A 144,179-nucleotide genomic window follows, 5' to 3' on the forward strand; every position below is an offset into this window, starting at 1 on the left:
GTCTGTGTGTTCCATTCTATGCATCCGAAGAAGTGAGCTGCAGCTCACGAAAGCTCATGCTAAAATAAATTTGTTAGTCTCTAAGGTGCCACAAGTACTCCTGTTCTTTTTCCAGAAACAATCAGTTGTAAATGGCCTTAGTTACTTGAAAGCCTTCCTGTGTACGTGTGGGCCAGCCCATGGGGTCTTACAGTGACATGTGACCATGTCACCGGATAATTAAATCCAGCTTAAAGCTGATACTTTTCCATTTAGAAGGAGGGGTGGAGACACAGAGAGACAAAAGATTCCCACCCTGTGCCAAAGCTATAAAAGGGGGTGGAGCAAGACAAAGGGGAAGAAGTCATGAGAAAATCCCTGCTTACCACCAGAGATGTCTGCTGGATCTGACAAAGACTGTACCAGGGAAAGGATTGGGCCCTGACTAGAAAGGAGTCTAGTCTGTGAAAGGAGCTTATTGGAATGTCTTTGAGTGTCAGTTATTACTTGTAATCAGTTTCTTAATGTATTAGGCTTAGACTTGCGTGTTTTGTTTTATTTTGCTTTGAGACTTACTTTGTCCTGGCTGTTATTACTTGAAACCACGTAAATCCTACTTTTTATTCTTAATAAAATCACTTTTGTTTATTAATAAACCCAGAGTAAGCTTTATACAGAGTAAAACTGATTTATTTGGGGGTTGGATCCCATTGGGAGCTGGGTGTTTGGGTGCTGGAGAAGGTAACCTGCTGAGCTGTTTTTAGTTACCGTCTGCAGCTTTGGAGGCATGGCCCAGATCCTGGGTCTCTGTTGCAGCAGGCTAGTGTGTCTGGCTCAACAAGGCAGGGTTCTGGAGTCTCAAGCTGGCAGGGAAAACAGGCTCAAAGGATGAGGGGGGAGGCATAGCTCAGTGGTTTGAGCATTGACCTCCTAAACCCAGGGTTGCGAGTTCAATCCTTGAGGAGGCCACTTAGGGATCTGGGGCAAAAATTGGTCCTGCTAGTGAAGCCAGGGGGCTGGACTCAATGACCTTTCAAGGTCCCTTCCAGTTCTAGGAGATTGGCATATCTCCAATTATTACCTTTACCTTTAAATTTCAGCACATCAGGTGACAGTCCCAAGGGGATCTCTGTGACCAAACCTGTCACACTGCTGCTCTCTCCTCCACCTCCCATCTGGAAACTTTAACGGCTCCCATGTAAGCATTTATATGTCAAAACTGGGGTAGCTGAGTGAGAAGCCTCATTGAAGCCTGTAGTTACACCAGTGTCAAGGACCAAGAAAGGCAGCCAGGATGCCTGGTGAATGCTGTTAAATTCAAGGGGCAAAAAAAATGAGACAACCTCCCAGCAGAGAGAAACTCCAACTGGTTGCACATTACAAAACATTTTATTTGGTAGACATTATCCTGGTGCTTAGTGGAATAGTTTGTTAAAGGCAATAGACAGAGCCAGAACAAAACCATTGACTGATTGTGTGCCTCTGAAATGACTGTGAGGTTGAATATACAGTAGAGCCGCATACAGGCAGCATTTATTCCTGTGCATTTCTTAGCTCTACTGTAGCCTGCAGGTAAACAAAGATTGATAAAGTGTGACAAACAGAAATGTTCAAGAAATTAATAGGACTTGTTCTCCTTGAGAGAACCTTTCAGCCATAACTCAATGGTGTTCTTTTGAGCCCACAGTGCAATAAATATTATACATCAGTAAGGATTTTTCTTCTCTTTACTTTGCATGTAAGTGGATCAATTTAGGGGCCACATCCTCAGCCAAAGTCAATTAAAGTAGAGCCACAGGCACAACAGCCAGCTGCGGGTTTGGACCTAGGTGTTGATATCCAGATGCACGTACAATACTCAGCATTCCTCACCCATAGACCTCAAAGCATTTCACAAAGGTTGGTAAATATCATTATCCCTAGTTTATCTTTGGCGCAGGGAGGGGGAGAAACAGAGGTGAAATTATAGTAACACAGTGAGGCATCAGCAGAGCTGATGGAACTGTGGGACCTTGACCACCAGGCCAGCATCCTGACCACGCCACCTAGCTTCCTGCCCACCTACAAGGAATCAATGAAATGACTGTGCTGAGGCAGATGAACTGGCCTAGAAGCATTTTCCCACAGTTTTTTCCCCCTTTTTTTTTTTTTTTTTACAAAACCGATTTTTCTGTATCCATAGGGAATCAGCGGTGGGTAATATATTTTGTGGGATGCAGGTGTCCTGTGTTTCTGTGAAGGTGCCTCAGGGCAGAAATTATGACTTCCCTCAGTCAAGCACCTAGTAAAATGGGGCCTGCTTCTGATTGCAGCCTATAGCTACTGTCATAATCTTCATTTGGGCTGCTGAAACTAAAATCTCTACCTCCTCTTGCACAGGTAGAACTGGGGGGAGAGGAGGGCTGCTGGAGGAATTTATTTCAGAAGTGGATAGAAAGCGGCCTAAAGGGTTAATCTCAATGCAGAGTGGTACGGATATGCATGAAGGCACAGAAGCCTATTCTATTATTTGCATCACAGTAGCGCCCAGAGGCCCTGATGAGGGCTCCATTGTGGCCCTGGACCAACACAAATGTTACAGCAAGAGGGACTAAAAGGGATTCCAACCAAACTGCATTGAGTTATGAAAACAAAACATATGGAGAAAGTGAAAATGATGCCGGGGATAAAAAACCCAGGGCCAGATTTTCAAATGTCATTTATTTACGTTACAGTCCAGCACAGTGCTTAAGTATAACTCAAAGTTCAGCACGTTGACTTCAGTGAGACTGTTCACTTGCTTAAAACTAAGCACGTGCTTTGCTGAATTGGGGCCTGAGTTACTGCAGGATCAGGGGAAGCACTTTTGAACTGAGAGCAAGTAGGGGACTGTCTTGCTAGAGAGCTATTACTGAGAAGGCTACTGCTCCAGTAATTCCAGAGAAGTCTATATAGGCTGTCCCCTTGCTATGCACTGTAGTAGGAAGAGAGCCTGAAACATAAGGCCTTGTATCAGAGGCCTGGTCTGAGGCCTGAACTAAAGTAATGGTCAAAACTTTGCTGCCATAAAGCAAAGTTAAGTTGTGAGCAAGTGGCAGGCACTGTTCATAGAATTTGGCAAGAACACATATTCTGATATTGTGGAAACACATCTTTATAAGTAGTGCCAGGTACAAAAATATACACACAAACACATTCCAGAAGGGTGGTACCAGAGCACCTCGATACCAACACATTCCCTAAGATAACAGGAACGAGCTGACCCATCCTAAAGATAAGGTCAGGATGACAGTGTGATGAAAAGAGATGTACAAGGTGATGGGTGGTAACCAGCTACGTCAGAGGGGCAGTACAGATTATGTTTGTATTAATGTATAAAATAGAGGATACGTCTAGACTACCCACCGTATCAGCGAGTAGCAATCGATTTCTTGGGGATCGAGATATCACGTCTCGTCTAGACGCGATATATCAATCCCCGAAAGCTCTCCTGTCGACTCCAGAACTCCACCAGCACGAACGGAGGTAGCGGAGTCGACAGGGGGAGCCGCGGACGTCGATCCCACGCCATGAGGATGAGAGGTAAATCGATCTAAGATCCTTCGACTTCAGCTACGCTATTCACGTAGCTGAAGTTGCGTATCTTAGATCAATCCTCCCCCCCCCGCCCCCAGTGTAGACCAGCCTAGAGTCTCAGAGGCAGTGTCTGTCTGGTCAAAGGAGGAACGGAAAGTCCTGCAGTTCACTGAGCTGCTCCATTGTCTCGGGCATACATTGTTAGTGTACCTGTAGCCATTGAGCTGGGCATTAGCACTATGACTCGTTGGCAATAAACCTGATCAAGTTCCTTCGCTACAAACCATGTCTGTGTATTTATTGGGCAGTTTGAGCAGAGCCTGCTGTATGGCCTATCTGGCCAGAGTCAGTATAGCAGGCAGAAAGAACACACGCAGGCAGCCAAACATCTGATGACAATAAACATCTGACCACATTGGTGACCCACAACTGCTGATCTGGTAACTCTGCTTCTAATCCTAACCACTAACCAATATTTAAAACAGGGACTTTCCTTATTACCACATAGCACAGTTTTAACATGAAGTTAATATAAAGTAATAAAAAAATACAACAAAGATGGCAAACAATATACATTTTTATCATTTTTAATAGATTTTTAAATAAAAAGGTGATAACTTGTATTATTTAAATGTTTAACCCTTTTGTTTATTTTTTATTTTTGTTTGCCTTAATTTTATTTATAACTATACAAAATATGTTGCCATTTGTTTTTAATTGTAAGTTCTTTATCATGTATGTTGTCCCATGTTGTATGTGCCACATACCTATTATATTTTTATTTTGTTGCAACAAAAGTCAATTTTAAACCTCTTTTTAAAAAAAAATATAAATGGTACCACATTATTTTAATACTATGGTTGGAGTATAACCATCAATATTAATACCATTTTTTCAAAGTTCAAGAATGTCTGTTATAAATATATGTACATATATTTCTGCCTCAACAAATAATGCAATTGCAAACAAAAATAATTCTCTTTTACTAATCAAAGTTTTATTTTGTTGGTTTTTAATTTTTTTAAATAAAGAATTAAAAAGAAAGGGGAAACATCAACATTAAGATAAAGGAAATATTAACAAAATGTCAGTTTCTTGTTTGGGTTTTTATAAACTTGTTTGCACTTTTAAATATAGTTATAAAAATGTCATAGCAAAAATGTTTTAAAAAATTACAATTTATGCATAAAGCTAATCAAACAATTTCAACAGGTTTCCATCTTTGTCTCCCAAACACAACCAAGTGTCAGAAAACTTTAATACCCTCAAAGTATTTGCATCAACTTGTATTTAAATTTTATTTTGGTTTAATTACCTGTATTTAAAATTTGTTTTGGTTTAATTTTTATTCTCTTTAAAGTTATGTTTAAAGAAACCAGTGGTTGCTAACGTTTATGCTTCTAAACAGTTAATAAAAGTAAAATTGGTATCACAAGCAAATTAACTTTAAAAAGCTTGGTACAAATTATTTTATTAACTCTTTTGCTAAAACTAAGTGCTCAGCAGGGAAAAGCAATATGTTTCATAAAAAATTTTAAGCATCTATTTTAGCAGTTAAGCATTACATTTAGTATAAAATTTTAGTAATGGCCCTCAAGTAAAAATAAATGTCTATACAAGAATTGCCAAAGTATAGCTTGTGTTATAAAACACTTGGTCCCAATTACATTGTAAACACACTAAATTAATCTGTGCTTTAAATTTGGGTTACTAAAACAAGAGAAATGTAAAAAACAAACAAACAACCCCTTTATTATGTTAACTAACTTAAGCTGTTTAAGGCTGCATCCTACAAACCAACACCAGAAAACATCACACCACAAAACCACCAAAAAATATCAGTAGACAATGTAGTGCCCATACCTCACAAGGAATATTTTGTACAAAGATTATCACAATGATGTGTAGGGTGCGAATGCAGAGGTGCTTTTGTTCACAGCTATAGCTTCTTCTGTAAACAGAGAAGCTACTGTTCTGTGGGATGTTTAATATCAGCTTTAAAAAAAAAACATGGTGGAAGTGAACTGAATGCTGAAATGTCCACTCTTGCCAAGACAAAGCTATTTTTTTTAAATAAACAACCTGCTTTTTCCAAGTGAAACTAAAATCAATGGGAGGTGCTGGACCTTTGAAATTCAGGCTACTTATTGATGGGGCTATATATGAAGTTGGGCTACTAACTTTCAGCCGTGGATTTAAAAAATAAATAAATCTTGGCCTTTATTCATACAATAATACTTCACCATTTATTCTGAGCTCTTTGCTGACAGGCTCTGCTCATTTACAAACCTGAATTAGTCAGGCTTCAATCCCCTCTGACATCCATTTTAAAGATGGGTGAAGTGAAGCACAGACATATTAAGTCATATGGGGAATAGTCATGAGTGAGTCTCTCCTGAGAGCAAGTCAGTGACAGGGTTGGGAACAAAACCCTGGGTTTCAAAACCTCCCAATGAAGCCAGTGGGAATTACTTTTATACTGTGGTGTGAACTCCGCCTCCACATCACCCTTTGCTCTAACCACTGAGCTACAGTATCTCTATACTACAGCCATGGCACTGCCATTCAAATCCCTGGGGATGGTCACATATTTTTAACATTGAAACACCCCAAATCAGTCATGGTCTTTGGAATATCTCCTGAGACTGGAGAAAATGCCAGTAAGAGGAGACATCCCACCCAGAAGGCTATAAAGGAACCTGAGATAGACAATAGGCTGGAGGTTGCCTTATCTCCTTTCTCTTGTTTTGCACTGAGAATGAACTGCGTTTCCTAGGATGGATGCTTCCTTCCATGACATTAAAGAATGTGGAGTGGAACAGTGTGTCCCTTCATAGCCTCTCTTCCCTAAGAAAACAAATGGCAGGTCTCTTCTGTGCAGTTTTTAATATGACTTTTCTCTGAGAGATTTATTGAAGCAGCTTTGCAAGAGATTTGTAGCAAGTAGTGTTCTACCTGTAGTCTTACATCCCCAATGCCACAGCCATAATTCTCCCAGAGTGAAATGATAGAAGATCACAATGGCTACTTATGTATTATGATGATACTGTCTTCACAGGAAAGATTGCACTTGGCTTTCAGCATCTCATTTGGAGGACAGGAAACTTTCCTGCCAAGCTGAAACAAACAATGCTGTCCTGGTCACGATTGTGAGATCAAGTGAAAGAAACTTAATCAGCAGTGACTAGCTCATTTTGAGGAGTGTTTTCTGAGGACTCAATTTCTCTGTGTGCGGAAAATGGAGACTTCCAGCGCTAGGCTGCAGGTTTGAATCTGGCTAAAGTTGATAATTTAAACATCTGACAGGTGTGAAAGGAACTGTTCATCTTAGGGCAGTTCATACACAGGAGTCCAGTGCTGGAGTGAAACCCATCAGCTTTTTAACAATGCAAAGCAACACTACACATAACCTCAATACAGGAAGGGAAGATCACCGAGCTTTGCTAAAACTGCAAGGGAGCAAGGGTGAGGAAGGCAGCGAAATGACAGTGTCACTCCATAAAACTGGAAATGGCCCAGGACATCCACCTACTCTTTTCAAAAGTTCTGTGGGGCCTTAATGATCACAAGTGTGTAGGACCTCAAGAGTACATCTGGCCCAAAAGAAGACACCTCCCCCAGCACGGGGCACCAAGGAATCGGTTCAGAAGGGATGAAGGAAGACTTCCTCCTACTGGTTGCTCGCACCACTTCTTGCAGTACCCTACATCTTCTTTGGAGGCTTCCAATCCAAGTGCTGAAATGGTCCCGCTTAATGTGAGGAGACACAGTGCCATCACAGCACTAGGGAGTGCAGCTGCAGGTTTAGTTCTGTGCCTTGGGCTCCCCAGAGTGGTCACTGGCTTGATAGTTCCCTCTGATGCCAGTCAGGCAGTGCAGAACAACTCTCAGCCCTAGTGCGAGGTCTTTGATCTCCTGACTAACCATGTGCAACATGTTTTGTCAGAGAGGAAAAGCTTGTGGGGCTGAAGTGTGAGGAGGGTTCCTTGTGAGAGGGAAACCAATATGAACCTGTGACATTGACATGAACTGGGACTGTATAGATCATTGTTGCAACCAAGGTCCTGTAGTGGCACCAAATCTTGTATAAAGGGGGTCAAATAAGGTGTCTAAGACAAGGTTATGGTTTGCTGGTTATGATTATTTTATCTGTATGCATGTATCATTTTGTATTTAAAGTTATAAGTATTGGCTCTATACCGTCTCTATTTCAAACTTGTGCTGTGCTTCTCGGTAACACCCCAGACAATTTGGCATCAGCACCGCCTAGCCATTAAGGACCATCAGCTATACAACTGACCCACTGAGAGAAGGCAAATACACCTTGTGACTCTGCAAGGCATGCAGGGACATGCCTATGGACAGAACTCTAAGATTTTTCTATGCCATGTGCTAGATAGCTTGTCTTTGGGACAAAGAAAGCAGAGACCACATTGCAAAAGACTATAAAAGGCTGCTGAAGCTCCTCTATCTTGCCTTCAATCCTGCTTCTTACTTCTGGAGGGACTTTGCTGCAAACTGAAGCTCAAAACAAAGGACTGAATGACCCGTCCCAGCTGGAGATATACTCCAGAGACTTGATTTGAACCTGCAGTTTATTCCATCACTGCTACAAGCCTGAACCAAGAACTTTGCCATTACTGTATGTAATTGATTCCATTTAACCAATTCTAGCTCTCATCTATATTTCTTCTTATGAATAAACCTTTAGATTCTAAAGGATTGGCAACAGTGTGGTTTGTAGGTAAAATCTAATTTGTATATTGACTTAGGTCTGGGGCTTGGCCCTTTGGGATTGAAAGAACCATTTTTCTTGTACTGGGCTATTAGTTCTCATAACCATTCATCCCCATAATGAGTGGCACTGGTGGTAATACTGGAAAACTGGAGTGTCTAAGGAAATTGCTTGTGTGACTTATTGTTAGCCAGTGGGGTAAAACCAAAGTCCTCTCTGACTGGCTGGTTTGGTTTGCCTTAATAATAAAGGAACTCCAGCTTTGGGCTGTGTATCTATTGGGTTCCGGGAAGTGGGTGGGCGGAAGCCTGCCCAATGCTAAAGGATCCCCCCCCTCCAGCCAAAAGGGGGGATCTACAGGACCTCAGAAACCCAACTGAGGTCAGGGGACAACTAATAAAACAGGGACAGGAGTGCGGTCAAAGGGTCTTTGGGCTGTGTATCTATTGGGTTTCCGGGAAACGGGGCGGGCGGAAGCCCGCCCAATGCTAAAGGATTTCCCCCCACCCCGAGCCTAAGAGGAGGTACCACAGGGCCTCAGAAACCCACTAAGTGCGGGGGACAACTAATAAAAGAACAGGGACAGGAGTGTGGTCAAAGGGTCTTTGGGCTGTGTATCTATTGGGTTATCCGGGAGAGGGGGTGGGCGGAAGCCCGCCCCATGCTAACGGATCCCCCCCCCCAGCCTAAGGGGAGGATCCACAGGGCCACGGAAACCCACTAAGTACGGGGGACAACTAATAAAAGAACAGGGACAGGAGTGTGGTCAAAGGGTCTTTGGGCTGTGTAGTAGGGTGGTTACCTACGCCTGCCTTTTCGGGTTTAAAACAGCCGAGGAGAGGGCTGTGGCTGCGGCTGCAGCAAGAAGGGGTTAAAAGCTGCAGCTCTAAAATTTGGGCTGATTGGAAAAGCAGTCGCGGCTGGGCCACACCCTAATCAGGCCACAGCTGGCCTGTATAAAAAGGCCAGGGAAGCCAAGAGCAAACAGTTTCCCTCTCTATAGAGGGAGAAGGGCCTGACTGCTTAGAAGCTAGAAACAAGGTACCTAGAGAGGAGCAGGGCAAGGCTGGGGAGCTCCTGCCTGGAAAGCCCCAGGCTGTGGCCTTGATAAAGGCCAGGAAATGTACTGGGGCTATACAGGGGTAGGCAAAGGTAGCAGGTCCAAACCCCTCTTTGCCAGGGATTAATGGCATATACACTGCAGTCTGCCCCAGGGAGCAGGGGCTAGATGGTGATTGGTAGTCACCATATTCTGAGGCAAAGTGGAGGTAGTGGATTGGGGGTTCCCCAGGGAGGGGAGACCCAGATTGCTGGGGGACTGCCAGGGGGCAGCACCCCAGTTAAAAGGGTACTGGGGCAGGGCCGCCCAGAGGATTCCGGGGGCCCCGGGTCTTCGGCGGCGGGGGGCCCTTCTGTTCCGGGACCCGCCGCCGAAGTGCCCCGAAGACCCGCGGCGGGGGCCCCCCCGCCGCCGAATTACCGCCGAAGCAGGACCCGCGGCCGAAATGCAGCCCGGTCTTCTGCGGTGATTCGGCGGCGGGGGGGCCCCCGCCGTGGGTCTTCGGGGCACTTCGGCGGCGGGTCCCGGAACGGAAGGGCCCCCCGCCGCCGAAGACCGGGCTGAACTTCGGCGGCGGGTCCCGCTCCGTCTTCGGTTGTAATTCGCCAGCCGGGGGTTCTTCCACCCTGGAGAGGAAGGACCCCCCCCCCGCCGGCGAAGACCGAGAGCGAAGAAGCTCCTGCGCCCGGCCCCGTAAGAGTTTTCCGGCCCCCCCGGAGCGAGTGAGGGACCCCGCTCCAGGGGCCCCGAAAAACTCTCGTGGGGGCCCCTGTGGGGCTCGGGGCCTGGGGCAAATTGCCCCTCTTGTCCCCCCCTCTGGGCGGCCCTGTACTGGGGTGTGGGAGGGACACAGGGGCTAAGAGGACAGGCAGATCACCGGCCTGCAGAGGGTGCTCCTGGCTGGAAAAGAGCTAATTCCCAAGGACAACCAGCAGGAGGCACCACAGGGGTGAGTCTGCATGTCTACAGGCTGTAACTGCCCTGCCCTGCTCTGAGCAACTTGTCCTGAACTGACTAGCCTGGCACCCTGGTTCAATTCCTTTCTCTACCACATCTTCTCATGTGATCTCAGGTCTGCCATTGAGTCTGTCTCCATTCCCCATAACAGCATTTCCCTACTTTATGGGGCTGTTGTGAGAATAAACTAGAGATTATGAGCTGCACAAATATTATGGCAATGGGAGCATTAAAAGTACCTTAGGTGGTGAATATGGCCTACATCTGATTTGCAGCATATTGACCTGACTCTCTTCTCTGGTACAAGTCTGACTTCATTGGAGTTATTCTGATTTGCCTTGATGGCCATGAACGGCGGATCAGACTCTGTTTCTTGAAAGTTCACATTATGGCATGCTGTAAGGAAGACACTTTAAAAACAAAAAGTAGATGAAAACCATCAAACAGCCTGTGACATTTATCCCACACCAGCCCTGAAGGTGGGCAGGGAAGAATCAATGAACCTCCACAGATGCACCTGATGGGAGGCTCAGGGCTTTATAAACACTAATTGCTGGTGAAGCCAAGCTGGGGAAGAAGTGGGGAAAGGATTATAAAGAGAGGATGTTTGTGCAGGAGGGTGTTATAGGGAGACAGAATCTGTCGTCACTCTCTGAGAGCAGAGGAAACAACCACCTCCACCATGTGACTAAGTCCTGAGATCCTAGCCTTGAAAAAGGGAGAACCCCCAAGGGTTCTGGAATAGAAAGCCTGAGAAGGCTAGGTAGGGAGAAGCCCAGGAAACAGTAGCATGGAGGGGGACTGTGTATACCTTGGCTGCTGGTTATAGGACTAGAATCATAGAATCTCAGGGTTGGAAGGGACCTCAGGAGGTCATCTAGTCCAACCCCCTGCTCAAAGCAGGACCAAACCCAACTAAATCATCCCAGCCAGGGCTTTGTCAAGCCTGACCTTAAAAACCTCTAAGGAAGGAGATCCCACTACCTCCCTAGGTAACCCATTCCAGTTCTTCACCACCCTACTAGTGAAAAAGTTTTTCCTAATGTCCAACCTAAACCTCCCCCTCTGCAACTTGAGACCATTACTCCTTGTTCTGTCATCTTCTACCACTGAGAACAGTCTAGATCCATCCTCTTTGGAACCCCCTTTCAGGTAGTTGAAAGCAGCTATCAAATCCCCCCTCATTCTTCTCTTCTGCAGACTAAACAATCCCAGTTCCTTCAGCCTCTCCTCATAAGTCATGTGCTCCAGCTCCCTAATCATTTTTGTTGCCCTCCGCTGGACTCCCTCCAATTTATCCACATCCTTCTTGTAGTGTGGGGCCCAAAACTGGACACAGTACTCCAAATGAGGCCTCACCAGTGCTGAGTAGAGGGGAATGATCACATCCCTCGATCTGCTGGAAATGCCCCTACTTATACAACCCAAAATGCCATTAGCCTTCTTGGCAACAAGGGCACACTGTTGACTCAGATTCAGCTTTTCGTCCACCGTAACCCCTAGGTCCTTTTCTGCAGAACTGCTGCCCAGCCATTCGGTCCCTAGTCTGTAACAGTGCATGGGATTCTTCCGTCCTAAGTGCAGGACTCTGCACTTGTCCTTGTTGAACCTCATCATATTTCTTTTGGCCCAATCCTTTAATTTGTCTAGGTCCCTCTGTATCCTATCCCTACCCTCCAGCGTATCAACCACTCCTCCCAGTTTAGTGTCATCTGCAAACTTGCTAAGGGTGCAATCCACACCATCCTCAAGATCGTTAATGAAGATATTGAATAAAACCGGCCCCAGCACCGACCCTTGGGGCACTCCACTTGATACCGGCTGCCAACTAGACATGGAACCATTGATCACTACCCGTTGAGCCCGACCATCTAGCCAGTTTTCTATCCACCTTACTGTCCATTCATCCAGCCCATACTTCTTTAACTTGCTGGCAAGAATACTGTGGGAGACTGTATCAAAAGCTTTGCTAAAGTCCAGAAATAGCACATCCACTGCTTTCCCCTCATCCACAGAGCCGGTTATCTCATCATAGAAGGCAATTAGGTTAGTCAGGCATGACTTGCCCATGGTGAATCTATGCTGACTGTTCCTGATCACTTTCCCCTCCTTTAAGTGGTTCAGGATTGATTCCTTGAGGACCTGTTCCATGATTTTTCCAGGGACTGAGGTGAGACTGACTGGCCTGTAGTTCCCTGGATCTTCCTTCTTCCCTTTTTTAAAGATGGGCACTACATTAGCTTTTTTCCAGTCGTCCGGGACCTCCCCCGATCGCCATGATTTTTCAAAGATAATGGCCAATGGCTCTGCAATCTCATCGGCCAACTCCTTTAGCACCCTCGGATGCAGCGCATCCGGCCCCAAGGACTTGTGCTCGTCCAGCTTTTCTAAATAGTCCCGAACTACTTCTTTCTCCACAGAGAGCTGGTCACCTCCTCCCCATACCGTGCTGCAGAGTGCAGCTGTCTGGGAGCTGACCTTGTCTGTGAAGACAGAGGCAAAAAAAGCATTGAGTACACTAGCTTTCTCCACATCCTCCGTCACTAGGTTCCCTCCCTCATTCAGCAAGGGGCCCACACTTTCCTTGACTTTCTTCCTGTTGCTAACATACCTAAAGAAACCCTTCTTGTTACTCCTAACATCTCCGGCTAGCTGCAACTCCAAGTGTGATTTGGCCTTCCTGATTTCACACCTGCATGCCTGAGCAATACTTTTATACTCCTCCCTGGTTATTTGTCCGACCTTCCACTTCTTGTAAGCTGTTTTTTTGTGTTTAAGACGAGCAAGGATTTCACTGTTAAGCCAAGCTGGTCGCCTGCCATATTTACTTTTCTTCCTACACATCGGGATGGTTTGTTCCTGCAACCTCAATAAGGATTCTTTAAATACAGCCAGCTTTCCTCGACTCCTTTCCACTAGGTTGGATCCCAGTGCAGAGGGAGGGTCTGGGTTCCCCTGTCAGCCACCAGGAAGTGGCACAGGACTGTTGGTGGTGCCACCCTGAGAGTTGGTCCAGTGAGACTTTGATACAACCGGAGGGGAGACTACATAGTGACCTAGCCAGAGACCTCATTGCAAATAGAGAACATTGTGAATTACAGCAAGAGAGACCACAGCAGTGGTGGAGTGGCCATCAACAGGGGGTGCTTTACAGGAAAAAAGTCTCTGTGCCATGCCTAGCCAGGAGGATGTGCTCTTGTGGTGGGTAAACCTGTTATATAGCCAAGACTTTCCAGAGTGGATTCCTAAAGTTAGACACATAGGGTGGGATTTTCAAAAGTGCTTAGCATTGGCCTAACTTTCAATGGGAGCAGAGTTAAGCCACTGCTGTGCTGTCTTGAAAACTCCATCTTTAATTCGATATTTTTGCACATAACTAAGGGGACTGATTTTTAAAAGGCACTGCTCTTATTGAGCTGAAATGGAACTTAAATATGGTGGTAGGTGCCTAACTCCTATAACTTGTGCTTTCTCAAATGCTTCCTTCTAATCTTCCTGTTTGCCCACTGTGCTTCCTGAAATGGAAACAAGTTACTTTTTTTTAAAAAGTGCACCTCTTTGTTTAGAGATCTGGAACTCAAAGGCATTTTGTAATTTAGGGCTTTCTCTCTGTGTTGCTGTCTCCCTTTCTCTGCACCATATGAAGCATCAATAAATTCTAAGCTGTCATTTTGAGACTAGAAATAAAATGGAAATATAGACAAAACCAATACTACTATGGCTGAGGGAAAAAGGGCTGGATTCTCTCATTCAGATTAAGACCCTGTAGCAGATCAAGCAAACTGCAGTCTGTAATGGCCATTCATCATTGGCAAGGGAGTTGGACCAGCTGCCTCTGCCTATTCCCAGGCTGCACCTCTGCAGCCCCAGTACCCCCTTAGGACTACCAAGGGCTCAGCCTAGGGAGCTGTCAGGCTGGAGCTGCTCCGCTCTGCTCCAGGTACCCTTGTGCTCCCAGGCAACTTGGTCCTTCTTACTAGAAAGAGACTGACTGCTTTCTGGCCCTGCAGGTCTTTTATAGGGCCCAGCCTGGCCCTGATTGGCTGCCTCTCAGCCTTCTCTTATTGGCTGTCATCCCCAGCCCTCTCCAAGGGCTGACTTTTAACCCTTTCAGAGACGGAGCAGGGTGACCTCCCTGCTACGGGCCCCTTTACACCAATATAGAAGGCTTAAATAAGGTGTATGTTTTTAACAGTGAGAGTAATTAACCATTGGAACAATTTACTAAGAGTTGTGATGGATTCTCCATCAATGACAATTTTCAAAATCAAGATTGGATGTTTTTGTAAAAAATTTGCTCTAGGAATTATTTTGGGGCAGTTCTATGGCCTGTGCTACATAGGAGGTCGGACCAAATGATGGTCCCTTCTGGGCTTGGGATCTATGAACTGCTTAGGAAGTTAGGAATTTTTCAGCTGATCAGTTTTCCCATCCCAAAATGCTGATTCATCAAAACAGAAACTTTTCATGGGGAGCATACCAGTTTTGACTAAACTTTTGGTGTGAAAAGTTTCTGTGGTCCAGGATATAGAATATGAGGGTTGGAGGAGACCATCTAGTCCAACCCCTGGCTCAAAGCAGGACCAATCCCTAAACAGATTTTTACCCCAGTTCCCTAAATGGTCACCTCAAGGATTGAACTCACAACCTTGGGTTTCATAGAATGTCAGGGTTGGAAGGGACCTCAGGAGCTCATCTAGTCCAACCCCCTGCTCAAAGCAGGACCAGTTCCCAACTAAATAATCCCAGCCAGGGCTTTGTCAAGCCTGACCTTAAAAACCTCTAAGGAAGGAGATTCCACCACCTCCCTAGGTAACCCATTCCAGTGCTTCACCACTCTCTGAGTGAAAAAGTTTTCCTAATATCCAACCTAAACCTCCCGCACTGCAACTTGAGACCATTACTCCTTGTTCTGTCATCAGGTACCACTGAGAACAGCCTAGATCCATCCTCTTTGGAACCACCTTTCAGGTAGTTGAAAGTTTAACAGGTAGTTTACAGGCCCATGCTCAAACCACTGAGTTATCCCTCCTCCTGCTGCCTAGAGAGACACCTGTGATAAAGCCCTGGCTGGGATGATTTAGTTGGTTGTTCCTGCTTTGAGCAGGGGGTTGAACTAGATGACCTCCTGAGGTCTCTTCCAACCCTAATCTTCTATGACACTGCACCCTGTATTCTTTATAGTTGTATGATTATGATATGACATAATTATGATGCATTTTGTACTAGATGTGTCATGTAAGATGTTATTGGAAAAGTTATAATTTGTGAATATGATTATCCTATTTGTATGCATGTATCCTTTTTGGAACTGCAGTTATGAATATTGACTATGTATCTGTATTTCTAATGTGGTTACACCTGGGTTACAAAATGCTTCCAATCTAGACAGCTGGTTTTGAAGGGCTATTCAAAGTAATGGGCCATTAGGGAAAATAATAGGCTTTAGAAGAAGTTTATCCCCCACCTGGCAAACCTTCCTGAGATCGCTCCAGACAGCCGATGAGTAATGGCTGCTATGACTCAGCAGGGCATACAAGGGCATGTGCCCAGACCATATGACACTGATCTCCATTTTGGGTACGTGTATTTTTCCACAAACTGGGCTGGGAACTGATTTTGGAACAAAGGGTTCCCGCCATAGGGTAAAGCTATATATCGCTCCTGAGGTCTCTTCCAACCCTAATATTCTATGATTCTAAGGTGGGGTGTGACATCATCTCAGGGCCTCACCCCCTAAACAAGGACACTCCTGGAAACAACTGAGGAATAAAGACTGAACTGGGAGAAGTGTTGGTCCCAGGCTAAAAGGATTTCTAGCCTGTGCATGGAAAGCTGGTGGACTGCTTGTATCATCAGCCAGGGTGAGAATTTGCTAATTCATATCCATTCTTTCTAGTATTTTGGGCTTAGATTGCAGTTTTATTTATTTACTAGGTAATCTGCTTTGATCTGTTTGCTTTCACTTATAATCACTTAAAATCTATCTTTTGTAGTTAATAAACTTGTTTTTTGCTTTATCTAAACCAGTGTGCCTTTAAGTGAAGTGTTCGGGGAAAATCTCAGCTTGGTTAACACAAGTTTGTTGCATATTCCTCTCCACATTGAGGGAGGGGCGAACTATTTATGAGCTTACATTGTATAGATGTGAAACAGGGACTTGAAGCTGGGTCTAGCAGTTAGGGCACTGATGCAGGTAGTGAGAAACCCAGCTTCAAGTCCCTGTTCCACTTCAGGAAGAGTAAAGACTTGAATCTGGATGTCCCATATTCCAAGTGACTGACTATTGACTACTCTGTAAGGTGTATGTAGTTTGGGGCTTTTTTATCTGTTGTGGTCTTCATTCAAAATTTCAAAAGTCTCATTTTCCTCCTGATGTGGAATAGGAAAATATTCACAGGATAGGAAAAAAACAGTTCCTGCCCAGGCCAACTGGCAGTTACATTTACACGCTACCTGCCAGTGGTGTCAAGGTGCCTGAATGTAAATGAGAATCAGGCCCAAAAGAGTTTGGTTACTAAGGCATAATTCAGCAATGCACTTAAGCACATAATTAAATTACAGCTTGTGCTTTGCTGTCTTATAGAATTTCCCACTTTCACTCCTCTCCTCCATTTTCTTCCAGCAATGCTAACTTGAATGATGTGTTTAAAAAAAAAAAAAAAAGGTAAACATGAAAAAGAACCTCTGGATTCTACTCCGCCTGCTTTTGCAGGACTGCCAAAAAATACTACCATCATTCTAAAGAAATCCAGGAACCTTTTTCTGCTGCTATTAGTGTGTATCTATCTAAAGGCTACTAATTTCCTAAGGATTGGGGCTCAGTAAGGGCATTACTCTGGTAATTATTTCTAAAGTTCATAGTTGTTCAAATATGATCTCTGCTTGTCACATACTTACAGTAAAACCCAACTGCTATGTTGCAGCCTATACAGTTTATGGGCTTCCTCACTCTCACCAGTGAAGTGCTAGGATTCCTTAATAATCTGCTGCATCAGTATGTTCTCTCCATCATTGCACAGTACTTTTTTGGTACATTAATCGTTGTCTAGACTGGTTTTCTAAGATTATTCCCAGGGCAAGGAACTGTCTAACTTTATATAATATACATTATCAAGTGGAGTGCACTTCTGCAACAAATAAGCATGTAGTGGGAAGAAGATGGCGGTCGTGTTTAATTCTTTGTATTATGGTAGCACCTGGATCAGGGCCCTGTTGTGAAAGGCACTATGCAAACACTGTGACAGTCTGTAATCTTCTGTTCACCCTTTTAACATGTCTCTGATAATTTTTGTACAAGGTATCATTGGTGTAGTTTGGGTGGCGCATAGGGGCATTACTGCCCAAACTGTAAGCCTTGGGCAGGTGTGGAATTTGCCTCCCCCACACGCATGGCCGTGGTGGCCTGACTGGAGCTGCCCCCCAAATACAGAAGTCAAACTATGCCTATGCAAAGTATGCCTTGTGAGGTATCATTTGAAAACTCATAATTTGCTGAACATTATTGTCCTGGTTAAATATGTGCGGCAACATTGTTTGTAAAGTTGTAAAAGTCTACTGTATAAGGCACGTTCCAAATCTGAGAAAACAGATGCAGATCAGTTCCCCAGAGACAAAAGCTAGCAAACACCTCAGCCAGGTGTCAACATAAATAAATAGATTATCACCCGGTTAAGTGGCCATTCTTTGGTAGAAAGAAGGTTGTGAGCAAGAAATTTACATATTGGCAAAGAAACCACCTGGGAGTTCTTGTTCCCCAGACTTCCTGTCTCCTTCAAAGGGAAAAGAACTATAAGAAATTAGAAGAGAAGCCCCCCCAAGCCCTACTCCCTTTCTCTCTGCTTACAGTATCAGTGGCACCTGAAGGAACACTGGACAGGAAGAGAGCTCCTGACTGAAGGAGTTCAGCCAATAAAGGTCATGGCGATAAAACCTTTGCTTTGAATTCATTGAGCTTGTTAAGTTCAGTGTTAGTTTGACTTTTATTTCTTTGTAACCAATTCTGACTTTTATGTCTCGTTACTTGTAATCACTTAAAATCTATCTTTCTGTAGTTAATAAACTTGTTTTATTGTTTATCTAAGCCTGTGCTTTTGAATTGAAGTGTTTTGGAACCTCCTTTTGAAATAACAGGGTTTGTGTACATTATTTTTTATTAATGAAATGATGGACTTTCTATGAGCTTGTATTGATTAGGAGGGTGCTGGGCAATACAAGATGCACATTTCTGGGGACAAATCTGGGACTGGGAGTTTGCTGGTGTCACTCTGAAATATAATTCAGGAGTGGCTGGTTAGATGCACTCATGATTCAGCTGGCAATGATTTTGCATGCTGGAGGCTAAGTGTGAACAGAGAAGGAGCAGTAGTTCTCACAGTGAAGCACTGTAAAAGACACTCCAGTTTGGAGAGTTGAGGGGGGACAGCTGCCTATCAGTCCAGATTGTACCCTGGGTATTGTCACAAACACACGGTAACTTCTCTGTAGGCAGGGACTTCCTCCTATGTGGGGTATGTCATTTGACATACAGAGAGTAGCCAGGACACAAATATTTGCTGCTAGTCATGTTTAATCCTAACTCCGCAGCATCCTGAATTCAATCCATGCAATAGGACTGTACTTGGTCAGACAGCACTACAGTGTCTCTGTATGTCTCTGATGTGGTGTATGATTAAGGGTCTGGAACTGCTTTGGTGTAATGGGGAGAGCTCCCCCACTAGTCCTGCAAGAGCTGAATTGGCCAGGTGGACCCAATCAGCTAATTAGGCTGCAAACAGGGGAGCTTTAGGCTGGAGGCAGCTAATTGGAGAGAGGCTCACTTGTGCAGGAACAGGCAGGGACTATAAAGCCAGGTAGCTGGGTAGTGATAGGGCTACTGGAAAAGGCTGCAGGCAGCCAGTAGCAATTCCCTGGGAAGAGGGAGGTGTGCTCGGGGGCAGCAGGAGATAGTCTACAGTTACTCCCTGGGAGAATGGTTCTTGGAGCTGGTACACCCGGAGAGAGTAGGGGAGCTAGAGTGGTAGAAAGCAGTCCAGGGAAGGAACAGTGAATGTGGAGAGAGGGAGCCCAGAACTGCTGAGCTGAGAGTCCCTGTCTAGAACCTGGAAAAGAGGGTGGGCCTGGCTTCCCCTACTAGCCCCCAAGGGCATGGCATAGAACTGAGGCAGTGAATGGGAAGGCTGCCTAGGACTGCTGCTGGACTGTACCCCAGAAGGGGGCTCTCTGAATGACCTAGTCAGAGGGCTAAGTCACAAAGGAGACACTAAGGGTCATAGAGCTGCAGACTAGAAGGAGAAACAGAGTAATGGCATGCAAACCTAGGAAGGGGATGTCTAACTCAGGTGCTGATCCCTAGAGCCACTAGCAGGAGGTGCTAACCAGTGGTGAGTGATGTGCCCCGTGACAAGAGGGTTTCAAAACACTGGGGCTTTTCAGCATGGAAAATAGATGACTAAGGAGGTTGGATATGATTAGAGGTCTATAAAATCATGACTGGTGTGGAGAAAGTAAATAAAGAAGTTTTATTTACCCCTTCATATAACAAAAGAACCAGGAGTCACCCAATGAAATTAATAGGCAGCAGGTTTAAAAAAAAAAAAAAAAGGAAGTACTTCTTCACACAATGCACAGACAACCTGTGGAACTCATTTGCCAGGGGATGTTGTGAAGACCAAAACTAGCTAACACAACTAATTGTGTTAAAAAAAGAACTAGATAAGTTCATGAAAGGTAGGTCCTTCCATGGCTATTAGCCCAGATGATCAAGGCTGCAACCCTATGCTCTGGGTTTTCCTAGCCTCTGATTTCCAGAAACTGGGTGCAAATGACAGGGGATGGATCACTCAATGATTGCCTGTTCTCTGAAGTACCTGGCATTAGCCACTGTCAGAAGACAGGACACCTGGTTAGATGGACCATTGGTCTGACCGAGTGTGGCTGTTCTTATGTTATCTGTATTAAAAACTGTGGTCAAATTACAAGCTATAATATTAACTCATAAGGGGTTTCCTTGTCATCCTTGAGGGAAGTATGCAATCTGAATCTTGTGCAGTGTCTACAAAGAGCCAACCTAGACCCAGGGGGTGGGTTGTGCCTCTCTGCCTTAGGGAGCAGCCTGCTTTGTCTCTTTCTGTTTTTGTTTCCTGGGTGTTAGGGTGCTGAATTATAAGAAATCTAGTGCTATCTTGCAACCTTCCATATATTTGTATAATATATATACATATATATATTTGTTTGTATTTGTATAAATATATTTATATTTTTATCTAACTTCTGTGTGCGTGCTGTGAAAATAACATCTCACTCTCTAAATAGGCAAGAGTCCTAGACACTGGGGAAAAAGAAAGTGGTGTTCCTGATTCATAGATGGGAGATTGACGTTGGGCAAGGCACTTATCCTCTTTTTGCCCCAGACAAGAATTGATTCTAGGTTTCTTGATACCTAACCCTATCCCTAAGCGTCAACCATGAACCCAGTGCAGTGTCAACCACAAAATTATTCTTCCTGCTAGAGGATTTCTCTAATAACTCAATTGTGAAAGTAACTGTGATAGTAAATTCATAATCATGGTTGATATAAATACTTTATTGATTATTCTCTCTCATTTCGTCAATGAGGATGTGTATATAAGTAGTGAAGAGACTTTTGTAAGCATCAGATAGAAAATAAGAACTTCTCCTTCTGAAGAGGAGACCTGGATAACTAGAGAGAAGTGATACCACTTACTATTAAACTAAGAACAGCTAAGATTTGTGACTCATGATTAAGGCTATGATTTAGTCACGGAGGTCATGGCAGTCATGGATTCTGTAACTTTTCTGGACCTCCGTGACTTCTTCAGCTTCAGCTGTCAGCCGCTGAAGCGATGGCTGGAGCCATGGCTGGGGCTGGAACTGAGGCTATGCTCCCCAATTAGCCCTGCGGCGGGGGCCACCACTGGGGCCATGCACCCTGGCCCCGCGGCTTGCTGCAGGAGCCACCGCTGGGGCTGTGCGCCTCTGCCCCTGGTGGGGACAGCAGCTGGGGCTGTGCACCTCTGCTGCAGCTTGTATGGGTATTTTTAATAAAAGTCACAGGCTCCATTAATTTTTGTTTGTTTGCCTGTGACCTGTCTGTGACTTTTATTAAAAATAACCATGACAAAATCTTAGCCTTACACATGATCCATTTTCCACGTGCCAAAATTTGTTCTGTTTAGGGTGGTTGTAAAATGTCTTGATCTAGTCATCTGGCCTCTCTTTTTGTCTCAAGTTACCCGCCTATAGAATGGTTTAACCCAAATGTCACTGTCGTGTTTTCTGACCAAGTACATTCCTATTGCATGGATTAGAACATAACATAAGAATGGCCATACTGGGTCAGACCAAAGGTCCATCCACCCTAGTATCCTGTCTACCAACAGTGGCCAATGCCAGGTACCCCAGAGGGAGTGAACCTAACAGGTAATAATCAAGTGATCTCTCTCCTGCCATCCATCTCCACCCTCTGACAAAGAGAGGCTAGGGACACCATTCCTTACCCATCCTGGCTAATAGCCATTAATGGACTTAACCTCCATGAATTTATCCAGTTCTCTTTTAAACCCTGTTATAGTCCTAACCTTCACAACCTCCTCAGGTAAGGAGTTCCACAAGTTGACTGTGCGCTGTGTGAAGAAAACTTCCTTTTATTTGTTTAATGGGCAGCAGGTTTAAATTTCATTTGGTGGACCCTAGTTCTTATATTATGATAACAAGTAAATAACTTTTCCTTATTCACTTTCTCCACATCACTCATGATTTTATAGACCTCTATCATATGCCCCCTTAGTCTCTTCTTTATTTTTTTTTATTGAATTCAAACCTCTGTGGAGTCAGCGTTAAACATGACTAGTAGCAAATGTTTGTGTTTTGGCTACTCTCACATTTACAATTGTCACTTTAAATGTATTGAACACATGTTAAAACACAACTAAAAGTCAAGAGTAGACCTAACCCTTCTGGGACAGCTGGTTTCTGCAGAGCACTCCCCTCCATGCAGAGAGGGGTTCTTGCCCTTGTGGTCTGACACAACAATGTCAGAGCCAGCTTGCCATGGAGCCACAAAGCTTCCTTCCTTTTTCTTTAGTTGTGTGGTATCTGCCGCTCATTCCAGGCCTCAAGAACAACTTGGTTCCACCAGCCTATGCGTGTGGACTGGACCTAAAGCAACCCACTGAGTTAACATAATTCTTGAACTGCATGGAACTGTCTATTGCAGGGTGTCACAGATCCAGCTGGGCACCCTCTCTTGGCAACTCACCAAACTGCTGTGAGGGGAGCCAGCTGCTGGATCCCATATGTGTTACACCTCCAGAGTCTGCACTGCAGCCCAGGCACTGTCCCTATCTTAGGGCGTCTGGCACCCTGTCCTGTGAGCAATGGGCAGCACGGTCACAGCTCTGTCTCTGGAACCAGTGCTGAGACCTTAGATTCTCTTCCTTGCTTAGCCTTCTGGTTTACCTCGTCAAGGGCTCCATGGTAGGAGCAATATAAAATGCGCAGACATTTTGCACAGGAGTTAACGCAAACTGCTCTTTCTTTACTAGCACAAGAAATACAGAGAGCTATACAAAAATAATAAACCCTACAGGCATTTCCCTGCCTCAGTTTCCTCACCACTTCAAAGCATACTTTGGCTGACAGAAGTCAGGGTCCTCTGAGGCCATCCAGGGTCCTTCCATTTCAGTGCATGCCTTGGGTTCTAAAACATGAAGCCTTCTCCCGCACCCTGTCTGCTCTGCCCTTCGCCGGCCCTCCCCTTCCCTTCTCCTGCTCAAACGTCCATGTGGCTCCCTGCACCTTCCCCCTGTGAGTCATTTTATAATCTTGCCTTGTCACTTCTGTCCCTTGGTCCTTCCTTGGGAATTTCCACTCTCTCCCTTACTTCCTCCTCTTGTCTGAAGGGAGAGAGGAATCTTCTTCCAGCTTCAGCAAACCTATTGGCCCAAGGAATTTCACTTTGATAGGCGGGTGTTGAGTTCTAATGATCCACCATTGTAGCTGGTGTGAAAGCTACATGGTCATTGGTGACAAACCTTTAATGAATATATGTAGACAGTGAGGCATTCGTGATACAGCAGTTTTTACAGCAACAGCTTCATAATATTTATCAGAATTTATAAGGCTTCCAAGATCTATGATTCTATGATCATTACACAGGGTTGCATGTAAACATAGGAATTGCCACACCCAGATTGTGGCAAGCTCCGTCAAGTGCTGGCCTCAGTTCCTGGCTCTTCATGGGTACTGCCAAAAAAACCCTCTCCCACTTCACCATAGACACCTCAGAACTGTTTTTTCAAAAGCTCCATAAATCTTCCTTGATGAGCAAGGACCCAAATGTTCATCCTCACCTCCATTTAGAGGTATTTGAAATGGCATTGGTACACCGGCACTTATGGCAGGTTGACCTCTTTTCTCCCACAATCCCATTAGGCTCCCAGAAGCCAGTGTTTCAGGGAGCTGTGCTGGATAAATATCTATCATACGGAGCAACTACAATAGTGTATGACAGTTGGTATGGACATGAGGCAAAACTGGATTCACCACATTGTGGGTACTTACTGTGAAAGATGTGACAAATACAAGTAAATGTTAAGACTATTGTGTAGTAGGAAGAGAGCCTGAGACACAAGCCCTTGTATTAATGGCCTTGTATGAGGCCGGACCTGCTTACAGAATCTGGCAAGAACAGGGCTAATATTGCAGAAATACATATTTTTAAGAAGTGCTAAGCACAGAGTACTTACTCAAACACATTCTGATATCAAGTGGTGCCAGAACATCCCAATCAGGGGTGGCTCCAGGCCCCAGCACGCCAAGCGCGTGGTTGGGGCGGCAAGCCGCTGGGGGTGCTCTGCTGGTCCCCGCAGGGCGGCAGGCAGGCTGCCTTCGGCGGCTTGCCTGTGGAGGGTCCACTGGTCCCACGGCTTCGGAGGACCTCACACAGGCATGCCTGCAGGAGGTCCGCTGAAGCCACAGGACCAGTGGACCCTCCGCAGGCAAGCCGCCAAAGGCAACCTGCCTGCTGTGCTTGGGGCGGCAAAATGCCTAGAGCCGCCCTGATCCCAATATCAAGGATGATACAAAAACATTTCCCAAGGATAACTGGAACATACTGATCCCTTTTAAAAGATAAGGTCAAGATGACATATGTAATAGCAATGTTTTGATTGAATCAATATGATGGGTGATAACTAGCCATGTCAGGGGGCCGTAACTATGTCAGAGGCAGTACGTAACTTGTTTGTATTAGGGTATAAAGAGGTATTTTAGAGGGAGTACCTGGCCTGGTGCCTTCGTACCTTAACGGATCTTGTGGTCATTGGGCAGCTCGCTCAAGGTCTGCTGTTCCAACTGTCGCACAGAGCTGGGGCAGCACACAGGGAGAACACACACATGCAGCTGAACATCTAACAACATATTGTATTTAATTTTATGAATGTTAATGAATGATTGTGGGCTAAGGATTGCATTCTACTCCAAGCGGGGAGGCAAGGGCTATCACAGCCCTTCAGGAACTTCAGGGCTTCAGGAACTGAAAACAGTGGAGGCTAATTACTGAAATCCTTGGGAGTGCAAACCACTCAAGAGAAGTATTTCCCCTGGTGTAGTTTGCATATAATTCAAGCCAGGTTTTCAAGAAATGCAGGAGACCAAGAACAAACATGAGGTAAAAAGAGCCAGCTTGATATGACAGAGGGGCCTTCTTTTTGATTTAACAAATGGACATGATGTTTTGCTTAAGGGAGGACCCTACCTTGGTGAAGGGTTGGAAAGACTGGAAACTATCAGGGTCCCCATAGCATGGATGGACAACTTCTGGTACATTTAGTGGGTGTTTAGACCATTGTATTGTTTTTTATATTTTTTTCTGGGTGCTTTTGTTCCTTAAATATATGTACCCTGCTTTGGAAGAGCTGTGCAGTCACTGGTAAACCACTGTCATTGTCCCTGGAGAAAGCGTTCAGCCCCTGTCATTTCACTCTAGTCAGATCTGCATGGGGTAATCACAGTGGGATGCAGCAGAGCTGTAACCTAAATCTCTGCTCAGAAAGGAAAGGGATGGCTAGAGGCCTGAGAGGGGATTCCTTGCAATGACTGTGGAGGGGGTCAAAGATGCAGTTATGCTGAAACATACATTGCTGCAATCCTACTGGCTCTGTTATGAGTGGCTCAGGTCCCTAGTGTAGACATAGCTTCTCTCAGAACCCACATGGCATGGATTCAGTTACTCTGGGAAAGGCCCCAGGGAAAGGGTGATAACTGAATTCTTCTTGCCCTGAATTAAAAACAAACAAACACCCCCCCTCCCCTAAAGTGAGATGCTATCCCTGGTCTACACAGCTTGTGGAAGTGGGAGTTTATTTGCCCAAATAAACTATGACAAGGGGGCCAGCAATATCCTCAGTGATGTTCTGGGTAGAAGAAAAGTATTTTCTCATCTGTGCCCCCATATCCTTGGACTTTCAGGTACATATATTAGGGGTGGGTGGTGGGGTTGTGTTGAAATTTAAAGGCTATAAACCCTTCCCCCTGCTGTTGTTCTTTAGTATATTCTACATACACAGATGCTTCATTCTGTCTCAATTACTTTCACTGATTGTGTTAGACAATTACTAGAAATCCATATTTTTCCCAGCATCCAGCTTAACTTTTGGTTTTAAATCCTTCATCTTATATTTTGCTGTCTGCTCTGACCTTGTCTCACTAGCAAATTGAGGCTGGTCTGTTCCCTAGCTAGCCTGAATTGGCACTGCAGCTCAAACAGTGCCCCTTGAGTAACTGTCATTAGAAGAGCCACTTCAGCACAGCCAGCAACTGCAGATTGCACCAGCTGCAGAGACTATGTAGCACTAGGAGGATAGAGTCACAGTTGGTGGTACATTCATTTAGGTCTCATTGACTATAAGAGGCTCAGTGCAGCTACAGGGATCTCTTCATGTGGATGAACCTGCAGGAGCCAGGGTATGCATGCATGCATGCACATATGTATATAGTTTTCAAAACACCCATACAATGTAGTTTTGTTCCAGTGTAGGGTGTGGTTTAGAGTAGATGCCTTTAGTAGGTGGTCTGAGGAAAATCTCCCCAGGAGAACCTTATGGGAAAACTAACACCCCCTCCCCCCGAAATCAGCATCACACAGACAGGAGCTGTATTAAAATGTGACTGGATATTCTCCTTGTTATCTCAGTTACAGACGAGAGACTAGATTGGAATAATGGGATCAGGAGGACACATATAATGAGGCTTGGCAGAACTTGATTTTTTACTTGTTCGTGTAATTTTGAAGGATGATGTTTGTTTTAAGCACTTTTTTTTATCTGTATATAAATTTTCACAGTTGCAGGAAATTATGGGCTGGATGGATCAGACAAGGGAAGGTCAGGATAATTATTTAATGAAGTAGATGCTGTGATTCAAAAAGATAAAGCTTTATAACAGTTACAACACAAATTGTCAACATCACGTCAAAATATACAAAGTATGGTTCTTTTTTCTTTCATTGCTTACCTGTAAACTTTGATTATTGATGGAATTATTTTTTTCATCAGTTTGTGCCTGTAGAGTGATGGTGATAAAAATCTAATCCTTCCAACCCTAAACATATTTACCGTAGTACGTTTCCTCAAAAAATACACTATGGACCTGCAGTTTGTGAGAGGATGTGCACTTGAGCTGAAGTGAATAGGATCCAGGGATGCCCAAGCACCTTTGGCGATCAGGCCCTGTATATCTTCTTCACAATGCGGCTTTGGCAACTCTTGCATCTTTATAAAAACTTTTGGATGGCTGATTTTCCCTGGGTCTCCCCTATACTGAAGTCAAGTGATCTGCCCAAGAATCTCAGCTTTCATTTAAGAACGAAAGTTTCTAGTCCACGTCTTGTGGGAAAGCGAGACAATATGAAGCAAGTGCACCCCGGAGCTTGAGTTGCCAGGAGGTAATTTGTTAATAACATTCATTATTGCAGACGCTGGGGTGCGGGGGGAGTCCCGTAGACACCCACGCGAGGCACAGACTGGAGAGACAGACAGACAGACAGAGGCAGGACGGGGCAGACACAGACGCGTCGCAGAGACAGAACCAGCCACGCGCGCAGCTGCCCCAGGGAAGGACACGGCCACCTGACCGGGGGGGGGCGGGGGGGAGCAGGAGCAGAGCCCCGCCTCGGGCCGGAAGTGGGCCGAGCCCTTTCTGTGGCGGACAGCGGCGCATACGCTCTATCTCCCTCACGCAGGACGGAAACGGCCGCGGTGCCCCACCAATTCGTGCCCGGGCGGGCGCGCTGAGCCGGCACTCGGCGCCCGCCACACTTCGCGGTCTCGGCGCGGCCGGCGGGTTGGCGAGCGGAGCAGGCCCCGCCCCTTGGTACTGAGCTGCCGCCGCGTCGCGCCGCCGCCGCCGCCGCCGGGGGAGGATGAGGAGCGCGGGGCGGCGCTGCCCAGGGACTCGAGCCGCAGCCGAGCTCCAGTGACCGACCGACCCGCTGCCCTGGGGCCGGTGATCGCGGCGGTTGGATGCCCGGTGCCTAGCGGGGATCCCCGGCCCGGCTCCCCCGGGACAGAGACCCGCGCCCGCCATGGGATGCTGCAGCTCGGCCGCACACGTGAGCGGGACCCGCCCCCCCGTACCGTGCCCCCTCCCCCCCACTGCGCCCCCGTACCGTGCCCCCTCCCCCCCACTGCGCCCCCGCACCGTGCCCCCTCCCCCCCACTGCGCCCCCGTACCGTGCCCCCTCCCCCCCACTGCGCCCCCGCACCGTGCCCCCTCCCCCCCACAGCGCCCCCGTACCGTGCCCCCTCCCCCCCCCTGCGCCCCCGCGGGGACCGGCCCCCCCGTACCGTGCCCCCTCCCCCCACTGCGCCCCCGTACCGTGCCCCCTCCCCCCCACTGCGCCCCCGTACCGTGCCCCCTCCCCCCCACTGCGCCCCCGCACCGTGCCCCCGCCCCCCCACTGCGCCCCCGTACCGTGCCCCCTCCCCCCCACTGCGCCCCCGCGGGGACCTGCCCCCCCGTACCGTGCCCCCTCCCCCCCGCCACTGCCCCCCCGCGGGGACCTGCCCCCCCGTACCGTGCCCCCTCCCCCCCACGTGCCCCCCGCGGGGACCGGCCCCCCCGTACCGTGCCCCCTCCCCCCCACTGCGCCCCCGCGGGGACCGGCGCCCCCGTACCGGGCCCCCTCCCCCCCACTGCGCCCCCGCGGGGACCCGCCCCCCCGTACCGTGCCCCCTCCCCCCCACTGCGCCCCCGCGGGGACCTGCGCCCCCGTACCGTGCCCCCTCCCCCCCACTGCGCCCCCGCGGGGACCCGCCCCCCGTACCGTGCCCCCTCCCCCCCCACTGCGCCCCCGCGGGGACCCGCCCCCCCGTACCGTGCCCCCTCCCCCCACTGCCCCCCCGCGGATACCGGCCCCCAGGTACCTTGCCCCCTCCCCCCACTGCGCCCCCGCGGGGACCTGCCCCCACGTACCGTGCCCCCTCCCCCCCACTGCCCCCCCGCGGGGACCTGCCCCCACGTACCGTGCCCCCTCTCCCCCACTGCCCCCCCGCGGGGACCTGCCCCCACGTACCGTGCCCCCTCCCCCCCACTGCGCCCCCGCGGGGACCTGCCCCCCCGTACCGTGCCCCCTCCCCCTCGCCGCTGCCCCCCCGCGGGGACCTGCCCCCCCGTACCGTGCCCCCTCCCCCTCGCCGCTGCCCCCCCCGCGGTGACCTGCCCCCCCGTACCGTGCCCCCGCCCCCTCGCCGCTGCCCCCCCGCGGGGACCTGCCCCCCCTTACCGTGCCCCCTCCCCCCACTGCGCCCCCGCGGGGACCTGCCCCCCCTTACCGTGCCCCCTCCCCCCCTGCGCCCCCGCGGGGACCTGCCCCCCGTACCGTGCCCCCTCACCCCCAAGGGACCTGGCCCTCCCCCATACTGCAACCCGGGGGGACATGGTCCCCCCCATACAGTGCCACCTTCGCACCCCCCCCTTGCAAGGTGCTTCTCTACTCTTCCCCCCCACGGGTTGCGGGGTGCCCCCTCCCCGATTGCTGGGCACCCCCTATTTGCTCTCCTTTCAGGGAGCCAGGCGACCCTCCTTCACACAGTGCCCCCCATCTCACCCACTGGGACCTAGCCCCCCCATACAGCACCCCCTTCCCCGTGGTGCCCCATCTCACAGGGCACCCCGTCCCTGTCGCCCTTCTTCACACCCCGCCCGCTCGCCCCTGGATGAGAGGAAAGCGGGGATTCAGGGACACAAATTCATTACCTTGGGAGTAGAGCTCACAAGAACTTCTCCTCTCTCGCTTCCTAGGGCAGGGCTCAGCTCCCCTCTGTGCAGAGCCACCCCGACCCCTGGCCCCACTCTGCACTGGGCCTTGCCAGCCATCAGGTTCCCCAACAGCCAGGGGAAGGGCTAGGGCCCAGTCCTTTCCCCAGGGCCTCACTAATCCCTGTAGCTCCTTTCCCCACACTGCCCCCTTCTGCCTTTTTCTCCCTCCCTGGAGTGGTGCTGCCAGTCTCCTAGATGGGAGCCACAATGAATAGCTCTACCCAATGCTCCACTTTGCAGCTCGTCTCCCATTTTAACATTCCCGTTGAGCACAATGCTCAGCGTAATAGCATGTTTCTAGGATAGAAATGTTGCTATGTCCTACATAAACACTGGTACCAAACTATAGCCTTACTTTTCCACAGCCCTGCATCACTCCCCTCTTTAAAACTACATTAAATTAATAGATTTTAAAATCATGATTTCATAGGGCAATCATGATACTTTAAAGTGTTGTTAACTCTAGCCTTCCTATGCTTTTGGTATTTCCCATCAGCAGGCAGAAATCTGACCTGCTAGAGGTTAGGTCATTGATTGCAGGGTTTTACAGCTACTGCCCCTGCTTGAAGGCAACATGACTGGTAGTGTGGGTGGCTCTCAAGTACTGTAAGTCATAAATGTAAATTTCTTTTGGTGATTTCATCTGTCTGGAGTTGACAGTCACAACAGGGGATGGTGTGTGTGCCTGAATATCCATTTCTTCTGTCCCTAATGACTCATCAATGGTATGAACTGAGTGTTCGTGTCCTGGCACATTCAGACAGCTTTCTTACAAGGACTCTAAAAACACTGCTTGGAGCTTTCCAGTTGCACTAGGCTTCCCCTTTTCCAAACTGCTTTCATAACTATTTCACAGGCTCTCTTTAGCATTTTTCTTTATCAGTCTGTGTACCTGGCATCGTTATTGCCCTCTTTGTTCTGTTCAAAATCAAAAAGGTTATCTATGTATAATCTTGGAGACCTTTCATAAAGCAGGAGAAGTAGAGAATAACTAATTGTTTCATGCTTGGTGCAGTTATAGGTTTGCACTGCTTGGTTTCAATTTTCCAGGTGGACTTGTATTTCTATTAATACTATTCTGTTAAATCTCTCAACTGGGTTGCCTTATGACTGGCAAGTTGTGTGGTAAATGAGCTGTGTGTGTCTTTTTATAGTCATAACATCTCAAGAACAGTTGACACTCAAATTCCTTAACCAGGGTCCTGGTGGATCTCTTCAGATAATCCAAAAGAAAGTGTCTGAATATTTTAGAAGCTGCTGTTTTACTTAATCCGTTGGTTGTTGGATAGGATACTACAAATTTAGTAGTGCCTCTGTTTCTACCACCCTGCCTCATTACTTAGTGAGGGTCTTGGATTCCTCTTTTCCCTTTCCTGATGCTTCTATAAATCATTCCTGCCTTTCTACTCCATCTCCTTGTCTGAGCAAAGCTCCATCAGACTCTCTTCCTACTCCATGTTGCTATCATCTACTGCCCCTTGACTCTTCCCCAGCCAACTTTCTCTCAGATTTGACATGTGACTCCTTTTTCTTCTCATCACAACCTCCCACACTTATTCTTGGTGACTTCAATTTCTGTGTTGATGTCTCATTGGATTCATTAACTACACAACTCCTTGCCTTCACTCATTTGATCTACAGCTGTGGATCAGATCATCCATTCAGTAGAAAAGCTGATCACTTGACACTGACTTCACCAGCTATCTTTTCATCTCGGAGCTCTCATTCTCGAAGTTCCCTCTTTCTGATTGCCACTTCATCTCTTTTAACACAGACCACTTGCCCCCTGCTCCTCAGGCTCCACCTGCGCCTGATGTGACCTCTGTCCCTTTCAAGATGTCCATGCTCTCCCTCCAGCATTGACTTTGCTCTTCCACCATTTGTTTCCTCTGCTCCTGTTTCTTATTTCATTGCAATGTCTCTTTCTTCTTCTTTAGCTCTGCCATCTTTCTGGTCAAACAGTAATGCATTTCACAATCCCTTTTGCATATATGCAGTCTTTGACTCTGTCCTTTAAACACTCCTCTCTCTATGCCATATCCCTCTCCATATAGGAATTTGCTTACTTCAAAGGCTAAATTGATAAAATCCTTCATGATTTCACTCCTCACCTTCATTTTACCTTTCTGTACTCAACACCCCTTTCTGTATGTGTCCTGTCTGCTCTCTCCATCTCCAGCTTGTCCATCTACCCCAGTATCCCAATCCTCTTAACCATCCTAGCCCCTGCATTCTTTCCTTCAGTCCATTGCTGTCCTGTTTTCTTTCCCTCCCAGTACAGTTATGGTCTAATCTCCTCTATCTTCAAAGCTAACCATCAACCCCTGCCTGCCTCTCTACCTACCCTACCTTTGAACTCATTGAATGTGCAGTTTACAACAATTGCCTTGAGTTCTCTCCATCTTCATTCTAGATTCATAGAATCATAGAACTGGAAGGGACCTCGAGAGGCCATCTAGTCCAGTCCCCTGCACTCAAGGCAGGACTAATTATCTTGACCATTCTTGACAGGTGTTTGTCTAACCTGCTCTTAAAAATCTCCACTGATGGAGATTCCACAACCTCACTAGGCAATTTATTCTAGTGCTTAACCACCCTGACAGTTAGGAAGTTTTTCCTAATGTCCAACCTAAACTTCCCTTGCTGCAATTTAAACCCATTGCTTCTTGTCCTATCCTCAGAGGTTAAGAAAAACAATTTTTCTTCCTCCTCTTTATAACAACCTTTTTCATACCTGAAAACTGTTCTCACGTCCCCTCTCAGTCTTCTCTTTTCCAGACTAAACAAACCCAATTTTTTGAATCTTCCCTTGTTTTCTAGACCTCTAATCATTTTTGTCGCTCTTCTCTGGACTTTCTCCAATTTCTCCACATCCTTCCTGAAATGTGGCACCCAGAACTGGATACAATACTCCAGTTGAGGCCTGAGCAGAGTAGAGCAGAATAATTACTTCTCGTGTCTTGCTTACAACGCTCCTGCTAATACATTCCAGAATGATGTTTGCTTTTTCTGCAACAGCATTACACTGTTGACTCATATTTAGCTTGTGGTCCACTAAGCCTCCCCCCCAGCCCCCCGATCCCTTTCCACAGTACTCCTTCCAAGGCAATCATTTCCCATTTTGTATGTGTGCAACTGATTGTTCCTTCCTAAGTGGAGCACTTTGCATTTGTCCTTATTGAATTTCATCCTATTTACTTCAGACCATTTCTGCAGTTTGTCCAGATCATTTTGAATTTTAATTCTATCCTCCAAAGCAATTGCAACACCTCTCAGCTTGGTATCATCCACAAAACTTAATGGCATAGAGAACACTTATAATCATTGATGAAGATATTGAACAGAACCGATCCCTGCAGGACCCCACTCGCTATGCCCTTCCAGCATGACTGTGAACCACTGATGATTACTCCCTAGGAACGATTTTTCTAACCAGTTATGCACCCACCTTATAGTAGCTCCATCTAGGTCGGAGTGGGCAAACTTTTTGGCCCGAGGGCCACATCTGGGTATGGAAATTGTATGGCGGGCCCCGAATGCTCACGAAATTGAGGGTTGGGGTGCGGGTTCTGTCTGGGGCTGCAGGCCCTGGGGTGGGGCCAGAAATGACGAGTTGAGTGTGCGGGAGGGGGCTCTGGATGGGGGCAAGGGGTTGGGGTGCGGGTTGGGGGCTGAGGGCTCCAGCTGGCGGTGTGGACTCTGGAGTGCAGGAGGGTGGAATCCAGGGGTTCGGAGGGCAGGAGAGGGATCAAGGCTGGGGCATGGGGTTGGGACACGAGAGGAGGTCAGGGGCGCTGGCTTTGGGTGGCGTTTACCTCAAGCAGCTCCCAGAAGCAGTGGCATGTCCCCCCCCCCCCCCGGCTCCTGTGCAGAGGCGCGGTGCCAGCCAGGCGGCTCTGCGTGCTGCCCTGACTCTGCGAGGTTTCCGGCCAATGGGAGCTGCAGGGGCGGTGCTTGCAGTGCGGGCAGCATGTGGAGCCTCCTGGCTGCCCCTGTTTGTAGGAGCCAGAGGGGGGACATGCTGCTGCTTCTGGGAGCCACCCGGAGCGGGACAAGCCCTGGATCCCGCTCTTCAGCAGGAGCTCAAGGACTGGATTAAAACGTCTGAAGGGCCGGTTGCAGCCCCCGGGCCATAGTTTGCCCACCCCTTATCTAGGTTTTATTTCCCTAGTTCTTTTATAAGACGGTCATGCAAGACAGAATCATGACACAATTTTTTTTTGACAAATCCATGCTGACTGTTACTTATCACCTTATTATCTAGATGTTTGCAAACGATTGCTTAATTATTTGCTCTATTATCTTTCCGGGTACAGAAGTTAAGCTGACTGGTCTGTAATTCCCCACGTTGTCCTTATTTCCCTTTTTTATAGATTGGCACTTTATTTGCTCTTTTCCAGTCTTCTGGAATCTCACCTGTCTTCCATGACTTCTCAGAGATAATTGCTAATGGCTCAGATATCTCCTCAGTCAGCTCCTTGAGTATTCTAGGATGTATTTTATCAGGCCCTGGTAACTTGAAGACATCTAATATGTCCTAGTCATTTTAAAATTCTTCCTATCTAACTTCCACACTCTCCTCTAAACTGCTAGCAGTTCTAAAGATCTCTTCCTGGCCAAGTCTGAAGACTTCTATTCCAATCCTACCCTCTTTGATAATATCAAAAGCAGCAGAGGTCAATCATCCTGAGCACTCGCCCTGGAATTCTGCAAAACTGTCCTGTGATTATTCTCCTCAGGCTTCTCCTGTCTCTCTGATACTTCTCTTGCTTCTGTCCTCCACCGCTGTCTCTGGAATTACTTCTGAGCCCCTTCCTCTTTATTTTTTTTATTTTACAGCTAGTTTTATCTCCTTCTGTCTCAGTGGTTCTCAAACTTTTCACGCAGCAAACCTCTGAGTACAACCCACATTATAAATTAAAAACACTTTTTAAAAAAAATATTTAACACTGTTATTAATGCTGGAGGTGAAGTGGGGTTGGGGTGGAGGCTGACAGCTCGCGACCCCCCATGTAATAACTTTGTGACCCCCTGAGGGGTCCCGACCCCCAGTTTGAGAACCCCTGTTCTATCTAATCCTGCCCTACAGCATGCATCTCTGGTATCTGTCCTTGGATGCCGCACCATCAGTTTAAGTTTAACATGACTAGTACCAAGCTCCTTCTGTTTTCTTTCACACCTTCTCAGCTGCCCCATCTGTCTCTGTAGAAAACACCACCATCTTCCCTGTCACTCAAGACTTTAATTTGGGAGGTATTTTTTATTTCTCCTTCCTTACCTCACACACTTAGCTATATGCAAATACCGTTGCTTCTTCGACCACAATATTTCTCTGATCTGTCCTTTGTTTTCTATCCCTTCAGCTAAATATCTCATTTAGGCCCTCGTGATTGCCTGACTTCATTACTGCAGTGTTCTTCTTTCTGATCTTCCTGACACTCTCATCACCCCTCTTCAATTCATACAAAAATTGCTGCTAACATAGCCTTCCTTTCCTGTTGTTTAGACCATGTCATCCCTCCACTGACTCCCCATCCACCTGAGGTTTGAAATGGTCACTGAAGTCTTTGCATAACTGCTCTGCCTTTGTCTCATTTCTCATCAGCCACCTTCTTTGCTGCCACATCAATGCCAACTTCATTTGACAATTTATCAGCTTCTCATGCAAATGTATCTGTGCTGTCTCCTGTGCTTACATCTATGCACAAGGTTTCTTCTAAAGACCAGCTGCAGTTATGATGCCTATGGGGCACTAACTTACACTGACAAGTATGAGATGTACAGAGGATTAATTGGTATAGCTTTTTTATTTACAGGAAACCTTTTAATTGTTATGCTGTGGCCCATCCCCACCTTGACCACTATACTAATTTTTACCTTTTATTTATTTTTTTTGTCTGTAGTGTGTGAGCTCCTTAGGGGAAAGTACCTAGCATATTGTGAGTGCTGTGTGAAACTTTAACAAAGCCACAGGCCAGACTGATGGGTGGTAAGAAAGAGACACTTGTATGTGGGGAAAAACACTTCATAACAGTTGTGAAAAAGTAGCTCTATGTTCAGACTATATGAAAGCATAGCAAAGTTTTGTGTAGCTTCACTGGGGTGGTAGTGGTGCCATAACAATTTCTCAGAGAGGTAGCCATGTTAGTCCGGATCTGTAAAAGCAGCAAAGAGTCCTGTGGCACCTTATAGACTAACAGACATATTGGAGCATGAGCTTTCGTGGGTGAATACCCACTTTGTCGGATCTGACGAAGTGGGTATTCACCCACGAAAGTTCATGCTTCAATACGTCTGTTAGTCTATAAGGTGCCACAGGACTCTTTGCTGCTATAACAATTTCTGCTATTCTTTCTCTTAAAGTGGTCTTGGGATTTATCCAAGAAAGCCCAAGTTTAAGCTCAAGGAAAACTTGGATGTTTTGTTGTTTTTATTGTGAAGTTCTTTACCTTAATAAGAGAGAAAAACAGAATTTGCCGTTGAATCAACAGCTTCCCTTTTTGACTCTGGTATTGGAGATACCATATCATTTCTTTCCACACTTTAATAGTTTTGTTTGTTATCGACTGAATTGTTGACATAATTCTGTACTTCTAAACTGGCTGATCAGAACTATGGGAAGTGTATTTCCTCACAACGTTATCAGAAAGAAAGCAAGATATCAGAGTCTTTCTTAATATATGCACTACAACTAGGAAGGTTGGAAATGTACTCTTTTCCTTACACCTTTTCATTGCATTAGGTTAAATTAAGATTTGTGTGAGAAGGGCTTGGGATCTTTCAGGCAATATAATGCCATGAGTGGGATAAACAAAACACATCTTATTCTATAAACTTCTGGTTGTGACCTTGGCTTTACAGCTTAAAAGAATACATTGCTACAAAGGCTGGTGATGACAGACCATGCAGCAACTCTCACATGCAAGGTGTTTCAAAATAAAATGCTTGGAGCTAATCTCAAAGCAATTATTTTCATAGCCCTTTTGATAAAACTTGGTTTTCCTCATATATCTCTGAATATATGGATGATCTGTTACTTACCAGATGGACAAGAACAAGAAGCAATGGTCTCAAGTTGCAGTGGGGGAGAGGTGTAGGTTAGATATTAGGAAACACTATTTCACTAGGAGGGTGGCGAAGCACTGGAATGGGTTACCTAGGGAGGTGGTGGAATCTCCATCCTTAGGTTTTCAAGGCCCGGCTTGACAAAGCCCTGGCTGGGATGATTTAGTTGGTGTTGGTCCTGCTTTGAGCAGGGGCTTGGACTAGATGACCTCCTGAGGTCCCTTCCAACCCTGATATTCTATGATTCTATGACTGTCGCCCAGGGAGTTACTGTACAATGTTGCCCTTAATTATCACACAGTGGTGAGATATTTTGCAGTTATACTTGTCTGTAATTTTAAAAATACTACAGCGGGTATATTTATGTTCCACTGATTTTTCTTTTATAAATTAATTCACCAGTTTATAATTAAACACAGAATTGGTTCATCTTAACTTATTAAATACAAGTATCAGAGGGGTAGCCGTGTTAGTCTGGATCTGTAAAAGCAGCAAAGAATCATGTGGCACCTTATAGACTAACAGACATTTTGCAGCATGAGCTTTCGTGGGTGAATACCCGAAGAAGGGGGGATTAACCCACGAAAGCTCATGCTGCAAAACGTCTGTTAGTCTATAAGGTGCCACAGGATTCTTTGCTGCTTTTATTAAATACAGAAAACTAAACTAATGCAGTAATTAAAATTGCAAATTAAAATGCACATGCAGCAGAAAATGAAAAAGCCAAAGTTCTTGTTGTAGTTCTGAGCTTGCTCACTGTGTACGTACTGATTGTTAATGTATACATTTAACAGCCTAAGTTGTAATAAAAAATACTAAATACTTACACTGTGGCTGAATTACTTTTGATCTTCATTTCCCTGCTTTCTGTTTAGTATAATACATGGATGTTACAGTTGATGAGCTGTGACAACAAGTAACAGGTCCCTTCCTTGAGCAGGAGTCAGTGTGAAAGCATAGTGCTTATATGCACAGCACAATACAATACCCAACAAGTGGAACATGAAGTATAGTCGTAGCTGCAATGCATTGTTGAAGCATTTGTGCAGTTGGTCTTAAGGTTTCAGATTTAAGTAAATTATATATAGTTTCCCCTTTTGAGACAGAATGGGGAGTGATCCTTTTAAGTGTGGCACTGGAGTTGTTTAACTGGTGTCTGGAACTCAGAAAATTTTATTTTCAGCCACTTAATACATATGGTAAATAATGATCTATGGCATTTTAATTATCCTTTTTTGTGTGTCTGCATCTCAACTTTTCACGGGCTTGAAAAATTATGCCCATTAGTCAGTAGTAAGTGGGACGTTTTCCCTCATGAGTTTGGGGACCTACCCCATAAAATTCTTTGGAATGTAAGTTTTGATTTAAATAAGTCTCTAGTCTTCCAAATGTAAAGTAGTGCAGTGATGTCTTCCAGAGTATGCAAACCACACAGCCACAGTGCCTCCGCTGCTGCTCACTTCTTCTGCAACAGAACAAAATTAATGACTATTTTCACTGCTATCCAGTAAGCTGGGGTAATAGTAATGGCAACAACAACAAACACCTTATGCAGCAACAAGTCTTAGAATCCAGGTCTACAGACTCCATCTCTCATAGCTCTCTCTATAAGACACTAAAAATAGCTGTGTAGATATTTGGGCTCTGATTGGGGCTCAGGCTGTGTAACCCACCCTCTTCCCCAGGCTTCAGAGCCCAAGCTCCATCACAAGCCCAGACATCTACGAGGCTATTTTTAGCACCATAGTGGAACCGAATCTGTAAACATTGGCTCAGAGATTTTCTGTGTTGACGTACCCAGTGAAACTGTCAGCAGTCAGTGCTCTGCTCATGCTTGAGAAAGCTATGAGCAGCAGCATAGGTGGGCACTACATCTTGGAGGATGGGGACTCAAATGGATGCTGAGAAATGAGTAGAATAGCAGACTCTCTTCCTAGTATCCAGAAAGTTTAGTCTCCCTTTCAACAGATGCGAGATGGTGCTTGAAACTTAGGGTACGTCTACACTACGGGATTATTCCAAATTTACATAAACTGGTTTAGTAAAACAGATTGTATAAAATCGAGTGCACGTGGCCACACTAAGCACATTAAATCGGTGGTGTGCGTCCACGGTCCGAGGCTAGCGTCGATTTCTGGAACATTGCACTGTGGGTAGCTATTCCGTAGCTATCCCATAGTTCCCGCAGTCTCCCCCGCCCCTTGGAATTCTGGGTTGAGATCCCAGTGCCTGACGGGGCAAAAATCATTGGCGCTGGTGGTTCTGGGTAAATGTCATCAGTCATTTCTTCCTCCGGGGAAGCAACGGCAGACAATCATTTCGCGCCCTTTTTGCCTGGATTGCCCTGGCAGACGCCATATCATGGCAACCATGGAGCCTGTTTTGCCTCTTGTCACTGTCACCGTATGTGTACTAGATGCCGCTGACAGAGGCGATTCAGCAGCGCTACACGGCAGCATTCATTTGCTTTTGCATGATAGCAGAGATGGTTATCAGCCGTACTGTACCATCTACCATGCCCTTGTAAATTGGCAATGAGATGATGGTTACCAGTCCTTCTGTGCTGCACCATCTGCTGCTGTCATAGGTGCCCCTGGCTGAGATTGGCCGGGGGCGCAAAAGACAAAAATGGGAATGACTCCCCGAGTCAATCCTTCCTTTACGGTATCTAAAAATAGAATCAGTCCTGCCTAGAATATGGGGCAAGTGTACTAGAGAACCAGTGTATCATAGAACCAGAGAGCACAACCGCTCCGTGTCAGATCCCGCAGAAATGATGAGCTGTATGCCATTCACAGGGGGTGCCCCTGCAACAACCCCACCTGTTGATTCCCTCCTCCCCCAGCCTTCCTGGGCTACCATTGCAGTGTCCCCCCATTTGTGTGATGAAGTAATAAAGAATGCAGGAATAAGAAACAGTGACTTGTTAGTGAGATATGAGGGGAAGGCAGCCTCCAGCTGCTATGATAGTCCAGACAGTGTGGGGGAGAGGAGCCCAGCATCCCGCTGCTATGATAGTCCAGGCAGAATAGAATCTTTTCTTTACACAGGAAGGGCGGGGGCTGATGGAGCTCAGCCCCCTGTTGCTATGATGAAGACGGTTACCAGTCGTACTGTACCATCTACCAGGAATGATCAGGAGTTTTTTACCCAGGCGCCCCCGGCCGACCTCACCGGAGGCCAGCCAGGAGCACTCATGGGCTGATGATGACAGATACCAGTCCTTTTGCACTGCATCATCTGCCACAAAGCTGATGATGAGGATGGATATCAGCCATATTGTACCATCAGCCACCCATGGGGGGGGGCGAGGATGCTGCCGTTGACTGCTGCAGCATCGCGTCTATCAGCAGCATTCAGTAAACATAGCGTCCATTTGATTCTTTGGCTTTCCGTTACGTTTGTCACGCAGCACTGTGCTGAGTCCCTGCTGTGGCCTCTGTCTGGAGATTTTTTAAAAATGCTTTGGAATTTCGTCTTCTGTAACGGAGCTCTGATAGAACAGATTTGCCTGCCCATACAGCGTTCACATCCATACGGTCCATGCTGGAGCTCTTTTTGGATTTGGATTTGGGACTGCATCGCCACCTGTGCTGATCGGAGCTCCACACTGGGCAAACAGGAAATGATATTCAAAAGTTCGTGGGGCTTTTCTTGTCTACCTGGCACTGCATCCGAGTTCTGATTGCTGTCCAGAGCGGTCAGTGGTGCACTGTGGGATACCGCCCGGAGGCCAATACCATCGATTTGCGGCCACACTAACCCTAATCCAATATGACAATACCAATATTAGCGCTACTCCTCTCGTTGGGGAGGAGTACAGAAACCGGTTTAAAGAGCCCTTTATATCGATATAAAGGGCCTCTTAGTGTGGACGGGTGTGGCGTTGAATCAGTTTAACGCTCCTAAAATCGGTTTAAACGTGTAGTGTAGACCAGGCCTTAGCCTCTGGCTAGTCGGTGTCTGATAATATAAAAGATGGTGCCTCCAAGCAGGGTCCAGGGACAGTGGACCCAGGGACCTTGCTAGAAATCCCAGTGCTGTTTCTTTTCTTAGACTGTAGGTAATATTGGGTTGCCTTCTCACCAGGGCATTCTGCTTCCTTTCCTTATGTATCTACCTCTGGCTAGTAAGTGTTGGGTAATTCTCTCCCCCCCCCCCCGCCCCAAGCCCTGCTGAATGCAGTTCTACAACTTATGCAAGTAACTTTTTAGTTCTGAATGCAAAGGAGAGTTTTTAATGGTGGCACCATTTCTCCCTGGGGTCTAGCCCTACGTGAAGTTTGACGTTACGGCATTGGTGTTACAGCATTCAAACCATCTCTGAATTATCTGCATCAGAAATCATTACAGTGTTAAAAGTATTTTTTTTTTAACCACTTCAGCCTTTGAGTTATCTGAGGAGATTTTCTTCAAACTTTAAAACACAATCTTTGGGCTGCGACCAGACATGGAAAGTCCTTATCTTCAAAGGAGAATTTTGCGGGAAATTATGCAAAAGAGAAAAGATCGTCTTGCAACCATCACGACAAGTGTTGGAATAAAAATCTGTAATATGCTGTCCCCAGCCTACCTTGTGTAAAAACATTGTGTCAACCTTTAGATTTTAAGCTTGGTGGTGGTTTTCCAGTGCATGTGCCATACCCTGAAATTGTCCACTTTGGTTTGCCCCTTATGAAAAGAGGGCAAGCTTATTTTAGTGACTCATGGTATGGTAAAGATGTCAGCTATCTTTCTACTTTTATTCCTTCTTCTGAGGAAGTCTTCTCACTTATTGTAGCTACATTTGTATAATTAGCCAAAAGGGCAAAATACACTTTCAATTAAATGCATTTCAGCGGTTACTTTTTTGACTGACCTAATTATCTTTTGCAAGCTAACTTGAGTGCAACTGTGCATCACACATCTTTTCTTTGAATTTCTTTCATTTGGAGAAGCTGGTGGAAAAGGCTATCATTCTTTCTAACCTCTGCTACCGGAAGCCAGTTTTTACGAAGTGTGCTGCCATATGTCCTTTTCCTATTGATCTGAATTTTTATTCAAGCTACCAGTTCATGGACAGTGCTTGGAAAAGTTTAGTTGTACTGGTTCACCATAGGGAACAATTCTATATTGGCGGAGGAATGAAGAAGTCCTATTAGTTCATCCAATCCATTTTTAATATCTGTGATTTTTATGAAGCAATTCCCTTCCATTGCATTTGATGTCATTGTATCAAACCTCCAGCCATCCTGGGAGTCTTCTAGAGAGACACTGAATTTTTGACATTTAAAAAAAAACAAAACAGAACTTCTTATGGATCCTTTTCAGGCTGTCTTTGTACATCATAATGGAGCAAAAAGGGCACAAATCTTAACTCCTTTGTTTTTGAAGACCATCTTTAAATTTTTAAAGATTACAAGTAGGGGAAGAAGCACACACAGTTTCTACAGACCATACCCTGTGTAGCACTGGAGTTGGAGATTAATGCTTTATAGTATTTTGAAGCTGGGATTCCAAGTTACTTTTCCTATGGTAGTTCCTAACTGTAGCTGTTCTAAAGATAATAGCTGCTAAAATGAGGGGCAGGGGGCATGTGAGCTAACCTGGTATTCAGAATGTACTGATATTACGGGCTGGTGATTTGCTCACTGCTGTGTAGTAAGTTAAGAAGCCCAGCTTTCCAATAATACTTGTTTCTGAGATCTTGAAATTTTTAAAACTAACTGATCCTGTGGTCTAAATGGTATTTTTTGATAGTTGTCCAAGAAAGAATATTCCAAGTCCTGTACTGAGATGACTGTGTTAATTCCTTCCTTATTCATGAGCTGTAGAAGCTATTTTAGTGCCATGGCCAATGACAGCAGCTTTTTTTTTTTCTTTACTGGAGTTGTTCTTCAGACTCCACCCATTATTTTAAATAGGGACTTCAGGAAAATGGGTATTTGCAAAAATAACTTCCTCCTCCTAAGGCAGTAAGCTGATCTGTAAGTCAAGGACTTGGTATATTATTCCCCTCCCATGAATCAGGCAGAACCCTCTTTTATGTAAATACGTACTTTAATTGCCTGCAGAGTCCTCAAGCATTACCATCTTATTTCTGGTTTAATTATTTTTTAGTTATGGGGCTAACATTTTGGACCCGTAAGCAAGGTAAATTTTCTTCACAGTATTCAGATAAATGCAAAATAGTAGTATAACCCCCACACCCACCCACCCTATATCCCTGTTACAGGAAATGTGCAAACTTGTGACTTTTTCGTTTTGTTTTGCAATGTTGTTTGCTATCACTCAGATTTTGGTATTCATACAAGACTTTCACCGAGTTTGACTCCCTGCTTCATTATGCAGTGATATGGAACAATGCACATGGCTAAGGCAAGCGGGATTTGGTTCATGGTGTTGAATTTGTGATAATACATTCATTTAGAGTCATAGAATATCAGGGTTGGAAGGGACCTCAGGAGATCTAGCAGGGCCAATCCCCAGACAGATTTTTGCCCCAGATCCCTAAATGGCCCCCTCAAGGATTAAACTCTCACAACCCTGGGTTTAGCAGGCCAATGCTCAAACCACTGAGCTATCCCTCCCCCCAAACATTTGTCTTACCACGTGCATATGCAAGATTGCAACTTCACAGTAGGATCTCCATGTGGAGAAACTCATCTTTGTCTGTGAGGAAAAGAGCTTTTCTGAAATAATTGCAAAGGCAGTATAGAAAGAAAGACTTTCAAGTTGCCTTTGTGTAGGTTTTCAAGACTGGATTTATTTATCTTTAAGATGTTTGGTGAAGCTTCTAAAGAATTTGGTTTATAAATTGTTTAGTAGGTGGGAGGAAATTCAGGATAGTTTCTAATGTTGGATATATAGTCTTGCTGTGGTCTCTGTATGTTCCTGTACCACCAAGGTCAAGTCAATGAAAATAGTTTTTTAAAAAAAAATCTAAAATGAGATTATGCCAAATTGGTATTGGAAATAGTAGAAAATGAAAACTGTATGTTTTCCCCCTTAGAATGCTGCTGTCAAGGTTCCACGAAATTCCTTAGAACTGTTCCCTTGTCTTTTTTTTTTCCTGCTAGAAATGTGAAATGGCTTGTTCTTTTCACTATTGTTCTTCTCACTGTGTTGAACTTCAAAGTCTACTCATAAATCGTCAGATTTTATTAAATGCAATTTCCCGTTGACAAACCAGTTTGAGCGAAGGACACCCTTTAAGCGATTACTTAGCAAATTGCTATGAGTGTCTATGGTGGATGGCAAGATCATTATTTCTTACAGGAGTACTGTGCAGGTCATGAGGTCTTGCAATGGCTGTGATGTTTTGTGTCCTCAAGTTCTAACTTTAGAAACTGTAAAAGGATGACAAATTTCTTTCGTTTGAGACAGCTACTCATCAGGCTCTAGGGGAGTGCATAGGAGGAGGGGCAGCTTTCTCTGTGGAATTGTCCTGAGGTCTCTAATTTGATGGCTATATCTTGCTCTTTTCTCTCACCCTAATTTCACATTTTCATGAAGCTAAAAATAAATTAATTGGAACTAACTTACAGATAACTGTTAAAGATATAATCTAATATTGTCCTAATAAGACTTCAAAATATTCTAATATTTAGGACTTGTAATTTCAGAGCTACAATGGAATTCAAGGAGTCTGTGAAGCAGATTGTATTTACTGCTAATTATACAAAAATGTGAATGAAATAATTTATATTATTTCAGCGACAGAGAAAACTGCTCTGAAAATAGGGTGTTCTTTGGTCTGAGAACTATTGAAAAAGAGAAGAAGCATTTCATTATTGATATTCAAATAGATTGTAAATCATTTGTGTATGAAAGTTATGTGGAGTACCCTTATTTATGATGGGTAGTTCTGTTTTCTAGTCAAATGCCTACTATTTTCAAATAGGTGTTTTTTAAGCACTTTAATTAAAACACTTTCAGTGGTGGTTAAAAGTATGGATTTTTCTCCCATCATAGGTCTATATTCGTAACTGTCAAATATCAACCTGCTACTGATTTGCCAGTTCTGTTAAGTTTCAAGATATGTAATGGCTATGTATGTTGTCATAGCTGCCATGAGGGTACCTTTCTAATCCTGTGAAAACAAAGTAATAAATGAGTCATAGAATCTACTGACTGCAAAGATGACATTGTAATTGTAATCATATGACATTGATGGATTCATAAATGGTTTGTAAACAAACTTTTTCAAGATTGTCAGTTTCATACTGCCTCGTCGATGATGATAATAATTCAAGTGTTGGTTCATGCACTCTAAATTACACTTAAATTATGTGGAAAATTTGCAAATACGCTATAAGAAGTAGGGGAGCACTTCATGAAGTAGTAGGTTTGGGATCATTGCATTAGTGTTACGTTTAGTCCCTAAAGAACAACAGAATACAAGATGTTCATTCTCCTCGATGACTGAGGATAGCTTTGTAGTGCTGTACAATGAAAAGGCTGCTGCTTCCCTTCCTAGCAGAACCGTTGAGTTGTGTGAGCATGCAGAACAGATGTACATATGCAGTGTAGAAAGGAGAAGTATGGTCACCTAGTGGGTATGTCCACACTGCAATAAAACATCTGTGGCAGTCCTATGTTAGCTAACCCAGGCTTGTGGGGCTATAAAACTGCAGTATAGATGTTCGGGCTCAGGAGAGGCTCCCAGAACCCAGGCTTCTGCCTGAGCTGGAACGTCTACACTGCAGCTTCATAGCTGCACAGGCCAAGCCCTGCGAGCCCTAGTCAGCTGACATGGGCCAGCCATGGATATCTTATTGCAGTGTAGACATACCCCACTGACTCTTCCAGACTTGGCTTTGTCTTCTGAGGTATTGCCTCAGGATGTGAAAGTCCTTCTGGTAAAGACTCTAGCACACAGGAGACCCTGGGCTCAAATAATAAGAACCCTATAATAGTAAGAGAATAACTTGTAAATAAGCTCATGTTACAATAAACACTTAGTGATATTTCTTGATAATGACTTCTGATAAAAAAAAATCTTATTTACATATTAAAAGTTACTTTCTAACCTGCTGAAATAACTGACCACATGTAATGCTGCCACTCTGGAACCTGGTACATGTAATGTGGTATACTGTTTTGGGTGGGGGTGATAGGACAGCTAATATTTATTTGTCATTGCAATGTGATTAAATGTCTTAGTAAACTGGGCGGGGGGAATCGCTGGGGCTGGGTGGAGTGTCATCTGAGGCCGGGTCCACGCTAGAAACTCTTGCTGATATGATGTCAAGAGTGCTTTTTTTAAACAATGTTTTTATACTGGCAAAAGCTCTAGTGTAGATGCAGTTATACCAGGGTTTTTGTTGTTGTTTTTGTCCAGAAAACCAGTATAAGCTGTACCAGCTGAAGAACATTTTTTGCTGGTAGAAATTGCGTCTACCCTAGGTGGGTTGTCTGCCATTATAGCTATACTGGCAAACCTTTTGTAGTGTAGCCTGGACCAAGAGAGGGTCCAGAAACTAGTAACCTCTTAGTTCTGATCTCCGCTTTGATAGCCACTGTATGGCCTACGGCAAGCCAGTGTCACCTTTGTTATCTAGAAACTTGGGCTAATATTTTATACCTTTGTGATACAGGTAGGTATCAGGAGGTTTAATTAATGCATGTTTGTACAGTGCTGTAAAAACACAAAGCACTATGTAAGTTCAAGGTAAGGGTTGGACTGGGTCATGAACTGTGATTTGCTTTCACCATTTCAGGCCTTTACTTTGAGCACTGAAATCTTAAATCCTCGCACTGTGAATACTATACTCATACACTTAAATAGTTAAACTGAGGTGCTCCTTTCCCCTGTAGTGCTTTCCACATAAACGTGTGTGGGTTTTTTTAGGGACTGACTCATGGGATTGGTCCCAGAGTAATTATCCCCCCCCCCCCCCCCCCAATCCTGACTCCCCCCAAAACAAGTTAATGGAGAAAATCTTTATAATGGAATTGTCAAGGAGAGGCTCTCTGAAAGATGGATATGATTTTGTTTAATTGGTCTCTATTTTTGCATGGTAGCAACAACTTTTGTAATATCTTAAGTTTTGAGTGAAAATTGGCTGGTGGTTTTCAGTGAAAAACATGTAGCAAATTATTCTTCTGTCTTAATGCTCCATTCTGAAGGTTTGCACATTTTGTTGTTTTGTTCATTGCCTAGCAGAGCTCCTGTGTGTGTAGACAAGTATTCTGCTAGTGCAGTATTCTGTTCTCTCATGCAGTAATTATGGGCTCATGTATGGGGATGACGCACACCTAATCCAGGGTTGCTACTAGTTGCACAGTTGTTCATTGGGGAACACTTTTTACCTCAAGGAACACGTCCAGGTACATAATCTTAATGGCTTTATTTCTGCAACCTAATATTCATAACACAAGGAGAGACACTGGCTACTACTGTTGCTATAACCAAGGATCTAAATTGTAGATACCTAGAATCAGTACGTCAGCCTCCTATTCCTGTTTAGAGCAGTGAGGGAAATCCATGCTCACCTGTGGAAGAAGAACTTTACTAATGCTAACTTTCTTTTATTAAAAGGAGGATGTATGAAAAATTAGAGCAGCAATAGATGCAGAGATGGTAATATCTTGTGGAATGGATTGTCGTGCCTTATGGTGGGTTGGAGAATACCACTTGTGCGGCACAGACCCTACACGGTTCTACGATGTAAAATTTTGCTTGTAAGAGAGAGATTTTTGATAACCACAGTAATATTTTACTTTTTTTTATATAATGGCAATGCATCAAGGTAAAGGATGGGCTAGTAGATTTTTTTTCTTTGGACCTGAGCTGGTAAATGTTACATAAATTATTAAACCACTGATAAACCATAGCATTGCTTTTAAAAATGATTCATATGAAACGTATTGCTCATACTTTAAAAGTAAATTTTGTGTCAAATGTATGTCAAGCAAAGGTTGTTTTTCTTTAACTGATCATATGGGAGCTTACATTGAACACTTGTCTGGAGTGTTGGAGTGGTATTGGTAGGGGCTCTCCACACATGCTTGGCCCATTGCTGGGTTGGTTGGAGTTCTGTTTCAAGGCATGGGCATGTTTCCTGCTCCAGAAGACGGAAGTAACAGATTTCCCTGCACCCCCATTGCACACTCCTAAAAAGAGTGTTGGCTTTCATCCACCCAAAAGCAGACATACAAAAAATCACCATAATGGTGGCAATCAGGCTTCATCGTGTCTGTCCCATTTTTCACACACTCCTCCCCAAGCAGTGATGGTGGCACTGAAACTGTCTCTGCAGACTTGGCTAGATATCATTTCATCAGTTAAATCTCTGTTGGAATTTGGAAGTTTTCATTAGAACCATAAGGGCTTCACTTTGTAAACTTAGATTCTGCAGAACTTGATGTCAGTCAACCAGGAAAAATTCATACCCATCCTGAGCAAGTAGAGTTTTCAAGCCCTGCACATCAGTACTGTCCGCATCGTGGCTGTCTGCACTTGTGTAGATAAATAGCTGTGCCATCATTTCTGAATCCCTGGAGCTGCAAATACAGTATGAAGACTGCCTCATCTGTGGTCATTCCCATTTGCTCTCCTGAATTTAGTCACACTCCTCCATGCTTTGAAGCAGGCCACCGCATCAAGGTCACAGAACAATAGTTGATTTAAAGAGGATGCACTTGGGTGAACTTGATGCTAAAGTTGAGGTTTTGTAAATAATTTTTTACAAAGCCTAGCATCAGTAGAAATGTCCCCAAAGACTTCATAACACTTCCAGTAGAAACTACCTTTTATTAAATGAATAAAAATTTATTGCAATATTTGCAGTCCAGACTTTGCAACACCTTGTTAATATAGGACAAAGTGACACTGACACAAATAAAATGAGTTCATTTTTCATTAGCCACTCTGAAAGTGCCACCAAAAAAAAAAAAGAAAGCATAAGCGGTTAAATCATTTAAAAAATTCTTCCAGGTCTAATACCTAAGTTATTAGCACCTTAAGTTAAGGGAATCTGTTTAAGTATTAATTTAACCTAGCCATGTCCCTTTGAAAACAACGAAGCCAGATCACTGAAGTTGTAGCCATGGTTGCTGTTAATAAACATTTAAGCTCTCATTTGTATAGCCTAGTTGGAACAGAGTACTTACTAGATATGTCATCTGTAGAGTTTAAGTAGGATTTTAGTATCCGGTCATAGATCCTCAAACTCATGTTTGCAGATTGTCCAGTTGTTTGCCGTCAGAGTTCAGATGTTCATGTTGTTCGAGGGTATCATTCATTTGGTTTCTTAACTGACGCTACTGAATTTAAATGTTCCCCTCTAATTTGATGTCATATTAGTTTTTAGGATGGAAAAACTTGAAATGGGTTTGATGTTGCTGTGCAAAATGATATGAGTATATATCACTTCATGTAGAATCACTTTCAAATGGGAAATTATGTACAGGACAAAACCAGATTCTGAATTCAACATTTGGATATAAATGCAAAAGAGAGAATGCAAGGAGCGTGAGGGAGATCCTAGTAGGTTTAATTGATATTTATGGATTTTTCCAGGTTTAAAAATTTGTTACTTCTGAATTATTTACATATATAGTTGAAAGTGGTCTTGATTCTAGAAATATTAGGTTCTAATTTAAATCTAAATGAAGATTTCACCTATTCTACAAATTTTAAAGAAGTGATGAGAACATCACGGTTATAATATCTATTAGCAAACAGTTACAATGTTAGTACTGTCAATGTCTAGCAGGAAAAAGGAGTGAGTGGTGTCACAGGTGACTAGAGAGGTCACGTCCCTAATGGGTGGAATCAACTATTATTGAATGTTGAAGAGGGAGTGTGTGTGGGGGCTGGGGGTGGGGAGGGGGTTGTTGTGTTCCTGAGTTTCCTAGAATTTGGAAACTTCTAGAATATGGGCAGGGCACCTAATCCCATAGTTTGCATAAAGCTTCTTTCTTTTCAGTCTTCAATACTGAATTCACGAGGTGCCTGTTTCTCTTTCTAAATGTGGTGAACATGAAAGCTGCGACTAGGTAATTAGTGTTCAGGATTTACCAAACATCCAGACAAGAATTTCCCTTGCTCAACATGTCTGAAGTTTTAAGACGGTTGTAGGAAATATGTAATTTAATAGATTGAAAAAGCAAAACCAGGTAACTTTCTTAAAGAAAAATTAACATTGCCGAGTTAAGTAGCAAGGTCGTAAGAAAAGTTCATTGCTGAAAGTGCAGAAAATCTATTTTTCCAGTTTCTTTAAGATTTAATGTCAAAGTTTCATTCAGAGTCTATTGAAGTACAATTGGATCACTGTTAAATATGATCATTCAAATAATGCATTGCCATTATCATTGACATGTAGCTATGAGGGTCATGAAGTCCCTGTTCTAGGCCTTCCAGAAGCGCTTGAACATCACCTTCATTCACTAGTAGTCTCTGTTAGTCTTTGATGCACACACAATTGCCCAGATCATCTTGTAATTATACCACAAAAAATCAACTGAAAGGCAAAGACTTTCCTTCTTGACTGGTGAGCTGCCTTTCTCATACATGACCATAATTATCATCTTAAAATGTTGCCTTCCCCACTTCATCTCCTTATGGATGTCCAGCTGCTAGTTTAAATTCAGTGTGGCCAAAACAAAGTGCTTAATCTTTCCTTCTCAGTTCTCCGCCTCCCTCCTGTCTTAGTTGCTGTGGTCAGTAACTACCATCGTCCCTATTGCTCAGGCCCATAAACCTGTGTTGTCTTCTGGCTCTGTCCTCTCTCTAGATACACCTATCCAGGCAGTGTCAGAATCTTACTGCTGCTTCAGGCACAACATTTCGGTGATCCGGCCTTCCACGTTTTGAAAACTCTCATCCAGGCTCTCATCAGCTCATGTCTCAAATACTGCAACTTTCTCCTCTCTGATAAATGCGATCTCTGCCCCAGTTATTTCCATTCCAAACACTGCTGAAAAGCAAATTTGAAAAGACCAGAACTTCTGACGAACCCAAATCAGCCAGGTGTAATTGAGACATTGATCCCTGTTTACATTGCAACAGCGATACCAACCTGCATTGCTTATTTGTCAGATTTTTCTAACCAGCACTTTCACTCTGACTCATGTCTCCACTCTTCATGACATGAGAGCCACCTGTAAAAAATCTGCAAAGTCAGTGGTGTTTTTCAGATCTCACCTGTGTCAGTTTGCCTACAAAACACTTGACCATGTCTGAGCAGTTGGTGTGCTGTGACAATTGCATGTCATCTCAGTCTTAGGCCATCTTGCCCATTTCTGTTGTATTTATCTGTTTTTTATGATCTTATGCTTGGATCTGTTAGGTCTGGATGGGGCCTAGAACATTAGGGGCTAGGGCCTGAAGATGATACTGCAATCAAAATAATTAAAACTTGAACAGGATGTTAACAAATGAGGGTGGCAACTTTCTTGTCAGTGTAGTACGAAATAAACAATTTAAAGAAATGATTCATAGAATCATAGAATTCAAGATCAGAAGGGACCATTATGATCATCTAGTCTGACCTCCTGCAAGATGCAGGCCACATAAGCTGATCCCCCCACTCCTTTAGCAAGCTGATCCCCCCACTCCTTTACCAGATTCATTGGTCTGTCCTGGCTTTGGAATCTTTGACATCTAGAGTGACCTCTTCTATAACATAGAACTTCCCCAGAATAATTCCTAGAACAGACCTTTTAGAAAAACATCCAATCCTGATTTAAAAATTGTCAGTGATGGAGAATGCGCCATGGCCCTTGGTAAATTGTTTTAGTGGTTAATATCTCTCATTGTTAAAAATGTGTGCCGTATTTCCAGTCTGAATTTGTCTGGCTTCAACTTCCAGCCATTGGATCATGTTATACCTTTCTCTGCTATATTGAAAAGCCCATTATTAAATACAGTACTTATTCCCCATGTAGGTCCTTACAGATTGTAATCATGTCGCCCCTTAACCTGCTCTTTGTTAAGCTAGATTGAGCTCCTTGAATTTATCAGCATAAGGCATGTTTTCTAATCCTTTAATCGCTCTCGTGGTTCTTCTCCAAATCCTCTCCTCTTTGTATTGTGGGCACCAGAACTGGACGTAGTATTCCAGTAGAGTTTGCATCAGTGCCAAATACAGAGGTAAAATAACCTCTCCTACCCAAAATACCCTGTGTATACATCCCAGGCTCGCATTAGCTCTTTTGGCCTCAGCATCATATACAGAGCTCATGTTCAACCAATTATCCACCACAACCCCCAAATCTTTTTCGGAGTCACTGCTCCCCGTCCTGTAAGTATGGCCTACATTCTTTGTTCCTAAATGTATACATTTACACTTAGACATACAAAAATGGATATTGTTTGTTTGTGTCCAGTTTTTACCAAGCGATCTAGATAGCTCTGAATGAGTGACCTCTCCTCTTCAATATTTGCCACCCCTTATTTTTTGTGTCATCTGCAAACTTTGTCAGTGATTTTGTTTTCTTCCAGGTCATTGATAAAAATGTTAAATAGCATAGGTCCCTGCGGGAGTACACTGGAAACAAACCTGCTTGATGATGATTCCCTGTTTACAGTTTCATTTTGAGATCTATCAGTTAGCTAGTTTTTAATCCATTTAATGTGTGCCATGTTAATTTTATATCAGTCTAGTTTTTTAATCAAAATGTCATGCAGTACCAAGTCAAAGTATATTACATCAACACTATTACCTTATCAACCAAATGTTGATTTGTGTTAATTATATTACCTTCCTTTAACTCTTTATTAATCGAGTCCATCACCCATTCCCTTATTTTTCCTGGGATTGATGTCAGACTGAAGCCTATAGTTACCTGGGTCATTTTGTTTACTCCTTTAAAAAAAATTGGCACTATGTCCTGGGTGTGCACTGAACGGACCTAACTTGTAGGTCTTTTACTTGATTCGGCAAGTGGGGCTAATACAATAAAAAAATTAGAACAAAAAGAAAAATTGCTTGACATTAATGTGAGATGTTGGTTGAAAATGAAGAAAAATGAGTGTATGATAACTACAAGCATCTGTACAAAGAAAATTGTGTTCCTATTTTGAATTCTGAGGTATGACTAACTATCTCATGCTCTAGGCACTTCTGCTATTCATTAAAAGAACAACTGATCAAATAGCAAATCCAGCAGCTAATCCACCAGCAGTTCTCAACAAAACTCCCACCTTTCATAGATGAAGACGACCAAGCTTTCTAGCTTACACAGAGCTCTTCTTCCAGTTACTTGCTTTGTTCAGGGGCAATACCTTTTGTAAGTTAGCAGAACAAGAATAACAACAGCATCCCATCACTTTAATAGGAAACTGTTACCGTGGGGCAAATGGTAAGGAAAAATATCAGTTTTTGCTTATCTTGTCTGTATGCTTCTTGCATCAGCAAATGCTGAAGGAATCTTAATCTGTCCATAGAAAAGGCTGAAATCAGTAGAAATGCAGATTGAGGGCTGCAGGCAAAACTTGTCAGCTGCAATTTTGATGGTGCTTCAGTTAGGATGTAGGCAAAAGGTGGAGGCCTACTGCAGAAGAAACACAATCACAACATTTGTGTTAGACCTTGTGATGACCATAAAGTAAATATTTTGGACGTTTGAGCATAAGTAGCTAAGGCTAGTAATCATTTGCGTTAAATAAATAAGACACACTTTTCAAGATAAATACAAGATCTGAATGTGTATCACATCTTATTCTTGATATTTGGGGAGTTGAAAATCAGGTCGTTAATCGTCCAAAGGATCATTGTTACATACATTTAGAGTTCATATGTAGATTATGAGAAGTCTTGTTTGACACTTTGCTTTTGTGGAGCTGTAAACCTGATTTAGCATAATTCAAGACATAAGTAAAGATATGGAAACAGACTTAATTCATCCATGTAACCTTTTAAATACCTGTTAAAATCATGGCTTTCATATTTCCTTTTAGAGAGACAAGGTTGGTGAGATAATATCTTTTATTGTACCAATGTCTGTTGGTGAGAGAGACAAGCTTTTGAGCTCCACAGATCTCTTCTCAGGTCTGGGAAAGGTACTTAGAGCAATGTTTCTCAAATGCGGCCACCAGGGACTTCTCATGCAGCCATGAAAGCCTGGTGATGGGGTGCAGGGGACAGTGCATTAGCCCCTCCCCCTCCCTCCCTGTTGCTCCTGGATGTGCCTCTGGAGACAGATGGGGCCCTTCTGCCCCCCACCCCCAATCGCCCCAGGACACTGCTGCCTTCCTGGCCCCACATCCATCCCCTCCATGGTCCCAGGACACTGCTGCCTTCCTGGCCTCACATCCATCCTCCCATCACCCTGGGCCCCCACTGCCTCCCCCGGCCCCTCATCCATCGCCTCTGGCCCCAGCTGCCTCCTTTTCGACCCCCATTCTCCCCCCCCCCCCAATCTAGGGCTGGTCCTGGGGCTTACTAGCTATCTGGAAGGCTGTGAAAAGTGATACCTGTATGTTGGTTAATATAATTTTTCACAGCCTCCCAGATAGCTACTAAGTTTGCTGTGAAAAGTGATATTAACAAATATACACACATCACTTTTCACAGTATTATTTTTATTATTGAGTCTGACAAAAAAACCCTACATATATAAATTACAATGATTTGGATCCTTGCATCCGAAGAAGTGGGTATTCACCCGCGAAAGCTCATGCTGCAAAACGTCTGTTAGTCTATAAGGTGCCACAGGATTCTTTGCTGCTTTTAATGATTTGGATGTGTATCTGCATATTTAATTGTTTTTCTTAAAGTAGTAAAGTATTTTAGGGAAAAGTGTGAGTGTGGCCACCAGCGAGATTTGGTGGCCACACTGAGGCCACCAAAAAAATGTGTTGTGAGAACCCTTGATTTAGTGTGTCACATCTTAAATACAAGGTAGAACAATTGTTAGCACAGTGGTCCCCAACGCAGTGCCAGCGAGCGCCGGGGCATCTATCTGCACCCACGTACTGGCTGGCGGACAAGCATCCGCCAAAATGCTGCCGAAAAGTGGCAACGTCAAGAGGCGTCGCCGCCAGAAAGCAGCGTCATCAAGAGGCGTCACGGCCAAAATGCCACTGATTTTCGGCGGTGACGCCTCTTGACGTTGCCGCTTCTCGGTGGCATTTCGGGGGATGCTTATCCGCCGGCCACAGTCCTCGGTGGCTTGTCATCCGGTGCCCGCCAGACGAAAAAGGTTGGGGACCACTGGTTAGCATAAGTAGTTAAGACATATTTCAAAGAGACCTTTCAAGGTGAATTGGCCTGTTAACACTCCTCCCGTTATAGGAGGCAAAGGGGGGTGGAGAGCAGCAATAGATAAGGCTACATTTTAGTCATGTTTTTTTTTAGTAAAAGTCGGGGCTCGGGCAGTAAACAAAAATTCACAGCCCGTGACCTGTCCATGACTTATACTATATACCCCTGACTAAATCTTGGGGGTGGGGCAGCCCATGGGTGCTTGGGGGGGGGGGTGCCTGGGGGCACAACGGGTGCTCTGGGGGGGAGCAGCCTGCGACCCCGTGGGGGGGTGTGTGTTGGAGGGGCTGGCAGGCTCCCTGCCTGGCTCCGCACAGCGCCCCAGAAGCAGCGCATATCTCTCCCTCAGCTCCTAGGTGGAGGGATGGTCAGGGAGCTCTGCGTGCTGCTTCTGCCCCAAGCGCTGGCACCACAGCTCCCATTGACTGGGAACAGCGGCCAGTGGGAGCTGCGGGGGTGGTGCCTGCGGGTGGAGGCAGTGCACAGAGCTGTCTGGCTGTTCCTCTGCCTAGGTGCTGAGGAAGGGACATGTCACTGCTTCTGGGGAGCCCCCCCAAGGTAAGCACTGCCCTGAGCCCTCACCCCCTCCCGCACCCCTGCTCTCAGCCCTGAGCCCTCTCCCACATCCAAACACCTGCTGCTGCTGGAGGAGGAGAGCATGGTGGCCCAAGACTGCCCCAGCAGCGGCCAGGACGGCTGGCCCAGGAGCTGCTCAGGCAGTCCCCAGACCAGCCGCCCCGGCTGCTGCAGAAGTCACAGATGTCCCAGAAAGTCACAGAATCCATGACAAACTCGCAGCTTTAATTGTAGATTGTTATAATAAGCCATTAATCCAGCCTCTTTTTTTCAGTCCATGATTTTTAGTGTCTGGCAAAGTTATGAATTTAAGCTCCTAGGCTTGTCTTTAGAAGGTGTTGTGCAAGTTTCCTTTGAGGATGAGGACTGAGAGGTCAGACGTAGGGTGATCATTTTGTGAAAAGTTTTAATCCACAGGTGATGGGGTATTTTTTGTCTTATTGTTTGCCTGTGAGTTCTCTTGAGAGCATGAGGACTGTCTGGTTGCACTCACATAGTTGTTAGGGCAGTTAGTGCACTGAATGAGGTACACTACATATTGTGATAGGCATGTGTAGGGCCCATGGATCTTGAAACGTGTGTTTTTGGAAGTGTTGATCATTGTAGCAGTGGAGATTTGTGTCTGCAGCTTTTGCATCTGTTGTCCTGGAAGGCTCTGGTGCTGTTCACTGACTTAGCAAATGAAATGGATTACCTGTTACCACAGGTAACTGTGAGTAATTCCAAATCCTTGTCAGTGCTCTTCCAAAGTACATCCAATGGCTTTTAAAAAATCCTATTACAAGATTTCATTTGAAGGTGGTCAACACAGAAGGAGCTGCCATCTTGTCATCAGGACTGACTCTCCAAAGTTGTGGCAGCAAACGAAACTCATCAGCTTCTTATGTTTTCTGTTAGCACTACCTGTAAATAAAAAATATTGTGAGATTTAGCAAAGCCAGAAAAGATCCTTGGAGAGATCTTTAAAGATACTGAGCATGCCATTACATGAACTTAATGTAATAGAATTTGTACAAATATGATTTAATGCAAAAATCTCACTACAGATGTTGTTTTAAGTGTAAGGGTGGCATCATTCGAAGACGGTTGGGTTGCCTGGGTGTAGCTGAGGGCATCATTTGGCCTGCAAGCACCTCTTGTAGTGGTGATGATGAGAGAGATTAAAAGAACCCAGCTTGACTGTTGGGGCACGTCTACCTGCAGCTGGCCCATGACCCTCCTACCTCGCAGGATCCTAGCCTGAACCTGGAAGTCTGCAGTACACTCTACCCCGATATAACGCTGTCCTTGGGAGCCAAAAAATCTTACCGCATTATAGTGAAACCGCGTTATATCGAACTTGCTTTGAACTGCTGGAGTGCGCAGCCCCGCCCCCCCGGAGCGCTGCTTTACCGCGTTCTAGCTGAATTCGTGTTGTATCGGGGTGGAGGAGTACTATTAAACAGCCCTGCAGCCCGAGTCAGTTGGCACAGGTCCGGCCACAAGTGTCTAATTGCAGTGTAGACATACTCTCAGAGCCCAGAGTGAATTTGTGTGGTTGGCAGATACAACTTTCCGGTGTAGACGAAACCTATCTGCGTAACTACGTTGGTCAGGGATGTGAAAAAACCCCACACCCACAACCTACGTAGCTATGCCGACATAGCTGCATCTATACTGGGGGTTATGTTGATGGCGTTTCCAGAAATGTCACTTAGTTGTTCAGTGAGGCGGTGTTCCTACACCAATGGAAAAAACCTTTTTGTCGGTGTACACTATGTGTACATTTCAGGGCTGTGCCAGCATAGCTGTGTTGGAAGAGTCTCCATAGTGTAGACATATTCTTAGGAAATGCAGCTTATTTGCAAACAGAGCAGACTTTATACAAAAGTAAACGAGGCAGTTAACAAGGAACCACACTGAGCTTTTTTTTTTTTCCTTCTTCGTGAAGTCATTTTTCGAGGGACAGAACCACAAAGTGCTTGAAAGACTGACTCTTGCTCCATGTCTTACTGCCATGGTTGCAGTCAGCAGAGGCACTTGTGCTGAAGTCCATTCAGTACAAAAGAGAAGGAGCTGCTTGCAGAGCATTTTTCCATTAGAGGCCCTCAACTTTGCATCTATTCTCTCCCACCTCCCTGGTATGAAAACCCAAATCTCATATTGTAGGGACCATTAGCAGTTGCCCAGGCTCTTGAGGGGAGAGGGAGAGTGTTGAGGGGATGGTTTTTATTGAGATTGGGGTGGGGGGGTGGCTTGGAGATATTTAACAGCTGTCGGCTTTCGTTTTGCTGATTGTATTTTTAAATTTTGACAGAGGCACCTAGAGCCGAGGCAAGGCACTTTTATGTATATTGTTATAAATTGAAATAAATAATATCCAAGCAAAGTACTGTAGAGCATTTCTGACTTGCCATCTGGAAGTGGTAAGAATATCTCTTTCAAGCAGTTGACAGTGAAGTCTTACCCTGCTATGTACCTCATAGGCATGTGTTATGAACACTTAAAGAAGATCTTAGAGGTTTCTCACCTTTAAAACTTCCTTTTTATTGGCAATCTGTTTGGCCATGATATTGAGAACTTTGCTCATTGTTCACAGATTGCTACATGGCTTTTTAATCAGGTCAGAACTTCTGCAATAATTCAGTCTCTTTCCTGTGTCCTCCAGCGTGTTTCATCTGTCCACGTAGGTGGGGATAAGTATCAGAGGGGGAGCCGTGTTAGTCTGGATCTGTAGAAGCAGCAAAGAATCCTGTGGCACCTTATAGACTAACAGACGTTTTGCAGCATGAGCTTTCGTGGGTGAATCCCCACTTCTTCGGTGGGGATGTCTCTCCACATTCCTTCCAGTCCCACAGAAAAAAGATAAACTTATTGCTCAGTGGGAAGAGGACTTTGCATAACTGAATAAAACTGTAGAAACTAGAAGGCAGATTTTATTCTTGTGGGGTTCCCCAGCTTGCCTTTTTAGGCTTTGTGTCATTGGGAGTAGTGTTTGGAGTATGAAGAAAGAGAATGTAGTGTTTGGAGTAAAGAGGTTTGTGGCTCACTCCACAAGAGCAGCCTCTACCTTTTCAGCAGAGAGAGAGATGGGTTTCCTTACAGTTTCGTGGCACTAGAGTTGATGTGGGCAGCCTCTGTGGATGCTAACTTCAAAAGCCAAGTCCATGCTGCAGGATGTCCTTTATAAGGTACCTTTCTGGTTTCTGATCTGGAGTGAAATTCCAGAGGTTGCAGTTCCTAGAGTCTGGGTCTGCTGGAGTTCTTATCTGGAAACCTAAATTTCTTCCAAGTCCCCAGACTGAGTGGGATCACCCAGCCAGCTCCTCTCATGGGAGGCAGTGATTCCCCAAGAGCTGTTTTTATTTTCCTGTCAACAGCCACTGATTAGAGGACTCACGCACAGCCTGGACAAATACAGAGAGGCTTTAAAAATATTAACAGATACCATTGTCATGAAACTTCATTTCAAATGGGATGTGCAGTTTGAATGCAGCGGATGAGGAAGATGCATTTTTTTCATTCATCGTATCTAGTTTGTAGTTTTCTAATAACTTTATTTGTAAAGGGCATTTGTGTTTGCAAATCAAGCTAAAGATGAGACTTAGTAAGATTTTTTTGGTATTCAACACATTTTAGCTAGTAATACAACAGCCACGTACTGCAGACTTTCTGCTTTTGATCAGTCTGCAAAACTAGGTGCTGGAGATGGCAAATGTCAGCAAAGTTTACAATAGCTCAGTGTTGGCAGTTCAGTCTCCTGTTCTAATTTCTCATCTGAATCTCCAACAAACTTCAGAACCTATAATGAAAATCTAAGGTTTTGACAGGTTGTCCTACACAAGAAGTTGGAATCTTTAGTTGTTTCTTTATATCCCAGTTCGTGCTCTCCCATAAAGGTATAGAAGGCCATTCTACACCTCTTCTGGACTACAGTTTGTGTTCTGTGATCCATGCCCTTACTGAATGGAGGACTAGCTCTCACAAAGATCCTTTTAAATGCCTAAACTTTTGGTAGGGAGATGCTATAAGCAGTAGGTTCCTGGAAACTTATTGAAAGAGCTTTGTTGTCTCTGCAACTTTGTTATTTTTTAAATGAGGTGTACTTTTTTCAACATTGGATCTAAATCAAAATTTTGATTTGTGAACAAAATTCTAGTGGTATACTTAATTTTGCTTTGTAGTCAATATGCATTCTTCCCCTAGCTTCCTAGAGAAGAAGCATAGCTTAAAAACCTCTTCATAATTTTTTAATTCTAATGAGCCAGTATAAATAGAACAGACTTTATGAAATGTACACTTGGGGGCCGCAGGGTAGCCATTTTTATAGTGCAAACTGTTAGCAGTCCAGCCTTTTATCCATGGAGGTATTTCTGTCATCTGAAACAGCAGTAGAGTCTCTTTCCTGAGAGTTTGAACTTAATTCTAGACTCCTTTCTTCTAGTAAGTTGACACTGTTTGCCTGAATTGCAGAACTCCATAGCTGCCTTTTCTAGTCAGATTAAAAAACTGTTCCTTAGACAGCTATATATTACATTCTTTCTGTCTGTACTATATGCTGTTAATCCTGCCATGGAGGCGTTTAAAACTGACGAGTTTGTGAAAAGCTTATCCTTTTATCCTTCTTGGAAAGCAGATTACTGTACATACAGTAGCTGTGGAAGGGTACAGTAACTAGCTAGTATTGTTGATCCCTTGAGTGACCATGCTTATTTCCCCTCTTGTGCTAGAGCCAGAAATATGAATAAGTGAAATGCTTTCTGAATTCAGCATTGCTCTTACCCGCTCTCTCTTGCAGATTCTTACCGCACTTACCCTTGGACACATTAGCTTGACTGTCTGTTAAATGGTTCCACTAGCCTCACTGTAGTTTAAATAATTATTGTACATTTTACAGTATAGATGAAGTAACTTAAGTATCCAAAGATAAACCCAGACGAATATCAATGCCCTAAAAACTGCTTTTCAAAGCGCTTTGTTATTAACAGAACATATTTTATTTAATTGACTTCGTAACCATTGTCTTTATCCCTTTTTCTCACCCAAGAGCTCCAAACGAGAGTGGAAGCCTCTGGAGGATCGCAGCTGCACAGATATACCATGGCTGTTGCTATTCATCCTCTTTTGTATTGGAATGGTGAGTAAAATAAGAAAGATTCTAAATGTTACTTAGCCACAGATATTTTTCACTCATTGTGAAGAAATCAGATTTTGAGATTAGAAATTTGGTAACGTCAGTCAATGTCTAGTGTATTTTAGCATGGCAGGTATCAGTTACGGAATAAGAACTTGCTTGATTTTGATACATTTTTGTAAAGCAGTGTCACAATGCACAAATCTAGTACTTTCACAGGGTCTCATAATTTGCTTATAGACTCTGTTTTGCCACGGAATTGTGTGCATCAGAATCTAAGCTACTTTTAAAACAAGTTTCTAGTCCTCATGGTTGTGAAGATGTCATGCTACACTTGGCCTTTTTTTTTTTTTTAAGGCTATCATCCTAAGCCTGTATTAAAAATAGCTTTGAGCATAAGGAACTGTTACTTTAATCTCAATAGGCTGTTAGTTCTGAAACATAAAAATGGCAATGTAAACCTCAAAATTGTTGATATCCCTGCTGATAAGTTTAGCAGAGCCATCCAGTTAATACGCTTATTCCACAATCCATACCTTCTTCCGAAGCTACCCCAGGTGTCAAAGCCTCACTGTGTTTTACCTAGATGCCAAAACACTTGGCTTCCTCCTGACAAATGCTATGATGCAGTTAAATGTCAAATTACAAAAAGATGATTGCAGCATAGTGAAAATTCAGTATCTTGTTTTTTGCCTTTTTTGTGTGGAATTAGGGAGGGTTGCTTACATTATTCTAGTCCAACCTGCCACCAGTTAGAGAATAACTATCTTTTTCACATTCCTGGTTTGTGAGATGATGCTCTGTGCCTATGCATCTCAAACTCTTACTGGCTTTATTTTACAACCATGGTGCCCTGCAAGCTCCTAGCTAACTTGCTCTTCAGTTAGCACCCCTTTGGTATTTTTGCGATCCATTGACAAGTTTGATTTTTAAATGACTGTTTAATACAGAAATTCCTAGTTCTGTATATTTATTTGGGGTATTAGATGATACAAATTAGGTACACACAGTTGCATATGCCCGTCTTTGAAAATTAGGTCCCAGATTGTGTTACGTTTCACTCTTTGCTGTTACGTGGTCTGTTGTTGGCCGTGTCCTGCTGATACAACTCCATACACACCTGCAACTGCGAATTTTTCCTTTTGTATGGTGTACTCTCCTACAGCCTTCTTGTCATGCCAATACGGTGTGCGGAGCAATTGTCATATCATCACTGCCTTGGGGAGTTGCAAATAAGTTCAGGTGGTTACATCCACCTTCCCTCACTTTGTGGCTAGATGGGAGTAGAATCCTAAAATAGATGGAGGATCCTGAAACTTCTCTGCTGTAATGTAGAGTCACAGTGTGGAAAACATTAAGAATCTGTGCATTATCCTACATAAAATTCTATTGCTTAAAAGGAATTAGAGCTTTTCATAGAATCATAGAATATCAGGGTTGGAAGGGACCTCAGGAGGTCATCTAGTCCAACCCCCTGCTCAAAGCAGGACCAATTCCCAACTAAATCATCCCAGCCAGGGCTTTGTCAAGCCTGACCGTAAAAACCTCTAAAGAAGGAGATTCCACCACCTCCCTAGGTAACCCATTCCAGTGCTTCACCACTCTCTGAGTGAAAAAGTTTTTCCTAATACCCAACCTAAACCTCCCCCACTGCAACTTGAGACCATTACTCCTTGTTCTGTCATCTTCTACCACTGAGAACAGTCTAGATCCATCCTCTTTGGAACTCCCTTTCAGGTAGTTGAAAGCAGCTATCAAATCCCCCCTGCAGATTAAACAATCCCAGTTCCCTCAGCCTCTCCTCATAAGTCATGTGCTCCAGCCCCCTAATCATTTTTGTTGCCCTCCGCTGGACTCTTTCCAATTTTTCCACATCCTTCTTGTAGTGTGGGGCCCAAAACTGGACACAATACTCCAGATGAGGCCTCACCAATGTCGAATAGAGGGGAATGATCACATCCCTCGATCTGCTGGCAATGCCCCTACTTATACCGCCCAAAATGCCGTTAGCCTTCTTGGCAACAAGGGCACACTGTTGACTCATATCCAGCTTCTCGTCCACTGTAACCCCTAGGTCCTTTTCTGCAGAACTGCTTCCTAGCCATTTGGTCCCTAGTCTGTAACAGTGAATGGGATTCTTCCGTCCTAAGTGCAGGACTCTGCACTTGTCCTTGTTGAACCTCATCAGGTTTCTTTTGGCCCAATCCTCTAATTTGTCTAGGTCCCTCTGTATCCTATCCCTACCCTCCAGCGTATCTACCACTCCTCCAAGTTTAGTGTCATCTGCAAACTTGCTGAGAGTGGTGATGGATTGATGAAATTGACAGTAAGAGCTGCAAATCAGCTTATTACTAGTGATAACCTTTTACTCCTTCTTTGCTCTGACTTGTCCAATGTTAAGTTTATAAATAAGCTAATTTACTATAAGACAGTGACCTGCTCTTCATTTGGAATTTCTCTGTATTCAACTTGTCTCCTTTGGTATTGCACTATGCTGTCTTGCTGTCTAAGGCTTTAAAGCGGTCGACATTTGACTCCTCCACACCCTCCTTCCAATTGCCTTTTCCTTCTCAGTTGATTCTCTTGTGTCCACTTGTAACTCCAGACTCTCTTCTGCACTTGTTTCCTTTGCTTCCCCCCGACTAATTAATTCTCCCACCAGTCTCAAACTTTGGCTTCCCCCTCTTATCTTCTTCCTCTGGCATCGCTGGACACGTGGCGAGACAGCAGAAGGACTGATTTTCTCTGCCCAGGATCTTGCCAGCCTAATTAGTTGTAAAGAGATAATTGATGCTTTCAGGCATGACCTCTTTACAGTGGCCTCTCTGCATTTCCTCCCGACCCCCAAACTTTCCCTTTAATATCCGATTTAAGCTCTTTGAAAGTCCGTCTACAGCCCAGTGAGACCTGGGTCTCTCTTCTCTAAGGCCCTTTTTCCCCCCCCTTTTGCTCCACCATGCTGCTCCTAGCTGTTCCTTTTGTATGCTTCCACTGTTGTTTGTGTTTCTTTTTCTTCCATTTGTCCCCTATATCTGAAATGTCTTGCCTGGTCTGCCCTGCCTCCCCTTCTGCTTAAAATGCACTTACTCCAAATAGGCCTTCTTTCCCTCAGAAGTGTTAACAAGATGTTTGAAAAATCTTACAAGCAAAAATACCCAAAGTATCTGGCAATTAACGAGGTGTATCCCAAACTTCACTAGTCATGCTGCATGTGTTGCTCTCCTTCCCTGCCGTCCTCCCCTTTACAATTGTGTGCTGTCTGCCTAGTTTGTGAGCAGTTCCCCTCAGGAACTTTGTTTTATGCCTGTCTTGTAAAAGCACCTAGCACATTGAGCCTGTTCAGCTAATAAATAATTTTTAGCGCATCTGAATCATATTTTAAATTAGTGTTTGCATTTAAATTCACAACTGTCTGTTGTTCCCCACAGTGGTTCTTTCTCGATTGACTTAGACTTTTCCCTTTTAAATGGAAGGAATTTCAAAGAAGGATGCAAAAAATTGGACTCCTCTGCTCTGAAATAAATGAATTACAACTGCCTCTTCCCCCACGACCAGCTCCAAGGAGAGCATTGTTAAACTGCGTTTCTGACACAGTTGCCATTGAAATCTTTTATCTATTTTTTCCCCAGGGTTTTATTTGTGGCTTTTCAATAGCTACTGGAGCAGCTGCGAGATTGGTTTCAGGATATGACAGTTATGGAAATATCTGTGGACAGAAGAATGTAAAGGTGGATGGAATAGTCAATAGTGGTTTAGACCTCACACAAAAGAAGTGAGTATATGCCTTTTCCAAACTAGTGGATGACTGAACCAGAGTCTGTTCTCAGTTGGAAGTAGATTACAATAAATATTCTGACTCTCTTTTAGTTAATGTGTTTAATTTTTCCTATCTAGTCCTTTCCTGCATTTCTCTTGCTTAAAACCTTCTCTAACAACCAGTAGCCTGCATTTGTGAATGTGCATTGTGGAATTTGTAATATGTATACAAACAAAGTAATTTGGAGTATCGCTTTCTTCTTGGCATCTCATTATATAGTTTGATTGTTGTGTTCAGCCGTTTGGTACAATGGGGCTTTACATACTGACCAACATTTTCAAATGTTCCAGGGTTGAATGAGGAAAGCCAAGAAACCCCTCTGAACAATTCAGAGGACTTTGAAAGCAAAATATCCCTTTAGCTTGTATATCATCGCTACTGCACTGTATTGAGACTATATAACTAATGAAGTTTGAAATAGGACTGCAACAAAGGATAATGAAAAACTAAAAGACCTTATTAACTTCTGGAATAGTCTTGGTTCACCTGTCTTTAGACTAACAAACCACTCAATACATGCAGATTGTTTTGTAAGAACGCTTGACTGAAGGTTTGATTATTTGGAGATAGTATTGGAGTTTTCTTGGCATCTTCATTTGGAAGAGTAATTTAATGTGAAAAGTTAAGAAGACTATCACTTTTTCAGAAGTAATCTGAGTTGGTTATATAAAATCCAGTGACAGTTAAACAATTTATTGATGTAAATCTGTAAAAGTTGTAGGCCTAGTTTTTATGCTTGGGCATCAAGTGGCATTTATCCCTTGGAAACCAAAACATAAATACTTGCCCTTTATTTAATGGAATAAGGACATCTTTCAGATTGTTCTGTGGGGTAAAAATTGCATGTTTTATTTAGAGAATTGAGCAGTACATAGTATTGAATTTAATATTGTTGTAAACTCTTTAAAACTGATTTGATCCTTTCTGATGTTACTTTTAAACGTTCAAAGGAATGAGTAGCATCTTGGACTGAAAGATCTAAAGAGTGGGCTTACAATCCAGGCCAGGTGATAATTCATAGTTCATAAATTTCCTAATTAGCCTCCAGTTCCTTTTTGTAAGGCTGGTAATGATCCTATAAAATCACCTGGTGTTTGAGTTGGCAAGCTGCTACTCATTTCACAAGCAGCTTGTCCTATTTCAAAAAGTAGATGAGCGGGGTGTGTGACTGCATTGGACCACTTTCTCACTAATCAATTAATCATCGGATTTTTTATATCCGAGAACGTTGTGTCCTCAAATCTAATTTCTATCGGCTGTCACGTGGAAGAGTACTTTATTGTATTATCCTTTCCCATAATACAAAGAGACATCTAATGACACTGAAAGGCAGCAAATTAAAAATGATAAAAGGAAATACCGTTTTTTACCTACAGTCTCTCACGATGTATGGAACTCATTGCCACAAGATATCACTGAGGTCAAGAGTTCAACAGAGTTCAGAAAAAGGATCACTCTTGTATGGCTAACGAGAACATCTGATTATGTCACATAGTTAAGAAAAATTAGGTGGCATAAATCATCATTTCTTTCAGAGCATAAGACCACTACTGCTTGCCTGGGGAGAAGAAACTTTCCTTATGGCCAGATTATTCTTGCACAGTTGTCTGAAGCATATGGCACTGTCCAGCACACTAGATTACATAGAGCTGTAGTCTGATCTAATATGACAATTCCTATATATTAGCAAGTGATTTTTTCCCCCTTGTTTTTCACTGTCTTGAAATTGTTTCAAAAAGGGTTCCATCTGATCAGCATCTGTCTCTGTCAGACTGTTCTTGTAGTGTCAGAGGTACAATACATGGGATTACTTCCTACGCTCATCTAAATTTTATAGTAATGCTTTTTACAATCCGGAGAAAATAAGCTTTTTTTTCTTAGCCTCTCTATCATGAACTAAGCCTCGAAGAAAGAGTTTCTTGCTCTAAACTTCCAGGGGATCCCTGAAGATATTTCCATTTGTTGCCTCTTGTAGAGTAATTTTATCTTTAGCCTCCAATCAGAAGCAGACATGTTACATTATCTGTAAACTAGCATTATCTCTTCCTGCTAAATCATAGCAACATGTAGGGAATGTAATGAGGAAGTGAAATTGACCCTATTTGGGGAAGCTTGAGCTATAATGTGGGGGTGGGGGTCCTCTGAGTGATTCGCTGAGTACACATCAGATTCTGAAAGAGTATCCTCAGTTTTGTAGCTTTTTCACAGTCACATCTTTGCACCAAAAATTGACTTTGTCTTTATTACAAAAAGAACACAGCATAGTTTCAATATGCTGTGCTCTGGGAGACAAACCCCATGGAGTGTAGTGAAGACCTGACAGCCAGTTCCAGACCAGTCTGCCTACTCTGAAGAGGTTGCTTGTCTTTTAGAGCTATGCCAGGATTATGGGGTTAAAATTATCTTGATGTGCTGGAGTAATTGGCAAACAAAATTATGAACACATTGACAAGGTACAAGTTGTTCAGATGCCAGTCCTAACTGGTCTTTGACCTGCACGATCTTGCTACTTGGGCAGAATGAAGATACTATAGTACAGCCCGTGGAACCGTCCTGCCTGGCCCCTGAGCTCCCGGCCGGGGAGTCTAGTCCCAGGCCCCTCCCTCACTGTTCCCTCTCCCCCGCAGCCACGCCGCCCCCATGCTCTGGCCCGCCGCTCCCACTGGGCAGTGTGGGGAGTGCAGCTGGCTCTGGCTGGGTGTCACCGCTGCAAGCTCCTGCTGCAGTTAAGGGGGCAGAGAGCGGGCGGGTTGGGTAAGGGAGTGGGTGGTTGTGGGTTGGCAGTCAGAGAGGAGGGGGCGGAGGTTCTGGGGGGGCGGTGAGGGAATGGGGAACAGGGAGGGTTGGGAGTGGGAGTCCCGGGGGGCCTGTCAGGGGGCGGGGATGTGGATAGGGGTAAGGAGGGCGGTCAGGGAGCAGGGAGGGTTGGATATAAGGGGGTGGGATCCCAGGGGGGCTGTCAGGGGGCAGGGGTGTGGATAGGGGTTAGGAGGGCAGTCGGGGACAGGGAGCAGGGGGGGTGGGATCCCAGGGGGGGTAGCTAGGGGCGTGGGGGTCCCGGGAGGAGGTGGTTTGGGCAGTCAGGACAGGGAGCAGGGGGGTTGGATAGGGGGCGGTCAGGGGACAAGGAGCAGGGGGGGTTGGATGGGTCGGGGGATCTGAGGTGGAAGGTCAGGGGGTGGGAAGTGGGAGGGGACAGAGGGGGCGGGGAACAGGCTGTTTGGGGAGGCACAGCCTTCCCTACCCGGCCCGCCATACAGTTGCGCAACCCCGATGTGGCCCTTGGGCCAAAAAGTTTTCCCACCCCTGTTATAGTATATATCCTTCACAAAAACTACAAGAAGAAATACCCTGCTTCAGAGAATTGTCAGCCGGTGACTTTCAAATGCTAGCAAATTCTCTTGATTCCCCAGAAGCAAAAACTTTAATTAATGGGCTCTTTACTCAGTGCATGCAGGTAGCAAATGGGAAATTTGCAGCATACATGCAGAGAAAATATATGAGCTAAATTCTAAATGACCCACCCAGAACTGGTATGAATTGGGTGAACATTTTAATTCATCTCTCCATTATTGCAGTGAAATGCTTGTGGATTGCAGTGAACAGTGGTTCTGTACAGTGCTCATTTAAACGTCTAGAGATGTCTTGAGGGATGACAGAAAATCAATGAAATCTACAAATGTAGGAACATACAAGATGCTCCAAGCCAAGATAGACTTGTATATTGTGCTAGCTTGCTGCACAGTTAAAGGTTAACTGTTTGTGGTTTTAAAATAGAAAAACACAAGATACTGGGAAAACACAACAATATCTTTGCGTCTTCTCACTTTTGTATTTAACTTCTGCTAACTTTTTTTCCACTATGACTGAACAGGCATGGATGGGGCAATCAGGCATTTGCCCAGTAAGCCTATTGGTCATGTGAGGGGACTGTTGATTCTCTCTCCATTTCTTTCCGTGTGTGACTTCATCTTAACTTAAAACCATATAGTTTAGCTCCTGTAGTAGCTCGGAATTTTTTCTTTTCTTTACTCCCTTTTTTTTTTTTTGAAAAGTAGGCACTAAAATACACTCCCCCCTCCCCAAATCAATGTTACCATGATGTAAACTTAAAAGCAATAATAGTCAACGATGAAAAAAGCTACACTTGAAACATTTTTTGTGTTGGTTTAAACGTATACATTTAAGCTTGTTAAATGTATGCCACAGGATATGCCACAGTTCACAGCGAAGTTAACTGCCAAAGTTAACTTGAACTTTCATATTCTGATTTCTGAACATTTAAACCTGTAGCTTTGATATTGCAATTTATCTTTGAATGAAATTTGAGAAAAATTAAAAATGTAGGCATGGGCACTACTGATGAAGAGTTTAAAATTCCACATAGTTACTGGGGTTGGCCAAGAACTGGGCATGTCCACCATTACGTCAGTTTAATCAAGTATTTTTGCCTCTATAAGTAATTCTCCTCCCTCTTTTCATATTTCAGAAGTTATTTTTTTCTATTGGTTCTCAAAAAAGTTATGGATTATGAAAACACTTTACCAAAGATCTTGTAATTTCATTAATCCTGTACATTGGCTGTCTTAAAGCATTGGTACAGTGGTACCAACGAAAAATTTACACATCTAGTATGTATAGGTTTATTATGGTACAATTAATTATTTTCCTATTCCTGCAGTGTAATCTTGAAGTGAGTTGAACCAGCCCAAGTAAGATAAATAATGATCTTTGTTTGTGTGGCTTACTTAACTTGTGTACTTTGGATTACTTGTATCCTTCATGTTTGGAACTATAATTTCACAGTTCTTTAGGCAGAACTGAAATGGGTTCTGTAGTGACTTACCATGGTTCTTCATCGGTGCCAGAGGTCTCTGGGTGCTTAAGATTTCCTCTGACATCTTTCACTGAACCTTTCCCACTCTGTAGCCAAACCTCACCTCAGAAAGGGAAAAGCCATGAAGAAAACAAAGCTCAAACCAGCTTTGTGCTCAGTCAACTAGATGCCATAAGTGGTCATTTAAATAATTAGAAGAGGTGAGTGAACTCTCCCAATCTGCATTGGGAATAGTCAGTTGGATTCAGGTAATCTTTTACAGGGCAGTGTTAATGAGCTCACTGACCTGATTCTACTTAGCCATTAAAAATAGCAGACTCAGGTTCTCAGAACTGACACCTTCTTTCTTCATCTCAGCCAAGATTGCTCCTGGCTACCGGAAAACTGTGATCACAGGAAACAGAGTAGGGTCTCCAGAGGATTTTTTAGACTAGAAGATAAAGAGCTCTTTTAAAAGGGGCTTCAAATCTTTCCCCATTATATTAAGGGCAACGGTAATATCCATAATATCAGCACGTAGAACCCTCTCATTCACCCTACTCCATGTTTCATCCAAGAGACTCTTCAAGAGTACAGACAGGAATTCTAAGCAGCTCAGATCCATTAAATTAACTCTGACTTTCCTTTACAAGAGCCTGTGAAATACTATTTTCTGGTCTGGATCCCTATTCTGCAACAGGCTAGCCTGCCAACAATATGTATCAGAGTTCTGGGATATGCCTCCAGAAACAATCTGTTCATTCCCTCTTGATGTTTAACTATTTGGTTGCATCACCCGAAAAAGCACTCAAACAACTGAATAAAATCATCCCTAACCAGTCTCGTCCAGGAGCACAAAGTGACTTCAAATATTTTGTCACAATTGCAACTTCCAGTAGTATGAGAATCGCCACTCATTTTACTCTGCTAGGACCAGAAAAGTCTTACGAAACACCAGTCAGAGAGGCAACCCTTGAATAAGTTGCTCTTCTGGACACGAGTCATGTCAATTCATGAACTGAAGTCCCTCTTGGAGGAAGACTGAAGAAGTATTTTACTTCAGGTAGGTTTCCTACAGAAGTCGAAGAGCCCCCCCAATTTCAGGAACCCAAGAAGTGACAGTGTTGGACAGCATAGTGAACTTGCGTTGCTTTTCTAATTCCAGAGTCAACCTTTCTACCTTAAGGGCCTGATCCTGTGAAGTGCTGAGTATGACTCACTGAAGTCAGTAGGAACTGAAGGGGGTTCATCACCTCATGAGAAGCACTCCGTAACTCTCAAAAAGTATGATTTAAGGTTGCAAACATGACCATAGTTTCCAGTTTCATTCTGAAGCTGTATTGAAAACTTTGCCTGTCAAACGTACTCTAAACCAAGGAGTACTTTAGTGTTTACGTTATATGTATCTGTTTAATGATATGTTAACAGAATGCTCCTGTGAGGAACGTAGATGACACCATAGAGCTATGCTATACCTGTAAATTACAGGACCAAGCTCAAAATTACAGGATTTTCCTCATAAAATAATCTGTGTAATTTTCCCCTTTCATTGAAACTGTACCTCTCTACTAATAGCAAGAACTCAAACAAAGAGAGTGGACTGTCTCTCCTAACTTGCTCTTGCCAAAGGATTCCCGATTCATTTGTGCTGCTATTGTGTTATTATTCATGGTATAGTATCTGAGTGAAAGCTATTCCCCTCTGGGGGTAAGACTGCCAGGTAGAATGTGAAGTTCAGTTTCCAGTTGTGTCACAGCCCCTAATGTTTGTACAGTATTGGATGGATATAGTATGTAGGGGCAACAGAAATGAAAAAATGATCCAAGGAGTGGAGGATAATACCTAGGGAGACTGAAAGCACTACAGTTTCACTAGGAAAAAGAACATGAGCAGTTTATAAATACATTCAAGTTAATATAAATGATGACAGGGATTGATTCCATTTCAGAAGGTAGGATGTGAAACTAGAAACTGAGAAATTGAGGCTAAATAGTAATAACGTTTGTACATTGAAAATAGAAACGACTACCCAGAGTGAGGCACCATCACTGCATATAGTCAAAATAATGTGAGAAAAGCCAGGAACAGTAGAGAGCCTATGTGCAAAGGGTCAGATTGTATGACACAAGTGATATTTTCTGTTTCCACTATCTGACACTGTGAATTAGACATAGCCTGTTCTGATTATTTAACAATAAACATACACTTGGACATCTTTGCATTTCTCATAGAGGTCTTTTATTAGTAATGTAGTTTCAGAGGTATTACCTTAAGGAGTGGGGTGTAAAACTTACTGAGGATCTAACAATTTTCAGTTCCTCTTCACATTTAGCAAGAAAGTGCTTTTTGTCCTTAACAAAAACAAACCAAAAAAAACCAAGGAATCAAAACCAGTAAAAGTGTTTAAATGGTCTGTAATGGTATTTTTGCTAGTACGCTGGGCTGAAAAGCATTTCAACAGTTGGATCAACTGAAAAATATTTTTGTTAGTGTACTTCATCATGTACCTGTTGCAAAATCATTTGTAACTGTCTCCAAGTGTACTGTGAGATGAAATAGGCTTTCTGAGATCAGAAGAGATTTTTCATCAATGTGTTTAATAGAAATAGTATATGTTCTTAACGTTTTGAGCTCCTGAGTTAGGTTCTGAGATAAGAGATATATAGGAAGGAGATGTTTGCTAGAGAGTTGATAAACAATGCACATTTCACAACTTTGGGTGTTTTTTAAATCATGATGGAGTTCATGGAAAGGAGATATTTTAAAATACTGCACTTACACAGTTTATAGTTACCTGAAATAGCTCAACAATTTTTATGCTTCTAAATAAATACCAAAATGATCTATTCAATATTATGGACTAGTGGTGTGAAAAATCAATTTAAAACAAAAAACTTGAGTTATTTGAGTTACGTACGTTTATTAAAGCATCCTGAGCTTGCTTTTCTTTTCGTTTCTTTTTGTGGTATGCATACAACTTTTCTGTTTTGTTTTGTTTGTCCCCCCCCCCACTTTGTATTTCAGGGGGAAAGACTGGAGATCTTCAAGTTATGTCTCAAACAGGAGTTAACATTCACAGCCTGTTTATAACTGTGGAAGCTCGTTTATAATGGAAGTGCTGAGGCTGTACAAACAATGCCACTTGAATGTACTGAAGTCTGATCAAATGTTTTAGAATATGCCCATTGTACAATATCAGTCTGTACATTCAAAGATCCAACAGTGCATACATTCAACTTCTATTAGTTTCTTTCTGTATGTGCTTATGCCACATTGGTATTGTCCTAAAATAAAGAATCTTGAAATTATTGTTATGGTTGGTATTAAATGTTGATGTCTTGGTAGAATTTTTCTGCTAGAAACAAATTTAAGTTTGTCCTTACAATATAAATAATTCAGCCACTTGTTTGTTTTTTTCCTATTGTAGGTATGTGTTCTTTTTGGATCCATGCAACGTAGATCTGGTACATCGGAAGATCAAATCCATTGCCCTGTGTGTAGCAGCTTGCCCAAGGAAAGAGCTAAAGACTTTGGCTGATGTTCAGAAATTTGCGGAAACTAACGGTATGAGGAAAGCACATCCCTTTTTTCCTCTGGAGCCAAATATGTTTGTTTAGTATTCATAGATATAAGAAAGATAAAGATGCCTTAGACGTAGCAGAACTAAAAATGAATTGACAAAACATAAAGGGAAATACCAAGGGGAATAGTCTCTAGTCTTTTTATAAAACTAAAACCTAACCGTAGCCATTTGTCCTGCCCTGTTATCTACATGAATCTCCTTTTTAAAGTTCATTTTCTTAAAGAAGAAAAAAAGGCAAGACCTAACAGGAACTTGACCAAAGGGGTTTTACATTTTATGGACCTGTGCCCCTGCATTCTGGAAGCTGCCTCAAGCTACTGCTCCAGATAGCCGTCCTACACTGCTGAGTCATTCTAGCAAGTATTGGATTGGTGGGATCAGTACTGCTATTGAACTGCACTGGAGCATGGTGTCTGCCAGTGAGTGGGTGGTAATCCTGTTTTCATTCAGTACTGCAGTGCAATTCCCTATTTTTCAACATTCTTATTGTATTTTGTGTGAGGTAAGCATAAGGGAAACTATGCAATTGAATGAAACTGACTCAATTCCTCCTCACCCGAAATGTGCTGCTTTGTTATCCATGGTGACATCAATATCACCCCCTTAAGGCATGCTGGAATAATTATAACAGTGTTAAGCAGTAGTGTAGACAAACCCTCGGATAGGTGACCAACTTTGGGACTTTGAAAGGTGAGGAAGCCAAATGTAAATATTTGGCAAAAATCTCTTCAAATTGTTCTGTCATTCAGCTGTCATTACTATGGTTAGTGGGTTTTTCCTTAGACCTTGGCACTTGATCTTTTTGCACCTCATGGCAAAACACTTCTGCTCATTAGCTGATAGTGACAGTGTTACTGTTTTGAGCACAGAGCAGAGAATTGTTTACCTGGAGCCCTATTTTGGTGAAGGCAAGGAGGTGCTGACTTCCATTAACTCTTCAGTTTCAAGTATCTGAAAGTGGCTTTATTTTATCGTATTAATTTTGGTTCCTCTTATTTTTGTCTTATCTGATGTACAGTGGCCTTCTAGTCCAACTAAACTGAAGGATTCGGTCAGAGAATTTCTTCATCAGAGCCTCTTGAAATATTTAAACGTGGCCACTTAAGCCTAGTATCTTTCTCTTGTCCGTGTGTGACTAGTGTTGTTTTTCAGTGTAAGTCTAACTTGTGCTGGGAAATCAAAATTCCTTTATTATCCTGTGATAACCACAGTATATTCAGCATGACTGACTTTGTCGAACTGAACCAAAGGCTACATGCTTTGCTAAAATTTACTGCATCTTGTGCTAAAGGTGATCCAGGCTAGCCAAAACTCCTTGGCACTTGCTGTTTAAAAGACAAGAGCTTGTCTTGTGAAATGTTTTCAAATTGGCATTAAATGGAATTGCCTTGGTTCTTGTAAACTTAGACCAGGGTATCTGAAGTCTAGCACTTAATGCAGGGAAGTATCAGCCAAAAGTACTCAAGGGCTCTGATCCCTTTTTTCTAATCCATATTCGCTAAGTGTGACCTTGGGCCAGTCATTTTAGGTCTGAGGTAAACGGATTAGAATGCTAATAATGCAGAATTTCAAAATAAAGTAGATGCTGAATCTAAACTGAGCTTTCATGTTGTAAATAAATTAGCACCCCGCTTCCCCCCCAAAAAAAGTATGAAACCAGAGTACAAGATCACTGATGAACACTATGCAAGATTGTGAGAATATAGTTATGGCTTAGAAAGCATGTCATCCCCTGCTGGTACTTCTGTTTAAAACTATATCAACTGTTTAGGATCGAAAGCTTGATTTGGTTAAACTTGTACTTGCTGGAAGTTTACTGCCTGCATTCTAAATGTTGTGATAGTGCTGGTTACAGCTCCATAGTTAAAGTTGAGTTGAGTCTGGGTTAAAGCAAATTGAACCTTTTTCTTAAGTATGAAGAATAGTGTATCCATGCCAAAATTATGGCATCCACTGAATACAGGATATTTCTGAGAATTTGAAAGTAAATCCATTAACTAACCTGGGTTGAAATTAATTTGGAATGGAGCCTTTAAGAAATTTAGTGTTTTGTTTGGTGTTAGACCTTGTAATGTCTCAGATGATCTTCATAATGGAATAACACATTCTTCAAACTTTCTGCATTGGTTTGGTCTCCATTGAAATCCTGTGCACAGGCTACATCTTAAAACTGGATTGTAATTAAGCTAAATTAATGACTGTTGTATTTAGTTAGGATTATATAATATTCCCAGAAAAGAACTAGATTAAGGTGGAGGAAGGTTGGAAATACATATCTGTACATTAAGATAAAAAACATTACAGGGATATCGTAACTATCCCAAAACCAACTCTCAATTTCTTGGGTTTCTAACTTTTCAGATTAAATTTAAAATCCAAACACACTGTGAAAATGCAGTTAAAGGACCCAAACAACCTTAACTCTGCCCTGTAGTGACTCCATGCAGTAATCGTACAGTTACCATGGATGCACATAGTGCTTGTTGGCCAGATTGAATTAAAATAACTTTTTAAAACAATGAAATTTTTTTCATTTTCTTCCTCATCATGTCCCACTGCTCACAAAAAACAGACTTTATATATGCATGTGCTATGAAATCTGGGGTCAAAATTTCTGAAAGTAGGAACCTAAAATTAGCCATATCCATCTAAATAAGTGGCCTGATTTGTCAAAAGTGCTGAGTGTGTGGCATCTAGCATTACCCTTGCTGGGAACTGCTGGCTGTTCAGCACTTAAAATTAGGCCACTAATGACTAAATGTGGATTTAAGAGCCTAGAATTAGGCTTCTATTTTTAAACATCTTGGCCTGGATCTCACTTTCAGAGGTCTGTAGCCAGGCCAATCCAGCAGAGGCCCAGGTAGATGCCATGCCTGGGGCAGTTACTGAAGTAAAAGACTAAAGGAAAAAAGTCTGCTGCAGAGGCTGACACAAATTAAAATAGTAAAGGAAATCAAGCTGATTAGGTCACGTTCAGGCATCTTTTTGAGTTGAGGGTGAGGGTATTGAAGATTTGAGCACAAGCCAAGGGTTACCCCACACTGTATTACACCAGTAGGTTGAAAATTGAACTGAAATGAGGAGAGACACTGAATTAGTCTTATCCGAGTTGGGTTCAAAAGGCCTAATCTGCTGACTTTGTAGAGATTTCTTTGGGGTGGGTTTGAAAGTAAAATGCACATAGGTATTGTGAAGAAATGGGAAGGAGCTGTAGGTAGGGGAAACTATTGCATCAGTGGTTTCTGGTCTGAGCAATAATGGCCTCTTCATGTGTATGCATAATAAAGCACTGCTTTGAAGCACATCACTGGTACCTGCCTTCAAAACAGATTTGGTATGTGTTGGAGATAATGTGGAGTGAATTGTATATTTTCTCCATATTTTTGTGGAAATGTGCAATGGTTAAAAAATGTTGGTTTTCACTCCTGAAAACTGTTACGGAAATCACAGCCAAGGAATTATTATTGAAGCTCCTGGTTGTGCTGTTAGGTTTCCTAGTTAAAGGCATGTTGCCAAGGAGAAACAGATTGTACACCACTTGGTTTCTGCCAGACCCCATATAGCCTAAAGCCATTATTTGAATATAAGTACAATTTTGAATGGCTGCAATAGATACAACTGATGTTTTGGTTTGATTGTTTATGGTTGAGTAGTACTGCATGGAGGTCTTGGGGGCACTCCTCCACAGTAGTCTAAAACTGTCTGCATCTGTCAGCACTGTCTGGTACACTTACATTGAAAACAGAAACAAGTCTTTTAAAAAAAAAAATCACAAAACATGTTTGCGTCCCGCTCCTGGGAGTGGGAGTATAACCAGTGAACCTTTCTCCCAGGATTGTGCTTGCATCAATGACTCTGTATTGCAAATAAAGTAAGCTAAAAAGCCGCACTCATTTTTAAGCTCCATTAGAAATCTGTGGGAGTGAGGGAGGTGGGAGGAGAGAGAATTGCTGTGTACCAAAGGGAAAGGAAATCAGTAATATTTGCTTTCAAGCTTCTATCTGCTGATAAAGAATGGTGAACAGAAAAGACAAAAGGGCTCGGGCAGCATTCTTCCTTTTTTTAAATAAAGGATTGCAGCTGACCATAAAAATACATCTTTAAGGCTTCTCTGACTCACTGTAGGATAGATAAATATTTCTTAATCTCATTCTTGAATCCAGTTAGTTGCTGTGGCAACCATGATTTGATATCTCTGCTATTCCTCCTTTGCAGTCTTATAGATATTTATATATCTGGAGACCTTTATAAAGATGTAAATAATGTCTTGTTCCTTGGAACTCTCTTGTAGGCTCTAGAGAATACTCCCTTCTTTAGTCTGAATCCCAGAACTATTTAATAGAGAGCTTTAATTTCTCCCTTCCTCTGATGCTTCCTCTTTACTGGCGCCTACTATATGTTCCTGTGAGACAATTAGGAGTTCAAGAAACTCTGAATATCCAACTGCCTATTCTTCCTCCCTTTAAAAGTGTATTGAATGTTTCTGAAAGATGCCAAGTGGCAGTGCTGGTGAATGAAGTCCACTGTATCTGTAAAAAGCGACAGAGTCCTGTGGCACCTTATAGAGTAACAGAAGTATTGGAGCATAAGCTTTCGTGGGTGAATACCCACTTCGTCAGACGCAACTGACATATCTGTAGAGCATAGTAAGCAGTACAGTCTGTTGTCTTCCGCCTTGTCTGTTGCTTCAATCACTACCAGCTGGAACCACCTGTAGTGAGAAGATAGTTCAGTGGCCGTGGCTATTTGATAGTTAACCTCTTCGCTGTTGCCAGTAAGGAGTATCATTTGTGATGGTGAGATCTGTGGTGTTTTCATGTGTGCACCGTTCCTCAGTTCACATAGGCCCCTGAATTAATGTTAGGTGAGAACTCCTTCTGATCACCACTAACCTGGACCAGATTCAAACCAGTGACCTGGAAGTGAAAGTCTCTGTATCTTATTACTGGACTCCTCCCTCATCTGGCCCAGCACCTCTTGATCCCATGACAGAGCATTAAAACCTGTAGTTTCTCTTTCTAGAAGTGAGTGGAAAGTCAAACTGCTTTCCTGCCTCCTCTTAAAAACACACACACAAAACCAGAAATCTCTGGCATATAGGAGGTCTAAATTATGTATGTTCTTAGCGCATACATTCTTAGTAGATTTGTTCCCTGTAGCAGTTTAGCACTTGACTGAGTATTATTGCAAACTGTCAGGTCCAGCAGACACAGAATGAAGAAGAGCTGGTCAGTCTCAATATGTTTCTTTTTCTAATGTCCTTAAACTTTGTGCACTTGCAAGGGCTCAAGAAGGTTGTCTTTGTGAGAACAGCACTTGTGCTCGTCCCCCATAGGAATAATTTGTCTTAATCACATGAGGATCTTCTCCTTGTCCTACAAACCTGTCTCCTTTATACAAAGAGTGGTTGGCAGTGGAACATATCTTACCATGTGAAATAAGCGCTCATGCAAGTTTCTGATTTGGTGGATTCTGGGGCAAATTCCAAAGCCACAGTTTACTGCAGAACTATGCTCTAGTATATGAGGTTTCATTTTTTTTTTAAGTAATGTTACTAGCACTTGTATAGCTAGAGCAGGGAACTGATCCCATTTTTCTTAATTGGCTGTTGACTCTGAAACCTAATGGCAATGCAAATGGCATCCTGGTTAACTGTTTACTGCTGATCATTTTAGTAGACACATTGGTTAGGTTTAGCTGGGCACATAAATATGGGGCAAAAGTGTGAATTTGGAAGGTGGTAGCTGTACATAACTGCTGGGACAATCAAATGAATTAAACCCTGCCCAGAATTTACAAGAGCCTCCAGGCCTACCCATCCGGGTACCAAAAGCCCAGGTTGCCACTATCCAGCTGTTAATGCCTTCAGCTTCCCTCCACCAACCTGTACAGTGCAGACCTGTCAAGAATCCTCCATCTTGAGATTCACTCCATGCACTTGCAAGATCTGTTGTGTTTTTGGTGAGAGACAAACTTCCCCACAAAATAGCCTGTACTCAAGGGAACGGGCACTGAGCTACACGTCCGGAGGCAATAAGATGTTTTCCACTTTGCCTTCTGACTTACTGTTACTATTTCTGCATACTTATAACCGTTGTTAACCAAGGTCTCACACACCTATCTTACAGGCAACTGTCATTCATTTGTTTTTCAGATGAGTGACTCAGAAGGCGCACAGTCTCACTTCAGAGAGAGCTAGGAATAGAATCCCACTCTCTAATATGACAATATAAATCTTTTCCTCTTTCCCACACTACCTTTCAGAAGAGCTAGGCCAGTAACTCAGGCTACCAGTGTGGTTCTGTCTCCCTCTAGAGAAGAAACCATATACGGAAGATCATGAATCTGCTATTTCCTCCATGCTCGTAGTTATGGCCCTTTACTGTTTGAATTAGAGGCTTGGGGGTTTAGATCTAGAGATCCCAGTTTGTTCTTGCAGACAATGCAAACAGGTATATCCTTACATTCCACTAGTCTGTCCAGACTACCACTAAACAGTATTGTTTCCAGAGCCAGGAACAATGCAGAAATACTGATATACCCATCATTTTGCTATCATCTCACAGATAGTTGTATAACTCATCAACAAAGTATATTGTGGTCCTCCAAGCGGATAGCAGCATGATTTTCCCTACGGGATTTACTCCAATAACTGACAGTGGTGTTATACATTCCCAGAAAAAAATTGGAAAACGTTGTTTGAATTTTGTAGAAAAATAAATGTCCCAAGGAGTACAATACTGAAACACCATTCACTAAAGGAATCTTCATTTCTTAAATCACTTCAGTCTGTTGTGGAATATTCAGTCTGTTGCAGTATCATAGAATGCAGAGGGCTGTGTCACATAATTTAGGTGCAGCTTCCTCCAAAGTTTACAAGGTCTTCAATATTTTGCATTCTCCACTGGAAAGAGGCTTTTCGGCACAATGTGTTCCCCTTGTCCTCAAGCTTTTCCAGCATCTTTATGCAATTCATGTTAATTGTGGCAGCATTTTTAAGAGTACTGGAGTTAATAACTGCTTAGTACCTGAATGATCAATCCTAAACAAAACAGAAGGCAGGATTTCAAAGGAAATAATGCTTGCTTTCCAAATCAGAGTTCAGAGCTGGGGTTCTCAGTTTTTCTGGATGTGGGCCACAGTAAAAGGGAAAGCTTATCTCATGGGTCACTTCCCCTCCTGATCATGGTCACATCATAGCTCTCTGGTGACTCGACCAGGTGTTTATGCAGAAAAGTAATGTTAGGAAAGGAGCTAAAAATAAATGCTACGTCTTCAGAATATAATTTAGTAGCAAGGAACAAAGACAGCACTGTGACCAGTAGTCCTGTGGACCACTAGCAAAAACCCAGGACCACTGCATAAGAGAGTATTTTCGTAAGGCTCAGAACAAGTAGAGCTCTCGAATCCATCCTCTGCAAGATGCAGTTTGTTGGCACTTTCCTGATTACATCTCCAAATATAGCACACTCTCATGTGTAGGAAATAATGGATTTGCTGCCTCATGCCTTTGATTATTTTTCAGTTGGATATTTGGATTCCAGTAAGAATGTCCCTAAACCAGTTAGAATTAATGGTGTTTCCGATCAATGTCTTGTTCCAAGTAAGGCTGATCTAGAGAGCTTTTATCTCTTGCAGAATTGGAAGCTCAAACGGTAGCTAAATCCCCAAAATGTTCAGAAAACTGCCACCAGACCAGTGTAGCTCATATACAATCTTTACTAAACCAGGATAGCTCCTTGTGGGACTGGGGAGAGGAAGGCAGAAAGAATCCTCTCCTTTCTTTCTTCTCCAGCAAGCCACGAAGTGCACGGCCACTATTGGAACCCTCTGGCTCGTGGTTCTGTCTGCGTTTCCATCTTGAAAGGACAAGTGTTGGCTCCACCTCCACTCTTCATTAGCCCAAAATGTTCATGCGCAGGGATATGGACAGAGGCCCTGCAGAGATGAGTTTATATGCAAGGGGTTCACCCCACAGTGGCTGTGCTCACTAAATCTGCTGTCACCCCCTTCCGCTGTGAGATCTAGGCCGTTGACGGCAGGGTGCTCTGCAACCAAAGGGAAGGGGACATGGTTTGGTCCTTTAGATATGAGAACATGGGGTTGGGCCCTCTGTTACCTTATAGATCATTGCTAAAAATGAGCAACAGTGGGAAACAAAATTATTAGACTTCAGGCTTGCATGGATAACTACATCATAAATCAATAAATGATTCTCCGTACTCCCTTCCCCGACTCGCATGTCCTGACTTTAGCATCCTTTAAAAGGTTCCTGATATCCGAACTGAAAGAATGTTTCTCCTTGTATTCACAAGGTGTGCTGGGCATGTTGATGGAACCTTTTCCTACTGCTAGCCCTCTTTGGCATGTTTACAACTGTTCATGCTCACATTTAATTCAGAATTTTTATATTTCAGTACAGGTGTTTGGATTAGATAGGCTTTATCGTAGTGCAAAGCTTTCATCCAGAGAGCTCCAAGTGCATTACAAATAAGTTTTGCAACACCTCTTTGAGGTAGGCGGGTGTATTATAGCCACTTTGCAGATAGGTAAGCTGAGGCATAGTGCTTCATCATTACTCCTGGGGCAATTCTGCGCCTCTGCAAATGCTCAGAATTTATGTCCCCCACAGATTTCTTTGCTTCCCTGCAGAAAAATGACTTTCTGATAGGAAAGCAAAGGGAAGCCACAAGAGGGGTCATGCAACCCTCCCTAGCAGTATATTTCAGGTGCCCACGGCAGCCACTAAATAGGTAAATCACTGTGGGGCAAGGGGCAGGACTGGAGAAGATCCGGCTAGTGGCACCTACCCTGAGCTGGACTCAACTGCTAGTCCCGGCTGGGCTGGGGAGGACAGGACTTCCTCTTCCCCACAAGGCATCTGAGGCTGAGTCAGACCCACCCCCAGATTTCTTTCTCTGGGGAAGCTCTGCAAACTCCCTTCTCCCCTCCACCCCTGCTTCCTGCACCCATTGCTCCTCAGCTGCAGGAGGAGGGATTCCCTGGGGAGCTGCTCCCCCATCCACTCAACCGCTGTGCATCCAGACCCCCATATCCAGACCCTCCCACCGAGCCTCACCCCCCCCGATGAACCCCACTACCCCAGCATCTGGACCCCCACACCAGACCTCCCTTCCAAGCTCTGTCCCCTCCCCCCCCACTCAGACCCCTCTCCCTGCTGAGCTCAACCACCTTCACGTGGACCCCCCTACAGAGTCCCATTACTGTTGCACCTAGAACCCCCCAACAAGCCCCTGTGCATCCAGATCTCCCTACCCCTGCACTTGGATCCCCCACTGAGCCACCCACACCCAGAGTGCCCCACACAGAACCCACTCAACCCACAGCTGGATCCCCCACATACTAAGCCCCTCCACACTTGATCCTGCCAGGCTAAGACTGTGTGCCCACACCTGGCATGGAGGGGCAGGGCCCTGAGGTGTTTCTGGGCCAGGCCCGGTCCTTGCACTGGGTCAGGGTTGGGTGCAGCCTCACCGCTAAGTACATGTCCCAGGGGGAGCTGCACAGTGATCTCCCACCTCGGTGCAGCCAGTGGCCTGTGCTCCCTGATGCCAGGCTGGGGCCTCCACAGTTATTTGACAAATAAAATTGGCAGAATTTTAAAATGTTGTGTGCAGAATTTTTTATTTTTTGGTGCAGAATGCCCTCCGGAGTAATTATCTCAATGGCAGGACTGGAACTAGAACTCAGGAGTCCTGATTCTTGATTGCCTATTTCAGCCACCTGACTTTCTTTAATGATCTGCTAAATACAGAGATGGTCGTCTCTTCCTGAAAAATCTAAACCATGCAATTGAGGCTCTTGAGAGTGCGTGGGATACTTGGCACTGGTACTCCCAGGCTCTGCCCCTTCTCTGTACAAACAGAGGACTCCTTTCTGCAGGGGCAGTAAATGGGAGGAGATGCTGCTATGTAGTGCAGTACCAGTAAGCCCAGTTGATGCTGGCTCAGCAGTTTTAAAAACTGTGCTTAAGCATGGTTTGAACTTGATTGTACCCTACCTGGTCTCCAGTATGATTTAACTGGCCCGTGTGTGAAGAGGGATTCAGCTTTGTTAGAGCTGCTGTGCATCCACAGAGTTTGACAATATAAACACAAGAGCACTCCTCTGTACAGGTCTTCAGCTAACTCACCCTTTTACCGCAATAGTGCTTCCTCTCTTTGCTCTCGGTAAAGCACATGGACTGTAGTTTAAAAAGAAAACTGGATAATTTCTTTTCATCGTGGATACGTTTGGCAGAATTTGATTTTTATTTTTGTATAATTTTGATGGATAATATTTGTTTGTATATAAGCAATTTTTTCCCAATATTTAGCAATTTTAAATTTTCACAGTTGTGGGAAAGTAAGGGGGGTCAGACAATAATTATTTACTGACAGTAGGTGATTCAAAAAGTTAAAGCTTTCTAACCATTAAAACACAAATTGTCACCATCACGTCAAAATATACAAAGTAAATATTCTTAAATCAAGCTGAGTTCTCAGGCAGCATTTTCTCACTTTGCCCATCTGTAAATTTTGACTGCTATCGATGGAAATATTTTTTCAGTTTGTGGGTGTACGGTGAAATTAACGTTTACCAATAAAAATCTGTTCCTTCGATGCCTAATCATGGATGTTGTGCCTCTGCAATTTTGATGCATTAAGAATGATTAAGAAACAGTCGGGGGGAGGGAATTATTTCAAGGAGTCTAGTGATTTGTGTCCTTCCTTTAAAAGTGGACTGTGAATTTAGCCTTTCTCTCTTGGATGATCAAAGGTGGAGGATGACCCAGCCATGGATGTAAGGGGCCCATCTAATACAACATACGATGGGCTTGATTCAACATTCCATTACAAAACATTTTCTCTAGTAGTCTCTTGTAACTCTGAAGTCAATGGAGTTTTAGTCGTGTGAAACTAATGTAATGGAGTGAAGAATCAGGACTATTATCCATTTTAAGATGATTTGCTGGACTGGAACAGGAATATTAGATTTTTGATCTTGTAACATTTTTTTCTTTCAACAGGATCAAATTTATGTAGCTATGAACTACTGTCATCTAAGTACACTACAGATTTACAGGCCTCTAAACTTTGTCCTAAGCTCCCAGTTCCAGAGAGGTAAGTTTAACGGTTTCTTATCTAATAGTTCATTTGTCTGAAAAAGATTTCATAAAAATCTCACAAAGAATAGTTTAGGTCACTCTATAACATACCTGTGTTTGTTTTTAGCATGTTAACTCTGTTGGTACAAAGGTCATCTTTAAAGAGACTCTGTCAACATAACACTAAAAAAAACAAAACAAAAAACCCCCAAACCCTACTGTGTTACTAGTGCTATTAAAACTGGGATATTAAAAATGCTATTTGATGTTGCATATTCAGCGTTGTGCTATGTGCTGCAAAGCAGTTTGTTTGCCACCCTGAGGACTGGCTGCATTTTAGCAGTGCTGTTTGTACACAATATATGAAGGGCTTTGGAATGAAAGGTGGTATATGCATATAAAATATTACGTTTGTCATTTATGGTGTTTGCTTCTTGCACTTTACTCAGCCAGTTAAACTCGGTGAGTCTGTTTCATTTGCTGGTTCTCTGTTGCGTCTAAGTTTCCAGGACTGGGATGCTTAAATGGCAGAAAGAAGAAAAAAGACCCAAATCCCTAAAGGCACTCCTATTCATGGATTACCACATTTTGTAAATAAATCGCTCTAGTTTTAATGCTTAAAATTTCAATGAAGAGCTGCCGTGGCTGTTCTTGGTAAAGTCTATGGTAGTGATTGTAACAAAGAGGATGCTGCTGGTATTGGAAGCCCAGCTGTATGTTGCAAGATTAGAGTGCTGCCCAGAAGTACAGGGGCAGTCAGCACTTCAGCTATACAGCAAATTTGGAGTTGTTCAGCAATGCGATTATTTTAGGGCTCAGTCCTGCAAACACTTCTGTGAGTGGTCCCACTGTCTTCAATGAGAGTTCTACAGCGGTGTTTGCGGCTTTGGGCTTCTGTGTTTTAGCTGAAATTGAAGGGGCTTGACAATGCAAACAGTTGTGACCAGGCATAATTCTTACTTCATAAACAACCTCAGTCTGATTAGATCAGGTCAGGCTGTACATTCTCTGCATGGACATGAGTGTTGGCAAAGGGAAAACAGAGAGAAGTCCTGGAGAGGATATGTTGTATCCATTTTAGGACCTGAAGTTTTAAATGTCTTTTGTTTACCTCGGTAACTTATCCAAGTTTTTAAATTGACTATGATAAGCAGCAGCTCAAATGCTGACAATAACATACTTTCTCTGAATCTTTTTTTTTTTCCTGCAGCTCTATCGCCTATGCAACAGACCTAGGCATAGATGCTGTGCTATCTAACTAAAATAAATAAAAATTCCAGTGTTGTTTTGCATACTCAAATGGCTTGTCAGTTTTAATTTTTGCCAGAATTGTATGTACTTTTCTTCCTAAGCATTCCCATGTCATTCAATTGGATTGAATTTTGCTTAATAAGCAAGCACGCAGATAGACTGGAGTGTCACGTCACTTTATAATACAGTGCAAATTCCTGGCAAAATTACTTTTTAAAATAGTCAGAAGGAGCTGTTATGTCAGTGGAGGGTTTCTCCATTTTATTCTACAGTTTTATAAGTTAAAATAAAAATAAAAACATTCATTACATTTTAAAGTTTCCTAAAATTTGATTTAAACCCCCAAAGAAAATGAAAGGAAATACCCAATAGTTTGCCTTTAACTCACATGATTGTGTTTTAGATATTGTGCTAGTGCAGTTATTGGAGTGAACAAGCACATTTTGGAGAAGAAATGAAATGGTCTGAAGGATGGAAAAATAAAATAAACTGCAGGAAGAAGGATGTTGAGGAAAACTCCCAGATGTTCCCTTCCTGGAAGCAGATCCTCAGCTGGTGTAAATTATATCACTCTATTTAAGTCAATGGAATAGCTATGGCAACTTACGTCAGCTGAGAACTGTCCCCTGAAGTTTCCCAGTTGATCAATTCGGAGGTAAAGTGTTCCTCGTGCCCTGCAGAGGAACCTAAAGATCTTGGGGGACTATGACATTTTACCTTTGGCATTCTCTGTCCTTACTCTCTTTGGCTTCCTCACAGCACTGCCAAAGATAACCACGCCCTCCAGCTGTGCCTCCTGGAACCTCTTCCCTGGGCTAGAGAGCAGTTTCATTATATGAAGGTGGTTTTGGAGCAGGGAATCTAGCCAGTTTTCCCCTTCCTTCCTGCCTCTACCTGTTCCAACTCTGCACAGCCCTGGCAGAGGAGCTTCCATTGAGATTGGAGAGAAAAGGAGAGCATACCACAGCAGCAGAATGCTACATTCTGTTGGCTCAGGCTCCCTTACATAAGTTGGCATAGATCAGTTATGGGGACTCTAAATATCTCACATCCACCCTTGTTTTGAGGCCCACCTGATAGAGAACTACTCTGTTCTTAACTCGGCATTCATTTCCTTGTCCGTATCCAGTTAAACTGGGCCCTCAATATAATTTCAATGCAACTGTCATATTTGTGCTTTTTAAAATTTATTTCTCATCATCCCTACTAGGCGGATTCTGCTGATCTTGATCACAATGATTAAGCAGCAGATTATTCTTAGAAGCTTATAATTTCATTTACGTATGTAATGTCCCAAGGTGTTATCAAGGGGTCTTATAAATAGCAGAGGTCACTATGACTAGATTTATTATTTCATTTTTTGTTAAACGAGACACATCACATGCTCATTGAGTCAGAACCACTGAAATAGAAGCAGGTCTCATGCTGGATTCTCAAGAGTTTCATTTATTCAAGAAATGTTGTAATAACCACTGACCTTATTTTTTATTAATTATAACAGTTTGTATTTAACTGTTACACATAAAAACAGGTAACTTAATACATACAGTATAATTGCTACAAGCAAGAGGGATATTTAGCAGTTTAATACAGGAATGCTGTGAGATAAAGGTAAAAAGTATATACTTCTCCAGGTCATATTGCTTCTCATGACTTTTTTAGAATGTCTGTTTTCTCATCAGGATGTAAAAAATGGATTTTTTTTGCACATTTCAAGATAAAAACTGAGCTTTGTCAGAATGATAGCTCTAATTTTCAGTATAAGCCTGTGAAACTTTGTAAGCTTTCTTAAAAATTGGAGTATGTGCTCGAATTAAAAGCTAAATGCAAAGCCCTCTAATTTAAAGTTTTTCAAATTTCATTGCATACATTCTGTGCAGACCTGCAAGATGCTAACACACACCAAAACTAGCTCCATCTTATTAAAAAAGCTGAGGGAATATATAGGCTGCTCTCTAGATGGGAAGGCCATTACTATGGGTTTAATTTGATTTTTAACAGTTCTAACTAAATGTATAACTATTCTGCTTAACTGCTGGCTTTACTACTCACTGAAAGCAGAGTATCAGTATAAGCATCTGCAAATGCATTTACTTAGTCAAGCACAGTTGACTTAAAACCTTATTATTTAGAACGGTCAGTTTCACAAAAGCATGGGAATCTGTTAATTTTCTAATTATGAGGGTGATCATAAAATCCTCCCAAAACTGCACTGAATAATTAGACAATTGTTTTTTTAGTATGTTATCTCCCTCCTCGCTTCTACCTCGCCAAAATAATAATGCATAGAGGGGATATTCTTAAAGCAGATGATTCCTCTAACCCTACACACTTGAAGTGAAGGTTAGAATTTTGGTAAGACTCAAAATTTAAAAAGAGATATCTGGTACAGAAAATCTCTGGCTTCAAAATCACTTCTAAAATAGGAGACTCCCAAAGTGATAGTGTACACAGGTGCTTCATTATACTGAAATCTTGACAATAAGTCAGTAGGAACTGATGGAGAGGAAGGAAAGAATCTGGAGGTTAAAAGAAAACTCTTCAATTTAATGTAAAAATATATTCTAGTCATTGGATTCAATTACAAGCAAGAGTATATTGCTAATAAAAGTGTCTCAAATGTAATGCAAAAGAATAATTAAAAAATAAAATAGACAACCTTGATAGTCTGACATAGTTTAGGGAACAAGAAGATGTAACTCTCCAGCAGGCAGCATTGGGAAAATAAAGTCTCACGTTTGTGCTCTCCTGTATTATCTGCTGGTGAACTGCATCCCAGTGTCTGTTTACTGGAGTGAGCAGTATAATGTAAAATGTCAGTACCCCTTGAGAGGGACTCCAATACCATTCAGTGTAAAAGGAATAATTAAACAATTACAGGCCTCTTCATTGCATTTGTTATAAAACATTTAAATATTTGGCTGAGGTAATGTAAGTAATCACTGTAATTTTCCTCTCCTATGACCAGAATAAGCATAAGAGAGGGAAAGAATAAGAGATCTTTATCATGGCTGTTTGGCAACAGTTGTAAATGGTGACATGTTTTAGACTAATGTATATATATTTGCAACTATAGTACAATAATTCTTGGATTACTTTTTTGCTACAAAAGTGGGTCAGTATTCCATTTTGAAGTCAGTGAAAGGCATTGTTTGAGCTGGTGTACCACCTGACACTTGAATGACAGATGTTTAAGCTGAAATAAGAAAATACTCTTTTGAGAGGCAGAGGGTAATATCCTATTGGAATATGCATGCTGCCTTCTTTACAGAAATACTTGTAAAATTGCATCACTCCTCATTGTGACCATTGTCATTATAGCAGCACCTCTGCATTAAACTCACAGCTCCTTGTTATGGTGTTATGAGGGTGGAGAGTACTGCATCAATTCACCTTTCATTTGTGTGTTGATGTGGCATTTATATTAAGTAGGAGTAATTTTTTTTCTGATTTTTTTTTCTTGTGTCACCAGTGCACCTATTCCATTCTTCCATCGCTGTGCTCCTGTGAACATTTCCTGCTATGCCAAGTTTGCAGAGGCCCTGATCACCTTTGTCAGTGACAGTAGTGTCTTACACAGGCTGATTAGTGGAGTTATGACCAGCAAAGAGATTATAATGGGACTTTGCTTGTTATCACTAGGTAATTGTTTTTCTCATTATTAGCTGTTTCATAGTACTGCGGTAGGAGACTTTTAACATCCTCTAGCCACAACATGAACATAAAACATATACCATAATAAGCCCTCAGGAAACTGTTCAAATGCTTTTTACTCAGTAGCCAAATAACTGTTTCAAAAGAAGTATACATGCACATTCAGTTTTTATTTAAGATGAGGGGAGAGGGGTTGGACATTCTTCAGTGCTCTTGCCACAGCTGTTTAAGTCAACCAGAGGCAGCTCTACTTTCTAATGCTCATCTGGCCCTAAATATGAGAGCGATCTATGGCATTATACTCTCATAACCCTGGGGCTTAGGCTTCTTTTGGTGTGTGTGGCTTAGGTATTTGGGCTGGGATTTTCAAAGGAGCAAAAGGAAGTTAGGTGCAATTGGGTTTGGCTCCTTTGAAACTCCTAACCTTGGTTTTTATGAATGCAAATGTTGTTGCAAATCTGTTACTAAAAGTTGGGAAATTCCCAATTCTGGGCCTTAGGTTTCTTATTGGTCACTGATATCACACCAGAGTGAAGTGATTGTTTTAAACAACCCTGTAAATGAAGGTAAAATTGTGTGCATCCAAATTTATTACATTTTTGATCAGCTGACTTCATTGGATTCTTAGTGTGAGGCCCTTAACCTCTTAAAAAAACCAATCCCTGTTGTTACAGCCATCTGTCTAAAGAGCATGTGGTTAAAGAAAAAGAAATGATGACTGACTACAGGGTGCCACAAAGTCTATAGCAGCACGACTCTGCTATAGCCAATCTGTCTCTGTAGTAGAGAGAGCTAGATCTTGACTGGGGAAAAAAATAAAATGCAAAATCACTTCTTGGAACCAGCTGCAAAGAAACCCACAGAACTCTTTCTTCCATTGCACTCCATGGTAATAATAATGGACCTGCAATAATTTGACCTAAAAGTAACAAGAAAATTAAGAATTTAAGAACTCTATTAGTAGGGCCCTACCACATTCCGGTCCATTTTGGTCAATTTCACGGTTATAGGATTTTTTAAATCGTAAATTTCATGATTTCAGTTATTTAAATGTGAAATTTCACAGTGTTGTAATTGTAGGGCCCTGACCCAAAAAGTAGTTTGAGGTGGGAGAGGTCTCAAGGTTATTGTAAGGGGGAGGGGATGCAGTACTTCTATCCCCACTTCTGCACTGCTGGTGGTGATGGTGCTGCCTTCAGAGCCGGGCAGCTGGAGAGCAATGACTGCTGGTCAGGAGCCCAGTTCTGTAGGCAGAGCAGCCACCAGCTGCAGCGCAGAAGTAAGGATGGCAGGTTATGGTATTGCCACCCTTACTTCTGCGCTGTTGCCTGCAGAGCTGGGCCCTCGGTCAGCAGCCTCCACTCTCCGGCCACCCAACTCTGAAGGCAGCATCGCAGAAGTACGGGTGGCAATACTGCGACCCCCGTAAAATAACCTTGCAACACCCCTGCAACTCCCCTTTGGGTCAGGGCCCCCAATTTGAGAAACCCTGGTCTCCACCATGAAATCTGTATAGTGTAGGATAAAAGCACACAAAAGACCAGATTTCATGGTCCATGGTGCAATTTTCATGGCTGTGAATTTGATAGGGCTCTGTCTAGTAGCAACACTATTAGTGCCAGGTTTTACTGTACATATTTATTGCAAAATTTTATATAAAATGAATGTAGTCCTTTAGGTTAAAGGGGGATAAAAATGTGATTGCTTTCAGATCATTTTTTATGCTCCTTTAATTAAAAAAAATCAGAATGTTAGATTTAGTTCACAAAGAAGACCCCAGTGCCTTTCACTTCAAAATGTAGCTAGTACACACACAATACATGTTAGTGAGTGACAATTTAAGGAGGATTTTTAGCATGCTGTGCCTATATATTGGTGGAACTAATACAATACCCATGCTGGCTCTCTGTGAGGGAGGTAGCTTCCCAAATTATAGGTGCACTCTGAAAACAGATGCAGAAATATTTATGCACCAGTCCAAACGAATGAACTTTGAAGTGGCATGTTGCATATGGTGCCATAATGCCAAGTGCACAAAAACAGGGATTTAAGAGATGAGAAATGGGAAAATAATAAAGATTGGAGGAGGAAATGTGAAAATTGCAAGTAAAAAATTATTGCAGAATCAATAAAATTCATTAAAGTGCCCAATGTGAATAATAAAGATAAAGCACAAAGCAGTAATTTTTTTCCTTGTAACAAACATGACATCTTAAATTACATACATCACAATATCTGCACTTGTTTAGCATGTATGTTTGCATGCGAGTTCTCCTCTGCTGCTCAGAGTTGTGCAGTGTTTTCCCAGCTCATGATATTAAACTCACACTTGTGTCATGTCCTCTTGTTTGTTCTGTCACTGTCTGAATACATCTGTGTGGCTATGTTTAATATATAGTGTACTATGTAAATGCACACATGCTCTTTTTATTTAGCAGAAACAGGAATTGTAGAGGCTACCTGGCTTTCCTTGTGTATTTGTGTAATAAGTTTGAAAGCCATAGGGAGGGGAAATTCCTTTTATAAAAGATTCTACTAATATGCAGTTATCTTTACTGTAGTGAGTTCAATTGAACTTCTCCCCCTTACTCGCGAGAAACACCACCTTCATAGCATGTTCCTGTCTGAAATAATTGCTCTGCTTATTATATTTCTCTCTTCTGCAGTGCTGTCCATGATTTTGATGGTGATAATCAGGTACATTTCAAGAGTACTGGTTTGGATCTTAACAATTCTTGTCGTTTTGGGATCACTTGGTAAGTCTTGTTCATTTCCTTTTTTTTGAGAGCCAAGTTCTGATCTCTCCCGCCCAATCGCAAGGTTCGTCAGCATCCTACTCAGAGCCATGTCTTCTTTTCTGCTTTACATTGACCTGTCTCCGGGTTCCATGGGGAAACTGCTATTTTTCTGGCTAAGGAGGACTGGATTAGATTGAGTCATTGCTGCTCCTTACCCAGCCAGACAATTGCTGCACCTCCTGCTTGGTGAATGAGTACGCACACCGCCATGACAACCTGGAGAATGACACCAGGAATCTATCCAGAATCCTTACGCTGCAGTATAGATCCCTGTGGGGCGGAGCAGCCCCATTCACATTTAGGAGACATCCTTAGGGGCTCCTGAGCTCTGCTCAATACATTTAAGCAGAGGGGAACATGGGTGGTTTTCCATCACTTTTCCTCCTCCTTGCATACCTCCTCCAATCCTGGGGACTACTGGGGGAGCAGGGGGCTAGTTAGGCCCCCCAGAGCAAGTAACAGTAGCCTGAAGCTGTGGGATGAATTAGACATGCTGGCTTTAAGATTCCAGAGATTCCTCTACATCATGTGAATTCCCAGCTGTCCCATTCGGGCTGCTTTCTGGCAGCTTTGATCTACCCCATTAACTTTAAATTTTGTGGAACTGAAGTTTTATATTGTTCATCTTTAATAATGCAGCCAAAATATTGGGTATGGGGGGGGGAGGTTAAATTCGGTGATAGCCATGATTTAAGGTCCCGGGACCTGCCAGAGTTAGAAAAATTTCAGTGGGCCAATATCACTTACCTTTTCTGAACTGTCCCACTGACATATTATTACATGCTGAAAAACTGCAGCGTGTGTGAAGCCCTTAAAAGTTGTGTTTTGTGAGGCACGCTGTTTTGCTTACATCAGTTCATTGTTTTTGAAAGCCCCATGTGGTCGGTGGCAAATCTGGAATGTCCTGAGACCTATCTTTTGAAATGAGTAGAATCAATCAGCTAAGATTTTGGCACTTTAGATAGGCACACTGCAGCTGAGTCTCAGACCCTGAGGGAAGGAGAGGAGAACTGGAGAGAGAAAAGAAATATCAAAAGAAAAAGGTTAATTCATTGGAGGTATGGAATCCCAGATCAAAGGGACGGTTCTGTCTTGGAAAAATGGCTAGAGCTGGAGAGTGAAATCCTGGCCCTATTAAAATCAATGGGAGTTTTGCCACTCCCATTGACTTCGGTAGGGCTGGGATTTCCCCCAGGGAGTTTAATGGGAGACACTTCCCCCTCTTCTCCTTAGACTTTTATTTTTATTTTTCATTTTCCCATCTCAAGTGAGGTGAGCTGGCTCTTCCCGATCACTCCTGCACTTTCTGTGCCTGCATCAGCTCTTCTGGAGGCAGGAACACCTATCTGTGATTTATTTGAGGTGCTGTTTCTGGTATCATGGATTTTCTCCCCTTTCCCCTCTCTCTCTCTCTGTCTCTGTCTCTTGGTTGTTTCCTTTCCTCTTTCCTGGTGGCTCTTCTCTCTGAAGTGTTTACCCTGTCACTTACTCACTTTTCTTTGCTCTTCTTGTTTCTCTACATCCTCTCTGGGGCTCCCTCACTCAGTTCTTCCATTTTAATTTCCCGTACACCTCCCACCACATCATCCTCTGTTCCCTACACCCTTCCAGTCCTCACTGCTCCCATATGACAGGCATTAATCTGTCCTTAGTATGCCTCCCCTGACTAGCGGCTTCACCCTGTTCTCTCTAAAACACATGAAATGAGGGGTGCTGATCCAAGGGGCTGCATGATTTTCAGATGGACCTAGCAGGGGAGGAGCAGTGCAGGGAGAGCACCTGCTTGAGCCAGAGCGCTCCCCCTTCAAAACCCTTCCTTTCAGAGTAGCATCAGCCCACTTGGATATTTTCTATCTGTTTAGAGTGTGCTGTGTTTGACTGATTCCATTCTTTGTGTGTCTGTTCTGAAGAGGGAAATATAGTATTTGTCCTGTCTTTAATTCAAAACATAGGAGGCACAGGAGTACTGTGGTGGCTGTATGCTAAGCAAACAAAGTTTGTCAATGAAACTCTTACTGCTGATCAGCTTCAAGTAGCCAAAGACAATCTTCAGGCCCTCTTGGTCTATGCCATTTCAGCTACTGTCTTCACGGTAAGTGCTTTGTCACTGACAAAATTGTATTCCCTTTTTCTGTCATTCTTGCCATGTTCTTTGGCTTGTCAATGCAAGTTTTGTAATATGTGCATGAAAGATTGAAAGTGCTTCAGAAACAATATCCCGCTCTGTTTGTTGCTGCACTTTCTACTATTAGGCACTGTTCTGGTAGACACACACTCTCCCTTTAAAAGAACAGGAGCACCTTAGAGACTAACAAATTTATTTGAGCATAAGCTTTTGTGGGCTACAGCCCACTTCTTCGGATGCATAGAATGGAACATATAGTGAGGAGATATATATACACATACAAAGAGCATGAAAAGGTGGGAGTTGTCTTACCAACTCTTACCAATTAAGTAAGAGAAAAAAAACTTTTGAAGGGATAATCAAGATAGCCCAGTACAGACAGTTTGATAAGAAGTGTGAGAATACTTACATGGGGAGACAGATTCAATGTTTGTAATGGCTCAACCATTCCCAGTCTCTGTTCAAGCCTAAGTTGATTGTATCTAGTTTGCATATCAATTCGAGTTCAGCAGTTTCTCGTTGGAGTCTGTTTTTGAAGCTTTTCTGTTGCAAAATTGCCACCCTCAGTTCTGTTATTGAATGACCAGACAGGTTAAAGTGTTCTCCTGCTGGTTTCTGAATGTTATGATTCCTGATGTCAGATTTGTGTCCATTTATTCTTTTGCGTAGAGACTGTCCGGTTTGGCCAATGCACATGGCAGAGGGGCATTGCTGGCACATGATGGCATATATCATGTTGGTAGATGTGCAGGTGAATGAGCCCCTGATGGCATGGCTGATGTGATTAGGTCCTATGATGATGTCACTTGAATAGATATGTGGAGAGAGTTGGCATCGGGCTTTGTTGCAAGGATAGGTTTCTGGGTCATTGTTTTTGTTCAGTGGTGTGTGGTTGCTGGTGAGTATTTGCTTCAGGTTGGGGGGGTTGTCTGTAAGCAAGGACAGGTCTGTCTCCCAAGATCTGTGAGAGTGAGGGATCATCTTTCAGGATAGGTTGTAGATCTTTGATGATGCGCTGGAGAGGTTTTAGTTGGGGGCTGAAGGTGATGGCTAGTGGTGTTCTGTTATTTTCTTTGTTGGGCCTGTCTTATAGGAGGTGACTTCTGCGTACTCTTCTGGCTCTGTCAATCTGTTTTTTCACTTCAGCAGGTGGGTATTGTAGTTTTAAGAATGCTTGACAGAGATCTTGTAGGTGCTTGTCTCTGAGGGATTGGAGGAAATGCGGTTGTATCTTAGAGCTTGGCTGTAGACAGTGGATTGTGTGGTGTGTCCTGGATGGAAGCCGGAGGCATGTAGGTAAGTACAGCAGTCAGTAGGTTTCCAGTATAGGGTGGTATTTATGTGACCATCACTTATTAGCACAGTAGTGTCCAGGAAATGGACCGCTTGTGTGGATTGATCTAGGCTGAGGTTGATGGTGGGATGGAAATTATTGAAATCATGGTGGAATTCCTCAGGGGCTTCTTTTCCATGGGTCCAGCAGATGAAGATGTCATCAATGTAGTGCAAGTAGAGTAGGGGCATTAGGAGATGAGAGCTAAGGAAGCGTTGTTCTAAGTCAGCCATAAAAATGTTGGCATACTGCGGGTCTATGCGGGTACCCATAGCAGTGCCGCTGACTTGAAGGTATATATTGCCCCCAAATGTGAACTAGTTGTGGGTGAGGACAAAGTCACAAAGTTCAGCCACCAGGTTTGCTGTGACATTATCGGGGATACTGTTCCTGATGGCTTGTTGTCCATCTTTGTGTGGAATATTGATATAGAGGGCTTCTACATCCGTAGTGGTCAGGATGGTGTTTTCTGCAAGATCACCAACGGATTGTAGTTTCCTCAAGAAGTCAGTGGTGTCTCGAAGATAGCTGGGAGTGCTGGTAGCGTAGGGCCTGAGGAGAGAGTCCACACTCTTCCCTGATGTCAGAAGAATAGATTGTAGGACCTGAACCCACAGCTGGCCTGGGCCATGCTCAGAAGTCTTCCATGCACAGAGCAGCTTCAGGATTGGACCCTTAATCTGTATGTTCACTTGCACTTGGATCCTGTTTGTCAGATAAATCAAACATGCAACGCTGAGATGAGACCTCATAATTTTATTTTAGTTAGTAATACTTGATACAGGTATGCACTGTATTTAAACCTTTTTATAAATTTATCTGACAAGTTCTCCAGGTTCTGTTTCAAAATATGGGGCAAATTCTGCCCTCAGCTACACCTGTGCAATCCAATTGCTTTTACTTGGTTGCACAATGCAGTTGAGTGATAGAATTTGGTCTATAGTCTTGTCAGTCTGAGTGTCAGTTCAAAAAAGTATTTAAAAGGTAGCAGGAGTCACTAAAAGTAGTTTGCATTGATAAATCAATCTCGAAATATTTGATGTAGGATTAAGTCATGTAAACTTGCAGGGCTTCCACAAACTGTTGGAAGTGTGATTAGTTTGCTCTACTTGAAGATCCTGTGTTGTTTACTGCACCTGATGGTCTGCTTTTCATCACCTAAAATGTCAGTTGGAAACTTCTCTCCTCAGGTTATCTTGTTCTTGATAATGTTAATTATGCGCAAGCGAGTAGCTCTCACCATTGCCTTGTTCCACGTGGCTGGCAAAGTTTTCATTCACCTGCCACTGCTAGTCTTCCAGCCCTTTTGGACTTTCTTTGCCCTCATCCTGTTTTGGAGCTACTGGATCATGGTCCTGCTTTTCCTTGGCACTACAGGTATGTGGGCACATGGCTTCTTTTAAGTAAACACTAGTGCTTTCTTATACAGACTTTAGATGTAGTTAAAATTTGAAAATAAGAACTGCTGTGCTCTGGTATATCCCTTTGACTCTGAATACTTTGAATGAGCACAGCGAGTACGTTAGTACTGTGTTCTTGTGCACATCTGTATTGATCATCAGGTGTGAAGTTACCCATTGTTTGGTTCCCTGGAAGTGGCTTTCTACCATTATTGTGCCCCTGTTTGATGCGAGGAAGAGCAGCCGCAGGGCTGCTGTAACATATGCAAGCACTAAGTCTCCAAGGGACTGTCATGCTAGCTGTGACCTGTTTGAACACTGTGTTCTGGCTATGGCATATTCCATATACAGCGGGGGCCCTAGGAAAGGAAGGTGGAGAGTTTATGCTGCCAGCTTTATGCCACTCACAGATTTCCCCATGCCAGAGGAATACTTGGCTATCCTGTTAGGGTAGCTTTCAGACTGGATAGTGTCTCATTGTTGGCTGTCTCATTGATTTGCAGAGTTACAGAAATTAAATGCAAAAAAATCATGTCAATACATCAGTAAAGACATACATTTTTTTAAAAAGTAAGGAAATGTACAATTTCAAAGGAACCCATCAATCTGGTTTTAGCTTCAAAAATTAAACTCAGCACATCTTTTGAAATAATGTCCTTCAATTTAAACCATTATTTAAAATATTCAGAAGTGTTATTTCTGTTCCTTTCTGTGTTTAGAGAGTATTTTGGCTGGACCTGAGAGAAACACCACCAGCCATGCTCAGGTCTGTCCCTGGTCCTTCTTCCCCTTCTCTGTGCACACAACCAGCCACCTGCTGCTTGCAATCTATTCATTTTCATCTCTGCTGCAGCTGTTACTAGTAAACAGTCCCCCTGGTGCAACATCAGCAACCTGATAAAGTGCTGTCAAATACACAAACTAAACAAACAGAATAATAGAGGAAAAGTATTCTGTCGTCTTTGCGTTATGGTGATCTTAGGGGTTACTTATAACAGTCACATGCAGATAAATGTACTTTTCAAGTTAATGGTGTCCTCCTGCAGAAATATTAATATAGCCACTTGCCATAATATTCAACATATATGCAATCTCTTTAACAAAAATAAAAGGATTAGAAAATACTAGAGACATGCAATGTGAATATGCTAATATTACTGTAGGGGCCATAACTCTGGATTTCTTGACTTTTTAAATACATCTCCTATTACAGTAACATTACATTAACAGTTTTTTGCATTTAATTTTCTTCCTTTTCATTGTAGAGCAAAGGGTTAAAAAACCCAGTGATGCTCCTCTAAGGACTTCAGGCAGCACAAGCAATTTAGCCACTACTTAAATTGATCAATGGACATTTCTAAAAGGACGCGTGCATGCACAGAGCATCGCTCAAAACGCAAATGCACAGTAGCCAATTTTCTGTTGTTTGTGACAGTCTTAGGACTGGTCTGCACTAGACAGTTAGATCCACCCAGCTACCTTGCTCGGGGGTGTGAAAAATCCACATGCCTGAGTGACATAATTAAACCAACCTAAGTCCCTGTGTAGACAGTGCTTTCATCGACCTAGCTACTTCCTCTCAGGGAGGTGAATTTACTACGGAAATCGTTGTAGGAAGTATCTACACTGAAGTGCTATAGCTGTGCTGCTGTAGCATTTTATGTGTAGACATCGCCTTAGCAGGGGACATGCTCCGCAGTAATGTGGACTTTACACACCCAGTTTCAAGATAAAGGCCTAGAGGTTCACCTGAGCCCCATAGATGTTGCTGGGGCTCAGTAGAGGTACAAGGGTTTGCCTGACTAGAGGAGTTTCTAGGATTGGGGCCTAAAAGTTTCACTGATTTTAGTTAGTTCTGTACAAAACAGTGGCAATAACTTTTCAAAATGGGAAATGTGTATTTCTCAGAAAGTTATAAGCATCTGGGGGAAGGGGGTTTAATGGAACTTGACATCTGAAATGGTGTGTCCCCTACTTCACAAATGCTCTAATACAATATAGTAATTTTAACACTTTTTAGATCGTATAACTATTTCAGCCTAACTATGGAAAAATATTTGGGATTTTTGGGCCCTGTCTTTAACAAGGGACAGAGCTAATGAAATTTGTTCTTGGTTTTGTTTGTTTTACTGCTATAAGTTTTTAAATTGAATTATGAGATGTGATGTTTGTTATCCGGGGAAACAGTGAATCACAATATTTTTCTTGTGCTTGAAAATGGTTGAGGACCCAATTCTGCATTTTGAGCTGTTCGGGTCGCACAGCATGCAGACCCAATTGCATCAGCAGGGCCAAAGTTTGGGCTTTAATAATAAAAAGCTTTGCTCAGTTTTAATTGTTGGTAACCTCAGCCCTGGTCCTGAATGTGCCTAATTTTATTTACTGTGAGTTGTCCCATTGATATCAACGGGACAAAGTGTTTTGTATTAAAGTTAAGCAAATATTGACGTCTTTGCAGAAACAAGGCCATACATACTATATATCAGTATTTCCCAAACTACTGAAAGCCAAAATGTATAACATTTCTAAAAATGAGTCAGAAGAAACTTGTTTTTCCAAATAGTAATTCACTAGAACAAAATTATTTTGGTAGTGGTGTTTGACTTCCAAGATTCATACAAATCTGAAACCATTCATATAAGAGATCTAGTGCAAACCTAAGTGAAAACGCTAATGGCTTTCAAATTGGATCTGTTTTATGCACCTGTTATGTCCATTCTCTGTATTTTTCTGAACCTCTTCTGCTGTTCACATCATTTTGATGGGTGAGATGGACTTCCACAGTGAGTGCTAATGCTTTTTGAAATAGAGCATCCATCGCCTGAGGAAATCCTGACACAATGTCAGTGAGCTTATGTGAAAGTGCTACTTAGATCAGACAAGTCTATTGGGTTTTAAAATATGTATAAAATTATCTGGGAAAAATCTTCTCTTCTCAAACGCTGCGAACATTCTAGCAAATAGATTCTGTTGTTCAAATATAGACAAAACACACATATAAACACTTACACCATCAAGAAATAGGTGACCATTAATGTTGTTTGAGCCGAACTAAAAAAAATACAAATTATGATCTTTAAATAAATTTCCTCAATTTTTGCAAACTATGGATCTGAAGGGAGGGTGGCAGAAAATTCAGAATGACTTAGGTTTCCTTCCATTACATTTTGGCAAAAGAAATAATTCTGCTTCATCTTTTTTTTCAAATTGCCACATAGCTAACAATTTTTTACTTTTTTTTTTAAGTTGGATGTTGAGTGTGCTCTGGAGAATTTTAAAATCCTTTCTCTGCATAATTATTAACAGTAATTACTATTTTTGCTGGCTGAACCAGCAATATTATCTCCATTATCAACTGTCCAGCTACACTGATGTTAACACTTTATTAGGAGACAGAGCTGTCACTCTTGAAATGATTGAGAGTTATTAGCTGAATTACAAACGATTCCTTCTTTCTAAGTTGATATTGGCTATCTGCCTTCTTTCTCTGATTTGTTCCTAGGTAGCCCTGTCCTAAACGAACAAGGGTTTGTGGAATTCCGGGTTTTGGGCCCTCTACGATACATGTGGTGGTACCATGTGGTAGGGCTGATCTGGATCAGTGAATTTATTCTAGCATGTCAACAGATGACTGTAGCTGGGGCTGTTGTGACATACTATTTCACAAGGTGAGAACTTTTCAGACAGCTTTTTCTGAAGTGACCTAGTGACTGAATCATCAAAAATAACTGGGGCCAGAGCTTGTGGTGAAATGAGCAGGTGTGTTCTGCCTGGAAGCTGAAAAGCAAAAGCAAACTTCTAAAATAAATAGTGTGCTTAGCTGGTTATGTGCATTTTGAAGATGTTAAGCACCACAGTCATGTTTGCCCTTAAGTCCCATATACACTATGAAGACCTAGATGATTCATTTTTAAAAAAAAAAAGTAAAAAGCACTTTGACATTTATCTCTTTTCAGTAATAAAGCCAATAAGCTCCATTTAAATTAAAAGATGATTGGCACTAATTTACTGAGATTACTTAACTGAAAAATACAGTTCTTTAATTCTTTTCACCCACTCGTTTGTCTGTTTCCTAAGATTACAGAAAGTCCCATTAGAGCCATCATTTTCATATGAATTCAGATTATATACTAATGTTCAAGTGAAGCAAAATATATGTATTAAATCTCCATGTACCATCACTGTGCATGAGTCCTAATTTGCAAATCATACTATACTCATATCGGCTAATGCACGTGTATCTCAAGTACAAGAGAGGGATGCATCACATGTTCTGAGGATAACAACTCCTAATTGGTAGTACTGCAGTGTTAAAAAATAATGAGAATTAAAAATAAATAAATCTGAGCTTTTAAAAAAAATTTTTAAAGTCTCTAGGTTCATGGAGATCATGTTTTTAAGCTTTTTTTCTACCACAATAAGGACTAGAAACTTTTATTTATTTTTAAATGGAAGCTGAGGTTCTCAATCACAGAGCTAGGAGATAAGGCTTTAAGAAAAACTCTATCACAAATCTTGCAATAATTTTGTAAGAATGAGCAATACTGAAGTGGTATTGAGTGTTTTTGCTAACATACAACTGTTGGCCACATTTTTGATTAAGGAAAGAAATGATGCTATTGAACTTATTCACCTCTTCTTTTTTGAAAAGTATATCTTTCTAAAGTGAAATTTCTCAAAGTGTAACTGTGATATTTTATAGTTCACTATATATTTGTTTAAAGAAAGAAATCTCTGTGCTCAACAGTCTGAAAATTTAAGTTACACTTCCCATTCCAAATGGTCTCAAAGTAGTTTACAAATAATAGAAATACAGCACCTCTGGAAAAATGCAGCTACTTCTGCAGCAGAGGGCATCAGCCGTGATGCACAGCAAGAGTGGTTGGAGTAAGGGAGGAAAATGTCAACCCATGACAAAGCTCTTATGCCTTATTAAAATTGCCATAGGATCATCAGTGTCCATACAGAGCAGAGGAGGACCTTGGTTTAAATGTTCTCTCATATGAAAGATACCTTACAGTAATTTATTTTCATTGATATCCCTGCTGTGCTGTTTTTACAAATGTACAGTTTTCAAAAATTGTACATAACTCGGAAATACACAGTAGGTAGGAATAGTCTTGCCACAGCATGTTGGTGGGCTAGATGATTTAAGAGATCTTTTGCATCTCCAACATCTGTGAGTTTAACAACTGTATTTTACCTGAAGGTAAATGAGTTTGCTCTTACCTGCTCCCTATCCATCATCCCTTAATGGGAATTTTGAGTTATTAAATATCCATTTCCCTCTACTACTTTGCTTTCTTGCATATTAAAGTGTGGTTATAGTCTGAAAAGTGACTGTGAAAATGGTATACTTGGGTTCCACGTTGTTAATGATTTCTAGATCAATGTACATATTTTGCATATAGAAAGATTTTTGTTTAACTGCCAGCCCTGCATTCTCACCTAGGGCTCTGAAAGCCAAGACGGGCTCTTTGCATTTCATGCAATGCTACCAGTCATAAGTAGGCTCGCCAGAATTCGAGTTTTTTTATTATTTTGGTGGATAATATCAATGTTCATTTCAGTCAATCTTTATTCATGTACATTTTCACAGTTGAAAGGAATGAAGGGGAAAGGTCAGAATTATTTAACGACAGTAGACAATGAGAATCAGAAAGTTAAAGCTTTTATAACTGTTAAAACACAAGTTGTCAACATCCTCTTGTCAAAATATACAAAGCAAACATTCTTAAATCAAACTCAAGCAGCATTTTTCTTACTCCGCTATTATGTGTGTGTTTGTGGTGAAATTGACATTTATCAATACCTACTGGTAAAAATGTAATGTTTCCAAGCCTAGTCATAAGGTTCTGCTGGCCAGATTAGGCCCTTAGTTACACTTGTACAAGCCAATTGCCTTCTTCCATTTGCACAGGTATAACTGGTTGGAACTAGGTACACTGTTTTTGCAAGAAGAAATAGAATCCAGCTCACTGAAAACTGACTTCAGAATGCTAGCTAATAGGAGCCAAAAGTTGTAAAAACATTTTTTCCTCCCTGAAGTCAGCATGAATCAGTACATGCACAGAGCAGGTCTGTGGAATTAGAAGGTGCCACGTTTTTATATTTTTCAAGTGAAACCACCCTTAAGAATAGGTTTCCCTAAATTCAGGGGAGGCATTTTATTATTGGATGCAATTATTTATTACTGGCAGTTCAATAACATTAATCCTGTGATACTTTTATCACTGAGTTTATTTTTTAATACTTATCGAGCACTCTTTCACTAAATGCTGAATGGAGCTGCTGTAGAGAGGGAAATAGTGATGGTTTGCTTTAGAGGAAACAAATACGAATGATAAGAATACATTTCTTAAAAGCTGTGTCAGAAGACTGAAAGGGATTTATTTATAAGAGCTGAATGCACAATTTCCCCTTACAAATACATCCTTATAAATACTTTTACAGCACTGTATTTTGTTTTAATACTTGATTCCCTGGCTGTGTAGATATGTATATTCAGAAATACAAATGGTCTGAAAACAGCTTTTCTGTAATAAATGTAAATATGCTTTTTCCAATATATAAAATAGGGAAAATCCTAAAATAAATGTGGGGAGAGGAGGGAAAGACTTAAAAATGTTTGAATTAGACATTTATAAAAGTGTGGAGCTTAAAAAATTGATTGGTTAGGTATAATTGTAGTGCAGGCAAGTGTCCCCTCACAGCTCAGCCTATGACTCATCCTTTTCCTGCTATTACATTAAAGCTAATACTGCTATGGACCCTGCTTCTCAATGAATCAGGAATGTCCACTGAAGACTAGAATGAGACCACTAAATTGCTTTTCACCTGTGAACTCAGTCAGTCAGAATTTGTCTGTAGCTGGTTTTTCTCACCTGAAGTCCATATTGATAATACTGCTTTATTTTATCTCTCTGATGATTTTCCACAGGGAGAAAAGGAATCTGCCATTTACTCCTATTCTGGCTTCAGTAAATCGTCTTGTCTGTTACCACCTAGGAACAGTGGCAAAAGGTTCTTTCATTATCACATTAGTGAAGATTCCACGAATGATCCTTATGTATATTCATTCCCAACTCAAAGGAAAAGTAAGGGAAACCTACTTCTTATTAAAATACTGGGTTCCAAATGCTTGAAATTTGATCCTAAGTTTTGACCAAAAAAGTAAATGTGTGTGTTCATGAAACTTAAGGGCTGATTTCAGAATATTCAGCCCTTAAAGTATAGCCCATGCATTTGAATGTAATGGTCATTCATGTTCTTTGTCCTCTGGGGTTTTTTTAAATGTACTTGGTTTTTTTCCCCCTGTTGCCATGCTAGGAAAATGCCTGTGCTCGATGTATGCTGAAAGCTTGCATCTGCTGCCTTTGGTGTCTAGAAAAGTGCCTGACTTACTTAAATCAGGTAAGATTTTATATATTTTGACTTTTATATAAAGGCAGACAATTTATGTGATTGAGGAAGGCTAGTCTGAAACCAGAAGATGGAGTAATTTTTTCCTTAAGTTGACTCATGTTAAATTGTACTTTGGAACTTGATTGAACCTATGTACTTCAGTCATGTCCCCATTACTGAAATTAAAGTACATTGTGATCTCACTGAGGCTCATTACATTAGTCCTCATTTACAGCGCCTGTGTGAAAAATTGTCCCAATTCCTCTTTCTGGAAAAGACATTTTGTCCTTTAAAAATGACTAATCATGTCTAAGCAATATAGCATTAGAGTTTAATGGTTGAATACAACTCTCCCAGTACCCACTTTCCCCGGGTACATTTACGTTTAAAAGTGTATATATGGTAACAGAGTGTGGAGCTTTTCTCCTTTTTAATATTTAAGCATCACATATTTGAGAAAATGTATTTACAATCATAGACTTTAAGGTCAGATGGGACCATTATGACCGTCTAGTCTGACCTCCTGCACAATGCAGGCCACAGAATCTCACCCACCCACTCCTGTAATAAACCTCTAACCTGTGTCTGAGCTATTGAAGTCCTCAAATCGTGGTTTAAAGACTTCAGGGTACAGAGAATCCTCCAGCAAGTGCCCCATAGGATTCTCTGTACCTTGAAGTCTTTATTTCTTTTAAGTCACTCTCTTCCTCTAAGGCTGTGTCTACACAGCAGATGGGAAGTGCATTCCCATCTCGGGTAGACTAGTTCTGCTTGAGCGAGCATGCTAAAAATAGCAGGGTAGTTACGGCAGGTTGGGCTAGTGCCAGAGTCTAACCATGTCTGAGATCTTAAGTATGTACTCGGGTGGCTAGCCCAAGGTGCCACCTCAGCTGCCACACTGCTATTTTTAGCGTGCTAGCTTGAACAGAGCTGTCACAGGTACATGGACCTGAGCTGGGAATTATACCTCCCAGCTTCAGTGTAGCATTATCTAGGGAAGGAAAATGACTGTGAATTGTGATGGGTTGTTTTGTCATATCTATTTCCTTGTGGGAGAGCTGTGCTGTAGTCTGTTAATATAGATCTCTTTTACTATTGTTCAATTTGTTTCTCAAATTTGAGACAAACATTTTGTATAATGGAGCTCCTCCATCTTTGATTTCACAACCCTACATGATTGTGAACCCCGATACCTTTGTGAGCGAGCTCACTCTCCCCTTGGGTCAGATTAAAGTTGTACAGAATTTGTACTCCTTGTAGAACCACAAGATAGGTTTTTGGAAGCTGCCTTATTCGAAGCTTGGTTTTCAGAGTGATGAAACTACCAGACAAAACTTTACAGTATACCATAAAGTTCTAGCCTGGGCATAGTCCTGGCCTGTTGTTTTTGAATTGTCTTGATGAAGATCATTAGTAAAGAGTGTAATTATTGGAAATTGTCTTTGTTACCCCTGACTTACCTATTCTGTAATGCTGGACAGAACTAGAAATGCTTTCTTTTTCAACATCTAGAAAGCAACTTCTCTGAAACACATGACCCTCAAACTATTGTATGCTCTGAGAGAGAGAGATTTTTGTCTAGCTGCTTACCATGGTAGTAAGGTCGTTGCTCACCTCCTACTCTTGCAGAGAGATTCCAAATTCTTTTTCTATTAGCATTTTGGTGTGAAACTGATATATATGTGGCAAGAATAAGCAAGGCAGGTGGAAAAATGGTTATTCCCTCTGATATTGTTCTCTGTCTGTTGATTCAACCACTGCCCTGGGGGGAATTGGTTTAGCAGCTTCAAGGTGAGCAGTGACTGTCTCAAGATCCAGCACAAACCCTATTTTGTGTATGAAATCAGCAGTGGGCACTGATGGGATTTTTCATTACATAGTTCCTTTCCTCCCTGATTCTGGGATGGAGCTGATTGTCTTGAAAGTGAGTGTCATGTTACTGAGTCCTCATTATTTCTTGATTAGATTTGTACCTTTAAAGATCTCTTACTAAATCAAGTGTCTCGTGACATTGTGCTTTCTGTTGTGGAAGGGGATGGGAGGAGAAAGTCTTGTTGCCGTAACAGATGAATGTTGAAGGAAAGGGGACAGAGTGTCTGTGACTAATGCTTCATTTTGCCTTTCCCCAGAATGCATATACAGCCACAGCTATCAACAGCACCAACTTCTGCACCTCAGCAAAGGATGCCTTTGTCATTCTAGTGGAGAATGCTCTGCGAGTGGCTGCCATAAACACAGTGGGAGACTTCATGCTGTTCCTGGGAAAGGTATGCTGAAGGGGTGTACTGTTACAGACCTGGAACAAGTCTGCTTGCTCTCAAAAACCTTCATTGTGCTTGCTCTCCAGCTACAATGTGCCTCTGAGCACTTGTTTTCCCATTGCCTACTGCTGTCACCCATCCCATCCTGCTGCTTCCGTTCAGGACCATGGTTTAGAGCAGGGGTCTCAAACTCAAATGACCACAAGGACCACATGAGGACTAGTGCATTGATCCAAGGGCCGCATCACTGACACACACCCCTCGCTGCCTCTGGCCCCGCCCTCACTCCACCCCTTCCATTAGGCCCCGCCTCTTCCCACCCCTTCCCTGCCCCATTCCAACCCCTTCCCCGAAGTCCCCACCCCAACGCTGCCCCAGGGGGTGCAGAAAAGGTGCAGGGTGCGGCAGGGGGCTCAGGGCAGGGAGTTGGTGTGTGGGGTGCAAGAAGGTGAAGGGTGCAGCAGGTGGCTCAGGGCAGGGAGTGCAGGAGGGGTGCGGGATGTGGCAGAGGGCTCAGAGCAGGGAGTTGGGGTGCAGGAGGGGTGCAGGGTGCGACGGGGCTCAGGGCAGGGAGTTGGGTGCAGGAGGGGTGCAGGGTGCGGCAGGGGGCTCAGGGCAGGGAGTTGGGGTGCAGGAGGGGTGCAGGGTGCAGCAGGGGGCTCAGGGCAGGGAGTTGGGGTGCAGGAGGGGTGCAGGGTGCAGCAGGGGGCACGGGGCAGGGAGTTGGGGTGCAGGGTGCAGCAGGGGGCTCAGGGCAGGGAGTTGGGGTGCAGGGTGTGGCAGGGGGCTCAGGGCAGGGAGTTGGGTGCAGGAGGGGTGCAGGGTGCAGCAGGGGGCTCAGGGCAGGGAGTTGGGGTGCAGGGTGCGACAGGGGGCTCAGGGCAGGGAGTTGGGTGCAGGAGGGGTGCGGGATGCGGCAGGGGGCTCAGGGCAGGGAGTTGAGGTGCAGGAGGGGTGCAGAGTGCGGCAGGGGGCTCAGGGCAGGGAGTTGGGGTGCAGGAGGGGTGCAGGGTGCGACAGGGGGCTCAGGGCAGGGAGTTGGGGTGCAGGAGGGGTGCAGGGTGCGGCAGAGGGCTCAGGGCAGGGAGTTGGGGTGCAGGAGGGATGCAGGGTGCGACAGGGGGCTCAGGGCAGGGAGTTGGGGTGCCGGGTGTAGCAGGGGGCTCAGGGCAGGGAGTTGAGGTGCAGGAGGGGTGCAGGGTGCGACAGGGGGCTCAGGGCAGGGAGTTGGGGTGCAGGAGGGGTGCAGGGTGCGACGGGGCTCAGGGCAGGGAGTTGGGGTGCGGGATGCGGCAGGGGGCTCAGGGCAGGGAGTTGGGGTGCAGGAGGGGTGCAGGGTGCGACAGGGGGCTCAGGGCAGGGAGTTGGGGTGCAGGAGGGGTGCAGGGTGCGACAGGGGGCTCAGGGCAGGGAGTTGGGGTGCAGGGTGCGACGGGGGCTCAGGGCAGGGAGTTGGGGTGCAGGAGGGGTGCAGGGTGCGACAGGGGGCTCAGGGCAGGGAGTTGGGGTGCAGGGTGCGACAGGGGGCTCAGGGCAGGGAGTTGGGGTGCAGGAGGGGTGCAGGGTGCGACAGGGGGCTCAGGGCAGGGAGTTGGGGTGCAGGAGGGGTGCAGGGTGCAGCAGGGGGCTCAGGGCAGGGAGTTGGGGTGCAGGAGGGGTGCAGGGTGTAGCAGGGGGCTCAGGGCAGGGAGTTGGGTGCAGGATGCGAGCTCCAGCCCGGCGTCGCTTACCTAGAGTGGCTCCGGGGTGGCAGCGGCGCGCACCAGGGCCAGGGCAGGTTCCCTGCCTGCCCTGGCCCCCGGCCCCGCGCCGCTCCATTCCAGGCAGCAGCTGGAACCGTGTCCCTGCAGCCCCTGGGGAGGGGGAGGGGCTCAGGGTTCCGTGCATCTGCTGCGCTTGCTGCTCCTCCAGGTACCTCCCACAAAGCTCCCATTGGCCGCGGTTCCCTGTTCCCAGCCAATGGGAGCTGTGGGGGGCAGTACCTGGAAGAAGGCAATGCAGGAGCCCTCTGCCTCCTTCCCCCTCCCGCCCCGGACCAAAGGGACGTGCTGCCAGCTGCTTCCGAGAGCTGCTTCAGAGAGCGGCGCAGGGCTCGCAGCACCACAGGGGCTGTCCTTTGGCAACTGAAAGCTGAAAAAAGTCTGGCCAGGAGTTTTTGGTCTTCCAATGAAAAATCTAAAATGTAAGGAAAGCAGACACTTCTCGTAACAACTTGTTTAATCAAACCCTCAGTTTTCCTTCAGAAAGAAGTTCATACATTTTCGACCAACCCTCGTAGTAGGGGTGGAATGGGAAGCAGCAGGACCTTGTGTTGGCAGCTGGGAGTTGCCCAAGTGGGAGTAAAGAGGAAAGAGTCGGAACTGAGTATATTCCAAGGTAGAAAGATTACTAAGCACTGTTGTTGCAGCTCAATTTTCTATTTCTTTAGGGAAAACCAGAACCCAGTAAATTACTGTTACACCTGGGCTGACTTTTTGTGTTCTTATTTACTAACCTACTAAATACTAGTCCAACTGCATCAGCTGTAGCCCCACGAGTACCTGTCAGCATTGGGGCCCTTCATGGAATGATCCGTCTATCCTCTGTACACTCCTCTCCGTGTAATACATCAGATTACAGTGAGCTGAACCCTGAGTGTGGTTTTCTAATCCAGTAAATACTCTAATCAATACAGAGTGATGGGAATGAGCAGATAATGAAGACACAGGTGCCTTGGGGGTATTGAAGTGAACACTGCAGTTCTCTGGAGTAGTCTAACATACCAGGAAATGTCTCCATGAAAAAATGGCTTTCGCATCATTGGATGAACAGAAGGGTGGCAGTAATGCTTAAATAAGCGGTGCAAACTACCAAACAACAGTGTTAGCTCTATTCTGCTGCCTGGCCAACCCAGCTCTTCTTTCAGCCTAATTCAATATCTGAATAATACAGTGGAAACTGACCTATTTTGCAGTGTTTGATTTTTAAATGCAGAGGTATGGTGTATTGTTCATAAAAACTACATTGACACCTAGTATGACGTTTCTTAGGGCCACTCATGCTAATTTTTGGGAAACTACCTGAAAGATATATAGAAATGCCTTACGCTGTTAAAACCAGAGTTAGAAATAATGCTTAGTTTACAGTGAGGACCTAGTACACAAGGTAATTCTTAGCAGCCTTCCTGTTGCAAATAGGAGGGACTGGAACAAGCTGAAGGGATTTTGTGTGTGTGTGTGTGTGTGTGTGTGTGTATCTGCAAGCAAAATTTTTATAAAGCATGTTAATTGGTGTATCTAGTTATATTAATTTTTATATTCTGTACAAAGTACAGACCTAGAACTGATCCCTGACTAGAGGAGTTTATAATTTGAATAAACTGACAACACAACAGAGTACGGTTCTGTCTTACTATGGTATCTTCCCCCCCCCAACCCCTGAACAGTGGGTGAGTGGCAGCTTTTTATTTACTCACGTGAATTAGCTTTGGGGCTTTGAAGAGATGCAGGCGCAGCATTGAAAACAGCTCTGGCTAGATCCAGCAGCACGTGGGGTTTTAGTAGCATTTAGTATCTTGTAGTGGAATCAGTGACATTGTAGCATCCAGTTCTCCTATACCTGTGAGATTAAAGTGTGTGTGCACGTACATGAAAAATAATCCAACGGCTTCTGCAGTCATTCTTGTCTTTCTGTTTTCTTTGCTTCAGGTCCTGATCGTTTGCAGCACAGGCTTGGCGGGGGTTATGTTGCTGAACTACCAGCGGGATTACACAGTGTGGGTGCTGCCTCTCATCATCGTCTGCCTCTTTGCTTTCCTGGTAGCTCATTGCTTCCTGTCAATTTATGAAATGGTTGTGGATGTCCTCTTCTTATGTTTTGCCATTGATACAAAATACAACGATGGAAGCCCTGGTAGAGAATTCTACATGGATAAAATTCTCATGGTAAGTTAGTTTTCCTCCCCTCTCCCTTGAGTCAAAGGAACTGTACTATCTATAGAGAATTTAGTGCAAGCTTCTGATGCCATTCAGCACAAAAATCCCAGCGTCAGCCTTTTTTGTGTCTGACGAAGTGGGCATTCACCCACGAAGCTCATGCTTCAGTACATCTGTTAGTCTATAAGGTGCCACAGGACTCTTTGTGGCCTTTTTTAGAGACCTTTCTCTTGGGTCCAGAAGAAAGTATGACTAACATCAGTAGTGCCCAAGTTGGGGTTTGTAGACAGGTCAGATTCACCCCTGCGGCGCCTCCTGCTGGTGACTCCGGGAATTAGCTCAGTCCAGCACTGGAGCACCCTCTGCAGGCTGGTGATCAACCTGTCTTCAGGCCCCCATGTCCCTCCCTGGAGCCGCTGCCCTTTTACATGGGGTGCTGCCCCCTAGCAGTGACCCCTTTCTCTCTCCCCTCCCTGGGGAACCCCCACCCTCTATCCCCACCTTGCCTCAGTATATGGCTACTGCCAGTCATTGTCTAGCCCCACACTCTGGGGCAGACTGCAGTATCAGCCTACTCATCACAGGCAAAGGGGTTTGGACCTGCTGCCTTGGCCTATCCCTGGGCTGCCCTCTGCAACCCCCAGTACCAGTTGGCCCTTCGCTAGGCCGCAGCCTGGGGCTTTCCAGGCTGGAGCTCCCCAGCTCCTCAGCCTTTCCCCAGCCCTGCTTCACCCTAGGTACCTTGCCTATAGCCCCTGCAGCCAGGCCCTTCTCCCTCTGAATGCAGAGAGAGACTGTCTGGGCTTCTGGCCTCCCTAGCCTTTTTTAGGGGCCAGCTGTGGCTCAATTTGGGGCGTGGCTTCACCTGCAGCCACTTTCTCAATCAGCCCAGCCTTGAGAGCAGCCGCTCTCAAGCCCTGCCAGGCCACTTTTAAACCCCTCACAGCAGGAGCAGGGTCCACCCTGCTATAGGTTTCTTACCCAGACCAACAGATCAGCCTTTGCTCAGACAGTGTCTCTCCTGGTCCTCAAATAGCAGCGCTTACAGTCTCTCCCTGAAGTACGGGTCTGAGCCCAAGTTGCTATTAGCATCTCATTTGACAGGGACAAAGTAGGCCATGTTACAGTTACACTATGTCTACCCTAGAGACTTGCACTGGCACATCTCTACCAATGCAGCTGCGCCACTGTCAGAGCAGTTACACCACAGATCTATGCCAACAGGAGAGAGCTTTCCTGTCGACAGAATTAAACCACCCCCAGTGAGTGGTGATAGCTATGTCGGCGGGAAAAGCTGTGCACACTACCACTTAGGCCGGTGGAACGTATGTCGCTGAGGTATGTGGGTTTTTTCACACCGCAGAGTGACATACATTTTGCTGGCATAAGTGGTAGTGTAGACATGGTCTTAGTTTCTTAATTTAGATGTTCCCCCTCTCCCCCCACATACATCTGATGTACTAGAAATGGGGAAGTAAAAATCCTCTAAAGCCAACATTAGACTGAATTCAGCGCTAAGGCCTGGTCTGCACTACAAGTTTATCTCGAATTTAGCAGCGTTAAACCGAATTAACCCTGCACCCGTCCACACAACGAAGCCCTTTATTTCAGTATAAAGGGCTCTTAATATCGATATCTGTACTCCACTACGACGAGGGGAGTAGCGCTCAAATCGGTACTGCCATTTTGAATTAGGGTTAGTGTGGCAGCAATTCGACGGTATTGTCCTCCGGGAGCTATCCCACAGTGCACCATTGTGTCTGCTCTGGACAGCAATCTGAACTCGGATGCACTGGCCCGGTAGACAGGAAAAGACCCGCGAACTTTTGAATTTCATTTCCTGTTTGCCCAGTGTGGAGAGCTGATCAGCACAGGTGACCATGCAGTCCCAGAATCATAAAAGAGCTCCAGCATGGACCGTACGGGAGTTACTGAATCTGATCTCTGTATGGGGAGATGAATCTTTTCTATCAGAACTCCGTTCCAAAAGACGAAATGCCAAAACATTTGAAAAAATCTCCAAGGCCATGATGGACAGAGGCCACAAAAGGGACTCAGCACAGTGCTGCGTGAAACTAAGGTGCTGAGACAAGCGTACCAGAAAGCCAAAGAATCAAATGGACGGTCACGGAGGGAGGGGCGACTGACGACTGTAGCTATCCCACAGTTCCCGCAGTCTCCGAAAACCATTTGATTTCTTGGCTGAGCTCCCAAAGCCTGAAGGGTCAAAAACATTGTTGCGGGTGGTTCAGGGTATATGTCGTCGTCGCACCTCCCTCTCCTCCCTCCCGTCACCTCTCCCCCTCCTCCCCCCCGGTGAAAGCAAAGGGGAAAATAATCCTTTCTTGCCTTTTTTCAATGTCATCATATGTCTACTGGATGCTGCTGGCAGACGCGGTGCTGCAGCGTTACACAGCAGCATCCCCTTCCCTTCCCTTGCCTTGCAGACAGTACAGTATGACTGATATCTGTCATTATCGTCCCGTGAGTGCTTCTGGCTGGCCTCGGTGAGGTCAGCCGGGGGCGCCTGGGCAAAAATGGGAATGACTCCCGGTCATTCTCTTCTTTAAGCTTTGTCTAATGGAGATTCAGTCCTGCCTGGAATATCATAGCAGCTGGAGGCTGCCCTCCTCTCCCCCCTTTAATCTCTGCTTGCAGAGGCAATAAAGTCAGTGTTGTTATTCCTGCATTCTTTATTACTTCATCACACAAATGGGGGGATTACTGCCACGGTAGCCCAGGAGGGGTAGGGGAAGAGGGAAGCAATGGGTGGGGTTGTTGCAGAGGCACCCCCTAGGATGACATGCAGCTCATAATTTCTGCGGGATGTCTGGGGCTCTGACCCGGGGCGGCCGTTTGCCTCTCTGGTTCTTTAGTAGGCTTGCCTGATATTCTAGGCAGGACTGACTCTCCATTAGACAAAACTTAAAGAAGAGAATGACCTGGGGAGTCATTCCCATTTTTGTCCATGCCCCAACCAACCTCGCCGAGGCCGGCCAGGAGCACCCATGACAGCAGCAGACAGTACAGTATGACTGGTAACCATTGTCAACTTGCAAAGCAGCAGACGGTACATTAGAGCTGGTAACCGTCTTTGCTAACTTGTAAAGGCAAGGGGATGCTGCTGTGTAGCACTGCAGTACCGCGTCTGCCAGCAGCATCCAGTTGACATACAATGAAAGTGAAAAAAGGCTGAACGGGCTCCATGGTTGCCGTGCTATGGCGTCTGCCCAAGCAATCCAGGGAAAAGGGCGCAAAATGATTGTCTGCCATTGCTTTCACGGAGGGAGGATTGACTGACGACATTTACCCATAACCACGCGTGACACTGTTTTTGCCCCATCATGCATTGGGATCTCAACCCAGAATTCCAATGGGCGTGGGAGACTACGGGAACTATGGGATAGCTGTGGGATAGCTACCCACAATGCAATGCTCCGGAAGTCGACGCTAGCCTCGGTACATGGACGCACACCACCGAGTTAATGTGCTTAGTGTGGCTGCGTGCACTCGACTTTATACAATCTGTTTCCAAAAATTGTTTTCTGTAAAATCGAAATAATCCCGTAGTGTAGACATACCCTATAGAGAGAATTTCCTTGCTCCTGTTTCTCTACCTGCTCTACATAGCAGCCAGGAAGTCCATTCCTCACTTCACATGAAATGTATTCTCATGCGTAAACCAGAGACAGACTCAAATCCAATTATTCTTAACATTCTGATTTCTGAATACTTGTTGGGAAGTGTGTCAGGATTTTAACTCTAAGCCTCTGTTGTGTAGTGTCTTAGGTTGTATAGTACGTAATGCTAACTGATCCCGTTGATATCAAATGTAGAATAATAATTGAAACTACCTTACACTCACATAGCACAGGTAATTTAGTAAGATCATGATATATAATCTAGCACAAGAAATCTAGAAAGATCACAGTGTGTGTGTGCAGAGAATCAATGTTCAGATTGGCCACAAAATTGTAAACAACAAAGGGATGCGGTAGATATCAAAGTACTAGTGGCATGGAACTTCCTATGTGATGCCTTCACCTTTACAATAGAAAGAAATATTGAAATACTACAGAACTATAGCATATCTGCTGCTATCTTTAATAGCAGGGTCTAATGCCTGGCTGCTTCCATTTGATGTTATAACAAATGGGAAAGGCCATGTCCGTGGTGGGGGGGAAATCTCACAAGACGAGATCCTGGATGTGGAAAAGTTTTGAGAAGTTGTGTTCTGAGGGATTAGGGAAAACTAGAAGGCATTGCTAGAAGTAAAAACAAAATCCCAGTAAATTTTTTTCTGTTACAACTGCTTGATAGAGTTGTAACACTACATACTGTTTTCAGTGGACAGAATATAGTGGCTGGGGTCTGTATTTATTTTGTGCCAGTCATCAGAATGTGGATGCCAGGGATGGTTGAGGGGGATGGCTAATACTGTCTGTAAGGATCTTTTGAGTGCCAAAGGGGTAAGAGACGGAGGGAGGCAGTATCTCTTGTTTTTGTGTTCGCTTCTTGGGACAGAACAGATTACTTTTTGTGACATTGTCAGGGAATTTTATATGTGAGCCATAGGCTTGCACGTTCCCTGGCTGTACTTCAGCATACAACCAGTAGAGGAAAGACTAAGCCACTTGACTTATTTTGCAGGAGTTTGTGGAGAACAGTAGAAAATCAATGAAAGAAGCTGGCAGGGGAGGTGGAGCTGAAGGCAGAGAGCTAAAACCAATGGTAGGTGCAGATGAGGAGGTGGCCATCCTCCAAGAATTTCACTTTTACTTCCTCTCCCTCTCTGTCTTTACTGACTGCACTTCTTCAGGGGAAGTTTTTGTTCTTTGTATCACTCAAGATGTTCTGCTTTTTCTGTTTGTGAGCTTGCCTATCACCTGGATGGCAGAGTTTTTGTCACAGCTGAGACCATCTCCTGTAAAAGTAAGCTGAAAGGAACTGTATCTTGTGAAATAGAAATAGTGGAAGAATCAGCTGAATTAGGATCAGGATTGCAGCAGTGCCCACAACATGCTAGGTGGTACACACAGAAGACAGTCATCTTATTTTGTAAGATCTGTGGGGCAGGGAGTGTAATTAATTACTAGCATAGCCCAACTTACTCCTCTTTCCATTGGTGAACTAAATTCTTAATTTTGCATTCAGCATAAAAACCTGAAAGACACTTATGAGCTGTATCCTAAAACAATGGAGGCCAGGCGCATCAAGGTCACACCAAATTATGTTAAACTGTGGCAGGGGATTGGATACAGTGATTCCTTTCAACCTGCTTAGAATAACATTTCTCCCAGTTTGTTTTTTATTGCTAACTATTTATGTTGCTGTCTCTTGCGCTCTCTATTTCCATCTCACATTGTCAGATACAGGGACAATGCATCACTTATGCTTCTGAAGTCTTAACCACCACCTGTTTTCACTTACGCTGTGCCTATTTGAAAGGCATGGCATGTTTAAGTATCCTGTAATAAGGAACATCTGTAACTAATTCAGATAGTGGAGTTATCCAGCTTGCAAGGTGAGCTTGGGACTCGGAGAACTGGGAGCCAGGCTTTCAGTGTATAAAAGATGGGCAGGTATGACTGAACTAGTTAGAGATGAGCCTATTAATACTGATGCTAGAACAGTGTTTCCTATTACATCAGTACCTGCCATAGGGTATAGTGGGGTTTATGTTGATTCCTCCAACAGTAAGTAGTAACTCTTTTAAATGATAAAAAGTAATGAAATCCAAATACATTTCCTTATAGTAGAAAATTCCTTTTTAATATGGCATATATAAAGCCATGCTGTGCCAGCACTTTGATCTAGAAAGATTGAATTCCTGCTCTCTGATTAACCCTGTAGCTGTGAGAAGTATTATGCTAAGTTACTTATGCAATCAGTTCTAGCATATCAACCTAGATTATAAAGGGTCTTTCATTATTATTGGGAGGGAGAGTTCAGTGGTTTGAGCACTGGCCTGCTAAACCCAGGGTTGTGAGTTCAATCATTGAGGGGGCCATTTAGGGATCTGGGGCACACAAAAAAACCCCTGTCAGGAACAGTACTTGGTCCTGTTAGTGAAGGCGGGGGACTGGACTGGATGACCTTTCAAGGTCCCTTCCAGCTCTATGAGCTAGGTATATCTCCATATATTGTATTATTATGGGTGCCAAGATCTCGTTACTGTTGTTGTCTCTAGAATTGTGCAGAGTAATTCCCATGCACAACTTCCTCAGCATATAGACACTTAGTCCAGTGACAGTGGTTTGGCTCACTTATTGTGACCTGTGTGGTTTCGTTCAAACCTCTCCTTGCACAGTCTTCTGGAAGGCCAGCATTTTAGCCATGACTGGCCTTTCTCTACCTTAAAGTATTTGTTAAAGCATAAGTGCTATTGTATATCTAAATATAGAACAAGAACGTTTTCATATGTATGATCTACCGTTTTCTTCAAGGAGTAATTCCAACTAAGTGAACATTAGAAGCTACTGCTGGGATTTTCAAATCTATCTAAGCGTATTCACAGCTCCCATTAAAATTAGTGGGAATTAGGTGTCCAAATCCTCTAAGCAGCCTTAAGTCTTAGCCTAAAACTTTTTACTCAACTCCCAATTCAGAGTACTGGTTTCCATCAAGTAGTGTCCTTATAACGTCCACCTTATAGCTAGTGCACACTGCGAAAGATGCTAAAAGCTGTTGGTCCAGCATTTTCAGGCTTAAGCTTGGTTCCTCAGCCATATTTGGGTACCTGTGAAAGACAGGCTGAGCATCCACACTGCCCCAGCCTTCAGAGGGAGGTATGCATGCTCAGCACCCTTGGAAGTCAGGCCTCTTGTTTAGGAACCTAATGTTAGGCCACTCAGGTTTTGAAATGTATCTTTTAGTCCCTTACAGAGGATTGTTAGAGAGATGGTGTGAGCATGGGACAGGAAGGCAGGAACTCCTACATTGTATTTCCAGTTCTGATACTAACCTGGTTGCCTTGCACAAATAATTGGTCCATATTTTCTGAAGTGGCTTCCAATTTTTGGGTGCCTAATTTCAGCTGCATGGTGTCCAGAAAAGCAGGAATTGAACACTAATATGAATAACAAGAACATCCAGAGCTCTAATAGTTAATGCTGACCTTTTGGAAAGGATCTAAAACCTCATGCTTCAGGGTTGAAGCTCATCTCTAACTATTAGAGAGTAGGATAAAACCTTCATGTGGGGGGCAGATTATCACACATCTGCCTACTGTGAAGTTTGTTGCACCTTTCTCTGAAGGCCATTATCAGAGAGGGTACAGGACAAGATGGACCATAATGCTGATCTGATCCAGCATCTCCTCTCTTCCTAAAGTTGAGTACCCAAAAATTAAAGGCCAGTTGGGACTTCAGTGCTTTGCCTCAGTTCCCTCATTTATAAAGTAGATTTATAAATCTCTCTCAAGAGTGTGGAGGATTAGTTCAGAAATGTAAATGGCTACCTAGAATTACATTTCTTAAAAATCTGAGTGGAAACTTTTAGGAGTTGTCATTTCTAAAGAGACTGTCTAGGTGCAAGAACAAGGCTTTTCAAACTTTACTATTTGTAGTGATCCTTTGGGATCAGTTTCTTAAGTTGTCCATTGACGTGTGTCTAAGACTGTACTGTATGACTTTGTTTTCTAGGCCTCTGGAGCAAGTTCATCTTGAAACTAGCCAGCCATTATGGAATCCATTGACATTCCAAAACACTGTATATAAATAAGCAGCCAAAATCAGAAAAGGAACAGGGATTTAATACTTTTTTTAATGATTATTTTTGTGAAACATGTACTCTTTTCATACGGGTGGCTTTTACAAGCAACTTTATCATTGTTCCTTTGTTTAATCATTGTGGTCATGGAAATGTTAAGATTCTAATCTGATTAAGATACAATCTAGAGGAGGATTCCGTTATTTTTAAAAGAAATTAAATCAAGACTATTGGTTAGAGTATCAGGTGTCCCTCAGAATTGAAATGTAACCAAGAATTACGTTTAAATCAGCTCATTTAGGATTTTATATTTCAACTCAGATGCATCAGTGACTTCTGGGGAAATGTTTCAGAGTTAAAAAAACAATTAAAAATTTAGGTGTTTTTAAAAGGGTTTCATTGAGAGTCATAATTATAACTCATTTGTAGTCAGTCATTTTACCCACCAACCCTAATGGGGCCTAGTGTTTTGTTTATAAATTTCAGATATCAAAATAACCAACTCCTCAGGTATTTAGATATTGTGGGAGCCCCCTGCATTTCTATGAAAGAGAAACTAGACAATGGGAAAAGATGAGTTTTATATGCAACTGGTTCCCGTTTTACTTTATTTTCCCCTTTGAGTTCAGTAGCCTCCTTTGCACTTCATAAGGCTCCTTTGAAGGGTATGGATTCTCCAAACGAGCAGTTGAACAAACTGATCATTAAAACTCAGCCTTAGCCATACTCCTCATAACTCATTCATGACTAGATATAAGGATGCTGGGCATGGGGAGAGAAACAAACTGTACAAAGAGTATTGTAAGTTGTTTTTATTTACCTCCAGAGAGATTTGGGAAGTGTAAATGTAAATGGCCAGGCCTTGGCTGTTTTCTCATTCATATTAGTATGTACTGTAGCCGGTGGGTAAAACAGGAGAGGGTAGATAAACATTTCTTTGGAAATGACACTGCCATGGGATCGAAAGTTATCCACTAACCATAAGATAACTTGTTCATTTTAATTCTTGAGTGTTTTAAAATTTTCGTTCTTGAAGCTTACCAGATATGAATGCTAATACTCCATTGTTCAGCTTATTGTAATGGTAAATGCTTAGTGTATTTGCTAAGAACTCATGATCTGTTCATGCTATATACTCCTTTTTGTTACAATTTTTTAAGAAAACTATTTTTGTTAATGTAAAGTAAATATTTCAGAGCAGAATTTTTAAACTTATTGCACTAAATACAAGCTCTGTAAGAATAAATAATGCCTCAATGGTTTGTTCACTCCATACAAGAAAATCTTTTGAAAGAGAGCAGCCCTTCCAGCTAAGCTTTGCAAATGGATTAAAGAGGGATGTGTGGAGAAGCATACGATTAACGCCACCAGGGTTTTATCAGCAACTGTTTGCTTATGTGCTTCCTTTCAAAGGATCAGACCTTTAAACTGCTGCCGAAGGTAAAAGGCATCCTGTATTTTTTTAATTAATGAGTGCTCTTAACAGTTCCAGTGGTAGCGAACTACTTCTGTTTTGTTTCTATAAGTCATTTGATACTTCAATTTTTTTCAGACTTCTTGCAATAAAAATCAGGATTAATAGAAGGATTTACCCTTATCATAACACAAACCAAACAGTATGAATATAAATAAACTGTAGCTGTTTGAGGGCAAAAACTGGCTTAGGCTCTGATCCTGCAAACACTTATGCAACTGTGTAGCTTTATTCAAGGAAGTAGTTCCATTGACTTCAGTAGGACTGCTCATAGCTCAGTGGTTTGAGCATTGGCCTGCTAAACCCGGGGTTGTGAGTTCAATCCTTGAGGGGGCCATGTAGGGAACTGGGGTAAAAATCTGTCTGGGGATTGGCCTTGCTTTGAGCAGGGGGTTGGACTAGATGACCTCCCGAGGTCCCTTCCAACCCTGATATTGTATGTAAGTCAAGTTATGCACCTGTGTAAGCATTAACTGGATCAGGGCTTTAGTCTGGGATTTTAATTGGAGCACTGGTTAGGTCTCTCAATGTAAATTACATGCATCTGTCAGGACGTCTCAGAGACATTAGGGCAGCCTTCATTTATGCACGGAAGGAGTCTGCTGCATCAACAGCCAGAAGTGCACTGGCTCAGCTGCAGCTCTGGAGTTTGGAGACTTAGAATATGTGCCGAGATCAGTGGGGTTTGGCAGTGAGTTAAATACTGGCTCGGCAGGATCCTAGAAGCTGGATTCCAAAGCTAAGAAAAGGATTGTCATGTACCTAGCTACTCCACAGAAACTGCAGCTTACACCCTGTTTCTGAAGACATCATTTGACTTGCTCTGACGGAAGCCTTGGATTCTGCTCACTTTGATGACCTAACATCATATTCCTGCCATGACAAGTTCCGCTACTTTGGGTTCTCTGCTCCCTGGAAGCCGTGGGGGGAGGGGGTGCTTTTCAGTTAACTTACAACTGGAACTGTAATCAGAAACAAAGTTTGTATTTTTGTATAACTTGCCTGTGCACCATTTTTATAACAGGGCCTGTTTTACAAATAAATTGGTTTTATTATCACAGTGCGTAGAAGTTATGGACAACGCTTTTGTATGGGTAGCTGTAATTTTCAAGTTATCTATCATTATAAAGTTCTTAATCAATTCAAGTGTACCATTCCTTAGTGTATGTACAGCATGCATAGCTTTTCAGTTACAAAGTAGGGTCATGCCGTACTGAACTATCACAAATGCCCTGGCTGTTCAAAAGCATTCCTTTCCCATGCAGGCTTTCTAGTGGCACTTCAGTGTTTTGGATGCTCTTTGAAACTTACTTTTGCAGCAGACTACAAGCTGCCCTCTTCCTTCCTAGTCCCTCCTTTGTGTGTGGAGAGAGAGGTGGAAAACAAGTCTCTAGAGAAAGTTGCTTGCAGAGCAAGTTTTAGATGTTCGTTGCCTATCCTGATAATGAGGGTAGTGGAAATGTGATTTCTCCTGCAGTAATATCTACACCTGGCAGCTGAGACGCTTGGCACTGCCAGTGATAAAGGATTTAGACACTTCCTCCTATCTGGTTATCAAAGTTAGTGTCAGTGCTACCATTCCCTCCTGCACTGGATGACGCTTGCTGGTGAGGGGGTGGCTGAGAAGGATAAAGCTGGGGAAGCCGTCTCCTTAGGATGCCCTGACTCTTAAAAACTCTGCATAAGCAAGAAGGATTAGAGAGTCAGCCAGGTCAGCTTGGATTTAAAATCCTAGCCTGGGTGAATGACAGCACATTTGGATTGTAGCACGTTATGCAACATATTCCTAGCTTTGGTCACTTGGGCTTGAAAGACCAGAATAGCTGTTTGCTACACTTCAGGTAGAGCCCGAGCAGTGTCAGGCCCTTCTTGCCTCTCCCTGTTCTTTAAGGACAATGTGCTGGCCACAGGGAGAACACACTTACCTGCAGAAAAGTTCTCATTTCTATATTTCTCTTTCAGCATAGGGGCACCAAGCAGCTGCACGCCAGCATGTGCCACTGACCTCAAAATGTGCCAAGGGCAACCTCGCCTCCCCAAGGCAGTGATTCAGGAGATCACCTGGACTAAATGGGGTGATTTAAGGTGCTTCCCCACCACTTATCTCCTGCCCGAGACCATTCCCTCTTCCTCACAGCAGTGGCAGTCATTGCACTCTCCATGTTTGGGAGGACATACCGCCACCTGGGAGATCTCAGCGCTGCTCCACAGCTAGCCTCTAAGCACGTGATGCATCCCCAGCCCCTGTTCTTAGTTTGATTCCTGGGGTTGCATTCAGCCCCGTGTGTGCCCGTTGGCAGGGCTGTCTTATGTACCGCTTTCATTTGGCTCTGTAGCTCGAGAGAGTCTTGTTGTTAGGTGTCTCTCTTCTTGGTCACACACTAAGTGGGGCCCACTCAACCTGGAAAATCCAGTTATGGGCTCAGCGCTAATCTAGGGCTTCTCCAATAGTTTCTGTACAACTCCCTCTGCTGGTGATAGCTGCCTTTTGAAAGGGCTTTCCGCACAATCAGCAACTCCCTTGCAACAAGATGCTCCCTTTTTCTGAGGTGCACACTGGCTGGTGGCTCTCCCGATGTAGAATGGTAGAGACGAGAGTCCCAGCTGAGTCAAATATTCGACCAACTGATCTGCCAGGATTTGAGTTTCTTTTTAACGTGCCCTCATGACATGCACTTTAATGGCTTGCTCTGAGCAGTTAAAATGTATTCTATGAATGTATGTTGTGGATTCAGAGTAAGATGCATATAGCAGACTTCTGTATAGTATTTAATCACCAAACAGTGATCATGCTGGTCTTCATGCGTATTACACATTGCGTTGAGTGACAGTCATTTAAGAAGTACTGTGGACCAGATCTGAGAGTGGGTATCTAACTTTACGTGCCCAGTTTTGAAAGTCTTGACCTGTGCTTATATGGTCACTATTTTCCTAAATCGAAGCATCAGTTCATAAAGTGTGTGTTAGTAATAGGTCCTGAGCTACATCATGGCTGAACAAAGCCTGTAGTTTTTCAATGTAATAAGCCCAAACCCAGCTCTAAAACTAACTGATTTGTCTGAACCATGGTGCACACTCTGATAACAGAGACATTCGATTAAGTCACTTTTAAATGTATTTTTTTAAAAACAATATCTTTGTTGACACTTGCTGTTTATTATTGCCTATGGGCAGAGACTAGTAAGTTTCTCTGTTTCATATGCTGTCTAGCCACTGTGTTCTCAAGCTGCTTTCCTTCATGGATAGATTAGAGAGGGCTGGCGTCTCAACTTTTTTGTTTGTAGCCTGGGATGTGTTATGGAAATCATTGAGAACTGTTGGTGTACCACAGTGTTGCAAAGTTTAGCTTCAATGTAGCAAGAGAATGCAACTAAGCCAAAACTATTTTCAGTGACATTCTAAAATCACAAAAATACTTTTCTAGTCACATTAAGCTATTTGACTCCATTTATTTTTAAATAGATTTAGCCACCTAACATTCTCTTTAAAGAATGAAATAGCATTTGAACAATTAAAACCCTTTGGGCAACTTTTCTCCCCAAAGGGGAAAACATGCAAATTATAATGTTCCAAATATACCTGTTCTCTACAGGAAATTTCAGAGGAATTAGAACAGATAGTTGTCTGAAATTTCCATAGTGAATCAGCCAAAATCCTATAAAAATAGTTGGTGGAACTTCTATTAAAAAAACAAATTACCAAGTACTATGGGATCAAAACCTGTTTGTCTTACTGCTGAAATTAGTTCCAATTGATGTTCAAATAAATGAAGCAGGATTTGATCCTTTGGTAGATTCTGTAGAAATGTTGGACATACCTTAACAAAGAACTAAGAGTGCTGCAGGGTTTTACAGCAGAACCACCACCAGTCTTGAAAACTGAACTGCAATGCTTTAAATAAATTCAAAGAATGCTTTGACCTCTGAGATATTTGATGGAAGACATGGGTAGATTAAATTACAAGCAGCAGACAATTTAAAACTACCTTAAGGTTTTCTCTGCAGCAGTTAAAGGCGTCATTGACCCCTAGAACAGCAATGCCTGCATTTATTCTAGGCGGTACAGGTATTAACTTGCACAAGATGAGACAATGCTTCTCTGGACAAGTAAGAATGTATTTTGCTGGGATTTTCAGAATTGTTTAGGAATGCAATTCCCGTTGAAAGTCAGAGGGAGTTTCATACCTCACTCCGTTAGCCTCCTTTGCTCTTAATGCAAAAATACTTCTCTTACTATAATGTTGGGATTGGGTAGATCTTTACCAGGAGAGTGAGAGCCCAGGTGTAAGTTAGGGGACCTATGCAGCAGAAAAAGGCCAGAGAGGCAGTCAGCAAGGTCTCTTCACTGTTGAGTAATATTCCTAACAAAGCAATGCAACTTAACATGAACAGAATAAAAAGAAGCCTCCAACCCTCCTTCCCTGGAACATCTGTGCAAAAAGAAGGGGAAAGCTGAGCTGCAGTTAACACTTGGTTTGCTAGGAGCCAGGTAATCACCCTATGCCAGTCACCCCAGGATTATTCATGTTTGTCAACAGCTCCTAGTTTACAGGCTTAGCCTGTTCCCAGTGAAGTCAATGGGAGTTTCACCCTTAAATGTAGTGTGAGCAGAAGCAGTCTCTGACTCCACCTCCTTAGACAGATAGGGGAAGAGACCTGTATACCCTCAGCCCCACATGCTCTCTCCTGGGTGAGTGATACATCGTAAAGCAAATCTAAGTGGTGCTTGGTTTACAAGAAGTCTTATTTCCTTCCTGCCATTTTGAAGGAAGTTCTCTTTCTAATAGACTCATTAGACCAAGGCTCTGGCTGAGTTACTGAAGTCCTCAAATATCGATTTAAAGACTTCACATTATAGAGAATCTACCATTTACTGTAGTTCAAGCAAAAGTGCCCCATGCTGCAGAGGAAGGAGTCTCTGCCAGTCTGCCCTGGGGAACAATTCCTTCCCAACCCCAAACGTGGCAATGAGTTAGACTTCAAATGCCTTATCTGTTTTACAAGCTGGAAGCCCTAGAAAAGATGAGCTGAGGGAATGGATGGTAAAACGTAGATACACCCTAGCACAGTTACGTCACAAGGTGTTCCCATCCTGCACCACAAAGATTGGGAAGCACTGGCTGGCTGGAGAGCCTCCCTGACATGCTCAGGGTCTAAGATGGGTCTCTAGTGCACCCAACCATAGTAAAGTAGGGGATACATCTTGCTTCAACAGGGCTGATTTTTAACAGGTAAGGAAACAGGTGACTGGCACATGTTTAATTTTAGGGGCGATGCGGGGTCTGGGGGAGAATAAGGGGAGGGGGAGGCGCTCTGCGAAGTAGTACTGCACTTACGTTTTCTAACACTCGTTCTTACAGGGCCAGCCCCGCAGCTGGTGTAAATGTTGCTCGACAGACAATGGCGTTTCACTGATTTACAGCAGCTGAGGATCTGGCCTACAGCACTGTCAGGTCCACACTCAACATGTAGGCTGCAGGCCTTGCCCCCTGGCTTCACTGTGATTAAAACAAGCATGTCTGTGAGCCAGGAGCAGAGAGTGATGGTAGAAAGCAGGTAGCTGGAAGGGGACATGTCTCCAGAACAGCAGTGGATTAGAACGACACATGGCCCAGATCCACAACTTAGCTACCTCCTTCCTCTCCATAATAGCCTCCTCTTCCTCAAAGCCTGAGTAGTGTGTGCTATGCACCGGGGTTTCAGCATCTAGCCCCTGGCTGTGTCCACCTTCCCTTACATCGGAGTGGGCCCCGAGGGGGCAGCCTGGACCCTGGGTGTGTCTAGGAATCCTACATTGGCAGCAGATGGCAGCCATCAGATGAGTGCTCTGCTGCTTGCTGTCTAACTCATTGCTGCTTACTCTCAATATTGCAAGGGCCCTGCCTTAATCCTCCCCTGCTACCTAACCAAACTGGTTGGCCCTTGGAACAGAACAGTAAACAGAATTTTACTTTGTCAATAGACATTGACAAAGATTGGCTGAAGCCCTTCACAGCTGAGTTTCATATGCATAAAGAGGTCAGAATATAGCCTACAGACCCTTCTTAGTGGCTTAGAAAGCACGTGTACTGTTGCAGAGTTCGGCAAGTGTTGGTTTTCCTCTTTTACTTTTAGCAAGTAGGCAAGGTGCAGCCGTCTACCAGCAGATTGGCATTATTTTTGTACTGTTTGGACTGTATCTCAGATAGTTACTATATTTGATACCGAAAAAGTGGGGAATCAAAATCTGTTTGGAAATACTGGTTTTACAGACCAAACATGGCTTAAGTACTTGCAGATGGCATTGTTACAGTCTTTACCACTACTTCATCCTGGTGCAGGTTTTTCATCCAGATCACGCATACTTCTAATAAGGGGATCAAACCCAAGGAATGTATTAGCAATTAATGTTGAATCTTGCTGGTCCAATTACTAAGAAGTGTGCTTCTTTCCAATGGAATGCCACCTTTTGGAATAAAACTACTTAACGTGACACTGTTTATTGTTGTCTGAGAACCTGAAACGTGTTGTAATGAAAATTGTAAATGGTGGAGGGGAAGGGAAATTAACAGTTCTGATCTAATATTAGATTTTCTGTGTAAACTGACTGTGGCAGAATACTGATGCAAACTGTATTTTAGTCTAACAAATGTATAGAATTTTTTTATGTATCAGAATAAAGTTTTATAGGAAAGACTTTTTCTTGTCTATTCTGTTGGCTGGTAAGATGCTTTCCCTTGCAGGATGGGTGAGTAGTAGAGCGGGACTGGGCTTGATGGGCAGACTTTGGCTCTGGATTAAACTTCCCCTGAGGGTATATGTAATAAAGACTTAGAACTACAATGTGGCCTATCCCCACTTGGATATTAAAATGTGTTCGCCATCATGTGTCTTATACGCACACCCTTTTTTCCTTACGTAGGCAGGAAAGAAATATGTTCAGATGTCTGTCCGGTCCTTCACTGTCTGAAATAACATTTGCAAGCAAATATGCATGAGCATGTTACTCTAATGCCCCCAGGCTTAAAAAGGCATCTCTAATATTAGACCATGCTCCTCACTGTAATACCTCATCACTACTGACAGTAGCACCTGGAGCTCTCAAAAGATCAGCATTCCATTGTGTTAGGTGCCGTACACGGACAAAGACATGGTCCCCACTCTGAAGCTTTTACAATCCAAGGCCCCAGTTCTGCAGTGCTTTATAGATGTGCTTAACTTGGTGTCTCATGGCACATTTTTAAGTGCTTTCAGGATCAAAGCCCAAGAGGACAAGTAGCATAGCAAGGATGGGAGTGCAGAGAGGCAGCATAATCCTGTGGATAGGAAACTGGACGGGGAGTCAGGTGACCTGTGTTCTCTGCTACAGCCTGCGGTGTGACCTTGAGTGAGTTTGTGCCTCCCTTTTCCCATCTGTAAAATAGGGGTAATGTTACTTACCACTCTCCCGTTCTGGGGGCAGTAAATGGGACACTGACTTTAAAGATGTTCTATAAAAGGTAACTTATGAGATCATATCTGAGCACCTCAATGCGGCCTAGTTCAGCTCCCCTCCTTTTCCCCCGCATGATAGCTGTAAATTTCCTCTTTTGTTGCCGCCAGACTCTCAATGGACTATGACAAGTCATGCAGAGTGGTGTCTTCTCCCCATGTTATCAATGCTTCAGGGGCTTTAATTTAACTGGGAGCTATTGCCAGCTCAAACCTTGAAGTTAAAGCCATTGTGAAGAATCACAAATTACAATTAGGAGGCATAAAGGACTGATCAACCAATCAGAACATTGGACTCCTGCATACAGATGGGGCCTCATGTGGTGGAACTAACTACCCCTAAATTAGTCCATTTTAACTGGAAAATTCCATTTTAAAGAGACACTGAGGGACAAACCATCCTCGGTTATAATGCTGTGTGTATGCTCAGTGCTCTACTGACAGGTAAGGCAACCCTGCCTGCATCCCACTCCACACAACACAATCTAGTTTTGCTTTGTGTCTCCGTGTGCTGTAATTTCTCTGATGATGCCCAAGGGCCACGTCTGTTTGGCTCAGAGTATCTCATTCACAGTTTGTCAGCAAGGAAGCTGCTCGGAACCAGAATGGTACTGTATACATACTGAGCTCATTCGGAACTCAACTGGCTCCTGTTGAACTTTGCAGGTGGAAAGACTTCAGGATAAGGCCCTAAGACAGTCAGAGGCTGGCTCCCCATCTGCCTCAACTCCCTCTGTGGCATCACTGCTCTGAGGCCCCCGGCACTGCCTTGGGGGAAGCAGCATTGACTCCTGCTTGTCTCTGAACCAAAAAAGCCTTGCCGCTCTGGGCGGGGGAGGAAAAGGGAAGGCACAGAGGATGGGCCTGGGGAGATCTGGACAGGGATAATGGGGAGGGGGGTTGGAAGGGGTTGAACAAGCATGGAGACCTGAAATGGAGGAGACAATTGGGGCTTGACCTGGGTAGGCTCAGAGGGAAGCCTGTGATGAGTGTGCAGAGAGAATTGGAACCAGAAGGATAGAACTAAAAAGATGAATCCCACATAGGGAAATAGATGGGAGGGATGGAGATTGTGTAGAAGGGTGGACAGGGACCAGAAGAAGGAAAGGAAGGGGGTGAGGTACAAGGAAGAGGGAAATGGATTGGGGGAAAGAATGAGAAGAGAGTAAGGGAAAACCAAGAGGGAGAACCAGGAAAATATTAACAGGAGGGAAAGTGAGAGTATGGAGTAGAGAGACGTGAAACAGGAGAAGGTAGGAGAAGAGAGCACAAGAAATGAAAAAGCAACAACACACACAACTGCCTCATTCTGGAACCCACAGAGTTCCACAGTCAAGATGCTCTACGTGCAATAATCAGTGTTTAACCTTGGGTCACATTGTCTGAAAAACAACCCATGTGGGACCATCTCTGGCATGGACAAGTCGAAACCCTGGGGCAAAAAGCTTATCCTGATGATTGACTTTACCAGTAAGCACATATTGCAGATATGGCAATATCAAGACCAGATCTGTACCTCTGATCTTAAAATCTACAAATATCTGACTCACTAGAATAGCTCATTAAATGTCCATGTAGCGCTCAGGGTTGTATTTGGTACCCTGACAAGGCATCAAAGGAAAGACAAAAGTATAATTACAAAATAGAAGCCATAGAAATGTAGGGCTGGAAGAAACCTCAAGAGGTCATCTAGTCCAGCCCATACACTAGAGAAGATTAAATATACTTAGACCATTCTTGACAGGTGTTTATCTTGTTCTTAAAAATGTCCATAGTTTTACCTTCTAAAAAAAGGCAGGAATTTATGAATTACCCTAAGAATGAAAATACCCAGGGAAATAAAATGAAAATCCCCATGAAATAAAAACAATGAACAATTTTCTCTACTAAATTCAGACTTACAAAGAACTTGTTCACTGTAGACAAACCCCGGTGAAATTCAGTGTAACAGCCTCAGCTGCAGACCAGGATCATGAGTCTATTGAGACACCTTTTCTTTTTTCTAGAGTTATTAGCTAAGCCATGCAATCAGGGCCTGATCCATTGACTACTGATGTCATTTGGAGGCTTTTTTTCTCACTTTGGGTTTATACAAAGCCTTCAATCTACCCCTCTTTCTAACTCAGCTGTCTCTCATTGCTGTAATACCTGAGCACCTCACAATTTTTAATGTATTTATCTACACAATCCCCTGTGTACTGGGGAACTGAGGCACCAAGGCCCAGAGCCTCAACTGATTGCAATGGGAGTTAGGTGCCTAAATACCTTTGCAGAGCTGGGCTTAAGTTACTTGCCCACGGCCATACAGGAAGTCTGTGGCAGAGAAGAGAACAGCTGATTCACAGGCTTGTGCCCTGTCAGCTGGCCATCCTTGCTGTCTCCCATGTTCTAACTGGGAGGCCTCTAGATTAAAGCCAGAGCATGACTTGGGACCCACATTTGAGCCTGAGATTTGGAAAGAAGTAACCAGACCCGTCCCATCCACTTCCATCGCTGACATCAATACCCAATATACAGTTTGTTGCCCAGAGTTTTTATTCCTCTAGGACTTTGCATTTAAAGTGGGAACTCTGCTGTCAGAACCCCATCAGAAATGTAATTTAAACAGAAGGGCCTTTTGTCATTATTTCTGGAATTGTGGCTTACTCAGGGCTGTGATTTCATGTCCAAGGCAGTCTAGTGTGAAATACCTGTTCAGCCATTTATTTGTCTCCTACCTGATTACTGTCAACTCAGGTGGCTGGATAAATCAACTCAGAGGAGGCTTCCGTATGTTTTATTTAGGGCAAGTAAAGCTGTACTGGGCTCAAAAATCTGTCCCAACATTGGATTTTCTTAAATTTTATTGCATTCAAGGTAAATAAGGGACAGTTAGATGACAAGTGAAGCGTATCAAATAGATCAGCTGACAGCAATAAAAGGAAAGTAGCACTGCACGACTAGGCGCTGGTCCATCATGGGGGTTCTCCGCACTACCATTATACAAACAATAACAAGGGGGTCTTTGCACTTTAAAAAGAAGCAAACCCAGCCTAGAAATTCAGGTCTGAATTATCCAGATTCACACTGCAGCTAACTTGAAAGTGAACCCTGATTGAAAATGGAAGTGATAGTTACACTGCACAGAACTGTTTCATTTTTTGTTCACATCTACACTATTGCCAGCTCCAAGTGGTCCAAGATCATGGATCAAGCTCCCCAGGATCATGAGTTTGGCTCAAAAAATAATTTATGTTCTTTTTTATTTGCTTCTAGTTTTTGACTCTTTAGTGGTCACGTTTTCAAGCTTTTCTCAGCAGCCATGAGGGCTAGAAATTTGCTTAAAACCAAAAGAAAGAAGCAAAGCTGAGATTCTCATATAATCACTTGACTGCAGGAGTAGGAGAACACCAAATATTGGGAGAGTTGGCATATCTGAAGATATCTGAGCAAAAAAGTTCTTTGTTCGGGATTCAGTAACCCCATGCTTTGAATCAAAGGCTGAGAAAGCATCCAACCCATGTTTGTCATCCAAGAAGTCCTCCAACAAAAAGGAAGAAAGACAAGATTTGACATTCCTGATCATTCTAAAAAGAAGCAAAAAGGACCGTTTGTCTGTCCCCTCCCCCGACACACCTGTCTTTATAAATGATATAGCAGAGGGGAAGGGCTTGTATATCTGTTCCCACACCACACTTTGCAGGTCATCTTTAAAGGGAATAAGCAAAACAGCCAGCCTCAAAGAGTTCAAAGTTATGGGGTGTTTACACAAGCTCCAGGGTTCACAATTTTCTAACCAGCTCAAACTCATAAGCCTTTGAAGATGGGACTGTTGGGGACATGGAAATGGCAATAAGCAGCAAGACATGACACAACAAACTAAGAAGGTGGCTAGAATAGTTGTGGGCAATACAGAGATTAAGGTGACGAGAGCGGTGCTGATGGGACACTTGGGTGTCTTACCTTGCTCTTGCAAGGCCCTGCAGCACCCAGAGCCAACGCTGGAAAAGAATGGAACTGATGCCAGAGCCGTGTGCAAATTAGGCACACAATACTGCACTAGTGCAGCTAATACCAAAGTTACATGTGCAATTGCACAAGCAAGTTAAGCGCTCGACTGTACATGTCTAGTTTTGAAAAGCTGGCAGAGTCTCAGGGGTATCAGTGACAAATATCTTGCACTGAAATAGTCTGTGGTTCATTTAGAAAAACACCCCTCCCTTTTGCTGAGCGATAAGGTTAATTGTCCCTACAAAATACCAGCTCCAGTCTCCATCCTGCCGGCTGTGTACTGCCAGTGTGTTTCAGCCTGAGGGCAAATCCCATGACAAGGGATATAGAGGATTGTGTTTCTAGAGCTTTGCTGCCTCATCTAGTATCATTTCCCTGCTTCTGTAATCACAACATGCAATGATCATAAAAAACCTGGCAGGAATTAAAAATATTCCAACTAAATAGCCAATTAGCCAGCCACTGCATTGCAACGTGGGTGTGAAATAAATAGCCTTTGGCTAGCAAGGGCAATTGAGAAATAAAATCGATGCTACAATAAAGTACCATTCTGAAAAAGTTTCTGAACTACGGAGCCTGGCTCCAGCATAGCATCACTATGCATCAAATCCATGTGTCCTAAAATATGGACCATGTGTCCATCTAAACAACAGTTAAAATACACTAGTAATTCATTTTCCTTGTGGACCAAATTATCAGCATGAAGGAAATAAAGAAGCAATGTTGTTGCTAAACTACATTGGCAGGGCATTTACTCAATTTAGCACCAATCCACAAGGCACTCAAATATGCTCACAGTCCCCTTGGCTTCACTGGAGTTTAACATTATGCACGTGTTTACCGTCTCTGCTGGAGCATGAGCTTTGTGCACAGAAATTCAGAGGTAATGGATACACACTAATTTTTGCATTCATAGAATCATAGAATCTCAGGGTTGGAAGGGACCTCAGGAGGTCCTGCTCAAATCCACAGCAGTTGCACTCTTATTTATTTATACAAGAGTTTCCATAGCCCTGTTAATATAGCAGCTGGGTGCCACACATCATTAAAATCACAATCGATATGCCTGATGGGCAGCTGTCTCCTTCTCTTACTCAGGCAAAACTCCCACTGAAGTGACTGATAGGAGGGAGAGTTTTGTCTGACTAAAGTCTGCAGCATCAGGTGCCACAATACATCCCAAACCACCAGTGTAAATTATTGTTTTCACAGGGGCGCAGGTTAAAAAAAAATCAATGTAGCTTTACACACTTGCTTGCTCAATTTTAACTTAGCTGATCCTGCCCAAATGAGGGTAAACAACAGCAACAAGATGTTTGTGGAGCACTACGCAGACTCTCTGTGCTGGGAAGTATAAACCCCACTGGCAGTGCCAGGGCTAAAGGGAGCTGGAGAGCCCAAGTAGCCCATTCTTTGGCACCTGGAGGGGAGACCGGTAATGAAGGGAGGATCAGAGTGGTTGGTTGCTGAAGGAAGGAGTGCAGGGCGATACAAGGGAGATAGAGAGTTGTAGGCTTTCCCCTCTGAACGGCTCTGAAGGGAGACCGCAGTAAGAGGAAAGACTCTCCTGTGGCAGGTCCAGGAGAAGGCCTGCGGGGAGACTGGGGAAAGGATCCAATCTGAGGATGGGACTTCAGGGAGAAACCCCATGGCTACCCGGCTCTAGGAAGAGCCAGAGGTCTCGGGAGAAAGCCACGAGAAGCAGTGCTCTGTAAGGAAGCCGGAAAGAACTGAGTCCACTTTTATATGTTGGTGTTTATTTTGGAGTTTGGAGTACACCAGAAGGGGGAAAACTACAGCGTGACCTAGCTGGAGGGCCACTGCGCAGACCACTGGAGTCCAGAGGAGAGATGGGGAGGAGTTGCTGCAACAGCAGATCTTGCCACAAGGGGGGGGGGTGACTTTGAGCTGATGGGAGTCTGAACACTGCCCTTGGAGAGAGTATCACAAAAAGCTTTGAAGTGACTCAAATCAGAATGGCTGTGACCAGATGGATAGATATGGACGTTTAATGTAATGACTTTAAACCCTATGTCAAAAGAATATTAAGGTTGCAAAGTCAATGACTCAAGTTAGGAAGTGCCGGAATTAAGGCTGCCTGTATAAACTTGTGCGCATGCATTATGATAAAATCTTTAATTACATGATCACATACTAATTATTCCTCCTCCCCCCAGGATTGCTTCCTGGAATTGAAATGAGAAACTACAGGGAAAATCCTGCTCATGCCCTGCTGAACCATGCTCAGTACCGTTGGCATGTAGGAGATGTGTAGGTGGAGCATCTCAATGTACATGGAATATTTGGAGACTAGCTGCCAGATTCTACTACTGTGCATGTGCAAATGACATTTTTCAGAGTCGTTTAATTCTGCCAGACTTGGGTAGCTTTCACAGTGGTGGCAAGGTGCAACCTTTTGGAACCATGGTGATCCATCCATCCTGTCAAATTTCAATTCCTTGCTCTGAAGCATAGAGGCATTAGAGCTTCTCAGTAAAATGGTTGCCAGAATTTAACATAGCCAAAATAATATCCTTTTTCTTCATCTTGGAAGCAGCGGAACCATTTTTGCCAAAACTTTCTAAAATCATCCTGAGGTAGGTATCTGGCATGGATTCTAGCTGCCTGCCTGACTAACAGTCTGGCAGAATTCTGGGCATCTGAGACAAGGGCTGCTAATGGAATGTACTAGGTAAAGCTGGGAAATATTTTATTTTTACTGAAATTTCTTTTGTCCAAAGGTGCAGATTTGGGTTAGCCAAAACACGGAGTTAATTCATGTCAAATTTGCTGAATTGTTTTGGTCAAATTCTATTCCCCCTCTCCCCCCAAATACCACTAAATTCTGATAGAGTCAAAAGTTTTTTGTTTTGAAAATGTCAAAACAAAATGTTTTTAATTTTCAGTTCAAAATAACTGGTTCAAAAATTTGTTCAGTTTTAATTTTAAAAGTAGAAGTTTGAAATCAAAATATTTCAAGTCAAAGGAACTGTTTAGTTTAACCCAAATCAAAATATTTCTGACTTTTTTAAATTCGCAAGAAAACTAAAAAAAAAAACGATAATAGCCCAGCTCTAGTGTTATGCAACCTTAACTACTGTGCTAACTTTGCCTATAGCATAGTGCACTGAGTGAAATTCATCCCTATTCAGCGAGCCAGCTCAAGACCCATGCACAAAATCTCATAATTAAGTGAATTTAAAAAAAAATCAAATAAAACAAGGAAATACACTAGCTCATTAATGGGAATAATGTTAAATATTGTCACCAACTGAAAAGCCAAGTGGACTGAGTGGCTAGGCAGCACTTCTGCAGAAAAGGACCTACAGGTTACAGTGGACGAGAAGCTGGATATGAGTCAACAGTGTGCCCTTGTTGCCAAGAAGGCTAACGGCACATTGGGCTGTATAAGTAGGGGCATTTCCAGCAGATGGAGGGACGTGATCATTCCCCTCTACTCAGCACTGGTGAGGCCTCATTTGGAGTACTGTGTCCAGTTTTGGGCCCCACACTACAAGAAGGATGTGGAAAAATTGGAAAGAGTCCAGCAGAGGGCAACAAAAATGATTAGGGGGCTGGAGCACATGACTTATGAGGAGAGGCTGAGGGAACTGGGATTGTTTAGTCTGCAGAAGAGAAGAATGAGGGGGGATTTGATAGCTACTTTCAACTACCTGAAAGCGGGTTCCAAAGAGGATGTATCTAGACTGTTCTCAGAGGTGGCAGATGACAGAACAAGGAGTAATGGTCTCAAGTTGCAGTGGGGAGGGCTAGGTTGGATATTAGGAAACAATGTTTCACTAGGAGGGTGGTGAAGCACTGGAATGGGTTACCTAGGGAGGTGGTGGAATCTCCTTCCTTAGAGGTTTTTAAGGTCAGGCTTGACAAAGCCCTGGCTGGGATGATTTAGTTGGTGTTGGTCCTGCTTTGAGCAGGGGGTTGGACTAGATGACGTCCTGAGATCCCTTCCAACCCTGAGATTCTCTGATTCTATTATTCTAAGCCTTCATATTACTCTGTTGCAATTATTTTCATCATTTTTTTTTAAGAACTAGGAGTTAGGAATTTCCTAATTGCTGGGCCTGCTGGTGTCCTGGGATGGAATTCCATTTCAATGGGTTTGTCCTGTCTGCACTAGCACAAACTGTCTTCAGTAGCAATTCAGCTGTTCTCAGCAATGGTTCTATTTCCTAGCACAAGACAGGGCTTTAGATACCAGCCAGGAAAGACTGAAGCGGAGACTGGTACAGTGCAAGTAGCCATGGGGACTTGAAGGGACTCAGAACAGACAGAGATGACATTTCCGATGCTTCTCAAGTGCAGGGGTGTTGGAACAGTTTTTATAGTAGAGGTGCTGAGCGCCATTAAACCAAAGTGTAAACCCTGTATATCATGGAAACCACTTCAAGTCAAGGGGTGCGGCAGCGCCCCTAGTTCCAGCACCTATGCTCAAGTGAGCCATTCATTTCTGCAGACACTAAGGTTTCTTTTTTGTAATTAAAGTATCTAACTCTTGCCACTGTGGAGATACCTTTCCAAACATTAACTAATGTCGTATCACCTTAGACCTCAAACACATTCCAGCTAGTAAGTCAGGACACCCTAACTACAGCAGTGTTCTCCGCTGACCCCGTTACAACTGGTTTACAGCTTTAGTATAGACCAGACCTAACTGGTTACCATAGTCAGCCTAAGGCCTTGGACTGTGCAGGGCTTTAACATGATCACAGGGACATGGCTAGGTCCCATCTACATTAGTGCATTGGCTGTACTTGTTGAGTAGAGGGGGGCCTTAGTGAGTCTGAAACTACATGGGGAGGAGTCAACAGCATCCAGTTCTTACAGTGGGTGTTGACTCTGAAACCCAATGATGTATGTTCAAGGCCCTGACCCTGCAGAGAGTTGTGCATGGTTGGAAACCCCTACGGAGCCACACTGACTCCAATGGGAAATTAACTATGTTGAGCTAACTGAAGAATCAGCCTAAATGTCAGTGTTGTTTGATTACTTTAAGACATGCAGTGAATAGGGTTTTCTGGTGCCATTGGATCTCATTCGTGATGAGAGAGCTGTCAGGGTACCTAATTCACCCTCCTGGCATTACAAGATTGTTCCCTACAGTACGTCTCAGTGCTTTGTCCAATCCAGTTTTGAACCTCCCAAGTGATAAGGGAAGTCACAGAAGCCCACTCTAGACTAATACATTGCCAGGCAGCTGCCTGGTATTTTTCCACTCTGAGTTTTCCTTTAAAAAGGAAATTCCTCCTCTTATTCCTGGTTGTACTCCAGGTGCTAAACAAACCACCAAGGAGAGTGGAATAGCAGCTGCTACTGGAGAGCTGCCACCAGTAGGGTTCTCCAGAACCAGTTCCTGATTCCACCTTGCTGGCAGTGTTAAGTCATAAGCCCCCAAACTAAATCTAAACACACAGGAGACTCGCTCCCAGCACTCGTGTATTACAGCACCACTGCAGGCAGCCGAGTGCCCTGAAGAGAGCAAAGACTTCCCAGATGAGTGATGGTTGGGGATGAGTGATGGTTCAGTCCCTCTTTTCCAGCAGTACAGTTAACCCCCTGTGCTGTTGATACCATTGTTTCAGCACCTGCTCCATTGTTCTACAGCCATGCGTGGGACCCTGAATGGTCCAGCTGGGTAAGCCCGATGCACTGCAGTGTCACCTTTAACGCTGAACGTCAAGATTTTGTTTCCAGTTTGTTACAATCAACTTTATATTTTGTAAATTTCCTGTACAGTAAATCTCTGAAATCATTAACTGTCCCCTATGCCCCCCTCCCATCTCAAAAGGGTCAGATTGTCAATATTTGTTTCCCGGTGCCTGTGGTCCAGGCGCCTGACCTGATCCCCGCACCAAATGTGCCAGGGCCTATGAGAGCTGCGATCAATGTTAGCAGATAAGAAGCTTGTCTTTGACTGGCTTAGCCCAAAATCAGGCGAGAATGCACCACTGTCCCCTACTGAGCTATTGAGCTTTGCTGGGACATGACCTGGCCTCTGTTTCTGTCCTGGCCTTTGTTGTTTAGCTTATGCAGCACCCCCTCAGGTTACCTAAATTAACATGCCAAAGGTTACTGTGCTCCAAGACGTGGCATGACGTTAGCCTCCCAGAGCTAGGTGATCTGTCCCCTTTATGCATTAATTAGATTAAACCTAAAACATTTCAGAGAGTCCACTGAAACGTTCTCCATCACCTCACTTCTACGGAAACCCAGGAGTCACTGTGTCCACTATGGAAACCCAGGAGTCACTGTGTCCAAGTATTTGTCTTGTACACTGGTTTCTTCTGCTGTTGAACTCCACTTTTGTTTGTGCGTCATGCTATCTAAGGATATAGCCAGTTAAAGGCTTGGGTCTTCAACTGAATGGCTCCTGAGTCAGCCCTGGCCTCTTGCAGGATCAGACCCTAAAGAGGTCCAAAAAAGTTACTTTTCTGTGTGCTGATACTGTCTCTGCCTTCTCTAAACAGGCACACTGACAGCCTGAGTGCCCCTCACCTTTTTTCTTTTTTTAAACTAGAAAGGAAGTTTATGGAGATTCTCCCATACATTCCAATCTAGCAATATACACTGATTTCTGCTGTGCATCATACAAACACTGAAAGGCTGCATCTTGCTGGCAATGGACACAGTGTTTTGGGGACAAGGGGCAGCCACACAAACATACCTGCCTAACCTCACGCATTTGGCCTCAGACTCGGTTTTTTGTGGGATTTCTCAGGCCCCAAAAGCAGCTTCCAAAATCCTGTTCAAGGGATACAGTGTGGGGAGGGAACAGACACATGGAGTCCGGTTAGGAAGGCTGCAAAGACAAATCTTGAGACCCAGCATTGTGCAATGATATTTACATATGGAGACTATTTTATTTTCCTGATGGAAAAAAGTGCATTTCTTTCATGTCACTTTGTTGGGTCAGATAGTATAGAGGAGTTTCAGAGGCTGGAGTGTGACCTGCCAAGATGAGAAATCAGTCTCTTAAATTTGCCACTATTAGGCAGATGTCCTCAAAAGCATGATGAGCTAACTGTGTATGCAGAAGCAGCTGTTACTGCAGTGATCTCACAGCACCCTCTGCTGGGCTTTCCACAAAGAGATTTGGAGGCAAAGAACAGCACTAATGATTTCTGGTGAGTAGGAATGAGATGAGATAGTGAAATAATTGGAGAACAAAAGCAGTATTGTAGCACAGGAGAGAACCAAAGGGACATGCTCATAAATTCAGACTACCATGCTGCGGAAGGCACTCCTTTATCACAGTGATGGGCATAGTCTGAATACTGGGGTAAAAATTACAATTGTCTGTTATACATTTGCAAAATTAGCTAAAGTCTCCACAAGTTTGTTCATTTGCCCTGTGCAAGGGGATTCCTATTTTTAGAGATACATTTTCCTTATAGTTTAAAGTACAAGGTACAGGGCATAATTATGCCAAGGACAAAAAATGTGTATTCCACTTATAAGAGGAACCCCTTCATTCACAACTGATGAGTTTGTGTGGCTATAATGAAGGCACTGTTATCCAGTACCCACAACGCTGGTATTCTCTGTGTTGTCTACTCAGTCTATAGAATGGCGCAATTAACAAATGCCTTCTTGTTTGGTTGACTTTGCAACAGGTAAACCTTTATTTTTATGAAAGTCTAAGGGGACCCCCAAGACATTCAATAACACTGGAGCTTTGCAGGCTCAGTGGGGATACACAGTTGCCTGCCATTAGACAGAGACCCATTCTGGATACGAGTATTTCTGTTTCATGACTGTGAGTCAAGAAGGGGAGCAGTGTGTAAACTGAGCTGGTCAGGAGCAGACCTGACAAAGCTGTGACACAAACTCATGATTCCTCCCTTGCTGCCTCTTGCTCAGGGGAGCAAGTGACTTCATCCTTCTCTATGGAGCAGCTTTTCCTTCCATGTGCCCCAACTGGCTACTCTGGGTAGAGGCTGGGGGAGCCAGGGTTCCTCATTCTCTTCCCACCCTTTGGCAGAGGTAAAAACCATGTTGCTTTCTCAGATATTCAGTACAACATTTGGGACAGTGACTCCGGTAAGAGTCAGTGGTTCCCATTTCAGACAACAGCTCAAGCCCTGAAGTCCACCCCAGTGGCAGGATTATCCACAGCTTTGGCGTTGCTAAGTTACCAGAGGTTACTCAGTCAGTTTTCATCTCATCTCCAACCTCTTACAGACTTTTCACATAAACGCCCTGTGGCTCTGATTGGCCAAGTTTGAAGTTGCATTTCCCTGTGCATTTCGCTGTGCTAGGTGGAAGGGACACCCCTATGAGCTCTGGCAGGGATGGGGTTAAAACAGCTCCCCAAATTGCCAGCCTCCTGTGCACTCAGCTAGCCAGCAGGTAGAATGGTTGGTGCTGCAAGCAAGGTCTGTGCTTCATTAGCAGCAAGCCAGCTAGTTCCTTGAGTTATGAGATCTATAAACACACAGGCAAGGCCAGCACTGCAAGAGAGAGGGGGCTACTGCAAAATTGGTCACGTCTCTTTTGGGCAGAGTTGTAATCTTTGTACTGCGGACTTCCTTGGGAAGACCCACCCTTTGGCTCAATCATCATCTGGTGTAAATCAGGGTAGCTCCATTAAGGGAGTCTTGTCAATTTACACCAGCCAAGCATACAGCCCATAGGTGCCAACTTTTCCCTGCGCTACTGGGTGCACGCGCCCCACCGCCCCTGGCCCCACCCTGACTCCACCCTTTCCCCGCCCCTACCCCACCCCCATTCTAACCCCTTCCCCAAAGTCCCTGCCCCAACTCCACCCCCTCTCTGTCCCTATTGGACCCCTGCCCCAAATCCCCGCTCCGGCCCCACCTCTTCCCCGAGCGCACCGTGTCCCCCCCCCTCCTCCCTCCCTCCCAGCGCTTGCCACGTGAAACAGCTGTTTTGCGGTGCAAGTGCTGGGAGCTAGGGGGAAAAAGCAGGCATGAGAAATGGTCAGGGGAGGAGGCGGAGGTGAGCTGGGGTGGGGAGCTGCACCCACCAGTTTTTCCCCATGGGTGCTCCAGCCCCAGAGCATCCACAGAGTCAGCGCCTATGATCTGGCCCTTTTTGTCTTTCACTATGTCTCTGTGCAGCTTGTTGTTATGTTTGCTATAGTTTGCTGTTCTAAGCCTTCTCCATGGGCCAGATTCGTTCTTTCACGACCATCAACTGCTCTCTAACAGGAATATGGCCCAGTTAGCCTATCAGAATCCCATGTCCAGTCCCAGTCTCCATACTACCCATGTGACGATTGTGTTCCCAGTAAGTTTTCAGGCCCCAGCATATAGCTCAGTAAGCAGGACTTCACTGCTTGCTGCACTAAATAGATGGCACACAAGAAGTTTAGAAGTTACAACACTTGTATATCGGGCATCATCGACATACATTAAACCCATGATCGGCATCATCCTGCTCTTCAGGCCTGTAGCGCTGCAGTGCCATCTGCTGAGCTTTTGAAATAATTTGAGTTACTAAGGCCTGGTCTACACTAGGACTTTAAATCGAATTTAGCAGCGTTAATTCGAACTAACCGTTCAACCGTCCACACCAGGAAGCCATTTAATTCGAACTAGAGGGCTCTTTAGTCCGAATTTGGTACTCCACCCCGACAGGTGGAGTAATGCTAAATTCGACATGGCTAGCTCGAATTAGGCTAGGTGTGGATGCAAATCGAACTTAGTAGCTCCGGGAGCTATCCCACAGTGCACCACTCTGTTGACGCTCTGGACAGCAGTCCGAGCTTCGATGCTCTGAGCAGCCACACAGGAAACGACCCGGGAAAATTTGAATTCCTTTTCCTTTCTGGACAGTTTTAATCTCATTTCGTGGTTGGACATCGTGGCGAGCTCAGCAGCACTGGCAGCAATGCAGAGCTCTCCCAGAAGAGGAGTTCATGTAATCTCTGAATAGAAAGAGGGACCCGGCATAGACTGACCAGGAACTCTTGGATGTGTGGGGCGAGGAGTCTGTGCTTTCGGAGCTGCGCTCCAACAAACGGAATGCAAAGACCTACGAGAAGGTCTCCAAAGCCATGATCCAGACAGAGGATACAGCCGTCATGCAACGCATCGCCGCGTGAAAACCAAGGACCCCAGACAAGGCTACCAAAAAATCAAAGCGGCAAACGGACGCTACGGAGCCTGCCACCACTGCCCCACCAGTGACCGTGGACTCTGATGATGGGACAGTGTCGACGGACAGTTCCTCGACGATGTTCGCGGATGGGGAAGATGAGGAAGTGTTTGTGGAGGACGAGGCAGGCGAGAGCGCTTACAACGCTGGTTTCCCCGACAGCCAGGATCTATTCATCACCGTCACGGAGATCCCCTACCAACCCTCCCCGGCCATTAACCTGGATCCTGAATCAGGGGTAGGAGCAGTCGGTAAGTGCTTTAACCATGTTAACTTTTATTCTTAATATAACAGCAATCTGAAGTGTGTGAGAAGGAGGGCTCTCTATATATGGTGATAGAACAGAAATCCTCCTGGGAGATCTCCACGAAGCTCTCCTTCCGTTAATTGATAAGCATCAGCAGGAGGTTCCTGGGGAGAGCTGCCTTATTGGGTGCTCCGTGGTAGCACAGTTTTCCGCGCAAGGCTTTCATGCGGTATTCAGGGAGCATTGCCTCCCCGAGCACGGCTGCATCGGTCCGTGGTTCGTGATAGATTTCACGCAGCATGCGCTCTCTATCTCCTTCAGTGCCCATCCTCACGGTGATCTCGCTAGGAGACTCATGCATCTAAGTAGTGGAATTACTGTTATGGTGCGCCTGGTCCAAAGTATTTTTAATAAATCCACGGACAGACGGCATAGCACAGACTCAGCACGCAGCTGCGTGACGAGCGTAACGGAAAGCCAAAGAATATAATGGACGCTCATGGAGGGAGGGGGGAATGAGGACGCAAGGTATCCCACAGTTCCTGCTGTCTCCGAAAAGTATTTGCATTCTTGGATGAGCTCCAAATGCTTCTAGGGTCAAACACAGTGTCTGCGGTGGGTCAGGGCATAGTTCTGCAATTTGCGCACACACCCCACCCACCACCAGAAGTGAAAGGGAAAACAATCCTCTCTTGACTCTTTTACATGTCACCCTATCTTTACTGAATGCTGCAGATAGACGCGATGGTGCAGCAGTCAACACCAACATCCTTGCTCCCCCCACGCTATGGATGGCTGATGGTGCAATATGGCTGGTATCCGTCCTCATTATCAGCCTATTGGCACATAGGGCAGTGCAAAAGGACTGGTAACCATGCGTACTAGCATCAGTAAGGTCGATCAAGGGCGCCTGGCCCTAATTTTTCATGGTAGATGGTGCAGTATGGCTGGTAACCGTCCTCATCATTGCAACAGGGGGCTGAGCTCCATCAGCCCCCACCCTTCCTGTGTAAAGAAAAGATTGAATTGCCCCTGGACTAGCAGAGGGATGATGGGTTCTTTCATCCACAGTAATTAATGTCCTGCCTGGACTATCATTGCAGCTGGAGGCTTCCTTCCACTCATTTCTCACAAACAAGTCACTGTGTCTTATTCCTGCATTCTTTATTACTTCATCACACAAGTGGTGGGACAATGGTATGGTAGCCCAGGAAGGCTGTGGGAAGGCCGGAATGAACAGGTGGTGTTGTTGCAGGAGCACCCCCTGTGAATAGCATACAGCTCCAAATTTATGCAGGATCGGACACAGAGCAGCTGTGCTCTCTGGTTCTATGATACAGTGGTTCTCTAGTACACTTGCCCATAATCTAGGCAGGACTGATTCTATTTTTAGATACCAAAAAGGAGGGATTGACTCAGGGAGTCATTCCCAATTTTTGCTTTTGCGCCCCTGGCTGCTCGGCCAGGGGCACTTATGACAGCACCAAATGGTGCAGGGCAAAAGGACAGGTAACCATGCCCATCTTATTACCATCTTATTACCAATTTATGGTATGGTAGATGGTACAATATGGCTGGTAACCATCTCTGCTGTCATGCAAAAGCAAAAGCATGCTACTGTGTAGCGCTGCTGGCCCGCCTCTGTCAGCGGCATCTAGTACACATACGGTGACATACACAAAAGGCAAAACAGTGTCCATGGTTGCCATGCTATGGCGTATGCCAGGGCAATTCTGGGAAAATGGGCTTGAAATGATTGTCTGCCGTTGCTTTCCCGGAGGAAGGAATGACTGGCGACATTTACCCAGAATCCACCGCGAAAATTATTTGTGCCCCAGCAGGCACAGGGGTCTCAACCCAGAATTCACAGAGACAGCCTAGACTCAGTTAATTGTTCGCAAAAATGTATCTTTGCAAGGAATTCACTCCCTGTTTCCCATCTCACAGCTTCCACTGTCTCCAGACCTGCCACAGCATCCCCCTCGCAGAGGCTGGCAAAGATTAGGCAGAGAAAGAAAAAGACAAGGGACAAGATGTTCGATGAACGTATGGGCTGCTACCTAGCAGAGGCGGACCAGCAGAGCCAGTGGAGGGAGACCGTCTCTCTGTGGCAGCGCTCACACAGCGAACGGGAGGAGAGGTGGCGTGAGGAAGAGAAGCAGGCAACTGAAACGCTGCTTGGACTAGTGAGGGAGCAAACGGACACGCTCAGGCGCCTTGTGGATGTTCTGCAGGACCGCAGGAGGACAGAGCCCCCCTGCAGTGTATCTGCAACCGCCCTCCCCCGCCACAAAGTCCCATACCCCCCTCACCCAAAATAACCAGAAGGAGGGGCGCCAGAGGCCGTGTAAACTGTCACTGCACCCCAGCAGAGTGCTCAAGTACCCAAAAGCTCTCATACCCTACATTTGCAGAAGTCGTTCCCTTCCGGACTCACACAAGTCCCAATCCCAGTTCCATCCCCTAAGTGTCTACTTAAGTAATAAAAATACTTTGCTGTTAATTACTGTTTCCGTCATGTTTTTTCAAAGAAGACTGTGTTTGAATGGGGGGCGTGGGGAAGGGGGTTGTTAATTGCATAGGACAGTCACCTTTCCCAGGGTACAGACACGGGGACAGGATCAGCACCGGGTCACACACACAGTGCAGTCAGTAGGCACCCTGGTCGGTATGGGAGGTGGTTTCCAGGTTCTGTGTGGGCGGGGGGGATGTGACTTTGTAGCGGGGGAGGGCGGTTACAGATCTTATACAGCGGTCCTTGTCCTGGATCGCTGAGTCACGCAGCTGAGGAATCTGTATCCGTACTCCTCCGCCACAAGGTCACATATCCCCCCGCACACAGAATTCGAAAAAGAGGGATGGCAGGCTCCGTTGAAAGAAGCATTCCGGCACTGCGGACCGCTCTAGGAGCAGGAGCCTGTCATTCGTTGAGTTTAGAGGCGGTCTTTACATCACCGCACACCCTACCCAGCACAGTCTGCCTCCCAGTTTCAACCCTTTAACGCAAAGTCATGAATAAAGAAACCTTTCTTCAGTAACAATGGGACCTGTATTTTATTTTTACACGTGTGTTGGAAGTGGGGGAAAGGGGTGAACGGGGTATGTAACCGAAGAG

General features: G+C 43.8%; 1 protein-coding gene across 2 annotated transcripts; it reads left to right on the plus strand.

Moving 5' to 3' along the window:
- Positions 1-27,704: 27,704 nt before the first annotated feature.
- On the plus strand, positions 27,705-120,284 carry SLC44A1 (solute carrier family 44 member 1). Of its 2 annotated transcripts, XM_045020603.1 has the most exons (16): positions 27,705-27,918; positions 60,488-60,577; positions 64,204-64,346; positions 72,635-72,771; positions 83,820-83,913; positions 88,621-88,790; positions 91,469-91,558; positions 93,553-93,692; positions 96,249-96,435; positions 99,961-100,126; positions 103,399-103,555; positions 103,788-103,871; positions 105,992-106,129; positions 109,810-110,046; positions 114,688-114,768; positions 117,681-120,284. In XM_045020603.1, exons 1-16 carry the CDS (start codon positions 27,892-27,894, stop codon positions 117,702-117,704), a joined length of 1,965 nt encoding a protein of 654 aa, XP_044876538.1. In that variant the 5' UTR covers positions 27,705-27,891; the 3' UTR covers positions 117,705-120,284. The 2 variants fall into 2 exon arrangements, with proteins under 2 accessions (XP_044876538.1, XP_044876537.1); XM_045020602.1 differs by lacking the exon at positions 117,681-120,284 and having other exon boundaries at positions 114,688-114,993.
- The last annotated feature ends 23,895 nt before the right edge of the window (positions 120,285-144,179 follow it).

Source organism: Mauremys mutica, chromosome 6, assembly GCF_020497125.1.
Source record: "Mauremys mutica isolate MM-2020 ecotype Southern chromosome 6, ASM2049712v1, whole genome shotgun sequence".
Classification (NCBI taxonomy): domain Eukaryota; kingdom Metazoa; phylum Chordata; order Testudines; family Geoemydidae; genus Mauremys; species Mauremys mutica.

Bases quoted from the DNA above. Each gene is read 5' to 3' on its own strand.
- SLC44A1 (XM_045020602.1), top strand. From the start codon at position 27,892: ATGGGATGCTGCAGCTCGGCCGCACAC. The intron at 96,436-99,960 runs GTATGTGGGCAC...ATTTGTTCCTAG, and splicing joins GCTTTTCCTTGGCACTACAG to GTAGCCCTGTCCTAAACGAA. The intron at 106,130-109,809 runs GTATGCTGAAGG...TCTTTGCTTCAG, and splicing joins TCATGCTGTTCCTGGGAAAG to GTCCTGATCGTTTGCAGCAC.